Genomic DNA, 144,179 nt, shown 5'->3' with positions numbered 1-144,179 from the left:
ACTTTACAGTAAGGCAGATGTTTAAAGGTATTAGGTGTCTGACATTCATGCATTGAAATCAATAGGGGTTAAGTGTCCAAATACCATTTTAAAATCTGGCTCTGTGGTTATGAAGCAGAGAGAGAGTTATTCAGTTTAGTCTGCAGCCAGGCAGGAGACAGGGCATGGTGATACGCTAGAGACTGACTAGTTCAGAGGAGCTTGTGCTTTTGTAGGCAACTGCTTCATCAAATGACCTACCATGTCATCCAACAAAGTCTGCTGTTACCTACAAAAGCTCATGCCTCTCTGAACTTGCTCTTATGTGCAACCCTGCCTTACCTTCTGCCTGTGGTCATAAAGTCACTAAAATATATATATCTAAGGACAGCGCAGAGGAAACCCTGAACCCAAGGTTAAAGATTATTCATCCTGATGATTTATTCAGGTGTGGCTTCCACAAGCATTTTATCAGCCTAACCTGCAAACCTGATCCCCTGTTGTTTGCATTAGTTCTGCTCATTAAAATGGAATAAGTGTGAAAAATACTTCAAAGATAACAAGGAACCAGATTCTGCTTGTTATGGAGGACTGTGTAGGCTGCAGGAAAGAAAATCTAAAGAACATCTCTAAGTTCCAGTCACTTTGAGGGAAACTAGGACAAATCTATCACATGAAAAATGGACTGAACAGAAATAAATAAAAATGCAAAACTTTCTTTCTTTGTAGTGGAAATAGCTTAGAATGACAATCAATTTTATATAGCCTTAATAAATGAGGGATTTTGCTTTTTGGATGTGCTGCAGACATTATGGTATCGTGTAAGCAACAAGGCCTTCCAAAAGAGTAGATAACATGCCATAGAAAGTGTATAGGCCTAGATTAATATTACTGGGGGTGCCTTAAGTAAAATGTGAGATACTATACTGGTTATTTTTGGCATAATCTATAATACTATGTGTTAAAAGCATGGAAATTGATATTTACTATATTTTGCTATGATATTGGCTCCATAGCTTTGAGTTTTATGGCCTTCTGGTCCTTTGAAGTATTAATATAGAAAATTCATCCTCTTCTTTCTGCAATTGTTCCACATCAGATAACAGACCTGGCTTGACTGCACGTCTTTCAACTGCGGGATTCCAGGTAGAAAGAAGAAAAAAGTACATAAAATTACAGTTTAAAAAAAAGAAAAGTATGTTTATCTTTTCTAGACAGAAATTTGATAAACAGCCAAGATGGTTTCATTACTCTTGGCTCCAAAGACAGACAGTTGCTGGCTGCTTTCAGATTGTTAAACTGTCGTACCTATGCTGTATAAAAGAGTTTAGTTTTAAAAGGGCATGGTGAAAACTGTAAAACCTGTGTAAAATCTACTTTTCAAGCTGTATATTCTAGTAGGTCATGTTCTCTCTGCTCCACTTTGAGTCTGTTTTATCAGTGAACCAGCTGGTTGTATGGAACAATAAGATTTTCCCATGTAACCCCTTTTCCCACACCACCAGACTGACTAGGTTGTCTTCAGAGTAGGATTTACTTTTCTATGAGAGGCATCTCCAAGGCTTGGTCTCCTGTAACACCTCAAAACAGTCTTCAATAAGTCCTTACAGCTTCCTATGAAGAGACAAATGTTTATTACCCTTACGGTGGGAAATGGACACCCGGAGACTCAGGGATAGAGAGAAGAAAATGTTACTAGAAGGCAAATGATGGGCAGAGATTTACAGTGTTAGCTGCTCCATGATAACTCCTGGCCTGCAGTAAATGAAAAGTAACCCATGGCAGGTTGCTTCTCAGTGACAAGCAGCTAAACTTTCAGCCTGCATTCACCATAAGAACATACACTAAGGCAGTTACCAAAGAGTGATGGATGTGCTGTAAATCCTTGCTACCTCATGGTAACTTGTTTACATGTCCATGGCCTTAATGACTTGCACAGAATGGCAAAGCCAGGAACTGAACCCAGGTCTCCTGAATCACAAGGCAGAGCTTAACTGCAAGGTCCCCATCCTTCTGCTGTAGGTTCTGTTGGTTGTTCACATGCTGGCTATTTGATCAGAGGAGCAAATCACTGATAAGATTGTTAAACTGTCTTAGCTATGCTGTATAAAAGAATCTAGTTTTAAAAGGGCATAGTGAAAATTGTAAAACCCATGAAAAATAAATATATTTTTCAAGTTTGTATATTCTAATAGGTCATGTGCTCTCTGCTCCACTTTGAGTCTGTTTTATCAGTGAACCAGCTGGTTGTATGGAGCAGTAAGATTTCCCCATCTAACTCCTTTCTCCTACCAGCAGACTGACTAGATTGTCTTCAGAGTGGGATTTACTTTTCTATGGCTGTGTTGTACAGGCATTCAGGGAGGTTAGGGAGAGGTTAGATCATATTAAAAATGGCCACCCGATGTAACTGAGTTTGCCCAGGTGCAGACCTAAAATCCTAGTTAAGTGGATCTAAGTGTGGACAATATGGCTGTTTAAGAAAAATTAAGCAAATAAAAATGATCATGCTCAAGACCACATTTTCAAGAGAGCTCAGGGTCATATTTCAAAGTGCTCAGCACTAGCTTCTAGGAACACCATAACCCCTTAATGTACTATTATGAAATAGTGTAAATTAAAAATAACCAATTAAAAGAATGAAACTTCAGATCAAGGTAACTTTATCTTGGAATATATCAAGTCTTGTTTAGATATCATAAACTCAGCTGGTTGACACACATCCACTTCCAGTAGTTCTAGACTCTTGAGTTCTGACAAATGAGCACTTGTTACCCTAAAGCCCAGAAGCAGTTCATTGGAGTAAAGCTAATTTGCTCCAGTGAACCAATTCAGAGTATGTTCCAATGCAGAGCAACAGAACCAAACTCCCCTGATAAGCTGATGCTGGTCCTCTGAAAGAAATAACTTGCTTCCCTTTTTACTGGGACATCTGGAGCCTTTCATGACCCTGCATCTTGAATTTTCCAGGTCTCTAGAAGTTTTGTGAATCTTCCAGCACTAAGATTTTCAGCCTCCTGCCACCACCAGCTGAGGCAGCTACGGATCCAGTCTCTTGTGCTCTAGACACCTACTGCTTCTAACTCCTACAATTTTTTTATCACACCTTAATGGTGAATACTTTGAACCTTCTAAATCGGGAAGTGAGAAAAATGGAGGATCTTGATAGCAGCCAGACTCCATTTCCCAGCAGCCCCTGTCTGCATCTTTGCAGCTTGTTTCCATGGAAACTGGCCCCAGCAGTGCTGGCCAGGCACACAGCAGGACAGAAACCTGCTTTGGGGCTGGGATCTTGCAGTAGTGACAGTGGTCTGGAGCCAGGGCAGAGCTGCAATCCACTGATTGCATGCCCCTCCCCGGCGTGTGCGGACAGCAGATCTCAGCTGGACCCCAGCTTTAGATCACATTGTTACCTCTTCAACATTCCCGCCAGCTCCGTGCCCTGCCATGTGCCCTACCAGTGCTCCTGGATCTGCTCTCCATGGAAACCCTGGTCCTCTGCTGTCAGGGCACCAACACTCCTGGGGTCTCCATAGAAACTGGCCGCAGTGACACAGGCAGAGGCTGCTGGGAAATGGAGTCTGTCGCAGACCCAATCTGGCCCACAGCCCAGACTTTGCCCGCCCCTGTTCTAGATGCATCGTTTTAGGATTTTAACTGCTTGCTGAACAGTTGTACGTCAAACACTCACCTAGCTCCTGTTGTGTTTCTTTCATCCCTATACCTTGAAATACATAACAAATGCTCTAATCAACATGTTCACCAAGTAATACAGACATTTCTACTCATAAGGAATAAAGGCCTTTTTAAAAATCAGCTTAACATAAGTGTATAAAACCATTCAATTACAAATACAACAATTATAAACCATTACAAAAGTTGTTTCCTTAAACCAAATTTAAACTGCTCTGTTGTGCCATCTAGTGAAATTGAGAGGTGAATTTTGGCTGCAATCAAACTTTCAGAACAGTCACAGTAACCCATATGACTGTCCTCATGGATAGCATGCATACTTAGCTTGGTGTTTAGAATAAATGTTTCAGGACTGACCTTGCTCTGTGATACATATACATATACATACTTATGCAAAGACTAAGACTTTCCTGAAATTAGGTTGCTTTTTAGAATTTTAGAATTAAAACCTACAACCAGCAACAGATGATATACATTTTTATATTTTAAAGTACACATTTACACTCAAAATATATCTGGGATTTTAATACCAGGCAGTTTTGATATAAAATTAAAAGAAAAATAGCATTCAACAATACCTTTTAAATAAGTCAGTAAATGCTTAAAACTGACTACTTTTTCTATAAAAACCTGTAACAGAAAAGTACTGAAATACATACATAGAGCAGATTTCTCAATAGGCATAGCAAAATTATTAATATATCCTTTTCTCTCAGACAATGCTGTAGGATATTTGCCCTGTGGGGTCAGGCCAACTCTCAGGAGCTCAATATTGAGCTGTTAGACAGAAGGGTGTGACACAATTGCACATATACAAACACACAAATCAGTTGGGTGCATACACACACACACTACCAGCTCAGGCACATACACATCCAAACCAGCCTAGGCACATGCATATCTATCACTAATTCAAGCACATACACTATACACCCCAAAAGTTAGACACAGATCACTAATTCGTATATCATGCACACAATGACATATATACACACACACACACACACACACACACACACACTCTGTACTATCTAAGTTAGGAACTTACCTGTGTGTATGTGTGTGTTTGGGGTACCTGGGATACTTGGGGGAAGGTTAAGGTGAGAAAGAGAGAGAGTTAAAGTGTAGGAAGTGAAAGTTGCCAGAACCAGGACTACAGTGAATGGGTGAACTACAGAGAAGCTGGTTGAGGAACTGAGGCTTGGGTTTACTTAAGGTAGACTGGGGCTGGAAACTGAGGCAGACAGTTGAGATATTGGGGGGAGGGAGGGGACAGATAAGTGGTGGCAAGGAGGAGACAGCCAGGAAAGAAACGGGGGCAGAAACCTGGTTGCTCAGGGGAAAAGGAAAAGGCAGTGGGAATTCGATAGTGGCAAAGAAACAGGGGGTTTGGAGGCAGAGAGGAGCTCAGGACAGGTGTTGGAGGTGGCGGTGAGCCAGAAGCAGGAGAGGGAGAACTGAGACAGAAGTTAGAGGGGTGAGGAGCAGAGATTGGAGCAGGGCCAAACCATAGTAAAGCAAAACCCAACTTAAGGGTCCAAATAACAGTTTTATTAAACAAACAACACACTACACAGCCCCATGAAGTTGTTGGTACACACGCACGCGCGCGCGCACACACACACACACACACACACACACACACACGCACTCACAATGGCAGCAGGAGAAAGAGACTCAGTGAAAGGGTTGGAGTCCAGGTGGGGAAGAGAAGCAGAGTCCAAGTCCTTGGTTGAAGAGGGGGAGGGGGTGATAGCTACCTATCCAGGCTGGAAGGGGTCCTTGTCCAGTAGGTGTTGTCCAGAGGGGGTCGCCGGCAGGGCCTCTGGGTGGACAGGTGGTGTGGCATGGTGCTGGTCCAGTTGGAGAGGGCATCCCACTGGGTCTGTCTTCACTGCCCCTTTATATAGGGGCAGACCTTGTGTGACCCTAGTGACAGAAGGCATGGCCAGGCAAGGGAATGCCTTTTAAAATAAATAAAAAAGAAAAACTGGGGGGTTTGCTGCAGGATGTCTTCACAGCAAAGCTCCTTCTCCTTTCATAAAGATCCTTATTTCCCCACATGGAGAATATGTAAGAGGAAAATCCTCTATAGTCCCATTCCCCTACTCTGGATCTTATAGACAACCATTTTGGCAGGTCTGTGCCATAAATTGGCCCCTCGCCATCCCCAAATGATACTCCGATCCCTTTTCATTACCTGATCTGCTGCTCAGCTTTCTTCTCCCTTCCCTGTGCTCCCACACCAAGCTGCTGTTCTGCTTTCTGCTTCCAGCCCTGTGCTCCCTGCCTGATCTGCCACTCTACTTTCTGCTCCCTGCCCTATCTTCCACTGTGCTACCTGTCCTCCCTCCTCAATGTGCCATGTGCCACAGACAGAGGATGTCCATGCCACTGTGGAGCCCATGCTACAGGTCGGCCATCCCTGATATAGAACAGCATCACAGCACCAGAAAGCTGTGACTGGGGTTAAAGTGATCAGCTGAGGTGGAACCAATAAAAAGACAGTCCTAAGACTGGTCTATGCTGGGAAACTTAAAGGAAGTTAGGTGTGTCCCAATACAGTGGCCTATGAGGGAAGGACTAGTTGTGTATTTCCACTACAAATGTGTTCTTAAATTACTAAGGTGAGCCATACAGTGGCCTGTAGGCACTGCGGAGAGTCCCTGTGATGTACTACTGCTTATGTTGTAAGCAGCTGCTTGTGTTCCCCGAAATTCTGATAGAGCTTCCAAGAGTTTTATGCTGCAAAGGCAGCCTTCTCTGAGCCTCCCGCAGCAGAGCATAACCCAGTGCAGTGCAGTTCACTTTGAATTTACACCAAAGTTAATTTCAAAATGTCATTTCTTTTTCACAGATTCCTTCCAACAAAAATTGATTGACTGAAATCCATTGTTAACAGCATCACTCTGGTGTCAGGCTGTGCTGAAGTATGCCTTGCACTTACATAAATTAATCTTTTTTGATGCAGTTGAATTTAAAGATGTATCCTGCCCTCTTGTGGTATTTGGTTTTTTAACCATATAAAATCTCTCAATGATACTGCAGAAGTAAAGGGAAAAATACTCATGGAATCAATATCCATGCTTCATTTGTGTATAGGAGAGAGGGATCAACAACCACCTCCACTCCATTTCAGAAAATCACATGTAAAGGCCTCTTAGGAGTTAGGAAGTTGTTAGAAATCATTATGGTAATTCTTGGATTTTGTCATTTCTGATCCTAATCCCAGCATCACATCATTTCCATCAACAGTTTTGTGCTGTGACATTTAGAATTTCCAATGTGGTCTTTAAAAAAATTAAAATCTTATTTTTTCCATCTGACAATCCGTTATATTCCACCTTATCAGAATCTATTCATTTTATGAACTTTTCAGTGAAGTAACTTTTCAATGAGTCAGGGAAGAAGCATCACTTGAAAAATCTATCATGGACACCTATGCACATGATGGACCTCTGCACCAATGCATACTAATTGAATGAGTTTTAGTTAAAGCACCCCCATGACCATTTTGAAGTGTGGGACACTGAATACACATGACTCTTCAGGCACTTTAAATAGACCAGCTCTAATTAAAGCACCCTCCCCCCCAACCCAGAACACATGTACAGATGTCCCACAGGCCTGGAAAAATGTCACTTACTATCCAAAATTCCAGCCTAAACAGCACTCTATTCTCAATGGGCCCGTTCACACAACAACATTTTGATTGCCCTCACCATTGTACTGGAGCTAGTAATTCCATTAGCACTAGTCTTCAGGCTCCCTAAGCAAATGTTATTTTCCCAGCTCAGTCAAGGCATGCACTCAAAAGGAGGGCAAAGAAAGTGTTTCAAGGATACCCTCAAGGTGAACCTGAAAAAAATGCAACATTAACATCAACTCATGGGAGACCATCACCCAGGACCAACCCAAATCAAGGAAGAGTCTGTTGCAAGGATCTTAGTACTTTGGGAGCTTACAACAGTAGGAGACAGAAAAGCAGGAGCAGCAGAACCAGTGTCTCATGGACAAACCAAATCAAGAATCCAAAGCCACCCATCCACCCCACATGGAAACACCTGCCTGAGTTATAACAAAGTCTATTGGTCCCAGATTGGCCTTGTCAGCCATCTTTGGACCCACAAATAAAATAATCATGGAAGACAATTAATCTCAACTTTAAGGGATTGCTGAAAAAGAAGGAGAGACCAGGCATTCCTCAAAGTGAGGGACATGAAACTACCCTCTGTCCTTACAACTGCCACATTGCCAGCTATTTTGCTGCCACGCACCAGTTTTGCCACATCAAGGTGTCTTAACCTGGAAATTCATAGATTCATAGATGTTAGGGTCGGAAGGGACCTCAATAGATCATCGAGTCCGACCCCCTGCATAGGCAGGAAAGAGTGCTGGGTTTAGATGACCCCAGCCAGTTGCCTATCTAACCTCCTCTTGAAGACTCCCCAGGGTAGGGGAGAGCACCACCTCCCTTGGGAGCCCGTTCCAGACTTTGACCACTCTAACTGTGAAGAAGTTCTTCCTAATGTCCAATCTAAATCTGCTCTCTGCTAGCTTGTGGCCATTATTGCTTGTAACCCCCGGGGGCGCCTTGGTGAATAAAACCTCTCCAATTCCCTTCTGTGCCCCCGTGATGAACTTATAGGCAGCCACAAGGTTGCCTCTCAACCTTCTCTTGCGGAGGCTAAAAAGGTCCAGGTTCTCTAGTCTCTCCTCGTAGGACTTGGCCTGCAAGCCCTTAACCATACGTGTGGCCCTTCTCTGGACCCTCTCCAGGTTATCCACATCTCTCTTGAAGTGCGGTGCGGTGCCCAGAATTGCACACAGTACTCCAACTGCGGTCTGACCAGCACCCAATAGAGGGGAAGTATCACCTCCTTGGATCTATTCGTCATGCAACTGCTGATGCACGATAAAGTGCCATTAGCTTTTCTGATGGCTTCATCACACTGCCGACTCATGTTCATCTTGGAGTCCACTAGGACTCCAAGATCCCTTTCTGCTTCTGTGCCACCAAGCAGGTCATTTCCTAGGCAGTAGGTATGCTGGACATTTTTCCTCCCTAGGTGCAGCACTTTGCATTTCTCCTTGTTGAACTGCATCCTGTTGTTTTCTGCCCATATGTCCAACCTGTCCAGGTCTGCTTGTAGCTGTTCCCTGCCCTCCAGCATGTCCACTTCTCCCCACAGTTTTGTGTCATCCGCAAACTTGGACAGAGTACACTTCACTCCCTTGTCCAAGTCACTGATGAAGACATTGAAGAGTATCGATCCAAGGACCGAGCCCTGCGGGACCCCACTGCCCACGTCCTTCCAGGTCGAAACCGACCCTTCCACTACGACTCTCTGGGTGCAACCCTCTAGCCAATTTGCCACCCACCAGGCTGTGTAGTCATCCAAGTCACAGCCTCTTAACTTGTTCACCAGTATGGGGTGGGATACCGTATCGAAGGCCTTCCTGAAATCTAAGAATACAACATCCACCCCTACTCCTGCATCCAGGCATTTTGTAACCTGGTCATAAAAAGAGACTAGATTAGTCAGGCACGATCTGCCTGCTATGAACCCGTGCTGGTTTCCCCTCAGCATAATTTGTCCTGCCGGGCTCTAGCAAATGTGGGCCTTAATAATTTTTTCAAAGACTTTGCCTAGGATGGAGGTGAGACTGACTGGCCTATAGTTGCCCGGGTCCTCCTTCCTCCCCTTCTTGAAAATGGGGACCACATTGGCCCTTTTCCAGTCCTCCAGGACTTGGCCCATGCGCCACAAGCGTTTGAATATTCCCGCCAGTGGCTGTGCAATGATGTTGGCCAGTGCCTTCAGTACCCTCGGATGGAGCTCATCCGGGCCTGCTGGATGATCACTGAATAGGTGGGTCTACAAACTAGTCAAACAATAAAGCCCAAATCATTAAATACATGTGTCTACCCCAAAGCTAAGTACCGACAGTCAAAAAGCCTGAGGCTGAATTGATTTAATCTTCACAGGTTAACCCAGGGGCAGGCAATTACTTTGGGCGGAGGGCCATTTACCCAGTTTTGGCAAGCTATCCAGGGCTGCATGGGTAGCCCTGCCCCTTGACAGGTGCCCCGCCCCCTAGTCACCATCTTGGGAGTAATGTCCCAATGTCTTGGGGCCAACATCCCAGGGCCAGCAGTGGTAGAGCCCAGAGCAAGGCGCAGGCTGGCCAGGGGTCTGTGGACCCAAGCTGGGCTGCACCAGCAAAGAGAGAGGGGAGCTGGCCTGGTTCCATAGAGCCCCTGCTGGCCAGGACCCTGTACCCCTGCCACCCTGCTCTGGGCCTTGCTGGCACTGGCCCCAGGACACCGGTGCGGGCCCTGTGCTCCCATGCCCATGCATTCCCAGTGCCCCCCAGCCCCATGGTACAGGTGGCAGGGAACTAGCTGGTGCAGATTTAACCTAAATCAGTTAAGTCTGATATTACGTCCATCCCGGTTTGTCTTAAACTAGTTTTGGCCATTTTGAAAACAGTTAATATGCATTGAATTTCTGCTGTGTTACAGATTTGAACCATTTTCTGATAACTTATACTGATTTATATGTAATTTCTGTCCCTAGCCCAAATGGTAGTACAGAAGTAAACCAGCAAGGCTGTGCCCTATCCATTGAGTTAGTAGCTTTTCCAGTGGAATAGATGCGGGGCTCCTGAGGCAACTCTCGGAGACCATAAAAGCTAAAGAGGCGGTAGTCATGGGGGACCTAAACTACCCGGACATCTGCTGGGAGACGCAAACAGCAAGGTCCCATCGCTCACGCAGGTTTCTAACCTGTGTACAGGACCTCCACCTGACACAGGAGGTGCATGGTCCCACTAGGGGGAATGCCATACTGGATCTGGTATTGGTAACAGGAGATGACATGATAGGGGACCTCCAGATCGGTAGCCATTTGGGAGACAGTGATCACCTTATAATAGAATTCATCATAAGACGGCGAGTGGGTAAGGTAACTAGTAGGGTAAAAGTGCTAGACTTTAGGAAAGCTGATCTCAATGCACTCAGGCGATTAGTCAAGGAAGCACTGCAGAGTAGGAGTTTTGAAGGGATGGGAGCCCAAAAAGGGTGGCTGTGCCTAAAGGAAACGATCCTTCGGGCACAAAGCAAGACGATTCCCGAGCGAGGCAAAAAAGGGAAAGGGGCCAGGAGGCTTCCATGGCTGACCAGAGAAATCCAGGGCAGCCTAAGGGCCAAAAGGGGAGCACATAAAAAGTGGAAACAGGGTGAGATCACTAAAGATGAATATACCTCCTCTGCTCGTGCTTGTAGGGAGGCAGTTAGGCGGGCCAAAGCTACCATGGAGCTGAGGATGGCAACCCAAGTAAAAGACAACAAGAAATTGTTTTTTAGATATATTGGGAGTAAAAGGAAGGCCCAGGGAGGAATGGGACCCCTGCTAAATGGGCAGAAACAATTGGTGACGGACAGGGGGGACAAGGCTGAACTCCTCAACGAGTTCTTTGCCTCAGTGTTCCTAAGCGAGGGGCACGACAAGTCTCTCACTGGGGTTGTAGAGAGGCAGCAGCAAGGTGCCAGACTTCCATACGTAGATCCTGAGGTGGTACAGAGTCATTTGGAAGAACTGGATGCCTTTAAATCGGCAGGCCCGGATGGGCTCCATCCGAGGGTGCTGAAGGCACTGGCCGACATCATTGCAGAGCCACTGGCAGGAATATTCGAACGCTCGTGGCGCACGGGCCAAGTCCCGGAGGACTGGAAAAGGGCTAACGTGGTCCCCATTTTCAAGAAGAGGAGGAAGGAGGACCCGGGTAACTATAGGCCGGTCAGTCTCACCTCCATCCTTGGTAAAGTCTTTGAAAAAATTATCAAGGCTCACATTTGTGAGAGCCCGGCAGGGCAAATTATGCTGAGGGGAAACCAGCACGGGTTTGTGGCGGGCAGATCGTGCCTGACCAACCTAGTCTCTTTCTATGACCAGGTTACGAAACGCCTGGACACAGGAGGAGGGGTGGATGTCGTATACTTAGACTTCAGGAAGGCCTTCGATACGGTATCCCACCCCATACTGGTGAACAAGTTAAGAGGCTGTGATGTGGATGGCTGCACAGTCTGGTGGGTGGCGAATTGGCTAGAGGGTCGCACCCAAAGAGTCGTGGTAGATGGGTCGGTCTCGACCTGGAAGGGTGTGGGCAGTGGGGTCCCACAGGGCTCGGTCCTTGGACCGATACTCTTTAATGTCTTCATCAGTGACTTGGACGAGGGAGTCAAATGTACTCTGTCCAAGTTTGCAGATGACACAAAGCTATGGGGAGAAGTGGACACGCCGGAGGGCAGGGAACAGCTGCAGGTAGACCTGGATAGGTTGGACAAGTGGGCAGAAAACAACAGGATGCAGTTCAACAAGGAGAAATGCAAAGTGCTGCACCTAGGGAGGAAAAATGTCCAGCACACCTACAGCCTAGGGAATGACCTGCTGGGCACCACAGAGGTGGAAAGGGATCTTGGAGTCCTAGTGGATTCCAAGATGAACATGAGCCGGCAGTGTGACGAAGCCATCAGAAAAGCCAATGGCACTTTATCGTGCATCAGCAGATGCATGACGAATAGGTCCAAGGAGGTGATACTTCCCCTCTATCGGGCACTGGTCAGACCACAGTTGGAGTACTGCGTGCAATTCTGGGCACCACACTTCAAGAAGGATGCAGATAACCTGGAGAGGGTCCAGAGAAGGGCCACTCATATAGTCAAGGGCCTGCAGACCAAGCCCTACGAGGAGAGACTAGAGAAACTGGACCTTTTCAGCCTCCGCAAGAGAAGGTTGAGAGGCGACCTTGTGGCTGCCTATAAGTTCATCACGGGGGCACAGAAGGGAATTGGTGAGTATTTATTCACCAAGGCGCCCCCGGGGGTTACAAGGAACAATGGCCACAAGCTAGCAGAGAGCAGATTTAGATTGGACATTAGGAAGAACTTCTTCACAGTTCGAGTGGCCAAGGTCTGGAACGGGCTCCCAAGGGAGGTGGTGCTCTCCCCTACCCTGGGGGTCTTCAAGAGGAGGTTAGATGAGTATCTAGCTGGGGTCATCTAGACCCAGCACTCTTTCCTGCTTATGCAGGGGGTCGGACTCGATGATCTATTGAGGTCCCTTCCGACCCTAACATCTATGAATCTATGAATGGAGTACTTTTCCTAAATACTTGTCACATTTATTAAAATAATAATAGTGTCTTGTCTGGTCAACACTGGCCTTTTGGAATTTTAAAATATCTATACTGGTATAGATTAAACAATTTGTGGAACAGTCACACAGGAAACTATTTCCCATCACTTTCTCTTCTTAAATTCATATGTAGCATTTATCCTTCCTTATATCACTTAATCTGATTTTATCCTAGAAAATAGTGTTTAGAACTTACTAACCCTGTTTTGTATCATTTGTTCTTTCTTACACTTTGAAGGCATGTAGCACTTACTGTAGTGAAGAACTGGACACTTTTCTGGAGCAGGCTATTACGATAGAGATAGATACTGTGTGGGCACGTTCACCACAACCATCTAGCAACCATCTCTTCCCTTGTTAGTTCTTCATGAGGCTTCTCTGAAGTTGCAATTTAACACTTATGGGTCTGAACTTCAGTAATGCCAACTGTTGTGAAAGCATTGTGAGACTCAGGATTTCTAAGTCAAAATAACTCCAATGCATGATCTCCCAATCAAGCCCTCAGATCTCCAGGAATCACACTGCAGTCACATGGTTGAGCTTCCAGGGTAAAGACAGCAAGGCACAGCCCTGAGCCTGCAGCAGGCTCTGCCCTATGGGGGGCATGTGTCCCTCATGCCTCTCCCAGGGGTGTGCACTGCTGCGGAGAGCCGTCCCCCCTCACCCCCATGCCTCTGGACAACCTGCCCCAGGGCCTCATTCACCTCCGCCACTGCTCCTACCCCAATTCTTCCCTCAACTCAGGGGCTTCAATTCTCCCCCCACATTCTCTCTCCCCCCGCCCTTGCCCTTTCCCTTTCCCTTCTACTTTGCAACTGGGTTCTGTCTGTGTCTGTGTGTCTGCTCCTCGTTCCCAAGCCACAGCCCATACCCCCCACAGCCCAACTGTTGTCTCTCACTTCTGATCCACTGTACCCCGCATCCTGCCAGAGTGTGCAGAGACCCTCCCTCCCCCAGCTCCAAACCCCACACACAACCACAGCACATCCACACCTTCACAAGCACAACCCTCCCCCCCTCCCCCCCACACACACTTCAAAAATAGCCTCTCATGATTTATGTGCCAATCTCTTGATTTTTGGGGGGAGTTCATCTCATGATTTTTGGCACAGTGGGGTTGGCAATACTGGAACTTCAAAATAGTGATGCAGAGAAATCAGGAATCGAAGATGAAATTTCCTACCATCTGCACAGACAACACGCATACTCATGCATATAGACTTGAGACACGTTTAGCAAACCATGTAGGACTTAAGCAAGTGTCAGAAGTTAAATATGTGCTTTGCTGGTGAAGCCTAGGCCACTGATTTGGGTCTTAAGGATATGGTCATAGGAAAGTAGGGCTGAAAAGGACCTCAGAAGGCCATGCAGTCTACCCCCTGTTCAAGGTAGGGTCATGACCAAAGAAATACTCTATGGTTATGCCCCATGCTGCTTAAAGGCAGCTACCTATGTCAACAAGCATGCGCAAGACAGAGCTGATTGGCATGCACCTAGGGCTGCTCTTTGATAGCATTCGAGGGTAGCATGCAGGGGTGAGGGGGTCCCATGTCTCACTGTGGCACTTGTTACTGAGGTTCAGACTTTAAATCAACATGCCCTATGTCTATGCAGTTTTTTTGTTCTCTCCAGTCATTTCAGATTACAAAAAGAATCCATTTTCCATTTCTTTCCAACAAAAAATGTCTTTTGTCTTTCTGGTTATTTCTCAGCCTGCTTGCTTTGACTTTTTGGCTACATCTCCTGGCTTTATCTTCTTCACTGCAATTTTGCCCTATCGATTTCTCTTACCACCCCAGGTTTTTATTTGACTCGAGTGCATTTTTTATGAGCTTTCTTTTTCATTTTCATTCCTTTTACACTGTTTTGTAAATGTTATATATTACATCCTTTGCATCTTTCACATGCTGTCTTTTATTTAGAGTCTAACTCTTATTCCATATATTGCTGGAGAATTATTTTGAACTATGCCCCTTTATATGTAGTTGATATAAAATGAGTCAGTGTGACAATTTGGGGAATCTATCCTTGTACAACTTATGACTTCTGGTTGATATTATGAAATTGCTGTTTCATGAAATGCCTCAACATTTAGTGCGCCGACCATGAATTGACAGGGGCTATGTCATATCTCTGCTGGACCAGGGACAATAGAGAGCTGTTAAAGCATAATGGTTGCCTATTCAGGTAGAAAGACCTTGGGGCAATGGATTGGCTGAAACTAGAAGAATTAGTTTCTCTAACTGTTCTGCAGGGATGGAGAAGTAACAAATGGAAAATCCCCAAACAAGACAAAGGGCCAGAGGTGACAAAGCAGGGATTCTAAAGGGACTTGAAGGAGGAACAAAGGCTCAAAGTTCTGGAGAGATCAGGCTGTGGTGGGTAGGAAGGGGGGATCAGAGGGGCTTGATTTTAGCAGAGGTTTTTTATTGTGGAATCATCCAAGGTCAAAGAAAGTCATTTCAGTTAGAGAGAAAGAGAAACTCCATGTTTTGAAAGAGAAGCCATGAGCTGCAAGAAATGATTCAAGGTACCCTTGAGGACTCTGACTTAAACCCAGGAAAATGCTCTGGAAGAGTGAGAAAATGGAGGGAGGGACATGTACAATAGGGTTGTTTGCTTTTAGTCAGGTTTTGTATAGCTTTCCTGATATCTAACTAAAGAGCAGTTGTGTTTAGAAACCTTTGCGAAACCTAGATGTCCACATCTGTTTGCTTGCAACTCTCATGTACCTGTGAGGGGTTAAGGTATTATCTTGTGCATACCCACAAGGTAAAACCCAGGGAAAAGATGTGCTTAAGTTTCGGGGGAGACAAGGGCACTCAGTATTGGTCTTGCAGCCCAAGGACTAGAATAGCGTCCATAGCTTGGGCCTAAGAAATGGGTAACAAAGACCAAGGAAAGAGAGGGCTGCTGGCATTCCATCAACTAGAAGATTAAGACCATATAGGCCTGGGTTTGAAGCCCCACCCCAAGGAGCCTAGGGAAGCTCTAGCAGAGCTGTGATAGGTGATGTTTAGATTACAATTAGATTAGCAAAGGTTGGAATAATTGGGGTATTATTTTTAGTTTAGAGAAAAAAAGGCAGAGTAGGGATTTGATAATAGCCTTCAAGTACAGAAAGAGTTGTTACAAAGAGGATGGCAATTAGTTGTTCTCTGTGTGCACAGGACAGGACCAGGGGACAGGATAGGGCCAGTTGTTCTCTGTGCCCACCGGGGGCAGGACCAGAAGTAATGGGTTTAAACTGGGACACTGGAGATGTAGGTTAGACATGGGGAAGACCTTTCTAGCTATTGAAGTGGTGTTAAGTACTGGGACAGATTACCTAGAGAATAGGGCTGTGCAAAGCTTTGGTAGCCGATTCGATTCAGAGGAGTTTTGGTCCAATTTGGCAGCTGAATCTCTGAATCTAAAGCAAGTCAAGAGACCAATTAAAAGCTTCAAATCAAATCGAAGCCTCTGAATCAATTTGGAAAAGATTGGGAAGGCAGACATGCAGGAAACAGAAACTGAGAAGAGGGAGGGGGAGGAGGGGTGGAAAGGCTGTTCTGCTATTGACATCTGTAGCTGGCCAGAGACTGTGATCTTTCCCTGAGTTCCCTTCCAGTCACAGTGCTCTGGGGAAGGGACGTAGAAACAACATATAAGGCTGTGTGTGAAAGATGTGAGCTGTCTGTCTGTCTCTTCCAGCAGCAGCATCTGAAGGACTCTGGCTTGGCAGTAGGTAGTCTCTTGCCACCAAGTTTTATCCAATCCTTTCCTATTTACCCTTGCCTACAATCCCTATTGCTATCCATTCCTTTCAGCTTATTCTTTCCCCCCAAATCCTCTTATTGTTAGCCTTTTTGTTTCTCACACAAAAGGAAATCTGTGTTTTCCCTGACAGTGTATCATCACTGTGCAGGAAAGCACATTTATATTACACACAGGCACACACATATTTTGCAGCACACAAAACATTATGAAGTGTGCTGGAAAAGCAGGTGCCAGGTCTTCTGGCAGCACCCCCTTGCCCTTGTTCCTCCTCAGACTGGCACCAGTGGGAGCATGCCCAAAAAGAAGTCCCCCCTCACTCCAAAGCCCTTGTTCCCAAGAAGAAGAGGCAAGCCACCCTGGACCAGTGGGGGGAAAGGTGAGGACAAAGGGGAGCACATTCCCAAAGCGAGTGAGGTCACCCAGAGCACTGGGGAGATGCTTGCTGTGGATGGCCAGCCCTTCTCCTTAGTTGAGTGTCCAGGGCTCAGGCAGCTCATGGCACTTGTGGCCCCAGCCTACCAAGTGCCCACATGCACCACCTTCAGCAGGACGCTGGTGCCCTTTCTGTATGAGGCATGCTGGGAGTACTTGACGGAGAAGCTGCACAAGGCAGGGCCACAGGTAGCTTTACATTTCACCTCAGACATCTAGAACAGCCGAAGTGGAGATCATCCATACCTCTCCCTCACAGGACATGGGTATGATCAGTCAGGGCGTCAGTGGGCTCTCCTTCAAGCAGAGGTGATGGATGAGTCCCACACAGCAACAGAAATCATGGTGGCCATGAACTGCATGGTGCAGGGTTGGCTTATTGGGCAGGGTAAGCTTACTCACGGGTTCATGGTCACCAACAATGGGGCCAATATGGTCAAGGCAGTGTGTGTTGCCAACTTTGTTGGCATCTGCTGTGTGGCACACAAGTTCCACCTCATAGTCATGGATGCCCTGGAGAGGGACAGGGCTCCCGGTGATGGCACCATCACTGCCACAACCAGCCAATTCATTTCAAAATGCAGGAAGGTGGCGGACTACTTCCACTGGAGCATCAAGTGGGGCAAGATGCTGCAGGACAAACAGGCAGAGCTCAGCATCCCACAACACATAATCACGCAGGATGTGGAGACTCGGTGGAATTCCACATACCTGCTGCTTAAAAGGCTGGTCAAACAACAAAAGGCCTTGCTCAGGGAAATTGGGATCAGTGGCCCCCTTAGCAAAGCTGAGTGGGATACTCTCTCCCAGATCTTGGGAGTCCTCAAGCCGTTCCTTGAAGCCACCAAGACCCTCAGTACTGGTGATGCCCTCCTCAGCCAGATGATCCCCATAGTGAAGGACCTTGAGACTCAAATGGAGAAGTTCCAATGAATCAATGTTCCTGTCTGGGCAAGCTACTTTCACCAGAGGTGCAGGCACTGGTGAAGCAGCTGAAGGAGGGCATCAAAAAACAGCTGGATCCATTGTGGTCCAGTAAGGTCCATGTGCTGGTGGACATGTGCAACCCAAGGGTGAAGGGGAGCATCTGCAGCAGCAAAACCTTGGGTCAGTGGACAGAGGTGCAGATGAACAGAGTCAGGGAGGCAGAAGGGCAGAGGTGGGGGGATGTGGAAGAGGGGGATCCACTATCCCGTGCCAGCACTCCAAGCACCAGCCAATCTCCTCCACCACAGCCACTGCCAATGTGGGCCAAGGGCACACAATGTTGGGGTCCAGAGGCACCAGACCCCATGATCCGGCAGGTAGAACAGAGGCCTCAGTGGCTACCTATCTTGCCAAGAACATGGAGCCACTGCAATGTGACTCCTTGGCCTATTGGGCAACCTACAGCCAGATGTGGCAGGATCTGGCCACGGTTGCCCGGGAACACCTGTCCTGTTCACGAAAGAGGGTGTTCAGCATTGCTGGGGATGTTGTGACATCCCATGGCACCTCCTTGGATTCTGGTTTGGTGGAGCAGCTGGTGTTCCTCAAGGTGAATCTCCCACTGCTGGGGTTCCCCAAGCTCCACCTGCAGATGGAGTGAGCACCACCCTCCTCACTCTGCACCTATTTGAACATCTCCCTGCTGAGCTCCTGTGCCAGGACAAACTTGGAGGTATGGGCTGGGGCTATGGGAAAGAAGGAGCCCCAGGTTCCAGGCATAACCTAAACTGCACCCTGCCATGGTAGGGAGGCCTGGTGGAACTGCTGGTAGTGTGGCAGCCCCAGGAAATGCCAGAACCGCGAACCTCCCTGGTGAAAGGTGCGTAGGAGGTGCTTGATAACCTTCAACCACTGCACGCACACACAGTCCTGGCTGGGGAAAGGTCAGACCTGTAAGATCTTTGAGAGGTCTGAGGCTTACTGGTTGCAGTGGAGTTGTGAAGGTTAGAACAGACAGGAAGCTCAGATCTGACCTGAGGTACCCTCAACTGGTCTGTTGTGGGCCCAGGACCCAAAGAGGGATCAAAGGCCAGGGGCCCACCACGAGGAATGCCCAGGGCAAGAGGCTCAGGATTCTGAAGGGGGATGTAGCAGCCAGGTAAAAATTGAGAGGTACCTGGGGAGTCAGATGTCTCCCAGGTTACAGTGTGTGTAACAGGAGCGACGTCAGGGTCGCCGTGCTATCCCCTGTCACCTCCTCTACTGTGCCAAGCCTCTAACTCTTACCCTCCTATTCTTGCCCGCCATGACTTTGATTGTATATGTGTTTTTATAGGGAAGCTACCTTTCTTCTACTTGGCCACAGTTCTCCTGCTTTGGGTGTTCCGTGTATCCAAGCCTTGTGGGCTATGCATGGCTCCTTCCACCCCAATACCACGCCTCAAGTCTCGCAGATGGAAAAGACGATGTTCTGTCTGGGTCTACACCCCCTCTGGCACTCGGGCCCTTCATGGCCCTGTCTCTCTCCGCACCTCTCTCCGGGGCCTTCTCTGCAATGCTGCCCCTTCTCCATACTGTGGCCCTCTCTCTCGGGGACCTTCTCGGTACCGCGGCCCTCTCTGAGGGGGCTTCTCGGCAATACTGCCCTCTCACAGGGCTCACTGCACCGCTACCCCCTCTTCTGGGGTTTCCCAGCTGCCCCTCTCTGGAGCTGGGGTCTATACCCCGAACACTGTGCCCTCACTGGGGCTGGGGTCCTCACACTACCATGAGTCCCCTATGAGGCCTCCTCCATCCCCTTATAGCCTCTCCCAAACCACCATTGTAATCAATAAGAAACATAAACAATAACATAAACACCAGCCTCTTGGCAACAACTTAAACATAAGCCACTAGCTATAACTATGCTCAGGCCTACTGGGTTTTCTGTCCTACCACAGCGACCAACACTGCTCTGGCATTCAGGCTTCTCTCTTTCTGGCAGAGAGCTCCTACATCCTTAGCTGCTGGTAGGGAGCTGCCTCTGGCCTCCTGCCTGTGCTTTATATAGGGGCCAGACCCTGCCCCTTCCTTCAGCTGGCTGTGCAGGCGTTAGCCATTAGCTCCCTTTGGTTGCCCCAGCAACCAGCACCTGAAGGGTTAACCCAGCACTTCTAGTAGCAGGCACCCTAGTGCCCTGCTACAGTGTGTCATAAATCCAATGTCTGTATTGAGCCAATGATTTTTTATATCCAGTAGATTTATGAAGTTTGTACGCTTGTCTACAAAAGGTGTTTTGTAAATTCCCCTTGAGGATCAGGACTGAGAGATTGGAGAGAGAATGGCTTTCTTGTGAGAAACATGGCCCCACTGGTAATTTAGTGTTCTTGTCTTTGAATGCACAACAAACATCTATTATTCTGATGTGCAGTTATTGTTCGGTCTCTCCTACATATTTTGCATCAGGGCATTTGGTGCACTGGATGAGATATATAATGTTTCTGGAGGTGCAGCTGTAAGGTCCAGGAATGGTGATGGTTCTGTTGTGGGGTGTAGGAATTGTGGGGGTACTGGAGATATGTTGGAAGGTCTTACATTTCTTGTCATGGCATGGTCTGGGTCCATTCCCAGTGTGTTTTAGGCTGTAGGAAGTTTGCTTCTGGTGATGAGGTTAGCGAGGTTCAGCACTTGTTTGAATCTACAAAACACTTTTCAGAGATAAGCCAATGAACTTCACTTCATCAACCTCCTCAATACAGAAACTAATGGACTCAACATAAACATTGAATTTATGACACGCTATAACCTGCCTGATATCTGACTCCCCAGGTACCTCTCTACTTTTACCTGCTACATCCCCCTTACCCCCCACCCCGTCCCAGTCTGTCTCTCACACACTGACACCTCAATTTATATTTTCACTGACTGGCTTCCTTGCCTGCAGCCCAGCCCTTGGCTTCTTTACTATTCATTCCATCCAGGAAGTGCAAACACACCAACTCCAGATGCTTCCTCAGCCTGGTGAAGAATTTTTAAACCCTAAATCTTGCCAAGATATTTCTCCAACTATTCAGTTGGTCTAATAAAAGATATCACATCTACTCAAAGAACCTTTCCTGCCTGTTCCTTAGACCAACATGGCTACAACCAGAAACCTAGTTAACACACACGGGTGACACGAGTTTTGCTTTGAACAGTTTGAGGTGCACTTTCACAGAAGCCCCTGCACCTACCTCCTTGAAACCTAGCATATGTCATGCCCTCAGATGGGACTACCATCCTTGATGTTTTCATCCTGCTCTGCCTTAACACATACATGACATGAGTTTTTTTCTTTCAACAGTTTGAGGAGCACTTTCACAGAATCTCCTGCATGTATCTCCCTGAAACCTGGCATATGTCATGCCTTCAGATGGGGCAACCATCCTTGCTGTTTTCATCCAAATCTGCAAAAAATGACAAAGTTATAGGTATTTTAGTGATTCCCCATTATAGTCTATGGCCACATCACTGAATCAGGACAGAGATTCGAATCACCAAATTGAATCACTGAACCTCCAAATCGGCTAAATCCAAATCAGAATCAAATACTTTCTGCTTTGTACATGTCTACTAGAGAGGTTGTAACATCTCCATCACTGGATTTTTAAGTGCAAAGTGGATTAAATTATTGTCTCAGACGTTTATACAAGAATTATCCTGCTTTGAGAAAGGCGGTTGGACCAGATAACTATAAGTATTTACAGTCTCATGTGAATTATTTTAATGTATGCTTCATTTTTTTGAGTTTTTGTTAAATTTAAAATTAGTTGATCTTTTAACCCACAATGGTTAAAGTCTAATTTTTCTTTTTTCTTTTTTTTATTGACATGATGTTGATTTGTCTTATGCATGTTTTTCAGGTGGTTTGGTATTTTCTATTGGGCCTCTTTTTATCATTCATCCCCTCACCTCAGAACAGTATCTTGTACATTATCTGTGATCTTATTTGACAGGCTTACCAGATAGATAACCCAGGAATACATGGTACGTGCAGAAGGACTGACTAGATTTTGGGTAGTGAATGAGAAGGGGAGCCTGCCTTACTGAAAAGAAGAATCTGAATCCATGTGGAGGGAGGAGATTTGTGACCGAAGGTATGCACAACTATATTTCTTGGTTGTCACTGTAAGGGCAAGGTTGAAAAAATGGAAAAGTTACTAGGAGAAATGATAGTCTAAACAACATTATGCACCATCCATGACTCAGGATTTCAAAGACCATTATTTGAATTGCTAAAAACAGCACAATTATTTTAAAATTAAAATATAATCAGCCCTTTCTTTAGTAAGCCTCAGAACACCCTGGTGATATTGGTAAACCTGGTCTCTGAGGAAATCCAAAAAGACTGGACAGTCAGAGACCTGACCTACAACGTGTAAAGTCTACCCCCTCGTGGTTTCTTTTCTCCTGGAGCACAACCTTCAAACCATACTTGAGGGTCTCTTAATTATAGTATTTTAAGATAGTTTCCCCAGGACTGTAAGTTTTCATCATTAAGGTTGTGCGCTGAAATTCTCTTGCATGAAATTCAGTGAAAAATATTCTTTGCAGTCAGTTATTCATGTTAACAGGACACTGCTCTTGAAGCTGCAGGGTTTGGTGGAAACAGGACACAGCGGGCACGTCTACACATGTTTACTGCAAAGCTGCCTAACTAGCTCTGCAGTAAATGTCTCAGTCTAAGTACAGACATTTGAAAAGACCAAATCTGAATCTATTCAATTTTTGTCTAGCCTGCATAGTTTGAACTGGGAAGCAAGTGAATAGGCATTCACTTTTGATTCCAGAAATGCAGGCACATGCCTTCAGTAGCTCAGGCTAGAAGCTGGGGGGCACTAGAGCAAGCCGTCCTTACCCTCCCACAACTGCCCTAAGGCTGGAGTGAAGCTGACTGGGAGGGGAGGGAGGCCTGGCAGGCCTCTGAGTATGACTGGAGAGGGGTTTAAACCCCCACCCTGACCTGCAGGGTCCCCAGCTGCCTAGCTTTCCCCCACTGACCTTTTCCCCACCCCACTCGCCGCTTGAGCAGCTGGGGTGGGGGAGCTTTGTCTCAGTGCTGCCTGTCATCTTATGTAGAGTGTAGAGTATGGGCATGTAGAGGATGGTCTGAACAGGGATGCTCCTGCCACAGGCAGGGGCTGGGCTAGCTGTGGACCCTGCAGGTCCCTCCCAGCCCCACTCCTCTAGGATTCTGTGACCTGATCCAGAGAAACCTGCCCTGAGCTGCTCCTCCAGGAACAGTGTTTCAGGCCCCTGTTCTACTGAAGAAAGAAGAGATAGAAAGCCCCAGGGCCCGTTTCTCTGTCAGGACAGTCACCTCTGCACTGGGATGTGCGCAAGGGGATGCATGCAGCCGAAGGTCTTGCGTGCATGCACGCACGCACGCACAGAGTGAAGCTGGGCCCGGTGCTGCAAAGCCACTGTTCTCTGCCTTCCCTTCCCTATAGGCTTCCTGCAACCACAAGAAAGGGTTGGGGCCCGTCCCCTCAGACCCCCCTCCTCCCATGTATTTTAAGGGGCTGGAGAGAGCAAGAAGGGCCTGACCTGCACCCTGGACACAAAGCGAGGAAGCGGGGATTCCTTGCCGCCAGGCCACCCACCAGGCCTCTTTGCCACCCTCTCTCTTTGAGGGTGCCTGGCATGGTGGCAGTGGCTACTTGATCTCTCTGATTCAACAGTGGGGAGAAAATGGGGTGTTTGGAAGCAGAGACCGGACCTTGGAGCACCTGCCCAGTGGCTTCTACTTTCACCCGGGGCTCAGGCCCAGGCCCAGCACAGGGTGGGTGCCCCCAGGGGAGGGGAAGGTGGTGGCACAGATCAGAAGACAAGCAGAGATCTCCACCCCTCAACCCCCAATGCTGACTCCACCTAAGTCACTCTCACTCACCTCTGGGGAGCCATGGCCATTGCTGGGGAGGTTGCCAGCACTCACCGGCAGAGTTACTGGGTGCTGCAGCTGCCTGACTGCAGCCTCCTCTTTCAGAGCACTCAGCCTGGGGGGCCTGGCAGCTGGGCCAGCCACTGCAAGCAGCGGTGGGGCTCAGCATGGCTGGGAGCAGCAGCAAGTCCCCAGGGAAAAGCCAGCCAACCCCCGCAGCACCTGGGTAAGCCTGCATCTCACCTCCTGGCACCTCTGCCACTGCCAGAGAGCTGCCCCAACTGAACAGAGCAGCCACGAAGGCCCCAGGGTATTGGAAGCAGCCCCGGGGTCTCCCTGGGCCTGGTCTGGCTAGGGCCACTTCCCTGCTTGCAATGCCCTGGCTGCTGCCTCTGAGGCCCAGGCATGCTGCTTGGCTGGGGCATCCCCACAGCAGCAGCGAAGCTGCCAGGCACCCAGGTGCAGGATGGCCCAGGTGCCACAGGGGCTGGCTGGCTCCTCCGCGGGGACCTGCTGCTGCTGCTGCTCCCAGCTGCACTGAGCCCCACTACTGCTCGCAACAGCTGGCCCAGGTGCCAGTCCCGATAGTCTGAAAGATGAGGCTGTGATCAGCAGCTGGGATCTCTGAGGGCGAGCACCAGTGACTTCCCCAGCGGCAGCCACAGCTCCCCAGAGGTAGCTGAGTGACTCAGGTGGAGTCAGCAGTGGGGGTTGGGGGAGAGGGATCACTATTTGTCTCCTGATCAGTGCCACCACCTGATCCAAAACCCATTGAAGTCAATGGAGAAACCCTCCATGATGATAAACGGTCTTCGGATCAGGCCACGATAGCCTGAATACATTATGCCGTTGCAGCTATTGTCATATCGCTTATGCATTCTAGCTCCAAAATGCCCATTTAGCTTCCAATGCAATCACTCTCTTTTCCTTCCCTTCCCATTCATTAGTAACATAGAGAAAAAGGGGGTTTTGGAAAATGTACTATCCAGTCTATATGTCATTCAGGGAGAAACAAAAGGATATAGTCTAATTCCCAGCCTAACACCAGACTGCAGAATTGGCAGTATGCAGTAAAAGCTTGTATTGCATTTTTTTTCTTTATAAAGGTGTTGGGTACAGTAGCTTTGAGATGCCACAAGTATCACGTGATGAATAGTTACCATGGCAACGGCTACTTTGGTAACAAATAGCCAGCTGAAAGCTCCTGTAGTTTGCACACGCTCCTTCATCATTTTCTCTTAGATTTTCCATGTTCATGATGCAAAACCAAAAGGTCTGACCACGAACCGTAATATGTGCTGAGAAGAGAAGCAAATTTGGAAACTTCACGACCTAGTCTGTGCTCTTGTAGCTTTCTTCATCATTCTGCACCCTGCAAGGAAAATTATAAAGTGATAAATGCAGGCCTGGGAGTGATGCTGCTGTGACTCTCATTTTTCTTCTTCTTGTTCTTTTAATCTGACTTCAAGCGTTGAAACTCAAAATGAATGCCCTACTTCTGGCGTATGTACAGGGTAGAGATCATTTATAATCAGGGCATCATTTAAAGAGGGTGTGAGTGGCTATGCCACAAGCCTGAGATTTGTCCCACCAATGCACAGATTAAATGCAACTACTTGTGTCTTATTTTTCCTCTGACTCGGTTCTGTTTAGTTACCCCGCCTGAAGTGCCACAGATATCCCCAGGGTTCCAGAACTACTTTTCTCCCCAAACCCCACTTGTCTTCCTGGAAACACTTTAAGACAAAGCTGTGTTCTCTGTCCCTTGCAGCAAAGGAATGCTTCAGGCCTTCTGAGTGACATTCTAGTAAGCTGGAAAATAACCCTTTTATGTGGTCATTGGAAATGCATTACAGAGTAAAGGGGTACTTCCAATGTCACTTTAAATTAGAGCTATTCAGAATTGTTCATTTAAAGCACTAAAGGGAGCTGTGTCATTTTAAAGTGCTTACAATACAAAGAGCCTAATTCAAAGCCCATTGAAGTCAAGGGAGATTCCTATTGACTTCAATGAATTTTGGACCAGGCCTTGCAAATTCAGATTTAACAGCTTAACATGAATATGTGATGATGCCCTCCAGTGAATGGTCCACAAGAGGAAATGGGACTTATGGTAATATGACCTATGCTAATAAGATTTGGCAGAAACCTGGGGCCCCAGTGATACGTAATTCACTGCCCCAACTCCCAGCAGCCTTCTTCCTCCCCCAAACAGGGCTTGAGAGAGGGTTGTAGAAGTGGGAGCGCTACGGCATGTCTCTGCTGTGCTTGCTTAGGGGCAAAGCTTTTGGATTCCCAGCAAATTGCCCCAGCTCTTTTACAAAGAAATTTTCTCTAGCACTAAAGTGCATGTGTATTCGAGAAATCCTTGCTTATGGTGGCAGGGGTTCTTCAATTAAGACTCATCAAATGCTGCCAAACGCAAACACTGTCTCAAATGGAAGTTCTTCCTACATCAAAATGATCTCTTCTACAAAGGCAAGTGCTTCTAGTGAATTATTTGTTAGCCTCACAAGAAAGGGGCTGAGCACAATGGTAGAGATCCAAAGAAAGATTTTTAGGCACCTAACTCCTATACTCCCATTGAGTGCCTAAAAGCCTTTTTTGGTTCCAGCTTTTGGGATCAGACCCAAATTGATGTTCCTCAACTAGAATTTAGTCATGAAGAACAATCCTAACTGGGCTCACCAACCATGTAAAAAAACCTGTAGGTGCCTCAGAAACATGCACAACAGCTACTTAAGTGCCTCACCCTATCTATGCTCTGTTGCAATTCAAGTCGGTGTTAGGTGGAGCTTAGGTACCTAAGTCATCAGTTCCTTGGGTGAGGCTTGATTGTTCCTATTGACTGTTTAATAGTGAGCTCATGCCTGCAGCTCCATGGGCATGTCTACACAAGCAGTAATGCGCTTTTTCTGATGTGCATGAAATTCATTACCTCAGGCCACTTTTCAACATGCTCCAGAGGTGCACTTTAATTAAAGCATTGCCACGTCTCATGCATCAGCGATCACTGGGCTGCCACATCTCATATATCAGCTAGCCCCAGGGCTACCCCAAATAGGAGCAGGGGTGCGTGAATTGAAGCTCATTTGTTTGAACTTCAGTTCAAGAATGCCTGCCACCATTTTTAAGTGCAGGGACGCAGATACTCAAGACACAGGAGGCTGCTGGAATACAGCAGGGAGTGGGGAAGGCAGCCATCATGTGGGGCTACCCCATGGTGGTGCACAAATCCCTGGAGCTGCATGTGAGAAACAGAGGTGGGCTGGCCTGGCTCTGCTCTTTGCTACCACGTGCAGATCTGGGAACTGGCTGGAGATGCATGAACTGTGAGCACCCTGAGGGCCTGCCCCCTGCTGCTGCCACCGGTGGCAGGGGCACTGTGCACTACTGGAGGGAGTTGGGGGGTGTCCCTACACTCCCCACCCTGCCTCATCCCACAAACCCCACCCAAAGCTCTGCACTCCTGCCCTGCTGGGCATAGGCTCCATGCTCCTGCCATCCCCAGCCCCATGCTCCTGTCCACCTGCAGCTCCCCTACCTGCTTCCTGGAGTGAGCACTGCAACAGGGACACAACGAGGAGCCGCCAGAGGCTGGAGAAGCACAGCAGGTTCCCCAGCGGCTGCAGCAGTGGCAGCAGCAGCCCCACCTGGAAGCTGTGTGCTGGCCAGGACCGGGGCTCGGGGCCTCCTGTGCAGGAGGGTGGGAGTGAAGCATGTGGGCAGACTGGGTGAGGTATATTTAATGGGTGGGTGCCCATGGGCTGGATGAAATTGCCTAGAGGGCCAGATCCAGCCCAAGGGCCATATTTTGCCTGCCCTTGGACTAAGACATCAGAAAGCTGGGTTCTAGGCCCTCCTCCCCACTAAAGAAATTCAAACCCATGTGTAAAATGCATAAATAGCCCAGGGAGCAATGAAGAAGGACTGTATTTCACGTGCCCAGTGCCTGTAGCCCATAGCCTGGTGGTTGAGGTACTCTCCAGGGAGGCTGAAGATAATGGCTACTTGCAGAAATTAAAAAAAAGCAAACAAAAACACAGCTTTACTTTAAACTCTGCACGCTCCTGTACAGAGCCCAGCGTGTGCCCAGAAAAGGTAGCCTGTTGGACCCGGCTCGCCTGACATCTTTCTAGATCGGGCACTTTACTAGGGCTTTTTTGGCCTAGTATCAGCTATTAGATAAAAGCGCCAAAAGGCCCCACTGAAGCACCCAATCTATACAGATGCTGTGGAGCTGGGTTGAGTAACGCACTCCTTCTAGTAAAGCACGGTTGTTGGTTTTGGGGGTTTTTCTTGGGGGGGTATTAACAGGGTTAACATCTGCAGGCAGCCAATGAGTTTAAATTCCTCCTTAGGAAGAGGTTTCTAATTGTATGTGGGTGAAGTGTGCTTATTGCCTGCCCATTCAGTAAGAGATGAAAGTGTCTTATGCTGAGGTCAATGCTTCTATCACTTGGGGCGTCTTGGTTCAGGCAGGCATCTCCCTACTGACCTGGGCCCTGACATGAGAACCATCTGCCTTGAAACCCGAGTCAGATGCCTAAGCTCAGAGGGGGAAGCAGTTGAGACACACCTTTGTGCTAATGTTTCTCATCATCGGCAGTCCCTTGTAGTCGAGGATGATTGTCTTCAATAATTGTTGTATCTGTGGGTCCAAAGGGTTTCTGTAGTGTAGTGGTTATCACATTTGCCTCAGCTGTGAAAGGTCCCCAGGCAGAAACACTCAGGGGAAGGATAACATTTCTATTGGCTACCTGTAAATACCCCACTTCTTTCATGGGTCACCCCTAGGAAGCTCTTAGGTTTCTTCATTCACTATACTAGAAGCCTTAACTGCCTAATCCACTGGTTCTCAATGAGGATGCCATGGCACCCTGAAAAAAAGTGCAAAATGAGCAAAACAAGAGGTACCTTGAGTCTGGAGTTTGAAAATCACTGGCCTGATCAGCCAATTTGGATCGCCCTTCTGGAGCAAGGTGCCTATCCCGTGATGCCCAAGTGCAGGCACTCAAAAGATGTGGATGAAGTTCTAGCGCTAACTACCATTTCCCCATCCTTTCATGCCCCCGAGGCAGCTCAGAGCAGTACTCGTACTAGCAAAATGACTTTACTGTGAGCTTCCTTGATGGAGGCATGGAAAACTTAATGTACCTAAAACAGACAGTTGTTGAATATGTATATGGATGAGCATGGAAACAATATTTCTTTCCTGTGACACACAATATGTTGATTAACATTTGTATCTTTTTAAAGGGCTTTTTTTCTGTTAATTGCAGCATTAATGGATGCCCTGCAGGATCCTAATACTCCAGGCCAACTTTCAGCCTAACACTCCATTAAGCCCCTGTCAAGCTGACTTGACGAGCAATCATTTAAAGCTCCTTTATATTGATTGACGCAATGCAGGGAGCAAGCACAGCTTTCACAGAAGCTGATACTCGAAACAAGGGGATTCCTGAAGAAGCCTATCCATGCTGAAAGCCACTGAAGGCAGTGTCTGTCAAGGGACAGCAAACTTGCTGACCCAAACCTCACTGAATTCAGGAGTCTTTCAGTGGCCTTTGGGTGGTAAAGCAGACCTATAGAGAATGAATGATAAAACCCTGGTAGTGCTTATGACCAATGGAAGCAGTGACCAGCACTGCACACAAGTGGGCATTAGGATTTTGCTGTCATACCCATGAGGATATGCTTGACCCTTCGGATCATTTTAGATTTTCCCAGCACAACGCCATTTAGCCTTTTTGACCTAAAAGTTGATGCAGTTAGATGGATTGGTCATAGCAGAAAATTCCCCACTGCTGGGCTATATTATCAAGTATATAGGTTTGGCAATTGCTGGAAGATGACTGTGTCTGTGACTTAGATCTGCATTAATGAACCATTTGATGCAAAAGTAACTATGGAATTGTTTGAACTACAACCAACAAGTGCATTTTAAGAATGAGGGACTCATAGTCTAAAGACACAGTTTTGCTATCCCTAACTTTGGGGCAGGAGTAGTTTAAGGCAAGGCTGTCCAACTAGCTGCCTACAGGCTGCAATCAGCCCATGAGGGGTTAATGTCCAGCCCCAGGGCTCTCTATGCAGAGGCAGCTGGGGTCTCTGGGGATAGTGAACTCACTGCCCATGCGACAGCACCCGCTGGGAGGCACACACTGCTTGTGTGGCTGTGGTGGGAGAATCATCCGCATGGTGGTGGAAGCAGAGGAAAGAAAGAAGGGAGTTTGCTGGCAGGGGGGCAGGCACCTCCCCACATGGCAGTGGTAGTGGGGATTCAGGTTTTCTCTGTTTAAAAATCGCAAATTCTCTGATAAAAAAAATTGCAAATTTTCTTGATTTAAAACCCAAAAAATTGATTTAAAATAAAACATCACTATATATATGTATCAACTGAACACAATGTTTTATAGATATATTTACAATTTTAAAGCAATTTGGAAGCCTACCAGTGCCTCAATCACTATATAATAAAATAAATGCTAAATAAATTTCGGTATTTGATTTGGGGTTTTTTATCATGGAAAATTGGAGCTCTCCTTTCCCCCTTCACTCACCAGGACTCAGGTCCAGGCCCCTCACTCCCAAGCCCATCCCCCCCCACCCCTGCTGGTGCCTCTTATTCCCCACCCATAGTCCCACATCCCCTCCACAGCCCTGCAGGAGCGGCCCCCAGCTGCCAGGGCTATGGGGCCAGGGACCCAGGTCTGCAGCCCCGCTGCCTCGCAGTGGCACCTGAGCCTGGCTACCTGCTGTGGGAGGTGGTGGCTGCTGTGGCAGATCAGAGCATGGAGCCAAGCTCCCCCCCTGCCATTGGGCATGGCCAGAGCGAAGCCTGTGGGAGGGAGGGGGGATGCAGGCTGCCTGCTGTGGGCTTGGGCTCCCCACCATGTTGCCCTCCCCTGGGGCCTCTGCAGTGCAGCAGGCGAGACCCAGCACAGCAAGGCAGAGTGGGTTGGGCAGGATAGCTCCTTGCTACTGCGAGCCCCATGCTGCCCTGGCAAGGTGCCCCCTGCCTGCCTGGCAGCAGCAGGAGTGGAGGCACAGAGTTGTGCCCCTCAGTGCTGCTGGGTGGGCAGGGGGTGCGTCGCCAGGGCAGAGCGGGGCTTCCAGCTGTAGGAACAATCTTCCCCACCTGGTCCTGCTCTGCCCTACTATGCCAGGTCTCACCCACTGGGCCATGGAAGCACTGGGGGAAGGGCAGCAGGGTCGGGAGCCCAAGCTTGCTGTCACCGCGTGCACAGATCTGGAGAGCACATGCCCCCCCTACTTCCCCTGGAAGTGCACGCAGTGGTGGGAAGCCAGCCCCCCTCCAGACGAGCCGCCCACAGCTCCATCCTACTCCCCACCTGGGCCCTGCGGCTGCACATGGCCCTGGGCCCCAAGCTCCCTGCACCACCTGGCTGGGCAGCAGGAGCAGCCCCAGCCCAACTCCCTCCTTCCCTATAGGGGCCTCCACGCCCCCCTCCCTCCCCGACTTACCTACAGGAGCTGCTCTCCAGGCTGTCTGGCAGCCACGTACATGTGTGAACACACACATGCACATGGTGCCCCCTGCCTGACTGCCCTCCTTCCGCTCCCCCAGCCCCTCGCAGGCTGGAACTGCCTGCCTGCAGCAAGCTTTTTGCAAAAGTGGAAAATCTGCATGTTTCTCTGTTGAAATGAAAAAACTATATTTTTCTCAGTTAAAAGGGAAAATCTGCATCCCCCCCCCTGATTTTTCTGTGGGAAACAGAAACCCCAGACTCCTGGTGATAAGACTTGCACAGTGGGAAGGGGAAGAGAGAAGGGACTTGAGCTGCCCCTGTGGAGATGATGGGGCAGGGAGAAGGTTAGCTCTGGTTTCCACTGATTTTAACCTATGAAAGCCTGAGGGGAAAGACACTTGGCAATAGTTGCTGCATGAAATACAGGCAGTGATCTCATCACAGGGAACCCTCAGACAAACAGGACAGATGTGGTTGGGCAGGGCATAGACAGTACATGGGAACTGAAAAAATACACTGGGCTGTGCAAGCACAAGTCTTCCCCAGCAGTGGACCCACTGGAGACAGCATTCCCCTTAGCACTGGCCTCTACTGCAATTTGTATCAAAGGGCATGCAATTTGATCCCTTTTGGATCAACCAATCTGAAGCGAGCCCTTGAAGTACTAAGCATGGAAAAAAAAATTTTGGCTAACACCTAGTTGGTCTAATAAAAGTTCTCGCCCCTACCATGAATTCTGATGCCTTTTGCCTCTAGACCAATAGAGCTACAACCTGGATACCTGAAGCACGGAAAACTAAATGTGTCCATGGACTGAATGTAGCACATCTGCATTAGACCTCAGGAAACTAATTAAAAATAGCCAAGTCACTCCTTTCCTCCCATTCCCTGCAGCCACGGTTCACAAAGTAAATGCCTGAGTCCTCCAATAAGAAAAGGATTTGAAAAACACTCTTATTTCCTGGGTTATTTGACCCCAGCAGTCTTTCCTGCCCAGAGCTGGGGAGCTGAACCCTATGATCTCACGAGGTCCCTTCCAGCCCTAAACTTCTGTGAATCTTAGAAAAAATATACGTGTGGTCACTGCACAAAGTAATATTCCCCTGATGCACCACAAGGTGGTACTGCAACATAAGCCTTTTGTCTAAAGCCAGGAGCCAGAAAACAGCAGGGTGGCAAGTTTCTCTCACCATGCAGCACATTAACAATAATTCAATTTGCATGCTCTTTCTAATGCAAGTAACTTTCTGCCCTAATTTTTTCTCCCTCTCCTTTTATATAAGTCTTAGGAAGAAACCAAATTAATTCTTGGCAGGAAAACATATGCAAAACTATAGCAGCTTCATTGCTTATCTTCAGTTTATTAGGCTGAAGCATACAAACCTATGCACTGAAATCCACAGATAACAAAGTATCATTTTCTATGCCCATCTCAGGAGAAGGCATTTTGTTGTTGAATGTTTTCACTGCTTGTCTTCCAGCTTTCAAAGCTTCTTGGATTTAACACAGACAGTCTCACAGAAAACACGTTTCACATTCCCCTGCAGCAACACTGCCTTTGGACATGACCCTTCCCTCACTGACTTTGGAATCAGGATATCTATGGTTTCTCCTGATTACTGTAATTCTAGAGGGAAAAGTGGAAGCAGAAAGTCAAACATACTCATTCCAACTTCTTCAGTTTCTGAAGAGTCTCTGCCATGCTTTGTCAATCATTGTAACATGTTACAGTGAACATACATACACATTTCAAATTAAAATACCATTGTGGGGTTTCTGGAATCCCCCTTTTTTTTTACTGAGTCCACCCCAGATCTGCCATGCCCAAAAGTTACCATCATCAAATTATTGGTTTACAGAGAAACAGAGGAACTATATGAAAATGGGAATTGAACCACCTTCTCACATATGAAGTCTTTGCAATATCTGGTGCAAAGCTGTTAGGTGGGGAGTGTTAGGAAGCTTGCTTTGCTGCTGCAATATACCTATTTTCTGGCCAAAGAAGATGACTTGATGTCCAGAACGGTTAATGCGGCACTTTGTGGAATACCAACAAAACCAAGTACCATTCTATTATGGAGCAACAGTTCAATATACTCCCCTCTCCCTGACCTCCATTTTGGCTATTAACAAATGATATCTGAACTTTATATGAATTATTTCCTCACTATGTCTTCTCTTGTACTTCTTGATGACAGAATGCGTTTATCAAATTATGATGTCACATTTTGGAGCTGCCTCAAGAGAAATGCAGCCTACTTCAAAAGATGGCTATTTCCATTTTCCAAATGACTGCAGTACCCAGGCAAATCAGTAACAATAGGGACGAACATAAATAAGAAAAAGGACCTAGGAGTTAATTGGGTCTTGATAAAGTATGTAGTTTGGAGCACAGCTCTTCTACTTAAATGCAGCCTTAGGACCCAATTCATGTGCAAATGTATGACGATAACCTTAAAACTTTCTATCTCTCTTGAGAGTCCCACTGGGATATACGTCTGTGCTTTCACTCTCAAAATGTGCCCATTTAAACAGAGATCCATTGTCTATGTCAATTTAGCAGCACTTTCTTTCAGCACAAATTAAATCTGATCTCTCCAAACCTTCATGGATTATTTTTCTATCTTTCCATTTTTTGTATCAATGCCTTTTTTCTTCTTTTTGTAATCAATTATCTGTCTAGCATCTTTCCCATACGTTGCTGTCCATGATCTGCTTGCCATCCAGTCTGTACCTCTCCGGCTGTGATCCCATCATTGTCCACACTTGGATTGTAAATCTCCAACAAAAAGAGGGTGCTGCAGGATTTAGTGCTGGTAATTAGATAGGATGCAAGCTTCTCTTCTGAAAGTTACTACTGAGCAATGGCCCAGCATGGTGCTGGGGCAAATCAAACTTAAACAAAGGTTTGGATCACAAAGGACTAGATTGTGATTTAAAACTACGCACCCAGGCAAAGGAAAATCTCCCTGACAACCACTGAATTCAATGGGTCTACTTGTGAGAATTGGAGCTCCCTAGCATGAATTAGTATTACACAATTTGGCCCAATGTGGCACGGTTATGTAGCCAGTCTTGATACTGAGCGCTAATGAAAAATTCATTAACGTTTAGCATTGGTAAATCCATACCAGAAGGTCAGAGTTGGTGTTATTGACAACTGAATGGAAACCTGTGACAGGCTAGTTCAATACAATGATCTTCCACTGAGAACCCTTGGAAAAGCTTTTGATATTTTTCATTCCCTTTCCCTGTCTCTGCAGTGCTGAATCTAATATAGAATGGGGCCAGCCAAATTAATCACTGTGAACAGCATCTGTTGAAGGTTTATAGCTTTTTTTCCCCAATCGCACATTGTAGCTGAATCTATTCCAATGTCTGCAACCTTATGAATAATTTCTAAGGATAAACTAAATAGTTCCCATGAACAATTTTCAATTTATAAGTGTCTGAAAACTCTTCCATGTTTCTGGTGTGTGATCAGTTACCTAAGCTGGTTTGGTTTCTGTCCCTTAATTGGATGACTGAATCTTTTATAAACCAGAGTTCTCCAAATTGTAAATAACCAATAATGCACTACTACCACAAATTCTCATATGAAAAATCACTTGTATGAACACTTATAAAATGTTCAGGAGTTGTAAAAGTTCACAGTTTTGTCAGTTTAGAGAACATTGGTGAACAGCAACTAATATCAGCCTGTACATGATATGTAGTGAAGTGAATCCAACTATTTGTAAATATAATTGTCAATCTGCTTTTCAGAACTCAGCCGGCAGTATTAGGGACGCAGCATAAAACAGAATGACAGCATACCAAATAAGGGCACAGGAAAGCCGGCTAGAATAGATTCTCTAAACTCTGGGGCACTGGCTTTAGTTGATACAATTTGGATCTAAAGAAACCATCTAGTCCTTGAAAATAAAGTACACAGAAGGAAGTGCCTCTATCTGTTTATAATCCACTATAGTTTATATATATAAAAAAGGAAAAACAAAATTACATTCTTAATAGCTTATGTTGAGCCAAATCCTGCCTTCACTGTAACTGGAAGCTAAATTTAGCCCTTTGTATTTTAAATAAAATGCTAGAAATAATGTATATACATATATATCATCTGTTTATGTATGTAATTTAACCGTCTAAATCAAAGTTTTAAAATAATACAATATTTTCCCAAAACACTTGACATGACTTTTTCTCAGTGCATCTGAACTGACTTTGGACTTCGTGCATACAAACTGCCTGAACAGAGAGAAAAAAAGGAAGTGTGCAACTTCATTAGTATCTACCTTACTAGTATGCAGGGCATTAAACCTGATGTGTACTACTGTATGGCATGAATTTATTGACCAAGTTTTAAGATGGTTACCAAGATGCACCATATTTCTTCATAACTAAATATTAAGTAATAATTCATGGAGCACCCAATCCAAAGCCCACTGAAGTAAGCTTCCCATTGACATCAATGGAGCTTACACGAAGCCCCTTATTGTTTTGTGGGAAACATGTGTGATGATTCAAGTAAACAAACAAAATGAGGAACTAAATGAAATGCATGAACTTGTGCTAAATACTGGGCGTAACTTTATTTGATTGAACACTTTGAAGTTACTCATTCTTGCATGGAATATCAATTCTCTCTCGTAACTGTAGTGTCTGAGAATAACGCTAAATTGGAGGGATTAATTAGGCATGGAATCATAAATGTAATTATCTATTTAAAAGTCACACGACTTTGCCTTTATATATCAAAGAAGCTACTTAAGGAGCTTAATTGAATTCAATCCAGAATTGGTTTTATTTTGACAATATCCACCTATCAATTAAGTTTCAGTGGCTAAAGGATATTTTGAATGAATGACTTATCTTGAAAGTGGGAATTTACGTGTAATTTTAGGAGACTGATGCCAATCATATTGAACTGTCTTAGAGAAGATTACATTTAAAAATCCCAGCAGACAGTGTAAGGGAACTCCTTCATACCAATGCTATTTCCACTCTGCTCTTTTGTTAGGGGGAAAAGAAGATGCAGGAGATTGATAAGAGGATGTTTTACAATCTCTCACAGAAAATATGATATAGCCAGGGTGAGACACAACTCTCATCTCATTAGATTTTCTTCTCTTTGGAATGGGTAAAACGTAAATACCCATGCACAAAAATAGAATTTAAAAAAATAAAACTCCTTTAAGCACTGTATTTTCTGCACTGAATTTACTTATGTCTTTTTCCATAAAAAAGCATCATCAAAAAGAACTTGAGCCAGTTTTGTATTAAAAGGCCTATAGAAATCTCTTAGAATAGCCTTTGTTGTTGGTAACATGGGTCCCAGACTTCGATCTTCAGGCCGTCTAGTGTTTGATGCAGGACTCTTGGTAATCAGGGCTTCCTGTTTCTCACTTAAAGGCCCTGTGGTAAAGAAAACATTATTACTGTAATAGTCATTTGCCTTCAAAATGAACATTTTGGGAAATACGTAAGTAAACAGATTTGTCAAGAAAAGATTAATGGAATGGGTGCTAGCAGAAATTATGCTTCAGAATATTGGATAGGGGCTTACTTTAGTAAAATAAATTACAGTTAGAAAACATAGGAGAACTTGTGTTCCTTTCTTATCAATTAATCATTTTTACAATAAGCAATATGAATCATTTTGGGAAGAAGAGATTTGTTTTCTGGTAACTGTGACAGTAAAAATAACCGTTGCTGTGCACTCTTAGAGCTGGGGACAGAAATTACACACAAACTCATACGTGAAACTGGTTCAAATCTGTAACAGAACAGCAGAACTTCAGTGCAAGTAAACTGCTTTCAAAATGGCCAAAACTGGTTTAAGATAAGCCTGGATGGATGCAGTATCAAACTTAACAGATTTCGGTCAAATTGGTTTATTGAACGTCTGTCCCAAATCCCATCCAGATTCAAGCTAACTCACAGTCCCCCAGCATCCCAGGATGCTTTGCACCTTTCCCACAAACCACCCCCCACCACCTCACAGGGTGAGCATGCTAGCCGTGGCCCAAGCTGTCTGCTCCAACTGTGCAGGGAGGTGTGCTCTAGTACCCCCAGGGTTTTGGCCTGGGCCACTGCAGGCATGCGACTGCATTTCTGGAATCAAAAGCAAATCTCCATTTACTTGCTTATTGGTTCAATCTATGCAATTTAAACTAACCTGCAAAGATTGAATTGATTCAGCCTTGGGTTTTTTGTACTGTTGACTGTCTGTACTTAGCCTTGGGTAAACCACTATTCCATTGTGTTCTCTTTGTTCAGCTGCCTGATACTTGCAAGAGTGACATTCAGGCAGGCATCTCTTGGGTATCAGTTTCATCATCTTTTTAAGAAACTCAAGGCCCTGGCACACATTCAAATTGAAGCTGCATAGAACTCAGCTATAAAGTTGTCATGCATTTTAAAGTACTAACTTAGTAAGTAGCTGGCTCTTTTTAGAGTCGGGTGGACATTTTTATGGCATGATATCTGCTTTGCACGTGTGGCCAATCTAAATTAATTATACAATTTACCAATTAACTGTGTAATATACTCAACTTGTGACAGAGGCCTCTAAGACCAGGCCTGAAATTGGGGGTGTCCACCATTTCTGGTGCTGAATAATTCTCCTCTTGGATCAGAAACTCTTTGTTTTAGGCACTATACAGCCTCCCCCAAACCGATCTGACTGAGATCTGAGTCTCTTATTGTGCCAGCTGGCACATGATAAGCCTCTATAAAGGAAACAGCTTTCCCTTTCAAATGGTACTTGTGAACTGCATGCCCAGCATATGGTCTTCCCATATGCACACCTTTTGTTTGGAAATGTAGTGTATACCTCTGTTGTATCAAACATGCCAGCACTGAGTTTAAAGGCCAAACATTTTACAGTGCAACTTGAATAGGCAGCGCAGTTGCCAGATTCTTTATCTGTTCAGTCTTAAAAATTAAGGTCCTCTTACCATCTAAACCAGTGTCTGGATCAGCCGGAATATGTCATAGCCAAATCTCCATCCCCAAATCAACACTGGGCATCATTCTATCTGCCAATTTTCTTCTGAGGATTAGCAACAGCTGTCCTACTTAACAACAGTCAAAATGCTATTCCCCAAAAGACTAGAAATGTTGCCTTTTACAATGCTCAGATTTAGATTCTGGATTGCTTTGAGCTGGCAATGAAGCATACCATGGCAGCATTTCAACCAGGCTATTTAGGTAACTCAAGGCAAGTTCTAGGTCCTCCTGGTAAAGTCCATGAGAAAACAAGATTCAAATGAGTTCAGTAGAAGCAGGATCAGGCTCTGTATGGGAAAACATATCCCTGAAACTTCATACTTATGATTTTCTTTTTAAATCTAATTATTCATTTTTACATGATCTTCCCACACTATCTTCTCAAATAAACCTGCCATTGAAAACAGCAATTTTTTTTCTGGGTCAGTGCTATAGGACTAGCATCACTGTCAGCAAATTTTATATGCTGTCTCCTTCAAAAAAAACCATACAATGCCTACCTAAGTCCAGAAACTGGAAGACCATGTGCATGGTGTATTTAACATTGGATGCATGATCCTCTAAGCGGAGAACTAGAATCTGATCTTTGTCAAAAACAGTCAGCCAGTCCAAGAGATATACAACATAAAGGCCAACCTGTAGTCTCACCTGAAAAACAAAAAAAGTTAAATTAATTCATTTATGGTAACTTATGCTGGAATAAAATGAGCATTCACTCCTTTCTCTCTCCTTCTAGAGAAAATGCAAACTAAGTTTTACCTTCCTATCAGGAAGATTTTTAAAATAAGATGTCTACAAAAGAGAAAATCTTTATCATGCAAGACTTGGGCACTGAGTAGCAACACTGAGAATTACCAAGTAGTGCAGAGCCCTATGCCTCCAAGATGCTGTGAGCTTTGAGACTCTACTGTAGCCAGAAGTAATTAAAGGCACAGACTAATATGCACACCTTTTGTTTTGGAGATGCAGTGTATACCTCTGTTGTATCAAACTTGCATTTTATAACCTTTTATCTACAGCAGTATCAATGACAATACACCTCAATAAAAACTCCTAATGTTATGAAGTCTCTACTCTCCTTTAATTGTTAAAGCTGTATGGAATGCATGACTTGCCATCAGGGATCTGGGTTTTCCTTCTGCCATGGAAAAATGTGGATATTCTCATTTAAAGAAGAAAATTGCGGCTTTTCTCCTTTAAAGGAGAAAAATGTAGGAAACAGCAGGTTTTCCCTTGGAGGCTGGCAGAGTTTTAGCCTACAAGGGGCTGGGGGGGAGTGGGAGGAGGGCAATCAGGCAGGGGATGCTATATGCATGTGTACACCCACACATGCACATGGCTGCCAGGCAGCATGGAAAGCAGCTCCCACAGCTCCCAGCAGGTAAGTCGGGGTGGGGGGGGAGGCAGAGGTCCCCATAGTGAAGGAGGGAGGAAGTTTGGCAGAGCTGGGGGTGCTCCCCAACCAGAGTGGTACATGGGGTTTGGGGCCCAAGGCTGGGGTGGGAATGAATGGCCACAGGGCCCAGGCAGGGAGCAGGATGGAGCCACAGGCAGCTTGTCCCGGGGGGGTAGGGGCTGGCTCCCCACCACTGCATACACTCCAAGGGTGGGCACGTGCCCCCCAGATTTGTGCATGGGGTGGGGGCAGATGTGGGTTGCCCACTGCGGGCTCAGGGCTCCCTGTGCTGCTGTCCTCCCCACAGGGGTGTGGCAGCATGGAGTTGTGTCCCCCACTGCTGCTAGGGAGGGTGGGGAGTGAGGGGCATCAGTAGGGCCAGGGGCTATGGGTCAGGAGTGAGGGGCACTGACAGGGATGGGGGGCTATGGCACAGGAGTGAGGGGCAATGCCATGGGCATAGCACCGGCATATCAGAGTTGCTCAGTACTACAAAGCAGTGAGGGGAGGTGGGACAGCCACAGCCTGCCCATCTTGGTGAACAAAGGGGGCAGGGGAAGCTGCGATTTTCTATGATAAGAAAACCCAAAATCAAATGCCAAAATGTAAGGTATTTAGAATTATTTTATTTTAATGACTGAAGTTTCCAAATTGCTTTAGAATTGTAAATATATAGGTATCAGTTAAACACAATGCTTGTTGATATGTATAGTGGCATTTCATTTTAATTGGAGAAAAACACGGATTTTCGGGGGTTTAATCAGAGAATTTGTGGGGGGGGGTTATCAGATAATTTGTGATTTTTAAACAGAGGAAACCAAGATCCCTGCTTATCATGGTACATTTCAGCTTTTCAAGCCAATTGGAAGTCAGGAGACATGAAGCAGAGGCAGTGCCCCACAAAGGTACTTGCGCTAGTACTGTACAGTGTACACCTGAAACTAGTGCTGTACCTGGGTTAACAAGTGTGGCTTCTCAAGAGAGCTAATTATCTGATGCACAATGAGCATTTGCAGGGGCAAATGTAGCTGTATCACTTTTGGTGCTGGGCAAGATCAGTATCTGGGCACAGTACTTCCTGGCACTGTTGAGACTCCCTGTATGCAAGCTAGTGTATTCACAGTTAGCTCAGGGTCTCTCTCCCTAGCACTGTATTGTCATGCATGCACATCCAGTCTGTTAGCTTTTATGTGAAGAATGATCACTGGGAACTGCTTCTCCCACAAATGTCAAGAAGAAAACAAGTCACCAATGTGTCACCAAGACAAGAGAGGAGTTGAATGCTAGAGCCCTATCCCTATTAAGTGGTATTAAATATTACGTACTGAACAGTGATGGGCATTATCTAAAGCACCTACGTAGTTAGTGGCACACCACTGAATTGCTCAGAAGAAGGGGTAAAGCATACTATATTGAGAGAGGCTGGCCCGAATCTGATCTCTGTGTTTGCTCAGTTTTGCACAATAATTTGCAAGGAGTGTTTCAGCAGCCCATTTGGGGTTCTTAAGGATGAGTATGCATTGCTTTTCAATCTTTTTTTCAGATGCAAAAATGAAGAACAGGGCCTGAAAACCTGGCCACAACCACTTTTACTAAAAGCAGCTTGATGCATCTTGGGGTCACATTTTAGTTTAGAACTGACAAGAGCAGACAACAGCACCTTGTGCTCTCTTTGTTGACTTTAGTAATGGAGTTATGACAAATACAGCTAAAGGAAGTCATGCTTTGTATTGTTTCCATTGCGGTGGAGCAGTGTTTAAAACTGAGTTTCAAAATAATCTACCCAGCAATATGAAGAATGTCATCTGGAAGAAAGCATTTGTTCATTTTGTTCATTCCTCCAGGTATAGTCATGTCATTGTTGATATTAAGCTAAAATTCTAAACCAGGAACACAACTGCAGTATTTTGATATCTATTCTTATGAGACAATAAGAACAGAAACTATAATCTATGCCAACTGATTTGCATTCTATTCAAAGTTACGAAGACCAGTTTTTAGAAGTTTCTCTAAAAATGCACTTTCCATATGTGCATCCTGAGCACTTTACTTTTCATGCATAAGTTTTTAATTTGCAAGGAACCTTTGATTTGCACATACAAACAGAGCATCTGTCTGCACTGCACTGTCTTTGGGCGCACAGATTTGGAAGATAAACTGCATTTGCTTTGGAACTTTAAATCAAAGCTTTTGCCATCGAAATTCAGTTCTTACTCTTGGCTCAGAAGTTATATGAAGTACTTCTTGGTGTAACTAGTTCCCCACAGTGCATTAACACCTTGCATTATTTATATTGATTATCTGTACTGCAGTAATGCCAAGATGTAAAAATATAATTCTGGCCTCAATGTCTTAGACATCTCAGTCAGTAAAATACTGTTCCTGTCTGAAATATCCTTTCAATATAATGGTCATAGCTACCTCAGAAGTTGTGAACAGATACAAGTTTCAGAGTGTCCCATGCAACAAAATCATAAGATGATAGGAAAGTAGGGCTGAAAGAGACCTCAGGAGATCTAGTCTACAGCCCTGCTGTAGACAGGGTCATTCGTGATTGAACCATCCAAGCCCAGTGTCTCTCTAACCTGTTCTTGAAATTTTCCAAGAACAGAGATTTCACAACTTCTTCAGGTATCCTGTTCCAATGCTTAACCTGATGTACAGACACCATGCAACAATTTAGGGGAAGTAAGTAGATTGCCTCTCTCTATCTCTCTCAAAACCACCAGTTTTGTGTTGTTGTTTTTTTTTTAATTATTGGCCTCATATGTAGCATTACTAGTACTACTAGAACTGGGTTAGATAAGGGCTTCTTTTTGATAAGCCCTATAGAGTCAAGTCGCTAATTACTCTTATGTATCCCTCTTTCTCTCAAAAGGATGGCATCAGGGGAATGAAAGACATGATAGCTACATCTGCTATGCTGTAGCTTGGGATACTGAATTTCAAAGCACCCCACAATAGAAAACCTGAGGATTAGAATCTTTCAACATTCACTAAAACTTTGGTTCTCATACGACCACTATCATATGGATAACCATTTCCCTCTTAAAAAGACATGATATCCAGGTGTATGTGTTGCCACACTAGTTCCAAATCTCCCTTTTGGGAAAGCCATTTGAAAGCAAATTCTCCCTTTTGGGAAAGCCATTTGCGTTTCTTCTGTAACTAGTTTGACAAGGGCCCCACCAGGACATCCCACTCTCCAGTTTTAGTTTGACTGTCCTGGTTCTGGCTCCCTTGCTTTGGTTAATACACTTTCCATTGTTTCCAAGTGAAGATAAATTGATCAACATCCTTTTCTGTATATGATATTTTCTATGAGCAGCAGCAAGTTATATCATACTCATTTTTCTTAGCTCTTAGGAATACTCTTTTCTGTTATAGTCACATAGCCACTGAGCTAACAACCAAGGTCATAAGAGAAAACACCTGCTCTGCCATTATATAATAAACTACATGTGTACAGACTTTGTCCACCTGCCTTGCAAGCAAGCTGAAAAGTCCATTCAGGAGCGTGGCTATAAGTCCATGCTTTTCACTACTAACACCTGTTGGTAGCTTCCTACCAACTGGAGAATTTTCAGAATCATCATCTTCAGAGCACTAGGGAGGGTTAAAACCTGGGGAAAAAGATGACTCTCCAGTCATTTGTAGGGTGTTTGCACTGGTTACTGGGATATAGAAGGCTTAGTTTTCCATTAGGACATCCATGTCAGGAAGTGTAAACATAATGCATTTTATGCAAGGGAGATGCCTGGTAAATGCTGTTTTACAGCAGTCCACTTTCCACCTTGTTCAGGGGAGAGGAATTCTTCTAATCCTGGATAATCACAATAGCAATGTAAAAGAACAAAGCTTGAGTCAATGCCCACTGTGGTCATGGGAAGACCCTACTGATTGCTTTGGGCTTCATTTCAGGCCTTTTTGTAAAATACTAAGCTATTTTATTACCTGAAGAAGTGATGACAAAATTAAATTTACTGCATTCTGAAAACAGACAAGGGAAACATATCCTCCCCCACCTAAATCGGTAAAAAAAAAAGGGTGTGCTGAACTGCATAACACACATGTGATAATGAAAAGTGGATGCCACAAAGGACCTGACATATTGCTATACAAAACCCCATTTTTGCCCCTGAAGCAAAATATGAAATAAAATATAAACTAAAAATGTGGACTCTGAAACACTACCATTGGGATGCTTTTCTATGTTGGCATTTTATGTAATAGAAGTGTCCATTTTCCACTGTGCACAGATAAAATAATAGGAGTTGAATCTAAATTTCAGCAGCCTTTTCTTGTAGGAAAAAAATCAGATTATGTGTTCTTAAGCCAGTTTCTGAAATTCATTGATCTTTACCAGTGCTTTACCAGTACTTTTTGGATAAATCTGCAAAAAGCTTACACATTAAACTGTAATCTTTGCTAAATGTGGTCTTCATACTCTTGCACAATAGGAAGAATGTATTATTACTGTTGGCATTCATCAGGGAACAACAGACTGAAGAGACAGCTGAACAAGTACATCATTTTTTACATGCATGCATATATTTTTATGTCATCCACTTTAAAAAGAAAAAGAAAATTATTGATAGTCACAAACCAAAACTATCTCTTGATGTTTATTTGCTCAGTATCCTGACATTTTAATAATCCTGATAAGTATGCTAATGTTTAAACAAAGAATCAAATAGTACTGGAAATACATACAGGCATGGCATTGTTAAGGGTGTTGTTGTAGACACAGGCTCTCAGTGAGTAATCCAGCATGCAATTTTCAAACAGCTGCAGTGATTCTGCCACTTTTTCATGAAAATCTTCTGCAGATTTATTAGCACTTGCAAAGTAGAGATAATCAGAGTACAATCTGTGAATGAAATACATGAGTAAATGACAACATTAAAGATGCATTTGCATGATAATGAAAATTAGTCACATTAATAGAAAAAGAGAGGGTATGACTATAACATTTACTATTTTCAGCCTGTTCGAAACGGCGCTGAAGTCAATAGCAGCCTTTCTATGGACTTTAATGAGTTTTGGCTCAGACACTGAGGATCCAATCCTGAGAGCTGCTAAACATCTTCCATGCTTATTAAAGTCTGCATCTCCCAGGATCAGGCTTTATTCTCACCCCTTCTCTGCCCTGACCCCCCAAGACAAACTTTTGAATGATGTCTATATATTTTGTATAAATTGCATTTCTGTTATGATAATGCTTATAAGCCCTAAACAGATTTTAGGATAACTTTGTGCTGGGCTCCTAACATAGACAATCCCTATCTTTAAATAGACAAGGATGGACAAAGAGTGAGACGGAAGACAGAGGAACAGAAAATGGTTTTTCTAAGTTCACCTAATTGGGCAGTAGCAAAGCTGGGAAGAGAACCCAGGTTGTCTGAGTCCTATTCAAGACGTCCATCCCCTCATCCATGCTTTTTTATGTAAAGTTTCTGATTTGTAGGCCTTGTTTTAAAACATTACTATAACAACCTTGCTGAAGCAAAAATAACACTGTGAACTGTATTATGCCATAATTTCAACTTTAGCTGTCCTTATCCAAGCACCTCTCATTCATTTCAGTAGGAGTGTTACCTGGGCATGGATGACAGGATTTAGGCCCCATACATGTATCTACACTGTTGACACCAGACGATCACATTACACTCTATTGCTTTGCTGCTGCTAACTAGACACTGCAGCAATTAGAATTTACACATAGTAATTTTGAATAATGGTAGATGTGGGAATGTAAACTCATTTCAAATATGAAATATTTGTGCAAATCATTTAAAACGTTTATAGTTGCCTAAGGTTACAAGACAGAGACGATGAACTTTGGTTTCCTTGGGGAGGGAGGGTGAAGTGTAAAATGGAAGATTTACTTTTGCATAACTCCCTGCTTAACTTATCCTGACATCATACAGATTCTCAAGAAACATAAGAGAAATGTCATGAAGGGGCACAGCATAGCATAGTTTGCCATCCCTTGAATGAGGGTCTGTAAGTGATTTTTGCTTGTTTTGGGCTCATGAGTTATATTCAGGGTCCTCATAATTCTGCAGCATTCTTGTCAAGAGTCCTGTTCATTTTGGTGGGTGTCGTCACCTAAATCGTGATCGGCCAAACTGTGAGGCATACGTCATAAGTGGCACAGGTAGCCTGTGCGTGTGACATGGCAGACCACAGAGGGGACAGGCATTACAGTGGCAGATGGAGCTGGGAGCAAGAAGCAAAGCAGCACATCAGGCAGAGAGCATAGGGCAGGACCGGAAAACAAAGCAGCAGATTGGGCAGGGGAAGGAGAACAGAGTGGAACTCAGGGATTGTACGGGGTTAATTTGTAGCATGCCTGCCAAAAAATTTGGCCCCACTGGCCTTAATAACTGTTCACCAATACTAATGGGAATGTCAGTTGAGCCCTTCACTGGCAATGTCAGGAAGGATTTATATATATATATATATATATATGTGGTAATATAGATAGCAAAAGATAACCTTTAGCTCTGTCAGCTTCCAGAGACTCAACTACAGAATCCTTTCTTTTCTCTAATTTTTGCTCACCTCCCAGCCTGCCACCTTTTTTAGGAGACTGCGGAGAACGTCAAGAGAGATACAGAATTTGTTTCTGAGTACGTAAGGCAGCTAGAGATGGCTACTATTATACTTCTGCTCCTTAGCAAAATTTCATATGCACAATGACTTCCTTATGGGATTTATCTGAATAAAGCATATATGATCAAGCCTCAGTTGTTTCCATCCTCTGTTAACGCAGTAAAATAAAATTGGTTTAAATACATTACTGAAGTTACTACTGTAGTTTATAGCAGTATACTGGTATAACATACAGAACACAGTCATAGACCCATATCATAATATGAATGTCTTTTTAAGAGCTGCTTGTGATATTTCTTCATAGCCACCATCAATTATAAATCACACCCAATAAATATCTGTTTTGTCTATAAGAACTACTGAAGCTTAAGAATATCAGTCTCTGCTACAAAACTATTCTTTTTTAAGGGAATCATATAATTAAAATTGTTTCCAACTTGTAACTATGTTTCACATGCCCATTATTCCAAATCAGGAGAGGAATAGTCAGTTCTCCTTTAAAGATGTGTACTGGAAAATTCCTTCTCAATAGAAAAGAAACTAATAAGCTTTTAGCAGAAAGGTCCAATTGCCCATGCTGAAATGATTCTTGCCAGCTTAATTCCTCTTACTAGTATAGGGTCTGGGGCAGAGGGAATGGCTCTGTCTACTCTTGCCCATCACAGAGGTGAGGAGAGTTACTCCCCGCACCTACAGAAGAAACCTGATACGGGAAAAACATGCAAAGATATTAGAGATGCATTGATATATCATTTGCCTATTGGATCAGCACCGATAAAAGGGGTAAATGGCACTATCGGCCATTGGCTTCTTTTGGCTGTTACAGCCGATAACATTTGCTGATAATTATGCCTTCTGACCAGAGCCCTGAACAGCTGAGTTCCCTCTCCCCCGCAGTCCCAGATACCTGGCTTTCCTCAGAAAACGGTGGGTTTCCCCTTACAGGCAGCCAGCATTCTAGCCTGCAAGGGGTCCCGCTTGGGGCTGCTGGGAGCGAGATGCAGGGGGTACTGCATATATGTGTGCGGCTGCATGCATGCACATGGTAAGGAATACAGCTGGGCAGTGTGGCAAGCAGCTGCCTATGGAGGGGAAGGGACGTGAGGAAGGGATGGGGTGGGGGGCATATCGAAGCCCCCATGGTAAGGGAGGGAGTGGGGCAGGGGGCACTGCCCAACCAGGGTGGTGCATGGGACCGAAGGCCAGGGCAGAGAGTAGGACAGAGCCTTGGGCAGCTCAATCAGGAGGTGTGGGGAGGTTGCTCCCTGCCACTGCACACACCCCTGGGAGAGGCATGTGCCTCCCTCCCCACCAGGTTTGTGCATGGGGTGGGTGCAAGCTGCTCACTGTCAGCTTGGAGCTCTCCACTCTGCTGCCTTTCCCTCAGGAGCCCCACACTGGCCACATACCCCCTGGCTGCCTGGCAGCAATGGGAGTAGCGAGTTGTGCCTCCCACTGCTGGCGGTCAGGGGGCATGTGGTCGGTACAGGGTTTCCGGGGCAAAGGCAGCAGAGTGGAGAGCCCTGAACCCACAGCGTGCAGCCTGCATCTACCCTTGCCCTGCTCAGCTCCACTTAAAAGTGTCCCCATGCTTAAAAATGGCAGTGGCAGCACTTGGAACTAAAGTTCATTCAACAAGCTTCAGTTCAAGCACCCCCACTGCCATATTTAAGTGCCAGGACACTGATACATGTGATGCAGGAGGCTGCTGGAATGTGACAAAAAAGGGTTTATTTATGCCTTGCATTTCAAAGTAAATCAGTTATTGGATCGGCATCAGCTGATATGATTGGTTAATATTTGACTATCAGTATTGGCCAAGAAAATCTTTATCGGTGCGCCCCTAAAATATATAGGTTATATTTTTCCTTGGGCCTTACAGCCCTGTAGGATTAGGCCAGAGCCTGCCCCTATATAAACCATTTAGTTTAATTTGATTTTTAAAAGGAAACAAGATTGTGGTAATTGTTTTAAATAACCTGAAGTGGTGTGGAAGGTGCCAACTATGGACATTTGGCTGATGAAATCAGGAAAGGAAATGTATGCGCCTCTCAGCCCATATTCACTGATGATAAACAGCCACTAAGTATTTGGCTCCCCCTAATATTTTGCTCCCTGAGGGAACCATCTGTCCTGGTGTATATAGCAGGACTGACTGTGACAGTGGAGGATATAAGAAAAAGATGGGGAGAAGCTGAGGAGCTGACTGAGTTGAGTTAAACATGGCAGCCATTAAGTACCCCCCTTGCTGAAGAGCATGAACAACTGAAGGCTGTAAGAAGAAGCAAAAAATGAAGATCAAGCTTGCAGTGTATGCCTTAGGGGACACAGAATCAGGCTAACAGCTCTCGCCATTTAAAGCATAGGAGGACAACAGATAGCAGAAGTGGGAACCATGCCAGCAGGAAGCATTTTTGGAATGGGTGGGGGCTGCAATTTGATTTAAAGCTTTTTCTGTTTATTTTTTTAGCCTGAAAAAAAACCTGCTGACACCTTACAGAAAACATCGTACTTAAGACAGATTTCTCTGCTGGGGCTTGCTTAGCTTTTCTGTATATGTTTCCACCTGTTTTTAGATTCTCCCAACATCTGCATGAAAATACAATCTTTGCTAATTATGATTTCAGCTGCGCCAGCTACTTGAAGTTATTATCCTCAATCACAATTCAGTAAGGTGACCACAATGGTGATATTACCAACACTGAGTGTGGAACAAGTCAACCCTGATTTAAGCAGGTGCAACTGCTATCAAAGGCTGTGGGGCTGTTTCAGATCCCAGTGGATCTGGACACAGGATATCAACCTGCTCATGTCAGTGCCAGTTTTCCCAATTATTTCAGTGACTGCAGATTCAAGCCCTAAATGCAAAATGACACTGCTGGAGTTGCTATTCATTGCTGGCCACAGGGTAAGGGGCAATTGTGCTGACAGTTGCCCTATCTTGTTCCCTGGTGGGAATAGGGAGTAGTAGGGGAAAAGCCTGAATGCAGGAGCACATTGGTCATACCTTTTATCACAAACCTTCTTTAAACCAACACTCTCCAGAATGCCCCCTGCAACAGGGACCCTTCTGATAAGGACCATTTATCCCTTAAATATTCCCTAAGGGAATATACAGCTGATTTGCGGCGCCATGCACTGGCTATGCTGGTGCAAAAGGACTGCAGCACTTTGTACTATTCCAAAGAGTTTGCTCCACCTGCAGCTCATGAAGCCCAAATGAATGGCCTGTCATCTAACACCATGTGGGGCTCATCCAGATGAGCCTTCGTGTGCCTCTTGCCCCGCCTCAAACCCCTTTGAGACGGGGCAAGAGGCACATGTGGGAATGAAGACACGTTCCCTGTACTGCAAGTTTGTAACGCAGGGAGAAAATTAGACTCCTGCATCCAGGGATCTAAAAAAAAGCAAAGTTTAAAAAAACGGGGCAGGGGCTGGGTCCTCCACGGTGATGGTCTGGCTGCCAGAGTGTCTCTATGGTTGGCCCCTCGCCCTGGTGCTGAAACATGCGGCCCGCCCATGCAGGGCAGGCAGCTGCTTCAGCACCAGGGCTCCTGCCCCCCGCCTGCTCCCCCAATCACTTTCCTGCTCAGCCCCATCCCTCGCACCCCAGCATCCCAACTGTTTAAAACAAAACAGAACAAAAAAACCCTGGCACTTACAGGCAGTTCCACCTGCCGTCTGGCTCACTGGGGCCCCGTCCAAACAGCAAGGGGCAGAGAGACGGCCCCAGCCCGGGCCCTCCTGCCCCCCACTGCCTGGGAGGGCTCTGCCAGGAGGCCCTGGAGCCCCCCCCAATCCCTGCTCCTGGGGTAAGTAGAGGCTTTTTATTTGGTTTTTTCATAGTTTCATAGTAGCTAGGGTCAGGAGGGACCTGATCAGATCATCTAGCCTGACCCCCTGCCACAGGCAGGAATGAACGCTGGGTCACTAATTAAAGTTTCCCCCCTGCCTCCCAGAGCATGTCTAATAAACACCCATCAAGACTAAATCTGGGGTGAGAAGATAATGGGTGAAAAACAGCCAGTCAGGGGAGGCAGTTGTTTTGTTTTGTTTTGTTTTTTGTTTTGTTTCTAATGAAGTCCTACTCTTGCTCCCCTAGTGTTTGGATGCCAGTATAATATTGACTGAGAATATATTGTGCCCTGAACAAGTGTTTTAAAGGTTTCCTAAACAAGCAGGTCATGTGTATCCTTCCTCTTCCTCTGGCAGAGAAGGGTGGAACCACAAAACTGAGATTCAGGTCACAGATCATCATTTCCGTTCTGCTCTCATACTTTCTGGTGACAGAAAGATTTAGCCAGAGAGGTCCTCATCAGACTCACTCCTGAGATTGGCCCACTCAATCAGATTTCCCTGGGTTTGGTTGCCTGGCATCTGCTGTGTGGGTGTTTCACAAGACCCCAGACAGGTGATCATCCAACCTCCTCTTGAATTTGCCCAAGGTAGGGGTGAGGACCACTTCCCTGAGAAGTTGGTTCCAGATTTTGGCCACCCTAACTGTAAAATATTGCCTTCTGATCTCTAACCTAAACCTATTCTCCATCAGCTTATTACCATTGTTCCTTGTCACCGCAGGTGGTGCTGGAGAGAAAAGGACTCTACCTATTTGCTGTTGATCTTCCCTGATGAGTTTGTAGGCAGCCACCAGGTCCCCCCTCAGCCTCCTCTTGCTGAGGCTGAACAGGTTCAGGTCCCTCAGTCTTTCCTCGTACGGCCTGTCCTGCTGCCCTCTCACCAAGCGGGTGGCCCTCCTCTGAACCCTCTCCAGGCTGGCCACATCCCTTTTGAAGTGCAGCGCCCAGTACTGGATGCAGTACTCCAACTGCGGTCTGACCAAAGTCGCATAGAGGGGGAATATCACTTCTCTGGACCAGCTTTAGATGCACCTTTGGATGCATGACAAGGTATGGCTGGCCTTGCTGGCTGCGGTCTGGCATGGGCGGCTCATGTTCATCTTGAAGTCAATAATGACTCCAAGTTCCCTTTCCATCTCTGTGCTTTCAAGAAGGGAACTCCTCAGCCTCTATGTATGCTGTGGATTCCTTCTCCCAAGGTGCAGCACCCTGCATTTGTCTACGCTGAACCCCATCCTATTCTCATCTGCCCACTTTTTGTAGCCTGTCTAAATCTAGTTGCAGCCTCTCTCTCCTTTCAAGTGTGTCCACCTCGCCCCACATCTTAGTGTCATCAGCAAACTTGGACAGTATGATTTCCACCCTCTTGTCCAAGTCACTGATAAAGATGTTAAACAGTGCAGGCCCAAAGACCGAGCCCTCGGGTACCCCACTGCTCACATCTCGCCAGGTTGAGTACAACCCATCCACCACTACTCTCTGGGTGTGTCCCATCAGACAATTTTTAACCCATCCAACTGTGTAGGCTCAATGCTGCAGTTGCTTAATTTATTGATGAGGATGGGGTGAGAGACAGTATCAAAGGCCTTCTTAAAGTCTAGAAAGACTACGTCCACAGCAACACCATCATCCAAGGATTTAGTTACTTGGTCATAAAAGACAATCAGGTTGGTCTGGCAGGACCTGCTTTTGATGAACCCATGCTGATTGCCCCTGAGCATGATCTCCCCTGCAGGCCCCCACAGATGTGCTCCTTGATGATTCTCTCCAAGATCTTCCCGAGCACCGAGGTTAGACTTACAGGCCTATGGTTACTTGGGTCCTCCTTCCTCCCCTTTCTGAAAATTGGGACCACATTAGCCAGTTTCCAATCCCCTGGCACCTGGCCAGATGACAACAAATGCTCATACAGCCAGGCCAAGGGCTCTGCGATGACCCCTGCCAGCTCCCTCAACACCCTTGGGTGGAGGGCATCTGGACCTGCAGATTTAAAAATGTCTAGCCCTTCCAGAAGATCCCTAACTACATCTGTGCTGACTGAAGGTTTGATAGAGCTATCCCCAAGACTGTCCCTACCTCTGGTAGGTGGGATATCCCGGTCCCTGTTCAAGAAAACAGAGGCAAAGAAACTGTTAAAAATATCAGCTTTCTTGTCTGGCATGGCCACAAGATTACTGTTTGTGTCTTGCAGGGGCTCTACATTGCCTGATGCCCTCTTCTTGCTCCCAATGTACTTGAAAAAGGACTTTTTGTTGTCCTTAATCCTGGACGCTAGCCTGAGTTCCATCTCTACCTTGGCCTTCCATTGCTTTAACACTGTAGATATATCAATAAAACATTGCCTAACTGATTGCTGTCTCTGTCTCTCTCACTCTCTGTCTTTATAATGGTCTTTTGTTTTCCTTCTGGAAGAACCTGGATTTTGGGGTATTTTACAGAGTGACTTTGGGATTTTTTTTTAATTGGAGATTTTTCAGTTTTCCAATAGGGAATACCAGAATTCCTGCTAACGAGGCCAGTGGCAGGACCCTGCCTGCTCAGAGCTGGCACCTTGGACCCATCTGGCTGTGGCTGACCTCCTGGCCAAATGGGGCCAGGAGGACATGCTTTGACAGTTCAAAGCAGGCCACCACACCCGGAATATCTTCCGGGCAACAGCTGCCCACATGGCCAAGCAGGGGGCACACATGGCAGTAGTGCTGCACAGAAGCCAGCCCTGCAACCACAGCCCACTGGCAGCTGGCCCAAAGGGGCAGATGCCTCTACTGGCTGTGCAGTCCCCATCTGGGTCTAGCAGGTGCACAGCAGGTCACAGCCAGGCAGCAGCCCCCTCTGCCAGACTGCTGCAGTGGGTAGAGGGTGCAGGGAACTCTCAGGGCTGCTTCAGCAATCCAGCTGGCACAAGGTGTAGTGTCCCCAGGTACCAATTGTACAGGCCCCAGAAGCTCCTGAGAGTGAGTAGCCCTGAGCTACTTGCCAGGGCAGCTTTTTATACTGCTGGGGCCAGGACAGGGCAGCTTTTTATACTGCTGGGGACAGCACAGATGCTGGCCCTTGGCTCTAGCTCTCCCTGGCTGCAGATCTGGGAGGAGCCAGGCAGGGTTATTTTGCCCCAAGTGGCACAATTTGTTCCACAACAAAGTGCATGTCCAAGCATGTGCCCTGTGGCAAAAAGCCCTGGCTCAAATTTGCGCCACTTCTATTTGAGCTGCTGCAAGCGCACATGCTTGCATGTGTGGACGTGCCCATCCTGTCTGAGCTCACCGACACATCAGCACAAGTTCTGGCTGGATCCACCGCTTTCACACAGCTCTAGAGCCTGTGTGGGTGTGAACACCAGTGCTGCCTGTCCCCTGAGTCTGGCAGCAGAGAAACAAAGAGGGGATAAGAAGCAGTGTTGTTCATTCCCTGGGCTCTGGAGCTGCGTGAAAGTGCTGACAACTGGTGAGCTCAGAGAGTGGACCGCACAGGCCAAACTGTGCCAATGCCTTTCTATGTGGCCCTTGACCCACTTCTGATTTTAAAGTTTGGCCCACTTCTAAAGAAAAATGTTGAGCACCACTGACTTGCACCAGTGCACAGAACAGTATTATCTAGACCAATGGAACTATATCCTTACACTGGGGCTACATTTGCTCCCATGGTTTCCTGTATGGCCTAAGCAACAAAGGCAAACAAAATTATGAACACAAAGAAACTGATTTCCTACCAATATTGCTAGGGAGCTGGACCTCACTTATCTCACTTATATTACAGCTGGCAAAGCACAACACCCATATTATAGAAGGCTATATTATACAGGCTAAAGTAATCAGAGAATTCCTGGATGATTTACATGAGGGAGCCACTTCAACCAGCTCTTGCATAAAATTACCATATGTTAACTTCTGAGGTCAGGAGACATATTTTAAAAGTTGAAAAATGCATTTTCTGACACTGGGGATGGGAAGAGCTGGCGGGGCTCCTCGCTGCACACAGACAGGGATGGGCATCTCTGGCAGCCCTTGTCCTGCCAAGTCCAGATGCCAGGAAATCTAATCAGGGAACGCCCACGCAGCAGATGCCAGGCAACCAAACCCAGGGAAATCTGATTGAGTGGGCCAATCTCAGGAGTGAGTCTGATGAGGACCTCTCTGGCTAAATCTTTCTGTCACCAGAAAGTATGAGAGCAGAACGGAAATGATGATCTGTGACCTGAATCTCAGTTTTGTGGTGCCACCCTTCTCTGCCAGAGGAAGAGGAAGGATACACATGACCTGCTTGTTTAGGAAACCTTTAAAACACTTGTTCAGGGCACAATATATTCTCAGTCAATATTATACTGGCATCCAAACACTAGGGGAGCAAGAGTAGGACTTCATTAGAAACAAAACAAAAAACAAAACAAAACAACTCTGCCTCCCCTGACTGGCTGTTTTTCACCCATTATCTTCTCACCCCAGATTTAGTCTTGATGGGTGTTTATAGACGTGCTCTGGGAGGCAGGAGGGAAACTTTAATTAGCGAGCTGCACTAATTAAAAGCACCCAAGCATCACAGATATCAGCATCCCTGTGCTGAAGAATAGTGTCAGGGCACTTTGTTTAAAGCACCCTGCCGCTGTTTTTCAGCACGGGGATGTTGATATGCATGATGCTGGAGTGCGGTAATTTCTGTGCTCCAGGAGACTCGATTAATCGAGTCTGCTCTGAGGCACTGGTTTTACAGCACATCAGAGCAGCGTTGCGGAAGGCCATATGAAGACAGAAAAAGTGGAGTGGAGAGGGAGGGAGGAGAAAGGGAAGGAAAGACTCTTGTGTTCAAAGGAGTTTTGGGCTCCCACAAGCCTAGTAAGTGCATTTTATGCAAACCAGGGCAGAAGGAGGTAGTGATACAAGATTCTATAAAGGAGTGTGTCTATGATCCTAACCTGTCATAGCCTGGCCCCATTTTAGATACTTTCTTAAGGAGAATGTGCTTTTCTACATCGCTGCTCTTGAAGGCCTTTATCTTTGATTCTCTGTATTAGGCCAGAAATGTCAAAATACGGAGAAAGGGAAAACTAATATACATACCTTCTGTTGCCACAAACCACACAAAAAAGAAAGAAAGAGAAAGAAAAAAACAAACAACAAGCCAAACACCACTGTAGATTTTTGCTTGTGTGCATATATATGGAATTAAAGGCATCCCACAGAGGTGTGGCTTACTTGTCACAAGCTTAAAGCACCCATAAGAAACTGGCCTCAGCAGTATGGCCTTCAGAACCCCAGTGAATACTGTCTGTCCCTCTGTGCACATCTTAAGTCTTCCTGAAGGATGGCAATTCTCCAGTCTGCTGCTGATTGTACCACCCTGAACATGTATATTTGGCAAACTCGCCTGTTGCTATGCAGCTACACAGAGAAGAGGGCCATGCTGCCCAGCCTCATCCTGATTCACAGGGACCCTGACCTTTGGTTTTGGAAAGGACCACACCCTGGGAGAATGCAATTCACAGAAATCCCACTCCAGTTCCATTAGGGCACAGCTGTCCAAAAGGACAGAGCAAAGGTAAAATATAAGTGGAAAAAAGGATGCTTGTGGCTAACACACTGGAAAATAGTTCAAGAACAGTTTATCTTTGGAAAAATAGAGCCCCTACAACGCTGCCAAAGTCAGCAAGACGAAGGATGAGCTATAAGGCGGTGTGATTTAAAATGGTCTGGGGCAGCAATAGCTTAGTCCTGTAGTAAGTATTCCCAATGTTAAAGGGAAATTTGCTGATGTGGGGCCATACCCAAATTTCCACCCTTTTGGAAAGAAACCCTACTGCTCACCACTTTTAGTTTGCATCAGAGCACTCCACAGTACCAGTCATTACCCAGAGAGGTTGTAGAATCTCCATCCTTGGAGGTTAAGTCCCACCTAGACAAAACCTTGTCTGGGATGACATAGGTGGGGATAGTCCTGCTTTGAGGAGGGGGTTGGACTAGATGACCTTCTGAGGTCCCTTCCAACCCTAATTTTCTATGGATTATATTACAATTTATCATGCCAAAATACTTGAAATGAAGCCATAGATGTGAACAGAATCTACAATTAATTATAATTGAATAAACCCTTGGATTTTTCCAAGAATTAATGTTTATACCAGAAAAGAACTAAACCCCAAGCATACAAACATTCTAATGACACTTATACAAGAAATAAATTAAACCTCAAAAATCATGTTTGTAGCAAGGAAAGGATTCCAGCTCTTAGTGGTAGGTTTCTTCTGCAGCTTGAAATGAATTATGGTTGCTAACCTTTCAACTGGATCCCTCAACATGACGATGAGTTTGGCATTTGGCTGGAAGGCATGGATAAAATCCTGGATTAAAAATGGAGGCGCTCCATCAGTGCTATTGTCATAGAAGAAAATCCAAGCATTGTTATCCCACATTGTTGAAGCACTGGCCTCTCCTAGAAATACAAAACAACTACATTAATAACAGAGACTCTACTGAATTATGTATACTGGCATATAAAGCAGGTCTTTTGCTGGTGTATCAGTAGATGTCTATTGACTTTATTATTAGACTTAGGCTAGTTTACACCAGCTTAAAGGTCTGGCCAATGTTTGTACAGAACTTGAAAGATGTACTGTAATTTTATTGCAGTTATAGTGAGAGGAGTTTTTAGATTATTATAATTATATTATCCACGCATTGTATTTATGAAAGTATCTGATAAAAGTTCAAGTGTATTTTATTTAGAAAGGGTGAGGCCAGCATTTGAACTCTTGTGGTTGTACAGTTGTTCTGCAGAATTAACCTGTAATTCAGGTAGGAAAATGTGTACCTTAAAGATTTTCAGTACTTTATTAAGAACTCCTTGCATTTCACACTCACCTAAGTTCAGGTAAGTCAGGCTCAAGTGAACCATGTCATTTGCCATCCCAAGAAAAAAAACAAACAAACAAGCAGCCAGTCGAGTAGAGCAATATTACATAGAACATGTAGCAGTGTTGCTGACTACATAGGCAATGTGAAAAATAAACAAGTCAACCAAGTCAATCAGTTTCCAGTTAATTTAATACGTATGGATGGCTCCAGATATAAGAGAACAGAGTGCTCCTGCACCAGGATGTAAAAAGAGACTAGAACTAGGGAGCCTTAAAACAAAATGGGCTCCATATATACTACTGCAGAAATGTATTTTGGGAGCAGAATCTGTCCAAAATATAGGTATAAGGGAAACATTAATCAGTCTATGGATTACATGGCCTATGAAGGAGGCAGTAAACAGCAACTAAACAGGTCACAAGTTACTGCTAGAGTGTCTCTGCAAATACTCTGCAACTTCCCACCCATTCAGCCATTGCCAGGGTGTCTGAAGAATTAACATGCTCCTTCATCTTGGCCCTCTTGGAATTCTTCTCCACACAATCCAGATAGGACCATATTCTTCATGTAAATAAGGGTGTGGAAAGTAAGCAACACTTCTTCTGGCTGGGGATTTGGCCCAGAAAGTGCTTGCTTTTGCATATCTGCTTTCAGTTTACTCATGCAGAAAGATCAACAATAACTCAAGATGCTGGTCTTTTGTGGTTAGTTCAGTGTAGCTTGTATGCAGAAGCCAAAATCTTTTAAAAACAGGACGAGTGTCTGAATTAAATGGGAAAAGAAATTAAATTCCACTCTCCACTTGCTCCCAGAATCTTAATTTCTCAGAGCAGCAAAATAAATAAATAAATAAAGCAGCCTACTAATTTGACAGTGTCCCTTTACACATCATAATACAATTTTAATATCTGTACAGAGAGAGCTATATTCAACACACAATAAATTCATCACTGTTCTAGTCGAGCATTTATATATCAAATTACTTCAGCACAAATCAAAAACACACCAATTTTTCATATGGACTTAAAGCACATACCGTATGATTAAAATGTCTACTTTCATTAAAGAATAAATGTACAATGTCCTTATCCTGAGATTAATGGAATAAAATCGTGTAATGTTTTCATAAAACATTCTTGTCAATTTATCAAATTAATGATCAAAAATAAATGCATCCTGCTTAGAACGCCTGAAGGTGGAACAACAGTGTCCTCTGGTTCTTCTAAATATGCACTGTTTAATCCAAGGAAATACAATTATTACCTAATAAGAATAGAATTCAAAAAAGCTTAAGGTGTGAAAACAAAGCAACATTCTGAACTTAAATATTTATAGTTTTAATTACATTTTCATTTGTAAGTCCAATAATGCATCATCCTCCCCAAACCCAATGGTCATGTATCATGTAGGCTTGACTAGGTTGTTTTCTAACCAAGGTCATAAAAAATAATTCAATGAGCATAATTATTCCAAACCTTTCCTGTAAAGTTAATAAAGAGAACACAACCCTAGTAATAAGAACACTTAGAGAATAAAAAAGCTGAACTCAGGCAAATGCTGTAGCACAAGGTACATAATCAAATATGTATTATATAATTTAAATTAGGGAACTGAATTAATACATGCATTTTGCCTATGTCACTGGAGATCACAATCTGATATCTGCAGAAATTCTTCCTATGTAATGATAGCAAAACTCTGAAAAAACTGGCCCTACAAGTCTTGGTAGCCAAACCAAGACTTTTATTTAAGAAAATTTCAAAATGTCTTCAAAAAACTGAGCACCTAAAAACCAAAACATTTTTACTGAAATGCCCTTGCACTGCTTTGTAGGACCATGATATGAGTGGCTCATGACCCAATTGGTCTTTTAGACTTCCTCTGCAAACTATATCTGTAATAAGGCACCATGGTCAGAAGCTCCCATGATTTACATGGTGACTCAAGTCACAGAGGTAAGTATACTTTATCTAGAAGACGTAATCCAGCCAGAGAGACCAGAGAGCAGAGGAAAACAGGTAGCCAAACTGTAATACCCATCAGGCCATGGCAACAGTCTTCTTAAATTAAAATTTTCAATTTCAAACCAAAATATTCAGTCAACACATTTGACTTGTTCCACGGATGTAATTCTGTGCTATGCCTCTTGATGCAGCTCAAAACTAGCTATTTTGGAGGAATCAGGCCTAATAAACAGGTTTCAGCCACTTTTGAGCCATCCTGATTCTGGACTGTTTGGGGGCTAAAACAGCCCTGGGTAAAAGTAACGCATGTCAAGGCATCCAATTTGTGGGGAGACCAACTTGAAATGCTTACAGATGGTGGTCTGCCTCTTTTCTTGGAGTCTGAGAGCAGGGTTGCTAATGGCAGCCTTGCACTCTACTTGTCAGGGGTAGTCAACCTGCAGCACGGGTGCCAGAAGTGCAGCTGCTGCCATGCAGCTATTGTGTATGGCATACAGGCATTATACTGAGAAATAGAGTGAGGAGTGAAAAGCCGAGCATCAGATGGGGCAGGGAGCATAAGGCAGGGACTAGAAAGAATAGCAGCAAAACAGGTAAGGGACAGGGATTGGAGTGGCACTCAGAGAGGGTGCAGGGCAAATTTGTGGCACACCTGCCAAAAAGGTTGTCCCCACTGGCTTATGTCATGGCAATTCTCCCCAGCCAGCTGCAGGATGTTTATCATACCCACATTCCAGTAAAGGGAAATATGTGGCCCAGAAAGTAGGTGACAATGTCTATTATATGTGCTTTGAGTATAGGCATGTTTTGCACTAGGCATAGCGTATACGCTGTGACAGACAGCAACTTTGTTGAACAGCAAAAGATACCAGAATCTATGCTCTTCAGACTGCAATTCCTGAGCCCCAAGTAAGTCAAAGGCAGGGTAAATTTGCCCCTTACAGACCAACCAAAGTAAACTGATTGATCATTTAATTGAATCTACTTATCTATCTACTACCTACCTACCCAATGTAGTACAAGCTTTCATGAGTTGAACACTTCACCAGCTTGCCATCTTTGAGCTCATCTCAGAAACTGTACCATAGTCATGTTCAATAGGCTTCTGAACAGTATACTTCCCACCATTCACCTACAGGTGTAGCCTTCTGGTTTACCCTGACTGCTCAGGTAATTCCTAATCCAGTCAAGGCTGTGTCTCACTGCATTATGTAACGCCATCTGAGTATCTCTCTCTCCCTCTTTCTTACCCCTCCCCTCACTCCAAAACTAAAGATTTTGCTAAATCTTGTCCCCACATTTACTGCTTTCCTAGGCTCTAGCCATAGACAATCATAGCATTTTGACAAATCCAGTGACTTGTCTTCAGTGGAAAGGTAAAATAGCACATCAATTGTTACAGTAGGTCAACCTCTCCTATAGGCTTTCCATCCCTACAAAAGTTGCAACAAATTAGGTATAAGCATCTTTCTTAAGCAGTTTTTACCTTACCAATTATGATGTTGTTCATCCTGGCATGCTCTTTTGTTGAGTCACTCTGCAACACACCCTGAATCTGGTGTGCTGCCAAGTCAAATAAATCAAGGTAATCCTCCACTGGGTAGCGATCATGAAAGCCATCCCTCAGACGAATTATTCCTGAAAAGAAAAGTTCAATGACTGCAAAGAAGCTAGAAAATCAAAAGACCAGATTCACAGTTGGTGCAAATTAGCACAGCTCCATAAATATGAATTGGGTTCTATTAGCCTACATCAGCAGAAGAGTAGGGCCAACGAGTATAACTAGGGACCTACCAAAATCGCAATTTTCACAGAAACTGTAAAATCATTAGATCCCCCACAAAAAAGCGCAGGTACTGCAAAAAAAGCATGCAAATGGCCAGCAAGCAGGGAATATCTCCAGCGAGGGGTGGGAGGGCCCCTCATGCCTCTAATTGGCTGAGGGGGCCCAACTGTCCCACCCTTCCCCAGAGATTGACAGGTGGCCATCTGTCAATCTCCAGAGGGGTGGGACTTCTGAGGCCCTCCTGGCCAATCAGAGGCATAGGGAGGGGGGGCACCCTGCCATGCTCCACCATGAAAATGGCAACTGGTGCCACGGTTGGACCACAAAATTGGCCCCAGTTTCGGGGCCCAAGATAAAATATAACCCAAGTATAACCCAAGACAAAAATGCCAGTAATAAAGTAGCTGGGATCCACAATACCGTAAGATTAAGCTATATATTCACACTGACAGGAAATAATTTAAAATGCTCCATTTTATAGTCCCAGAATGAGTAACCTGCATCTATTTTCTTCTAAATTTAGCTTTTGGAAGGAATGTAGCAGACCAGATTCCATTTAATTTATGCCAATATAAACTGAAGTAATGTCAGTAAGCTTTCTCTGTCTCTATGATACTACAACTGAAAGCAGAATCTGCACATAAATCTGTAAATCACACACACAGTCACTCTTAATAAATAAGAAAATTGGCATACTGTAAGGCATCGATTATCTTGCAACAGCATCTTTCTGCAGCTTCTTACTTTGAAGTCAATTTTGTCTGATGGCATCAAGCAAAGTTTCAAATAGGCTAAAAGAGTGGGGGGGGGAGGGAATTCAAACATTTGGGGGAAGATATATTATGTATAAGTTTCTTTTACCTACCAGTAATAGTAAATTGCACTCATAGCATAATAAAACCCACATTTAACCCCTCTCCTATTCTAGAGCCTGTCCCTATAATTATAGCAAAGATTTTCTTTTTCCTCTCCCTCTCATCCTGGGATTTAGTCTACATCAATAAGTCTCATTCTGCCTTTTTCAGCATCTCATGTATCCTCTCCTTTCCTCCCACCCCTTTTGTTAGTCCAACTCCTCCAGTTATTCCTATTCCTGTCCCCCTTCCTCATTTTCTCATGTGTAGCCTTCCCTACCCTCCACCCCTTCCTGCCTCTGACTAAGCCACTAGAGAGTCTCTAAAACCTTTAGAAAAGGAAACTGAGCTGGGAGTGATCCTGAAGCTGTGCAAGGATTCCTCTCCTGTTCATGCAGACTGGTGGATAAGCAGGGATCCTGTCACCAAAACAAAATTTGAAGAAAAAAGACGTGGCTGTGTCCTCTTCAGCCATCTAATAAATAGTCTAAGTAGGAGAAAATTCAGCTAGGGACTTCCCTACCCTGTTTTCTCCAACTAGGTTTTCTCCCACTTAAGAATGTGCTTGTAGTGGACAATAAAACACTGAAGGTTTGTGAAGTTCAAGGAAACCTCTCATGCATCTGGTGCCAGAGAATGGTTTTGGAGGATGTGATGGTAGCAGCACCTGTGAAAAGATGCAGTGGACAAGAGCATGACAGGCTGCAACAGAGCCCTGCTGCGCAAAAGACCCCAACCAGCATGGGGAATGGCCAGGGGATGGCTAAAGAGAGGTCTTGTCTAGAATTAGCTATCTTTGGTGGAAGTTAGTCAGTCAAAATCCTTATAAAAAGCTCTCAGTCTCAAGCAACTGGTGATACGATAAGTGGATTTTCTGCTCCAGGTGAGTGGTTTACTCTAGCTGAGCTAAGAGCCAGCAGTGACTTACTAAGAGTCATACATTTGATTGTGTGGAAGGAATCGTGGTCTTATGGATCCTAGTTAATAGTGACTCTCTCATTGTTAAATACATGAAGTTTAAAAAATAATAATTAGCAACCATTACTGTTCATGCAGAGCAAGGACTGAATTGGCAAGGAGTGTGAATTAGCCCCTCATCTTAATGGTGGCCATTCTGGCACAGAGATGATCAGTACACTAATATTTCTAAAGCTTAGAAATTAAATATCTCTAAAGATTAGAGATCCCTAATCCTTGGGGCTGGATTTGATCCCTGTGGGGAATGGCCCCAGGAACTTGTATTAGTCCTGGAATTGAGTCCCGTTACCAATTCTCACCTTAGCCAAAAACCAAGACTAAAAACCTTCTATCTTTCTCTATCACATTTCTTATCTTATCATTGTAATTAAGTATTTCTGAATGCCCCTAAATACTGGAGTAACTCATGCCTACTTTAAAATCACAATTCTGTTTTACATCCAACATCTTAGACTGATTTGCCTGGGAAGTAGGCCAAGCTCCAAGACACTGTCTTTGTCTTATGATAGAGATCTATGGAAATCTGACTGAGAATAAAGGGGCTTCAACTTCACATAACACCTGTGAATTTGGTTTTTTCCCATATGTACTTTCATGGCGAGCACTATCAAGTCTGGATGTTTTAACTGCCCAGCCCTACATTTAAACTTCTAGAGACTACAAGCAGGGAACTCTCGGTGGAAAGCTCGATTCTGAAATTCATTTCCTCCATTGACCTGAAAGAGTTTGAGCCTCTTCACCTTCAGGTCATGATGTAAGGCTTTTCAATTACTTTCTGTCAGAGGCTAGTTGTAACAAATGAATTTGTTTTCAGTGGTCCTTAAGTCCAGCTGGGACCATGATGTTCCTCTCTTGTCTTCTTCCTATGTAGCACAACTCACAGAATATCAAACTGTTTACTGATGCTTAAACAAGATAAAATTAATGTCTTCACTCTATTTTGTTGCATAACATTATTTTAAAGTGATAGTATCCAGATAAAAGTGTCTAGAAAGCATAATTTGTAAATTTAAACACTTTATTTATGATATTCTATTTCATTTGTTAATGGATGAAAAAAGTAATATATAAACTCTCTCTTTCTATGGATGTATATATCCTTGTTGTCATTAGCTTTGCCCATTTCTATAAATACTTATATTAAAACAGGTATCTCCTTTTCCTCATTGGCTTTGTTTGTTAATATATTAAAGGGTGTCTGGTGTAGATATATGAACAGAAAACAATATAACCCAGATGTTCTTAGCTCTGCCCACTGTTACCAAGCCAGGTACATCAGCTGCACCAGTTTAACACTCTATGGTCTGTTTTTGCTCACTGCTGTTTGAACTCCAGTGCTAACATGAAGTGAATGAGGAAAGCTGTTTTTTTCTAAGTCTGAGCCAACTTTCTAGTGAGCTGCTGCTCTACAAATGAGGCACTGTTGTGTGTTTACTACAGGTCATTTTTTAGAGTATTTAAAGAAGAAAACATAAATAAAATCCAAAAAGACTGTAAAAACATTTCCTTGCAAGTGATATAAAACCCCAGCCCTCTGACTGAACTGTAGTTTTAGCAGAGCAGCCAAAAAAAGTAAAGCTCCAATCTATAGGGGCTCAAGTGTTCCCTTGAGCTCCAGGATGCATATGAGAGAGAGGCAGAGATTACCATTACACAACATGTAAGGGATAGAATATAAATATAACGTCTAGCAATGAACAGAAAAAGCATCACAAGCACTCTGATCACTCAAACTGACTTCCCTCAATTTTAACCCCAGTAGCTCACAAGGAATACCTGCTCTGCTATACTGAGGAATCTTAAAACACACTAAAAATGCTCCCAAAAGGAGCAGTGATTTAAGCAAAGCCAGTAAACTACTCTGTCCTACAAGGGTCATTTTCTCATGCTCAAAAGGCAATATCAATCTTAGAACAATGGTAAATCAAAAATGAAAGAGAAGATACTGTCAACACAGCACCACAGTTCTATTCTTCTTAGAAGCAATAGTATCTTTTATCAAAGTAATGCCCAGAGGCTCTGACATCAGGGCCTTATTATGCTGTGTGGCATACTTATAATTAGTAAGTCTCTATCCCAAAGAGACAAGACAGATAAAGAAGGATAAGATAAAGGAAGTAATGCTGTCCTCATCCTACAAAAGGGTGAACTGGTACAAAAGCTTGTCCAAGACCATAGTGCTAGTCTATGGCAGAGTCAGAAACAGAATCCTTATTCCTTGAGTCACAGTCCAGTGCCTTAGTCACACGATCATCCAGTACTAAACTTTAATTTAAAAAGGCATGGAATTTAAGCCTCCCCAGTGGGAAAAATAATGCACTTGCTCCACAGAATTCCAGACTCCTAGAATTAGTGACAGTCAGGCCTTGATGGACCTAATTCAGGTAAATCATGAGCACTCCGGTCTACTTTCTGAGTACTGGACACCAGTGTCCCCTTCCTGACTTGACATTGTTCCAGAGGATAGGCAGTGACCTCTGAAGTTCATGCAGGTACATTCAGTGCACATAAAATTCCTGAAGGAGAAAATCAAGTTTGTTCAACTTTTGATCAGGATGATAAGATTATGAATGACACTAATGCTGTAAGCTGTACTTATTCATTCTCGGGAATTAAAGCTGACTACTATTAAAAAATAATATATCTCCCCTTCAAAGGATTTAAGGAGGCTTTGAACAAACAGCTCAATAGTACAAAACAGTACTTTATTGTTTAAATTTTCTATTTTACTGTCTATTCCTTCTTCAAATCTGCCCTTGCCAGCTGTTCAGGTTCAATTCCACCTCTCTTAGAAGCAACTACAGTTCTTTAAATTACCATAGGTAATCAGTCTTGTTAGGAAGTTGCATTACCCCAAAATGTGGTAATATAATATACAAGAGAGTTTTATTTAAGATGACTACAATATAGGGATCCTACCGCATCTAATTACCACCAAAGCCCAGCTATATTGCTTCTCAAACCACAACTCTTTTCTATCAGATATTTACAGGAGAACTTCTGTTTACTGGTGATTTAATTCCTGAGTAAAGAATACTATAATCAATTATCCTGTTCTGACAATGGGGGAAAGTTACAGGATAATGTATATGCAGTGATATTGTATGGTTAAGGCCTTGCACATTAGTTTGAAAATTTACCCCATAAAATCATCAGGGGGGGCAAAGACTGGAGGACACTGGTGGGGTTTTTCTAAGGCACTCAACATTGACTTCAGTAAAAGCAGAGTTAGGACAATATGGATGAGACAATTCCATCTCAAATATTCTGATAATATTGATGTGTATTATTGTACATATACAGAAGATCCTGCAGCTTGGTTGCTACAAGCGCACAACACAATTAGCAAATAAGAGCTACACTAGGGATGCAGTCCTCCATCAGGTCATCTGGCTTAATGAAGGAGCTACTCTTAAACTGAAGAGTGTGAAAGAAGATTTAAGCTTCCATTTTAGCAGTGCTAGCTCTTCTGCCATGTTAGAATATATGTTTACTCACCAAATCGTTTTCTTGTCCACCAATGTGGTTCTTTAATTGCTGAGAATCTAACATCAGGATGTAACCTCAGTCTGTCATAGAGATCCGTTGTTCCGCATTTTGGCTGGCCTATAATGTAGAAATGGGGAAGACAGCGCAGTCGATAGTGTTTGTCCTTATACTGATACAAGTGGTTCCAAAACACCTTTCTGAGGTAATCGAATATGGTTCGAAAACGCTTGGAATACAGTGCATACGAGTTTGTTGTGTAAGGATTTGCGGTAATGTTTCCTCTGTATTCTTCATACCAACATGGATTCTTGCTTTTTGGAAGGAATTCATTAGGAATTACTGAAAACATCTGCAATATAAAGAACAACAAATTCCAGTTAAAACATCATCTTGTACAGCTACGCTTTCCTCCTTAGCACAGCAAGTGAACACAAAATAAGCCAGATGTGTATATTCCGATCACCTTAATTTTTGGAGAAGGAAAAACATTTCTATATTTTAAGGCTAGTTGGGCCCATTATGACTCATCCCTAGTCTGATTCCTGCATGTCATGAACCACAGAATTTCACTCTAATTCCTACACAGTTGGGTTACATTCTCACATTTAAGCGAGCCCATTTGAGTCAAGTAATTCATGTACCCATTTATACAAGAATCATATAGTGTTCCCACTGGGAACATCCCCTTCCCCCCCCCCCCCCAGTACATACAAGAAGCTTAATGATTCAATTTATTATTGAAGACACTAAAAAGGCACCCATTGACAATTCTGAGAGTTGGAGCACAGTCCAGAAAGAACAGAGAAACTGAACCCCAAAAGACTTAACAGAATGTACTACTTTTTTATTTTATTACCTAATAACTAAACTAATAATTTTATATAAAAAGTAAGAGTGAAAGACTGAGGACAAGGCCACAGCTGCACCAGCTGCTTCTGGATAAAGTTGTCCGAGTCTACACAAAGAAATCTAGAACATCTCTAACTTCAATTCAGACCAATTCTAAACTCATTATTTACATTTTACTTAGTCTTTATTCTGGGATAAGTCCCATTCAGACTTTACTTGAAAGTAAAAGACTTTGTGATTTTTGCTCATCTTTAATGGGAGTTGTAGGCACTCTACCCTTCCCAGAAATAGGTCCTAACCTCAGTGCCATGAGAACAGCAAAACTTTTCAGCAGAAGCCAAAATCTGTCATTGTACTTAATTTTAGGGATCCTGAAAATGAACTTGTAGAGAATAATAATTAGGGACACTGATTTAGCCAAAAATGAAATGATCAGATCAAGGTATTTCCCATAATTAATTCTTCAATACAAAATTTGCACAACTGTCCAGCACTCCAATTACCAGACGTCCAAGAAGGCATAATAACAATTAGTTATTTAACAAGCCTACTTTTTATGCATCAGTTAAGTCACATCTGCCTAACTCCTCTGACTTGCTTTGAATACAATCAGGTATAAACACAGTATAGTTGTATAATTATAGAAGATTTCTCAGCTCTTGAAACTGAGCTAATTTATACAATCCAGCTCTTTGCCCAAAACAAATATATATATATAAGGACAGAACTTCGACAAATGTAAATCAGGAAGCTTCAGTTCCTCAGCTGGTACAAAGTGACATATCACCTGCAGTGATGCTATACTGGTTTACTTCAATTGAGCTGGACTAGAATACTTGAAATAGACACAGTTCAGTATTTACTCACATGTGGCTCTTGTTTCTTCAGGTCCTCTAAATCTGGTCGCTGTCTTATTATAAACTCAATCTTTGAAGTTATAGTTTCAATAATTAATTTAATGCTTGGATAATCTTTTATATATGAAATATTAATTTTCCAAGGCTGGTAATGGTCTTTTACATCACTAACACTTTCGTTGTCCATTAAGTTTGGATTGTTAGTAAAAGCTCCATAATGGAATGGCGATGGTATTAGCAACATGCCATGTTTGGCTCCAGTCAATATGTATGACGCCATCACTAGAGTCATTATAATCAACCCAAATATTAAGCTGCATAGCTTCCCTTTCTTCAAGCAAAATAATCCATTCCAGCTTTCACGGTGATCAGTCCTTACTTCCAAAACCGCAAGCAAGTTCATCTGCTTGCTATCAACATAGAAAGGAATTTTACTTTCTCCTTTGCACACAGGACACTTCTGGTTGTTATGATTATGCCCACGACATCTGAAACACTGTCCATGTAAGTCATTTGGTAATAATTGTATGCAGCAATTAATGCAATGCCTCATATTAATAATATTGAACTGCTGTATTAATGAGCCATGTATCAACATAAAAAAAATTTCTGATGCATACAAAATCCTTTCCCAAAAACTTGAAACAAGTTAATTCATTGCATGACTATAGGGATATTTCATAATGCAAAAATCCAGGTTCAACCCTAAGTGGCCAAATATATGCTGAAAGTGATTTATTTCTCAGTCAGAAATGAAAAAAATAAATAAATAACTGTACATGGCACATGATTTTTAAGGATTTGGCTCAGTATGGACAACTTGGTTAAACAAAACAGCAACTATGAGACTGGCTCAAGTTTTTCCCATTGAACACAGTGAGGTGGAAGAAACTTCACTGAAGAGTGTGAAAATATGCAAAAAACAAAAAGCCCTCATTGTCCTCCAATTTGTTTAGGAATACGCGAATATGTAGAAAAGTCCAAGACACTCTCAAACTACGTAGGGTCCAAAATGAAGTGCTGTCTCTGAAAGCTTCATCTTCACAAAGGCGATTTCAAAGATCGATATTGCATAACCTAAAGAAGCAGGAAATAAATATGGATAAATGTCCAACAGGTTAATTTGTTACATTAATCAGATGACTGAACAAATACATAGTAATCCACTCTACAAAAAGCTTTCTAATTAATTTAATGACACTATATCAAAAGATGGTGTGGGGGGGGAGCTACTCTATAATTACAACAGAGTTAAAATTTGGAGACAACTCAAAATTGCCACTTCATTCTCTTTCATTCATAGTTAGGGACAGATTGAGACCTCCTTGCTCACTCCAGCAACCAATTATGCCCACAAGTAAAACCGTTTACCTCAATAGCTGCTCACCAAGATGAGTAAAGGTTTTGTTACCTGCCCTTTAGTACTTCCATTCAGTGCCTAAAAGCATATGTATATTAACTCTCAATCTGAGCAAGAAACAGGGCCAGCCCACAATTTTTTGGGGCCCCCTGCCCCAGAGAAGTTAGTGGCAGAGGCGGGGGGGGAGGGTGGCAAGCAGCCAGACGTGAAGCCAGAGTCGGTGGAGGGGGGTGGCGAGTAGCTGGATCCTGGGAAGGCTTAGTTGTGGGGCCCCCTGCAGCCACGGGTTTTGCAGGATAGGACGGGCCAGCCCTGGCAAGGAAACTCTGAGAGTAGGATAGAAAGAGTAACTTGGAAAATTTGAATGGGGGTGACACTAAAAATTTATCATAAGGGTACAGGAGCTTCTATGGAGGGTAAATATGACCCAAGATATACCGAAAAGTCACAGTGACAAACTTTCAGCACTAAAGTCAGTTTCCATTTTAGAAGGCTACTTTAGCAATGAAAATGGCTAGGAATGCTGTTATGAAATGAAAACTTGGATTATCAGGATCATTTGAGAGCCAAGCCCCTGATCCAGCAAAAGCCCTTAAACAGGTTTAACTGTTAAGCATGGAAGTAGGCCCACCTGACATCATGGTAGATGGAGTTCATTTAATCCAGGGTGAAGGCTGGGTACAGCACCTCACAGAAGCACTCCTGAGCCCTGAAAAGACTTCAGTGCTCACATGCTGAGATTTACACTGGTGTTTAAGTGTGTTGCTGGATTTTGGCCCAAATCATTCACTTAAATATGTCACCACAGTTGCTAATGGAAAGCCAGTGATCAAGTCTTTTATTTAAAAACAATTTTGTTTTTTCTCTAAAATTATATTGTACATTAGTTTGTAGTGGACTCATCTACTTTTGGGAGCAGATTTGCTCCTAATGGCTCCTCCCGGGTGCTAGCCAGGTTGGCAGGGAGCATGGGGCCAGTCTCCATGAGCACAGGGCCAGGGGAGCTCTGCCAGCTTATAGAGGCAGCTGTCACCTGGCCCCATACCCATCGGGAGGGGTCCTGAAGTGCATGGGACCAGGAGACAGCTGCTGCTGCAGTTCTCCCCACACCCATGCACATGGGGACAAGCCCTGCACCCAGTAGAGCTTCCTTGCACAACCCAGAGCTGGCTGGGACCCAGAATGGACAGTTCCTGGCCAGCTCCCAGCTGCGTGGAACAGCAGGGAGATCCTGAGTCCTGGTGCTGCTCAGTCCGGGAGCCAGGAGCTGAGCAGCAACAGTATGGGGTGGGGGCCAGAGAGCTACCCCATCCCAGTTCTGCTGCTGGGACCGGAATAGTGCCAGGACTAGGGGAGTTCCCTGTCTCCTGTAGCCCTCTAGCGTAAGGGCTGACCGGCAGCAAATTTGGATAATGTAACCTACCTCACTTACTGTATGACTGGTGTGCAAAGAAAGCAAGGCATGATCCTGCCTCCTTTATGGACCCTTTTGGTGTGCTATAGAGTCCCTGGAACACACTAAGAGAGAATTCATTTTTCTCTGTACTTCCCCTGTTCCAACAATACAATGGCATGGCTACTAGGGGTGTGCGAAGCAAGCCATATTCAATTTGGATTCAGTCCAACTCAGGGGATAGTGATTCAATTTGTTGATTCGGATCACTGTCCTGATTCATTTCAGCTGAATCCAAATCTGAAGATTTGATGCTGTTTTGGAGAATCAGTGATTCGGCCACAGACACAGCTTGAAATGCTTTTTTCTACATACCTTGAGGTACCAAGTGTGGCTCAGGAACCCTAAGATGGTGGGGTGAACGGAGCCACAGGAGGACCCCAGGTGCCCCCCCAGACCTAGAAGGCACCAGTCACTGAGCCGAGGGTCGGAGGGAGGCGGCAGACCTGGAAGTGGACCAGAAGTGCTTCTGGTCTACTTCCAGGTCCACCGCTGAGTACACAAAGGGACCCCCCCCCCCCCTTCCCACGGGACGCTCCATATGCCCCATCATCACAGCGTTCACAAGCCGCCTGGTACCTTGAGGTATGTATAAAAACATTTAAAGCTGTGTATATGTCCAAATCATCAAATCTCTCCGAATCAATTTGGAGGGTTCTGATTCAATTTGGAGAAATTAAAGGGTCTCCTGATTTGATTCGGAGATTTGCCCTCCAAAATCGGGCCATATCTCTGCTTTATTGAATCAATGACCGAAGCTTCGCACAGCCCTAATGGCTACCACTTTTATGACTGGACATTTAACTGGGTTTTTTTACAAAATAATATTCTAAGGGTCAGACACTTAATCTAGAAGGTGATCTGGTTTCTGTAATTCTCTGCTATACTTCACCGAAATCCCCAACCACACAATATCTAGTCTTACCCTGTGTGCCTCTGTCATACAAAGCTTTAAAAAGCTGCGTTAGCAGGCTATGCTCAAAAATATAAATGTTGGTATATGCATATACATACACACTGTAATAATGACTTCTATAGGCTCAGAGTGAAAAGGTGTAATGATCAGTTCAGAGAGCAACTCCATCAGTAGGGAGAGCTGTTTCTTTAGCTTGGCATTATCATCTTGTCTTGACACATTATTGTTGTTTATGATCAGTGTCAAGGGGTCAAGAGCTTAGCCAAATTTTGCTCAGATTACCTATAGTGTCACAATAAATCTTTTCATTTCTATAAAATGAAGCATTGTATTATTACACAAATGAACTTCTCTGGTAAGCCAGATAAAGAATGGGTCAGGGGCACAGGGTTGTGTCAGAACAATCCAGCATAACTTTATCTTGCTCCCAAAGTTTTATTTCTTTCTTCTTACACATGTTCCCCGTGTCACATCCTGCTGGTAAGTCTCATGCCCCATTCACATATATTATCTCTTCTACATCAGACATGGTTACATTAGAAAATAAGAGCCACAGTGAGGAAAATGGACTAGAAAAAATCTTTTTAACATGTAGTCTCACAGGAGTCTAAATCACAATGTTGAGAGTTTCTGTAGCAAGTGTAGGAGACAAAATAACTTCCCCAAAAATATAACTGAATTCTCTTTTCCAGCCCCGGCTAAGGCAGCCTCAATGTTAACCTGAGCAACAAAAGGATCATAAGTACACCATTTATAAAAATATTGTATTCCAGAGGCTCTGAAATATCTCTGCACATTGGCTAACTGAATACAACTCCTGTACAAGACAGACACAGGGCATCCAATTTCCCCATAAAAAAAACATATTAAATGATTGCAGATAAACGCAGAGATAGCAGAGAAGAGAGTTTAAAGAGTTCAAAAGGGCTGTGGTCCTATCTGAGCAGAACATTAACTTTTGTCCCGTGGGGAGAAGAGGATGAAACTCTACTTAATTAAATTATTTTAAATTGAATTAATTTGTATCATAATTAGCCTTCACTAAGACAGAGAACTTCCTAGTAGATTTTATAACATCCCTAAATGCTCAAAGCTATGTTTTCACTATTTAAATGGAAGTTATTTTTCAAGTCACCTTAAGAATATGAAATAGGAAAGTGTCTGGCCATTTGGATTGCAAATCAAAGAATGATTCAGCAGTACCAGAGTGCACAAAATGAAATAAAGCACAACTGCAATTCAGAATGAGACCATCCTGTCCTGTCCATATAAGTTCTGATAATAAAAACATCAACCCTGGTGCAGACATGCAGTCTTTGTGATCTCCTGCTTCAACTACTACAATAATCTCCTAATTTCTTGTCCTAACAGCGCCGCCAGCTACAACTAACATCACTTTATTCTTGCATATTCTTAACTGTGTTGTGTTTTTAAACCACTGCTGTCCCTTTCAAGACATGGCACAAATTCTTTTCCACCTGCCTTCCAGATAGTTTCACTCTACTTCTTCCTTTGCACCGAAGCTTCTAGTCCACATCATTTTTTTTTACTTCTTTCATAAACACCTTCATCGATGACAACCTCTATGACTGGCATTTTCTCCCTGGGCTGCCATATTGGGGAGTCATGCAGACACTCACATTTACAAAGTGTGTATACTGCACTGCTTTGACACTTACCCATCACTCAATTATCCTGTTGCATTCTTAATATGTGTGAGTACATAACACTTAAAATCAACAAAGCCCTGAACTGTGGGGTTTGAAACCAAGATAAAGTATAACAGCGAGGAATGGCAATCCAGAAAAAGCATTGCATAGGTTACTGAGCACAAGGGTGGAAAAGGTGAAAGACGGCACGGTAACCTTGCTTATAAGCATGCATCTTGCAAACCTATTTTTTTATTTAACAGCTGTGTGTATGTATTTTCATATGGTACATACTAACAGTAGAAACAATATAAATCAGTATAAAGAATGAAGGTGGATGTGAAGGATAACTGATGAAAGCAAGTCCTATGTTGGGTTATGAAGTCAACACAAAGCTGAAAATTAAAAAGGCTCAAGCCTGCAATATCATAATGATATTGCAGATGAACAATTGCACCATAGTATTAATAAATTACCCAAGCAATACTAAGTTGCAAATAAAGGGACAACAATTGTGTTCTTGGAAACAGATGGTCTTATTGGCTTGAATATACTGATGACAATGAATTTACGATAAGCTTCTCTAGCTATAGTTTGCATCTGGTTGGTTGATTACATCAGGGGTTATCAACTGGGGGTATACATACCCCTGGGGATACTTTGAAAGGTCCCAGGGGGTATGCAGGGGCAGGCAGGGATGGAGCGCCGCCAACCCACGCCACTGCCTCACGAGAACAGGGCTAGGGTGGGGCGAGAGCAGGGCTGCACAGACACTATGCTGCCGCTGCTCGCCATGCCCCTGCTCTGCTTCTGGCGCTTGCCACCTCCCCCCAACACTTAGCGTCCAGCTGCTCACCACCCCCTCCCCACCGCCACCACTCAGCATCCAGCTGCTCACCACCCTGCCCCCCCACTCCATGTCCAGCTGCTCATCACTCCCCCTCCCTTATTAAAAAAGGTGCACTTATTAAAAAAAGTTGAAAACCCCTGGATTAAATCATAAATTTTCTGATGGGGTTCAGGTACTCAGTAATACCAGTAACAATTTTTGCTATTTTGTCTTTATTTCCTTTTTCAAGGAATTTTTTTTTTAAATCCCTTCATGAAGGAACAGAGTAACTGCTATATAATGCAAAAGTAGCCATGTTAATTGCTAATTACAGTAACATAAATTTATAACCAGTGACTAATGCAAGACCTGGTGGGACATTTTAAGACTATAAGGTCCCAAATCTAATTTTATTTCTTCCAAATCCTTCTCAAAACTAACATACTGAGTAGCTCAGGCAATGAGAGTAAGCTCATAAAGTCCAAGTCACCCAATTCATACAGCTAGAGGGTGCACATTTTTTTCCCCAAATTCCATATTAATGGTCAAGGAACAGGATGTGAGGCGAACTGACATGTTGTTTTTGACACTTCTAGAATTTGTTATTTGATAGCCAAACTTTCAAGAGATCTTCATAGATTCAATTAAAGATCTGGTTATTAAATTACATAAAAATAAAAGCATTTATACAGTATCATATGGGTGCTTAATTATTATGTATATGACCATGAGTAGCTTCATTAATGTCAATGGAATTACTCGGGTAAATAATGAATTAAATAATTAACCAAAGTATTCACAAGATCAGGGCCTCAAAAGAACTTAGCATATAACCACACAAGCAAACAGAAGACATGGCATAACCATTTATGGACTAGACCATAACACAAAAAAAGTTAAATGAAGCATGCCTAAAAGAAATTAGTTTTGAGGAGAGCACTGCCTGATTTTGATAAAAGACTGACTGGTAAGAAAGATCAAATCAGTCTCAATAGTGTAACATACAAAAACAAGAAACTTATTCTTGTAAACCCTTGCATATTGTAAAGAATCTGGAAGAATATAGGAATGCTATTGGGGGAAAAAAATCAAGTGAGAGTGAACACGGGTACAGTGTTTTACTGGCTAAATCAGTGAAAGGACAGAGAAGAGTTCAAGACTTAAACTTGGATTGCCTCCTTTATGGGGAAGGATACTAGGCTCATCCATTGTTAAAGAGAAAGCTAGAAGAGAAGTAGCTTTGTTTTGTATTTCAGATGGATTTTGTTCAATATCTTCATCAATGACCTGGAAGATGGGATGGAGTGCACTCTCAGCAAGTCTGCAGTTGACGCCAAGCTGGGGGGAGTAGCAGCTACACTGGAGGGTAGGGCTAGGATTCAGAGTGACTTAGAGCACTGGACCAAAAGAAATCTTATAAGGTTCAATAAGGACAAGTGCAAAGTGCTGTACTTAGAATGGAACAATCCCATGCACCAGTACAGGCTTGGGGCTGACTGGCTAGGCAGCAGCTCTGCAGAAAAGGACCTAGCGGGGTTACAGTGGATAATAAGCTGAATATGAGTCAACAGTTGTGAAGAAAGCTAATGGCATACTGGGCTACATTGGTAGGTGTGTTGATCAAGAGAAGAGATTCTTCCCCTCTATTTATCACTGTTGTGTCCAGTTTTGGGCCCCCCCCTACAGAAAGGATGAGAACAAATTGGAGACAGTCCAGCAGAGGGCAATGAAAACAGTTGGGGGACTGGGCAAAAGGCTTGATATCAGGAGGCATTACTTAGAGCTGCCAGGCTCTGGAATGAGCTCCCAAGGGAGGTGGTGCTCTCCCCTACCTTGGGGGTCTTCAAGAGCAGGTTGGATAGATATCTGGCTGGAGTATTATGATCCCAGCACTCATACCTGCCCAGGGCAGGGAGTCAGACTTGATGATCTGTTCAGGTCCCTTCTGACCCTAGATACTATGAAACTATAAAACCATGAAACTAAACTATGAAACTTATAAGGGGAGGCTGAGGGAAATGGGCTTATTTAGTCTAGAGAAGAGAAGACTGAGGAGGGATTTAACAGCAACCTTCAACTGCCTGAAGGGTTGTTCTAAAGAGGATGGAGCAAGACTGTTCTCAGTGGCGGCAACTGACAGAACAAGATGCAGCTGGTGATGCAAGATGGTCTCAAGTTGCAGCAAGGGAAGTTTAAATTAGATATTAGGAAAAACATTCTTACTGAGAGGTTGTGGAATCACCATCCTTGGAGGTTTCTAAGATCTGGCTAGACAAAGCCTTGGCTGAGTTGACCTGCCTTGAACAAGGGGTTGAACAAGATGACCTCCTGAGGTCCCTTCCAACCCTAATTTTCTATGATTTCTATGAAATGAGGCATCTGAGTAATGATGTTCAACACAGAGATAGAGAGGAGACTAGACAAAGAGATATTATATTCAGAAAAGTGGATCTGGGAATTATCCACTGACAGTCAATGAAATAATAGGAGGAAATGCAGTTCCCAAGTAAAAATGTGTAGAAGGATCCTGAGGACCACCCAGAGATAAACAGACAGGAAAGGAAGAAGCTACCGACCAGTTACATCAATGGTTATTAAGAGTCATGCTGCCAAGTTTCTCCACAGCCACAGAAATAATCATATGCTATAGGGCACCTCTATACAACATCCATACTTGAGTCAAGTCCTCCGGTACAGAGCTAACTTCTTAATCTGTTCCCATGCCGCTTTTTTGTACCTTGTTTTCTTATATTCTCAGAGGACCAGGTGGTACACATCGCCTATATAAAAGATTGATCTTATTTTCCAAACCATTGCTAAGTGAGAACTAGGACCTTTTTAAAATAATACTAATTGCAGGTTTATCTTAGATGTTGCTACAGGACCCACTCAAGACTTGAGCAAGAGGATATTTGACATTAATTCTCAAATTGAAAAAGGAGCTGTCAAAAACACATTACTGAATGAAGAGCTTAGGATCTTCAGGAAACTACACAAGGCTTTGAAGTCCCATGAAATTTATGTCCATTTGTATGTTAATAAAATGAATTGAAATTTATTGAACTCTTATCAAATGGACATACTTTTTATGTAATTCCAATATAAACATTATGAACTGGAGAAGAAATCATGTTAACTCCTTCTTTGACAGATGCAAAAAATGCTTCAATAGGAAACTGTTATGCAAAAAACTCCCCAAAGCCATGTTTACTCCATACCAAGGCTATATCAATCATACCAGGCATGCAACTGGAAATGTAAGGTTCTAACTCCAAGCATAATACAGAATCTTATTATTGATCAGTATGAAGACCTGTTATTGGGCAGTATAACATACTACTGGACTAATTGAACAAAAACAAAATGTATTTTTTATAACTCTTCGATGCACATATAGCATATACTACATTCCACTATCTTCTTGTAATGACATAACTAACTACAAAGCACATACAGAAGTTTGGAGCTAATTCCCTATTTCAATAATTCTTTCCTTGCTAAGCAATTTTAATTAAGTTCATACTTGAAGCTTTCACTATGAAATCCAGAAAAGTTGGAACAAACTTTACAGTGAAGACAGTAGCTCTACACATGAATACTGGAACCTTTTGGGCACATAACTAGCCTGTATTTTCCTTCTATTGTAAGGTTGTCTCAGTTAGTGGCATTTATCATACATTCTGTATCTTCCTTTTAACACTACCAAAGCACAATCATGACCATGAATGTATTTTCAACTTTTATTTTCACTATATTTAAGGAGGACATGAATTTTAGCCACTGAAAGATCATGAAACACTAGAGTTGACAATAAAATATTTGCGTCTTACTTTTATGCTCCTCATAGTAAAATTGCTATCAATTCCTTGGCAGAATATTACTTGACATAGTTGAAAAGTAGTTTCTTTGGATATTCTTGAATAATATAGCATGTAATTTCTTCCTATTACAATTAATGGTACACTATTAATACTACACTTACAGTCATGGCCATATAATATTTGACTTTTGTGTATAAAAGTATACCAGGCTTAGCCACAGAATGGGAATCTGTATAAACCTCCAAAGTACCTGTATCCAGCAAGCAGTCCTTGCAAAATGGATACAGCTGAGAATCAAGGCAGCAATAAGCATAGGGTGTGAAAAAGTAATACATACTGGAGGCAAAAAGATAAAAAAGCACTGTTTTAAGAGACTTGAACAATGTTATCACATTGGTTTTTAAGCAAGAATTGCCCTATTAATAAGAAATAGATGCACACTCATGAACAAACCTGTTAAGTGATCAGGTATTTAACAAAACAATTGACAAGAGGAGACCCTCCTCATCAGTTCCCTGCTACTACTAACTCCTGGATAAACCTATTTTGTATTGGTTTCACTGGCCTGTCATATAGGACTAAGCTGGGTTGAACTGGGAGGTGCCATATATAAAGTATACATGTAAAGCGTATGTGTGCGTGTGCACATATATGTATGCATATGAAATACTTACATGCACAAACACACACACACACACACACACTTCAGTTAGTCTAAGGTGCACATCTACCCTGACTCCTGCTTGAACTGGGAGCGGTCAGAGAGAGGCATTTTGCAAGTAGTACTACCTGGTAAGAACCTGGCATGCTAGCTAGGCCCAGTGTGAATAAGAACCTTATAATAGAAATGTAGTTAACATGGAATATCTCCTAGCTTCTGCCCCTTATGATGAACAAAAGCATGAAATGCAATAAAAAATAAGCTTAAATCAGCAATATCAAATAAGTAAGATCATTTGCAAGTCTATTTTTCTATTCCGGTATCTAGAATGAAGAGAAATAGATCTTTAAAATCTTTCTAAGCAAAATGTTTTGAAGAATTTTCCCCTTTTTCTGACATAATTGTAAGGAAACCCAAATATAATAAAAATGTTCACAAAAATAAATTGTTTTAATATGCTAAGTAAATCTTTTACTCATCTATTTAAATGAGAAAGTAGATTCCATTTACATTTATTGATCAGCTTTCTGTTCTTAATATTTGTTTTACATTGTCTGTTTTGGATAACTGCTTAAAATACAAGTCTGACCAAAGCCGCAATGCCAAATGTTAGCATTGTTACTCCTAAGTATATAAAACCATAGAAAAGTAGGGCTTGAAAGGACCTCAGGGGATCAGCTAGTCCAAAACCTGTTCAAACTAGGATCATCCCTAACTAAACTATCCCAATCAAGTGTTTAAGTGTTTGCTCAACATCTGATGAACATATATGTAGGAATACTAGATGAGTCTGAACAGGAAATCCTGGCTCAGGATCTCCCTTGTATTCCATTTACAACACCTTGTGGCAGGTTTGTTGTGGGGTAAGAAATTATGCAGACACCAGGGGAAAAAAGTGCTGGAAAATAATCCAACAGCATGTTATGCTGCAATGCCCGCATATGGCATATGGATTCACATAAATTATGAGGGTATGCAAGGGAGAGGGGAAAAAAATCAGTCTCATTTGCAATGCTGTACGTACAGCCAAAGACGGTGTCAGCAAAGGTCGTTCCCTGCACAGAAAGTGCAGAAAGCACGGGTGAAGGAAGCAAACTTAATAAGCAAAAGATGTCAGCCAGGCATAGATAATGATACTTGATAAAGTTACTATTTACTAAGCATCAGCAGATGCTCAGTGCTGTACAACCATAATAAGATACCCCCAAGGTGATTACAATCGTAGTTTAGATAGCATTATCTGGTGGAACATTAAGCTGAGCATCTTTCATTTATGTAGCTTCTGGCTGAAATAATAGTCTTTAAATTCTTCGGTTCTGATACTCCATTTCCCACCCCAGCCACCACCTTGCTCCCAGTATTACTTTAGAAGTTTCACTTGCATTAATGAACCAGTTTGTCAGAACAAAAAGTTAAAAAGTAACAAAAGGAAGTTCCTGTTCACACAGCATGTAATGAAAGTGTGGAACTCATTGCCACAAGATGTTTTCTACATTGACAATTTAGCCAGACTGAAAAAAGGGATTGGACAGATTCTTAGAGGAATAGTGCATGTGTAACTACTGAGTACGGGAGTTAGGGACACAGCCTCTGAATCAGAACTTCCTAGATCTTACATGCTAGAGGCTGGAAGTCAGAGAAGAACAGTGGAAAAAAACCTGGTCATATACTCCCTTTTACTCCTTGGGAAAGCTGTATTCTAATTAATTTACAAAAAGATAATAAGTCCCTCAAAGTGAAAAAGGTGTTCACAGATATATCATGATAAAATTTCTATAGGTTACCTGCAAAAATAAAAGGGTTCTTTGTTTGTTTGCTTGTTGAAACCCTCAATAGCATTTTTCATTATTTTTAAACAACTGAAAATCAGCGTCAGCTGAAAGCAAGAGAAGCATAAAAGAAACCCCTTCCCGTTTCTTGTTTGCAGAACATGCTCTGACCTAGGTCAGTAGCCAGTCCAGTTGTTACTATACGGTCGCACACCAGCTCCCTTAGTGACATGAATTGTGATGATCGTAATTTTTCTGACAAGAAAAAGCCTGAAAACACCATAATCACTAACAATATCAGGGGAAAGGGCAGGGATTGAACAGAAATGAAGACTGAATTTGTTTTTTCCTCTCAGACAGGCTATCTCCAAAACAAGCGGAGTTACCCCCAGCAGAGGGCAATAAAGGAAAATTTGGTCTCTCCAGACCAAGCTGAAGTGGTCTGGCACCTCAGGGGTGCACACCCTACTTAACAAGTATAAAAGAATAAAGAAGAGAATGCAGCTGATTTTCTTTCTGCTGGATGTTATTTGCATTTGGCTTCTAAAATTAACATTTTAATAATAAATTTTGCCTGAACTCACAGCTATTTACTTCAGGGCAAGCCACTCATACCCACCCCCCTACCCCCGGCTAAAAAAAAAAAAAAAAGAAAAAAAAATCAACGATATAAGGAATAGCTGACCTCTGCAATCACACCGCATTAATGGTTTTGAAAATGCATATGATTGCATGGTCCTACTAATGGTTTTGAAAATGCACATGATTCATTAAGAGGGTCAGGAACCCTTGGCGCACATCTTGCTTCCTCATTTGCTAAAAAAAAAAAAAAGTACAGAACTCATCCCCCATACAAAAACAAAATGTAACCAGTATTAATGCCTGTCAAACGATTTCCTTAAGATAGGAGCTAACAACGTCTAGCTTTCAAAAGCTAGAGCGTAATGGTCAAATCTCTCTCTCTCTCTCTCACACACGTTAACACACGCACACACACTGCTTAACAGTTGTTGCAATTTAAAAACTTGCCATTATCATTTAATGGTAAATCCTAAAGTCCTTCATAAAGGCAACAAACATTTATAAATTCAATAGTTTTACCCAAGTAAAACTTCACGATTAATACATTAAATCTGCCCTTACAGATTTAATCCAAGGATGTTCTAATTCTTAGTCATAAATATAGTAGGAAGTGAAATAGTGGACCAAGCTCTCGATTTGTATCAATTTACAAATTCCACTGAATCTGAAGTATTTACAGAAGCATAAACCAGGGGGGGAGACCTGGCTCACACGTTCTGTACCTATTTCTTAAACAAAGCATAATAGTTTCAGAGCTTTATTCTCTTTGGAATTGCACTATTTTTTAGAACTATTCAATCCCCTCTTCTCCCCACCATAATTTTATATTGTGTTGAGATTTCCCATTGATCATTAAAAAGAATGTTATTTCTGAAATTAAACATTTTAATAATTTAATTTTAATAAATGACAACTGATTTTAAAGCAGAAAAAAATTTCAGTAAAAAAAAAAAAAAAACTTGCATCCATCTGTATTTTTATCCCCACCCTTTTTCTGATTTACATCCATGTAGAATTGGACCCACAAATAAAAATTTGTGGCTTCTCTGATAAACTCCATTACTATACTGCAACACCACAAGCAGATCCTTCTAACAAGTCTTCTGCATTCAGGAGTACAGAGAGGGACGTACCTAAAAAAATACTTACAAAATGCTTAAAGCAATATTCACTCAGTGGCCAAGTCTTGCACAAGGTCCTCTCTCAAAACTTATTGCTGTTTAAGACTGACATCAAAGATTTTAAGTGGCAAAAGCTTTTGGCAGGTTCTTGTCACTGAAATAAATTTTACCCAGAGACATTCTACAGGTAGGCACAGAGAAAAAAAAATATCACTGAAAATCACCTTACTCATGATAAGAATCCCTTGCGCATGTGAATCCGATCCCAGCTAGAATATTCATGTCTTTTATTTAAAAAATACACGGCCAGATTTTGTTCTCTCTCTCCAACGTGCAAGGTAACTAAGACCACAATATCTACTACAATATCTTAGTTTTTCTACTTTTTAACTGTAATGTGTAAAATTCTAGTAATTTATCTTCTGTCATAACTTAGTTTTTATGCCTTTCACACTGTTTTTCACTCCTGAAACACAGAATAAAAAAAAAAAATGTGCATACAATACTAGAAATTAATCTTTACATAATTACCCCAACTGTCCACCTCCCTGGAAGGACATGCATATAAACCACCATGATTAGTAAAGAGCTTCAAAAACTGTCATGTGTGGTCAAAGTTTAATAGTTTTCCATTCTCACATGCCCTCAGAGAGAGCTTCTTAGTACATCTGATGCTATCCTCGAGGTCATACCACAAAGCTAGAGGCAGTCTAAAGAATGCATTTCATTTGGATCAGTCATTCTTTTCTCATAAAAAGCAATTTGGACACAGATGTCAAACCTCAGACTTTCAAACTAAAATTAGAAATCAATCGGCATACACTGCACCTATTTGACTACCATTGCCCCATACTTCAACTGCCCCATTAGTAATGAGGATTAAGTAAGCAAAGACCAATCAAGACATTTCATAAATGATATAAAATACTTATTTATGAGAATTAACTTGCATTTCTCCACAGGCAGCATATGAGGATCTAGAATAACAGTCAGCATTCCAGGCAAAGGTAAAGGAACCACTGAAAATAAGCTAAAATGCACATTCATTTTAATTCAATACTTAATTTGCACATTCACTGATTTAGTATCAACAAGAATTCTTGGAAGTAAATTTGTTGCTTATTTTCCTTGGCTAAGGGACAAAATGAGAAGAGCCAGAATCCCCCACAGTGAGAGCAAAGCACTTGTATACACAACTTCAGCTGGAGAAGGCAAAAGCTGTATGATGGATCCAGCTCTGCACTAACTTATTTCTATTAAATTTTTAATAGGCTCTACCAATCATTTAAGTTTCCTTATCCACACAGGATATCATCTCTAAGTGCATTACTCTCCTGTAATAGAAATTCTTGCCAACGTGCTCTTCTAAAAAATAAATCACACTATCACCCTGTGTATCAGCAAAATTCCTGTTAAGAGGAATAAAATAAAGAAAAGAGATAAAGTCTCATGAAACTTGAAGATTGGGTCTGTTATGAAGCTCTTCCACTCAGGATATTTTTATCATCACAGTTTATAGTGTTTCAGGTTTGCAGGCAGGGACTGCTACTGCACAGAAGAAGACTATACACCCTGTGTGTCTTGCAGTTTTGATGTAATCAAACTAAACAAGGAATATTTATCTTGAGAAAACTTCAGAGACAAAGAATTGGCCCAGTATTGACAGAGTTCACTTATTTAATACAAGTTATTTTCATGGTGCCTTTCTTTCTGTCCCACTTCATTTCCAAACTTCCAAGATTCCTCTAAGGAACAGATAGATCTTCTGCAGCACATGGTTGCAAACAGATGAAACTTCCTTTCCACACCAAATATAAAACACAGCTTGGTGGAAAATGTATTTGTTCCTATCCCATCCACACAGGGAAATGTTCCTTTCAGTCATTTGGTCTGGCTAGGCTGATGAGGTCCACAAGACAACAAAAACACAGATATAACTATAAAGTCCTTAATATTAGCAGATGACTACAGCATTTGTTACCCATTACAGGAATCACGAGCCCCCTGAACCACCCCCTGCTCTCCCAGCCCCCTTAAGTTTGCATAAAATTCACTTTTTTATATTGCAAACAGGAAATAATTAATTACATTTATTTTTATGTGGCACATTACTTCTGTAAGCTAATTATCACTTGATGTGCTTGTATCTCCTTGCATCAATCAGGAGTTAGTCAAAACAGAAGTGTTCAGGTTTCTTGGATAAGTTTGACTAGAACTAGATCCAATGGTACATATTTGTAATGTTTTTACTGGGGGCAAATTTATTAAAACAAGGACTTTTTTTGAAAGCAAGGTCACATGAATTCAACACCAGAAAACTCAAAACTGAAACATAAGGATCAAAATATTGAAAAGAATTTCCATGCTGTTGCTTTGTAGCCAATAGGATTTATGTTTGAAAAAGGACTGATGCACTTGGAATTTAAAGAAATAAAGACTTGAACCACAGCACATTAAAATCAGTGACTAAACTTCCCATAACTTCAGTTAGTCCCAAGTGTTGCAAGTTAATTTACTGGCTACTGTAACCATACATTTACACTGAAAACTGACCTCTGAACAATACTGCAGACTAAGTTTGGCCCATAGTTACCCACAGAAGTGGCGGTGTCCATATGTAAGTCAAAGAGGTTGCATAGTTCTAAGACTGCAGAGTTTGGTCCAGTAGGTTAAAAAAGCCATTTAAGGGGCAGCTATTATTAAAAAGCAAAGTTTCTTTAGCCCCATTGTTTAGAATTATCATGATGGTTTCATGAACTACACTGTTGCGAAAATACTGTGCTGCCCTTATGCTACAACAGCTTCTTTAGAAACAAGATAAAAGTTAAATCTCGGGAAATGCGAATTCTCTAATGCAATCATTTAAAGGGAAGAGGGAGAGCACGTGTCAGGCGATTCATTTAACTCTATAGGGTCAGGGCTCTCCAACTTCCAGGCAGCCAGGGCCACACACTACTGCACAGGCTGCCCAGTGCCCCCCTCCCCTGCCACGCACACAGTGCAAGCAGCCCAGCTCCCCCAGTTATGTACACCACACAGTCAATTCTCTCCCAACCCCATCTCTCCCATAGCACAAGCAGCCTCCAGCCACCATGGAAGGAGCAACTGGGGGGTGGCAACCAGGCAGGAGCCCATGGGTCACATGCTAACCCTCTGGGGGCTGCATGCAGCCTGTGGGCCACCCATTCAACAGCCCTGCTCCAGGTAATGAAAAAGAGTGAATTAAACTTGACTCACAACCACATGACTACTAGACTACTTCTGTCATGTCTGGCATAAAGATGAGCAAGAAATTAAGCCATTTACAACAGCAAGACGTAATCAGTATAGTGGCAGCAAAAATAAAGGTCTCATAGACATCCTCTACTGGATTAAAGAGAAACTGAATGACCTACCTGAGTTGCACAAGACAGCTGGCACTGGACAGCTGTATCAAATATGCAGTGAGCCATCCTGCAGTACTTCAAAAAGAACGTGTGCATCTCTGCTTTTATTTCATGCTGGCAACTGCAGCTGCACTCAAGAGCCTGATCTCAAAGCCACACTGACCCCCTTCTGCTTTAATATGTCAAGGTCAACAGCCCTAGCTGGGCCTCCAAACGATCACCATCTTGAATGCTATTATATCTTGGTGCAAGCACAGAGAGCGAAGGATTTTTACAGAATGTTCATAGTTTGTACTGAACTGGTCCTTCGTTTTATGAGACACCACTTGAACAAAATTCACTTTTGTTCTACATAGAAGCACATGATATGAGAGATGACAGAAATTATTTTAAGCAGGGATTTTTTTTCTCTTATTGATTACTGGCCCAAAACCAGATTTGCGATGGAGGGGAAACTGTCCAAGAAGGAGTTGCATTCATCTTGCCAAATTCTTCTAGCCCAGGGGGGGAAATCACAAAATAGGCGATGGACACAGACACGCACAAAAGCCACATTATTGTGATAACCATCTTGCTCTTTTTTCCACTTCAAGTCATACTTGATTTTACCAGCTGCTATCTCAAGATCACTTACAGCTGGAAACTAATTCTTCATGCCATCTGAAAATTAAAGCTTTATGCCAGCTTTCAAATGGTACAGAACATTAATCACTAACTATAGCAGTTTGTGAGATATCAGCTGCTAACTTAGCGATTCTTTTGATAGATGAATACCGTTATGAGTAGAAGGAAAAAATGGAATGTGCATAACATGGTGCCTTCATTACTGATTTTGTGCTTTGGTAAAACTTTTTTTTTTGCATACAGCCACATGTTCCACTGAAACAATGCAACTACCTGCTATCTTTTAGAATTGACTTGATAAAACTTTCTTCTCTTTGCTAAATGAGTGTTGCTTTAGGAGATTGTTTCAGTCAGATTTTTAATACTGCTTTAATGTAATATTGGGTGGTTTCTAGATTCACATGTATTCCAACAGCTGTTCCTCTGATCATTATTAAAAGAAAAATGGTAATATGGTAAGAGGTCCCCCCCCCCCCCCCCCCCATATCCTGAATTGTATTCTCTCAAGAAATATGTAGTGGCTTAAAGTTCACATCCAAAATAAGATTCTCCTTATGACTCGTATATTACATCTTTTCTTCAAGACATGTCAAAAATAATGAAAAAAAAAAAAACGTATCTAGGCTGTACATAAGCACACTTTTCATGAAAAGGGTACTTCTTTCATGTAGTGCTGAGTGGGTGAAAGGAAACATACACAGCTGCATCCTGAAAAGAAAGCTGGTTGCGTATTAAAGCATTTATGCATGTGCTCTGGAAGTGGGGGAGGGGGACACTTCAATTAGGGTGGTCTGAGAGCCACTCTAATTAAACCACCTGGAACATCATGTGTATAGGCGTCCCCATGCTGAAAAATGGTGGCGGCAATGCTGATACACATGACGCTGGAGTTTGCTCTGACATGCTGTAGAAGAAGACTCGATTAATCGAGTCTGCTTGAGCATGCAAATTAGCATGCTCCGGCAGCCTCCACCTGATGAACTTTAGCTAAAGCGCCCCCACCACCATTTTGAAGCATAGAGACGCTGATACAAGAGATGCTGCGGGCACTTCTCAGCGCCACTCTAATTAAAGCACTCCTGCCCGCCCCCGCCCACCCACCCCCAGAGCACATGGAGGTACACCCCAGGGGATTAACACATCCATTCTAGAGAGAAGTAGTGGTTTAGTAGACTATGATTACAGGGAAGACTAAAGAAAGATGTACATTCCAGGCTACAATAGTAAAATGGTATCACTGGATGAAACCCAAACTGTCCATAGAGAACTTCTGATTACAACTACTTAGGCATTTTTTTTCCTATGGAATATATTGTTTTCAGAGACCTATATAATATATTTATTATATTCTAGGAGTCAGATGGTATCTATTTCCAGCAACTTTTTCCACATTCAGCAGGTATAATTTATGGCTTGAACTCTACCATATTTTCTTATTTTTTTTACCTCTCTTCCTTAACTAGGAAATGTGATCTTTCTTTTTTTACAACCACATAAAATTGTTGCTAAAAAAGGGTATACTTGTTCCATGTTACATTTAATATTTTTATGCTTCCTGTACATAGAGCAAGTTTCAAATGTATTATCTTTTTCTCTGCTGGAGTATCCATGTTGTATAAAGGCATATTTTTGGCTGATGGGCATTGTGGGTGTTCTCCTCTGAGCAGATGTGGTAGTATCTGAAGACCTGGCTGTAGATATCAGCTTCCTGGTGTGCCTGGGATGACTTCTGGTCCAGTAGACATAGGTATTGGTCTGTGGGTTTTCTGTATGTAGTGGTTTATAGGGTGCCATCCTGGATGTGGACTGTGGTGTCTAGAAAGTTGATGTTAGTATAGAAGCATTCCACAGAAATTTTAATTGAGAAATAATTGTTGTAAAACCTGTGGTGGAAGTCAACAAGTGAGTCCAGGTGTTCAATCCAGGTAACAAAAATATCATTTATACAATACAACTATAGTGCAGGTTTGATAGTGCAGTTTTCCAGAAATTTTTTCTTCAATTGGTTCATGAAGAGGATGGCATGCTGAGGGGCACCTGTGTGCCCACACCTGTACGCATGGTTTGAAGGAAGTGACAATTGTTAAAAGTGAAGTTGTTGAGGACAAAGATGAAGTGGATGATTTGTGCAGTATGTTGCAAACCTAGTCTATTCTATGTTCCCTAAAGTATTTCAGGCAGACAGCTATGCCTTCATGGTGTGGAAAATTAGTGTACAGGGTCATGACATCCATGATTGCAAGCATAATCTTCTCAACAATATGGTTGATATTCTGGAAGTCTGTGGTGTCTGTCTTACAGGAAACTTGTTCTTTGAGTGACAAGTGCTTTCAGGATATGTTCTATAAAACCTGATAGCTCTTCAGTGAGGGTACCACCACTGGATATAACTGCCAGAGTTCACTTATCTGTGGATATTTGGGAGCATACAGAAAGTTCTTGGGGTGGAAGAGTTGAAGATAAGTAGAAGTGGGTTTTTTTTCTCCTGAAGCTAGTATGGAAAAGATTTGATGATGTCTTCCAGTTCCAAAGCGAATGCTGGTGTCAGGTCCTCCCCAAGTTTTTTATAGTTATTTGTGTCTAATATTTGTCTATCCACTTCATTGATATAGTCTCGATGGTCGAGATGAGGGGTCTTTGCTTCCAATTCCTCTCCCCCGCTCCTCCACAGGCTCTTCTCTACCAGTTGACCTTTCTGCTTCCCAGTGCCTCATCAAACAGGTAAGCACTATACTGAATTAATTAGTTTTTGAAATAGGGTGCTGCTGACTCATAAAACTTGTGGAGGAGTGTCTCAAGTCTAGAAAGGTTGAGAACCACTGCACTAAACAGTGTTCATTCGTAGTTATGAGCCAAGTCAATGCAAGAGGCTTCCTAGATAATTTTAAGATTATTTTTCTGAGGCATTTATGTTCTCCATCACAAATTGAATTTCTGTCACAAATTCAATAACCATCACCCCTCCATCAGACTACCTTTTGAAAACTCCAGCACCAACATTTCATTTTTAGAGATTTTGATCAATACTCAGAATGGTAAAATACAAACCACTATATACAAGAAACCTACAGACCAACATTCATATCTAAACACACCAGCAAACACCCTAAACACACCAAGAAAGCTGTAATATACAGCCAAGCCCTCCAATACACCAAATTTGCACTGGCAATACCCATCACCTCGGAAATCACCTCGGAAATCTCAAAAGGGCTTTCACCCAACAAAGAAACTCCTCCAGAGATAGATCATGCTTTTGAAAGAGCCCCCCAGATACCACGTGAATCGCTGTAGTACAAAAAGAACATACCCACGAATTGCATGCCACTAGTTATGACATACTGTCCTTCCCTGGAACCCGTACGGAAAATCCTCAGACAATTGCAACCCATACTAGAAGACAATTCTGAAAGAGATCTTTCCAAAACCACCCATCCTAGCCTTTAAACAAGCACTGAACCTCATCACCCTCCTCACCAAAAGCAAACTTCCTATGGCCCAAAGCACACCAAATAGATCCAGGCTATGTGGAAACAAAAAATGTAAAACCTGCCAACACACCTGCACCACTCTGCCGATAACCATACCCCACAACAGAACCATCGTCATTTCTGGATCTTTCACCTGCACCTCCAGAAATGTCATCTCTCTCATCCAGTGCACTAAATGCCCCAATGGAAAATATGTAGGAGAAACCAAACAACTGCACACCAGAATGAAAGCACACCAAAAATATAAAAAAGACAAAAATACCCAATTACCCATGGGGGCACATTTCTCACAAGACAATCATTCCCTCTCCGATCTCTCGGTTCTAATTCTCAAAGGGAACTTACAGAACACCTTTTGTAGGCAAGCCTATGAACTTCACTTCTTAAATCTACTGGATACAAAAAATCATGGACTAAATATAGACATTGGATTTATGGCACATCATTACCAGTCTGCCATCTGATAATCCCAGGTAACCTGTCTGAATTTTACCAGTTTACATTCTTCTATCATCAGGTCTACATCCCTCCTCCCCTCTCCCCACCTACCTGTTTCTTACCTACTGTCTCCTGTGTCCTCAGATTCCTCACTGCCATGCATTTGCATTTTCACAGACCTACATTTTGTATATTTGCTTCTATTCTACCCAGGAGAGCACACAAACACCAACAGACTCTCCCTATGCCTAAAGAAGGGTGTTTGTGCCCCAAAGCTTGCAAAGAAAATTTTTTTCCAATTATTTAGTTGGTCTAATAAAAGATCACACATTTCCCCAAAAAACCTTGTCTGCCTATGTCCTTAGACCAACATGGCTACAACCAAGATCCCTTTCAAGCCCAGACTTTTGTGAAAGGTTGGAGAATGGTGAAGCTCTGAGGTACTCTGCTTCAAGGAAGTAGAAAACTTTCTGGAGCTCTACAGCAGGGAAGGGAGCGTGTCTGATGCTTAACTGCTTCATGGGGTTCAACCAACCTCCTTTCATAGGTGGTAACCAACTTTATCTGGTGACAGTGTGAAATGGGACCTGATCCTTCCTACTCCCTGCATCCTTTGGGTGTATCTTGTATATCAGGCGACACGCACTGAAAGGCAGATTACCCAGAGAGGCACAAGACAATCTTTCTGCCCTCTGTCCAAACCACAGTGAACAGAACAAATACAATGATCTCAGGTTTTCCAAACACAGTTGCTTATTTTTTTATAAGTGAATTGAACACCAAGTGTTGATACTTGATTCTGCACAAATAAGGCTCCTCCAGAAAGTTACAGTTTAAATCAGACACACAGTATGTTACAGAACAGACATAATACAGAGTTATGGCTCAACTAACAGAAGGAAATAATTTGCTGAAACATTTTTCAGAAGTGTGTTTTAAGGAGAATGTAAAGAAAATGACATGACCATATTGTAAGCAAACACATTTGCTCAAATGACCTAAATTTTATCAATTACAGTTGGCAGCTAGCCTTTCAAAAACAGAGACGTAAGCCTTTCTGATTGCAAGCATTCAGAAATAAGCTATGGCTGTACTGCATAAAGGATACCAACTTCTAACAATGCTGACTCTATTCTACAACTTTTTACCCATTCAGGGGCAGCTTATTCTCAAAAATTGCTAAGTTTCATTAGAGATCTTATTTCAATAGCTCAACCAGCTCAAAACAGAAATGTATGAGTTTAGTTCATTAGGGCTATCAAGCTGGACCAAGCATGGTTTCTGCTCCCACTCTACATGAACAGTAAACATAACCAAAATTCATCACAATTTTATGAAACTAGCCAAGGACTTTCAAAAGCAAGGAACTGCGTTCTCAGAAACGACTTTCATTTCTAACCAACTTCCCAGGTATTCATTGACGGAGACATAGGATCCTTTCTAGAAAGAGGAAAAAACAATTACACAAACCAAAACATTAAGTTTCTGATGCCACAGTATATAAGCTAGAATATCTGGCCTAAGATATTTTATAAAGAACTAAATGGAAATCTTCAGAACTCTTCCAAGCAAATATCATGCAAGGAACTATAAACTCAAAACTTCAGCAATGCCAAAATGTCTAATCAAAGAATCAATTCTGTTAAAATGATTTTAAGCACTGAAGTGCATTTATCACCTCTAGTTTGCTTTTTTCTATGTGCCAATAATATTTATGTCTTGACATGAATGTTTGATTTCAATAGATTAATTCAATAAATAGGTTTTAGCCACAAATGCACTGAAGGTCCTCAGAAGCCCATGAGAGTAGGACAGCATCATCAGCATAGAAAAGTATTTGAACAGAATCAATCTTCAAGTGAAGTGGAAAAATATAAACTGAGGTTTGAATACCGATGTGAACTCATTATTATACATATGTAATGGGAAATGCACCAGACTAAAGCTCAATTGTACTTTTATAGTGACTGGGAGAGGTGGCTTCCCCAAATATAGTGTGACCTGTCAAAAATTTATCTGATTGGTGGTAATATGGTAAGAGGAAACAGACTGGCTAGAGAATAAGCGCAGGTAGGCACAGCTTGTCTGCTCAGAAACCTCTTCCTGAGGCTCTGGCTGCACCTGCCCCCCTCACCTTTTATTTGATGCAGTTCCTAACCAGGGTCCCAACAAGCCCTGGGACCTGTTGGTCAACCTGTTCCTGGCTCTAGCCAAGCTCACTATCTGCTAGACCAGGGAGAAGACCTTAGTTGAGGGAAAACCTACATGAATGTGGGGCTGTTTTCCTGTCATTCCTCTGCTCATATCTCCAGGCAGAATTTCACTGGGTCATGCCCACTGGTTCCCTGGGCATGTCCAAGAGGCAGGGACACTGATGTCCCCTCTCAGAACCCTCATTATCAACTTTTGACCCACACTCCTGTCTGTTTCTTCATTCGCTTCTCCCAATAATCTGTAGTCACACATTTAGTGGCCTCCCTCTAGGAACAGGGTTCTGAGTGGTCCTAGGCCCACAGTTCCTTTGTGTAACAAATAAGCCCATCTCCAACAGTGCCAGGCGTGGGTGCTTTAGACAAAAAGTATATAAACAAGTAAATCTAGAATGATCTACTCCCTCTCATATCCTCCCAAGCATATACCATCATTAGTTTAGTGATGCATTCCTCACTATTCTGTTTAACAGCTATTAATGAATTTGTCTAGTCCCTTTTTGTACCTGCTTATTCCATTTGCCTCTTCAACCTCCTGTGGTAATGAATTCCACAAGTTAACTACATGCTGCATAAAAAGTACTTTCTCTTGTTAGTTTTAAACCTGTTTCCTGCTAATTTCAGTGGGTACCCCCTAGTTTGAGTATTCTGGGACTTGGAATCATAGAAAATTAGGGTGGGAAGGCATCTCAGGAGGTCATCTAGTCCAACCCCAGATCAAAGCAGGACCACCCCCAATTAGATCATTCCAGCCAAGGCTTTCTCTAGCAAGGTCATACAAAACTCCAAGGATGGAGATAGCACAACTTCTCTGGATAACCCATTCTAGTGCTTTACTGCCGTCCTGGTGAGACAGATTTTCCTATATCTAGCCTAAACTTCCCCTGCTGTAACTTGAGACCACTACTCCTTGCCCTGTCATCTGCCACCACTGAGAACAAGCTAGCTCCATCCTCTTTGGAACCCCACATAATGTAGTTAAAAGCAGTTATTAAACCTCCCCTCAGTCTTCTCTTCTCCAGACTAAATAAATCCAGTTCCCTCAGCCTCTCCCCAGAAATCATGTGCCCCAGCCCTCAAACCACTTTTGCTGACCTCTGCTGGACTCCCTCCAATTTGTCCGCATCCTTTCTGTAGTTGGAGGCCCAAAACTGGACACAGTACTCCAGGTGTGTCCTCACCAGTACCAAACAGAGTGGAAGAATTACTTCCCTCAATCTGCTGGCAATGCTCCTACTAATCCAGCCCAGTATGCTGTATGAAGAAATCTCTCTCTCTCTCTCTCTCTCTCTGCCCTGCCTTGGGACATCCCGCTCATCCCTCCTCTTTCAAAATGTGTGCTTTTAGGTTTCAACCTGGTCACATAGGTGACCAGGCTGTAAAAATTCCTGAGGGGAGGGAAGCTGCTTCTTCCTTTCTTCCTGTGGCAGTCATTTTGGGAACACACAAGCTTGGACCTCCAGAGAGAGACTCTCTGGATGCTTTTACTGTGAGTAGATTTGGAAACTAATTAGTAAATTAGATCTAAGTAGTCATGTATTAAAAGGGCCACTGAGCCCTTTTTTTTTTGTATGACTTAATTTATTAGAAATTGCTCCAGGTGTTTCTCTTAACTTCCTTTGTTCTACTCCCCTCCCCCACGCTGTCTCCCATATCAATAAAAGCTATCTGGCTCAATACGCCTGGCTGTGAGGGCATGTGTTCTATGAGGGGAGAGGGAGTTTGGCTATTTATTAACGTACTCAATCCTACCTGAGTTTATCCTGGGAGGCTCCAGGCTGTAAGGAGCACCCAGAAATACTACCAGTGGGCAAAGTACCCCCCCAGGTTGGCTGAGTCTGTGTACCCCAGGCTGCACACAGCTCTAACAGACATCAATGCCCAGGTGGTGGCAACGTTACCCCAGACTTGCAGGTGTGCTCCAGGAAGGGGATAAGCCAGACATACGTGCCCCAGGGGAGACTCCCAAAGCATGGTTTTGGGCCTGGCACAGTGAGGTGGGTGGCTCAGTGTAGTAGAGCTCCTACTGTCCCACAACATGCTATTAGCCTTCTTCACAACAAGGGTGCACTGTTGGCTCATACTCATTGTCCACTGTAACTCCCAGGTCCTTTTCTGCAGAGCTGCTGCTTAACCAGTCAGTCCCCCGCCTGTACTGGTACATAGGATTGTTCTGTCCTAAGTGCAGGATTTTGCACTTCTCCTTATTGAACCTCATGAAATTTCTTTTGAGAATTGGTCCAACTCTCTAATTTGTCAAGGTCTCTCTGAATCCTAGCCCCACCCTTAGGAGTATCTACTACTTTCCTCAGCTTGGTGTCATGTGCAAACTTGCTAAGGGTGCACTCTGTGCCATCTTCCAAGTCATTGATGAAGACACTGAACAAAACTGGCCCCAGAATCAACCCCTGGAACACTTGATACCAGCAGGCGACTAGACTTCAAGTCATTGATTACCACCCTTTGAGCCTGGCGATCCAGTCAGTTTTCTATCCACCTTACAGTCCATTCATTCAACCCACAGTTCCTTAGGTTGCTGGCAAGAATGTTGTGAGAGACTGTATCAAAAGCCTTACTAAAGGCAAGCAGGTTGGTCAGGCATGACTTGCCCTTTGTGAATCCATGCTGATTGTTTCTAATCACCTTCTTCTCTAAGTGCGTAGAAAAAGATTCCTTAAGGATCTGGTCCATGATTTTTCCAGGGAGTAAGGCGAGGCTGACTGGTCTCTAGTTCCCTGGATCCTCTTTCTTCCCTTTCTTAAAGGCACTATATTTGCCCTTTTCCAATCATCCAGGACCTCTCCTGAACTAGTTTTCAAAGAAAATGGCCAATGGCTCTGCAGTCACATTGTTCAACTCCCCCAGTACGCTCAGGTACATGTCCAGCTTTTCTAACTAGTCCCTAACCTGTTCTTTCACCACTGTTGGCTACTCACCTCCTCCCCAAACTGTGTTGCCAGGTGCAGTAGTCTGGTACCTGACCTAGCCTAGCTGTGAAGATCAAGGTAAAAAAGGCATTGAATACTTCAGCTATTTGCACATCATCTGTCACTAGTTTGCCTCCCCCATTCAGTAAGGGACCCACACTTTCCCTGATCTTCCTCTTGTTGCTGATACACTTGTGGAAATCCTTCTGGTTACCCTTCACATCCCTTGTACACTGCAACTCCAATTGCATGTTGGCCTTTGTTTTCATCCCTGCATGCCTGAGCAATACTCTTATACTCCTCCCTAGTCATCTGTCCAAGTTTCCACTTCTTATAAGCTTCCTTTTTGTGTTTTAGCTCACTGAGTTCCCTGCTAAGCCAAGCTAGTCTTCTACCATAGTTGCTAGTGAATAATAATTCCTTGTTTTCTGTTCCCTTTGTCTATACCTCATCACAATTGTAGAGACCTCTCATATCCCCGCCTCAGACTTCTTTCCAGACTTAAGAGTCATAGCTTTTGTTAATCTTTCCTCATAGCTGCTTTATGACCTTGATCTTTTTGGTGGCCCTTCGCTGTACTTTTTCTAATTCCATTGTACCCTTTTTTGAGATGCGGAGATCAGACATGGGTGCACTATGGCTTTATATAGTGACATGGTATTTTCTGTTTTGTTTTTAGTTTCCTTGCTAATATTGCAACATTTTATTCATGTTTTTGATCACCACTGCACACTGAGCTGATGTTTTCAGAGCGCTAGCTACAATGACTCCCAGGTCTCTCTTCTAAGTCATAACAGCTGGTTCAGAACCCCATAGTAAGAAACACTTCTGTCTGAAAGAGCTTACAATCTAAATTAAGCCAAACAATCAAAGGGCAAGGGAAGAAGATAGTGTCATCTGAATTTTAAGGTATACAGAAATTAAGTAACTTTTCTAAGATCATCTAGGCAGGCTGTTGCAGAACAGAAACCAAGTGTGTATTCAATTAATAGCAATCCTATTCTTCTTCTCTTTTAACACTACTACATGGCACCCAGGTATTGCAAGGGTGACAAAACAGCAATACATAACATTTCTATGTTTTTAATGCAGGCAATGCTATAGAGAAAAGAAATGTATTAAAAATGGGAGATGCAATTGGAGTTCTTCAAATAAGAGTTTACTAGAACAGCAATATGACCAGTTATGATCAGAAACGTATTTTGAAAAGGTCCTTGCAAGGGAAAAGTATTTTGTAAAATGGATTCAATATTAATTTCATAATCAATACTAGGATGATGCACATGCATTTATCTTTGTGATAAGAGCATCACTATAGTCACAGAAACATTTTTTCAAAGTTTTGAGAACTGCTTCTCTGTACACTTCTCTCTCCCTTTTCTAGGAACATTGTTCTTACTGTAAGAATACATAGGTTGCTGCATAAAGCAACATTAAGCATTGTTTTCTAGGAAAAAAAATTAAACTGTACCCTTCTCTAATGTAAGACTTGTAACAAAATAGTATTGCATGCAATTATTTTTATAGTTGCCTTTCAAAGCAGTGATCTTTAATACAGGATTAATGCAGATGAACTTTCACACTATTTCTTGTTGAAAGACTTATGGTCCTAAGTGCCCCTGACATGCTTCTTCATAAAACTCATCCTTATAACTCATTGCAAAACTTTAAAAAGAAAATATACAAACTTTGCAAGCAACTTCACATAAACAACTCTCACAGCCATAAGGAACATTTCTTAAAAAAAAAAAGAGAGAGAAGAACATTTGGGAATGGGAACTTAAGATAACAAACAACTTGTAAAATGGCTCCATTCTGAGGCCAAATGAAGTTGACAGCATTTCTTTAACCAGTCTTGTAATCCTCCCATAAACATTCTTCCTTTACCTGCAGGGGTCAGGAGGTGGTTCTGCCTATTTTCTCCAAACAGATGTAATTATTTTAAATTATTTAAAAAAGTTTGCCTAAACACCACATTAAATCACTTCCCTTTCTGATAAAAGGAATATCTAGAATGAACGACAAGCCAAAGAATAACAAACTCTATTAACTACATTAATTTTCATCAGCCTTTGTCTCTGGAGATTTAAATAAACCTGCCTGGACTTAAATCCTGTAGTGCCTAATCCAGAGTCCAAAGCTAGAGCCAGTATTTTTGGCACTGTCCTTGGAACAACCCTGGACTTTGGCAATATACACTTTTTTACCAATTCATCTCTTCTCACATGCCTTTAAAGACAGCACTGAACCCAATATTTCTGTCACATCAATATGCTACCACTGTAGCTCCATGGACTTCAACTCAATGATTTCTAATTTATACTCCAGTAATCATGATTCAAATCAAATCTCTGGCTGAATTCACAAGACATACAGAATTGGATGTCCTGAGAAATACAAAGGAATGAGTGCAGAGAAAAAGATTGCCTAATGCCCATAAAAAAATCTTTGTGGTATATTTAAAAAAAAACAAAAAAAAAAAGAACTTAATTCTATTGCCTATTTGGAGGGGCACTGCCAATCACTGACATTTTTAGACTCTGAGCCTTGCATGCTGTCACAACGCAAAGTTGTGATTTTTTGTTTTGTGTGTGCTTCGGCACTGCTATATTATTTTCCCGCTAAATTGCAGCTTCTTTGCACTGTGGAGTTTTCTGCTGCAGAAGAGAACCCCGGTGCAATGGAGAATTTCCCGCCAATTTATAGCTTTCTTTGTATGGTGCATTTCTTTTTGCATCTAAGAAATGCTCGGTGCAAAGAGTTCCCGCCATTTGTATTCAAATTTGAGCCACATTATTGGTTTACATTAATTTATGCATATGTGGTGGCTAGCGATTGGCTTGCTAGCCGTATAAAGAGCTTGGGTGGTTTCCCCCCCAAGTCGGAGTTCGAGAGAGAAAAACCTTCACCTTGCGTGAAGATCTCTAAGCGCTGCGGATCCTTACGGACCCAACGCATTTCTTAAAAGGCAACAGGGGCCTGACCAGCCTCTGGCCTCTCCCCGTCGCCGATAGATTCCTAGACGTATCCCTTCCTGCACGTAAGAGAGACGGACCCACGGAGCTTCAACAACTCCGTGGGAGAGAGCGAACTTGTCATAGTCCTCAAATGAGGATTTAAGCGGAGCTGTGCCTGAAAAACTGTCCAGCCTACACCATGACCACCTTTGGTGTAAGTAAACAATCTTTAAATCAATCATTACGCGTCCATGACTATTTCTAGCTCGCCCCCGGTCTTCTCCAACCCCGCGTGCCCGGGCTGCTGGCCACAGCCCATGTGCGCAAAACGGGCCCGGATCGCTCCCGGCTCGCACACGTGCTACAAGCCCTTGCATCTCCCTTTAGTGGAGATGGGCACAGAACAGAAGTTGAGCTGCTGGACTGGCACAGCATGAAGGTAACTAATCTACTACTGATCAGAACCTAGAACCCCTTTTTTCTCTTGCACTTCCAAGTTTCAACAGCAAAAATGGCCTACAATGTCAGGGTGAGCTGACAGTCCAACATGATAAGATCAATGCTGTTTTTTCATGCACATTGGCTGCCTATTGTTTCAACTGCACAGTTACGTTGCACATTATTTTATCGAAAGATACCAATTACAAAATAAAAAGATAAAAACTATTAATGTAATTTTCCTCCAGAAGCCTAGAACATTAAAAGCCTCCTGAGTTTAACAACATAGTTAATCTACCACATTCTCCTATATTTAATTCCTGTCAATCAAGTTTGCCCCACCTACACTATTTATAATTAAAAAGTTTACCATTTAAGAATAATCAATAAACCCAGCTAATTTCACAGTTATTTTCAAAGAATGCAAAATAAACTACATGCTGATAAGGTATAATACACTCACATTTTTATTATATGTAGCAGTGTTAAAAACTACAGATACTTAGTAAATGAAAAAGGAAATAACTGCAAAGCCAAACATTGTGAAATAAAGGGATAAAAGCTCATATAATTTGGTGAATTTATTTTCCATCCTCTTAAGAGAAATCTTTGCATATAACACATACACAGAGACAACTGGGCCAGTGACAGAGACCCAGAACAGGTCTAAAGTGCAATCTCCAAAAAACATGAACTTTTACATTTAAAATATTTCTTTATTTAATCACCACATCATAACTACTTTTACTGTAGCTTCTTTTCATGTTGAAAACAATTAAATGAATGGATGAATTCATCTGACTAACATCTACTCTTTAAAGGACTCTACAGAATTTAAAGCAGCCACTCATGAGGTTCACTGGACATGTTCATGCAGTTCTTCCACATGGTACCGTTGGAAGAATACCATTGTCCAGATTCAAATATGCATTCCAGGTTTGTTTAAACTTCCCAGGTACTAGATCTGTAAGACATGAGCAGTACTGATATTCATGCAGTACTTTACATCCATAGATCTCAAAGTACTTCACAAGGAGGTTTTACAAATCTTCACTTTTCAGGCAAATACAAGGAAACAAAGAGCAGCTTAGCAACTTCCCTATATCAAAAAGTAATGAAATGGTAAAGACATGAGAAGAACACAAGTTTCCTAAATCACAGTCTAGCATTCTATTCATTGCACCTCAAAAGATTTCCATCAAAATTCAGAGGTGCATTCTCTCACATAGGAAGAAAATGTAAACCCAATTTCAAAACAAAATTATCAGAGGAAGCCAATGTGGACTTGTGATGCTCGTCCTCTTGAGCATCTGTGTTTGGTTAACCTAGCCTCTTTAGCAAACTCAAAGTACAGAGCACCGAATGTTTATGATACAGTAGATAGCCCAAACCAGTTTTTAGAGAGCAGTGAAAATTGTCTGGCAACAAGAACATGAAAGAAAAAGTGTCACATAAAATCTAGAAAAAACTGAAAATGAGTCATCACAGTTTGAATTCAATGATCACAATGTGTAAATTCAATAACGCTTTTAATATATGTTATATCTTTTATTCTATAGAAGCAAACTCAGATGCACCTACATCAAGCACCAGCCAGCACTGAGAATTCTGAACAAAGATGAAACAGTTATTCTAACCCAGATGTCATTTCAAAATTAATTTTGTGAAAATTTCAGATGAAAGTGAAACCATTAGTCTTTTATAAATCACTACCAGCCAAGAAACAAGAATAGGATTGGCTTCACATTAGCTGCTGAAATGCTAATTCTCGCCACTTAGAAATCTACACCATCCCTAATATTGAAGAGCGTTCTTTGTTCCACAGGAGTTTGGCAAACAGGAAAAAAGTATTCTGCATCTAAGCAATGAAATGTTCTGTCACCTAGTTTGCACACCCCCCCCCCCCCCCCAAGCATGGAGTTCAAAGCAAGATAACGTTTTACACATAACTAACAGTAAGCTGTCTCCTCAGTAAAACCAGATCAGGGAAAGAAAACGTGCCCCTTCAGAGTTCACTGATGTTTGGTCCCATGAATTCTGTAGTTTCGCCAAGGTCTGCATAGAAGAACTATGCTTCCGTCCTCACTCTGGAAACACAGAGGTTCTTACCGGTTCTGCTCCAATGTAGCCATCACCTGGAAATTGCCTCCTGGACCCTAGAGCTTTGTTACCTCTTCTGACAGAGCACCAGTGAGGTGCCCACCACTTTAGAGCTATCACAGGCTCTGGGGAAGCCTGTTTTTCTGAGCAGCAGGGGAAAGTCCTAGGCCAGCAGGGCAGGAGGCAGCAGTTTGCTGCCAGACACAGAGGAATTCACATCTCCTGGAGGAGCTGCTGCTCCAAGAACAACTAGGGGGTAAGGGCAGGAGCTATGGGGATGGCTTGGAGGCTCCTGGTCCTGGGCATGACCTAAAACTGCACCCTGCTGGGATAGGGAGGCCTGGTGGTCCTGCCTGTGATGGGGCAGAGCCACTTAAATGTCAGGTTTGAGGACCATCCCAGTGAAAGGCAGGTTGAGACACCTAAACCCCTGCCCCCACCACCCAGTGGGTTACATGATAACATCAGAGAGAGAGTCAGGGCCAGGGATGCCCATAGGGGACACCTGAGCCCATTGAGGTGCAAGGTAAGCTTTGAGAAGTGCCTGAGCCTGAAAGGGTGGAAGACCTTGGAGATGAGGCCTAGAGAAGCACCTGAGTCTTAAGGGGTAGAAGACCCCATGAGAGGAGTAGTTAGGGCCCTGAGAAAAGGCACCAGCTGTTGAGGCTCTGATGAGAGGCCAGGCACGATGACGAGCGACACCTGAGTCTGCAGGGATGTTCAACCCCAGACCCCAGAGTACGGGCTGAGTAGAGAGTGGAAGTGGTGAAGCCCAGTGAGTGAGGGGCATAAATTGGGGCCTGAAGGCAAGGGCTTGAGTGGAGGCCCTGCTAGCATGCCTTCAGGCACCTGAGGCCGCAGGTGAAAGAGACTCAATGCTGTGGTGAGTTGGGCCCAGTCCCAGACCAGAGCTTAGCACAGCTGCGAGCAACATCTGTAAGGCATGGGACACATTAAGGGTTGGTAGGCACATGTACTTTTGGCCCTTAAATATCAGGGGCCTTGAAGGGCAGCCTCCTGCCTAATTACTAACCAATTATTTAACAGCAAGATGTGGCAGGTAAGAGAGGTGGGCGGCATAACCAGAGGCAGTGAGAAACCAGCACTGTGGCTGGCTGGCACCTCGCACATTGCCACACCTCTCTTCCTAATTTCTGTGGGACAACAAACCCCCAATCACACCAACCATAGACGCAATCCCAAATCATCTTCCCACATGCAGGCAGCTAACCCTTCCCCTCACCAACACTCCCTTTCCTACTGGACAGTTGAAATTCATATGTGGGAGGGTCCCTTCAATGGGCAAACGTGAAGATTTATCAGGACCTCAGTGACTGTTCTACTAAGTTTGGAGTTGTGATGCTGCATGAGTCTAACTTAAATCAGAAGTGAACAGTACTTGATCTCCTAAGGGACAGGCTCCCAATTTCTGTTTCATGGAGTGCGTTTTACATTAATGGCAAGATAAAGCTTGAAACTAGCCAATATGAATATTTTTAATTTAAAAAGAAGTATTGCTACTTATTAGTGCCTTTTGGAAAAGTAAGCTCCCAAGGAGAGACTTTTGCAGGAAATCATAGCACAGAAACCAAGGAACTAATAGGTTCAGGTAATTCCATTTCTGATTTCTAGAAGGTGCTGTATTGAGCTCACGGCACATTTACTGTATGATAATGTGATCATAGATCCTGATGAGGCTCTACATCTGCCAATTGCCTACTTCTGATAACTGGCCAAAAAAAAAGCCCACTATTCCAAAACAAAAAGGGCCAGATTGTGAAACTACTCACTCCCACCAGTCTTCACTCCCATTACTCCCACCTTACCACTTAAACAGTTCAAATGAATTTACTGACACTACTTATGCTCACCAGAGTCAGCAAGTGTTTCAGTTGGACCCCATGTGATACTCTTATGTTATCAGAGCTGGTGTTGTGGGGTTGGGGGTTGTTTGTTTGAGGGTTTTTTTACTCTTTGAAGAGCTAAAATCTAAGGATGAAATGACTTGATTCTAGAACTGAATGATGTTCCAGAAACACAGAGGTGACCCTTCTCTTGTCTACAGAGAGCAGACTGTTTAGTCTTGCCTTCTTTTGGTGTCTCAGTATGCTTGCTTTGGTTTATTCATTCAGTCCTGAGTTATTTCTCCTTATCTTATTTCTTTTAAGTGAGCTAGGGGTGAATGCATGTTTTAACTCTTACACAGTGGCCCAGTTATCTCTAATCCTTGTACAACTTGTATGATAAAATTACACTGGGCATAAAATGTACTTTTACCCTGTGAAAATTCAATAAAGCAATTAATATTTTGAAAGAATACATTTCAAAATGTTGTTGTTGGCATTTAAGATTCTTGAAAAATTTAGCTCTCATCTGTGAAAAACAAAAGGGGTAGACAGTTCAACTTAAAGAGGAAGCTGTCATGAAAAAAAGTAACTGCAAACTCTAGACAGAAACAAATAAGGTATCCAGCAGATTAAGTTTCAACTTTGTATCTCTTATTTAGCAATTGCAACAAATGAAACCTGTACATTCATACACATACAAGAATACTATTACATATTTTAAATAAAGTCAGTTCAATCCCAGACTTTAAGCTACCTCTTTTTTCAGTTTAATTTATTGTTTTTAATACCATAGGCTGTGGAACGGGGTGGGCCACCCAGGCCGTGGCCCAACCAACTTTTAGCACATTAATTTAGCTAGCTATGCAGTTAAAAAAATACAGTTTTAACTGGAATGACAATTGAGCGTTTGTGGGTTATATAAATTAACGTGCTAAAAGTTGGTCAGGCCGTGGCCCAGGTGGCCCACCCCATTCCGCGGCCTATGTTTAATATAGCTTTGTAGTTTTACACTGATCTTTTGACAGGCACCACCACTGATGGGAATGGTGACATCCAAACTATGCAATATTATGCTAGAGTGACATATGCACAACAAGGAAAAGTAAGCTTCCAAAGTACTAATTTTAAAAGCACTGCACAGAAGTTTAGTCAGGTGACTCCAGTGAAAGTCCAACATGAATTTATAAAATTTACTGCTAAATAAAGGAATTAATTAATGTCAATTCAGAGTTCTCAGAAAACTATTTCTTTTCAAGAACTCTGGTGCATAAATAAGAGATACAATTTTCATTCTGAGGTGACCAGCATTTTGGTCGTCGGTGGGCACATCTACATGAGCGGCTACTGTGCAGTCATTATTGCACATTTATTGCACTAGTAATTTATTGCATTTATTGCGCAGAACCTCTTTTAGGTGACAGGACTGCACAGCAGCATATTAGTGCCGTCTGTGGTGTACCACGCTACTGCACAGTATTTTCTGGCTGCTGCACAGTCAGCATGTTGTGCCCATTGTGAACTGTAAACGAGCTTAAACAAGTTCTCTGCCAAACTGTTAAACTTATCCTTCAACAGTGCCCCATCTGGTCACCTCAGGCACCTATACACAGGCATTGAGGTGGCTCCGATACGCTGCAATTACAGCACATCAGAGCAGGTTTGATTAACCAGGTCTGCTGTAGCATGGTAACTATCGTGCTCCAGCAGACTCCAGCATCACATGCATCAGCATTCCTGTGCTGAAAAATGGTGGCAGTGGTGCTTTAACTAAAGCCCATTTGACGAGCTTTAGTTAAAGCACCCCTACCTCCATTTTGCAGCATAGGGATGCTGATACAAATGACACTCCTGGAGCTTTAATTAGAGCAGCTCCAAGAGCCTCTCGGAGCATATGCATACACACCCTTCAAGTCTCCCTTTCCTAAACATATACTCCAAACATAAGGCAATTAGCACTCAACACCTAATAGTCTATAAAACTAAAATAAAATGTTTCTTTAGAAAGCAATAGATAACTGCAGGGTAATTAAACCTACACATATGGCTGAGGCAAAGCTAGAATTACAAAACTGCTAACACTGCAATTTCAGGGGTTCATAATCATGAATTCATCAGCAATAAATATTTAGAAACACAGACTTTAATTCTATAAATATAATCTCTCTGAACAGAGATGAAATATAAACAGACTTTCTATGTTTATCCACACAAGAGTTCAAATGTACCCCTACTAAATAAAAAGGGTCAGCTACAGCTACCTCTGGAAACATGGCATTCTGAAGAAGTGCAAGGAAAGACTTAGTTTTCAGCTTAACGTGGTAGAACAAAAGCTATTCCCCCTCCAGTTCAAATATTATATAAAGGTTATGATGATGGTAGTAGAGGAGGGCTACAAATATTATCATGACCAGTCCTGAAGGCTACTAGTTCACACAGAAAACTCTTAGACCTCTTGCTCAGGCCTGAGAATTTCTTGCTTATTTCTTAGGATCTAACCCTCCTTGCTCAGAACTCAGCATTTAATGAGAATGGAGAGGTGCTGAGCAGCAAAAAAGGACTGGACACCTGCCCTAAAGGAATTATTGATTTATTATTTCCAAAAAGAAAATAAAGATGCTTCATTTTCACATACTGCCTTCCATTCCAGATGGCACTGTCTTCCACATGAGATTTTTGGAAGATCTAGACAAGTACGTGCACAGAAAACTTGATGCCTCTAACCCCAAACTCAGTAACTTACAAAAGGTAAAATATTTCATCTCATTAGCTGAATCAAATGCTGGACCCACTAAAGTCAGTAGCAAAACTTTCACTAGCTTCAGTGGGGCTAGGAGTTCCCTCTGACTGCTATTATCTGGAATAAATGCACTATACATCGTACCTAACTTGAAATTCTATATAATATCATTATGTTCAAAACTTACAAATACATTTTAACGTAAGACACGAATGCAATTTTTTAAAGGAATAAAAGGTCCTCAAAATAGCTTTTATTTTCTTCTTATAAAAAAAAAGAATCATTAAATACTCAACTAACCTAAGTATTTAAAAATGTCTGAACAAAAATCATCAAAAAGTTTCCATTTAGTCTCTATTTCTGGAAGAGCTTTAAAAAGGGAGAATCAAATTTCATTGGCAAAATCTGTAAGAGGCTGGAAAAATCCAAAATAAATAGTTCTTGATATGTACATGGATACTTGTATTTTTACAGCACATTCTTAAATGCTTTTGTCATTTATTATACAACATAGCACTGGAGGATGATAAAAGCCTAAAGACTGGATAAATGATTATCCCCACTTAATAAGTATTGTTAAAAAAACTATTAAAACCTAGCAGAAGCATTATTTACATTTCATTGTCTCATACTAGAACAAGTTATTCCAAAATTGTAACATCATATTATATTATTTAACAAAAACACTTTGAAGTGTTAAAGCTGTATCTAGTAATCATCAGTGATTGTGCCGCAGTGGAAAGCAGTGTTAGGGACCAGTCGTAGCAACTAAGGAAGCAAGCTGTAATAGGAAAGCTTGTGCCTCTCTGAACCAGCCAGACTGCTAGCCTGGTCTGCCTTCTACTGTGGTGGGTGGGATAAGCTGCAGAGCTATGGTGAAAGTACAAATAAACCTCAGAACAATTAATTTGCTGACTAACTCAATGGGATGTGTTCTCAGTTAGACATATCCCCCATCCAGAAAGTAGCCTATGGCTCTGAAAGCACCTTTTGGGCAGACAGGGCACATCTACTTGATATGTGCTCTGCACTCCAAAAAAAAAAAAAAACCCTAGGAAACTATATTTTTTCAGGTATGCTCATTTTCAGTGCCTAACAATTCTTAGCAAACTAATGATATACCACCAAAAAAGAGACATAGGCCACATTCTAACCTGAGTTAAAAATCCATGGTAATTCTAGTGCGACTTCAGCTGAGTCTCTCAGGATTACAAATGAATTCCAAACTTGACCTGTAGGTGTTAGTATTTATCCACTGCACTGGACTCAGTGTTTTCACTTTTGGCTGCTATTCTTAAAAATGTGCAAAATTTCTCTGAAGAGGACATAAGTATTTTAAACAGCCTGATAATGTGCAAATTAATTTTATCCCCTTTCCCATCATGAGATTGAACCAGCTTAGGTTCCCATTATTCTATTCTGTGCACCTTCTCACAACTAATTTCTTCTTGAAACTATTTTAAAGCTAGTATAAATAGCTTTGCAAAGTAATTCTGATACTAAATGTCAAAAGTAATAGTGGTTTCATCCTGATTTATTCTTATCTATTCCACCGGCAAGTTAATCCTAAACTTGAGGTAGTGAACTGTTTTCACAGCTTTATAATTTATTAAGTTTCTCATCTAAATTATTTACTTGATGAATTGCTTCCATGAACAGCTAAGTACTTGGACCAGTAATACCTTGAAAAGCTCAAGAGCTTTTTTTTTAAAATAAACTGAAAACAGCTGCTGTATATCACACAATAACTGTGAGCTTTTACATTGAAAAGGAGTGCTTTTGCTCAGTGAAGTTGAGTCATTTTGACCAGTCATACCAAAGCCATGACACACACCATAGACCATCAGGATTATCATTCTCTGATTACTTTCTGGCTCCTTAGAGCAGTGATTTCCTCCCAAACATTTGGATCAACAGACTACTGTCAGCCACCAAATCTTCCTGAACCTTTATTGACTACCTTTTTAACTGAAAACACTCAAAACATTGTGCAACCTACTGTAATCCAATTCCACCACCTCTCTGGAACACGTTACCCAGAGTTGGTGGGATCTCCATCCTTAAATGTTTTTAAGACCTGGCTAGACAAAGCCTTAGCTGGAATGATCTAGTTGCGGATTGTGCTGCTTTGAGCAGGGGGGTTGGACTAAATGACCACCTGAGGGGCCTTCCCATCCTAATTTTCTATGATTCTGTGATATATCCTGGGATGTTGAATAATTTAATTGTATATGTCCTTCCAGCTTCTGATCTGTGGGATATGCATTCTAGTAAATTTAATGTTAATGCAGATTTCTTTGTGGGGTATAATGACAACTAGTAAGGCCTGGTTCTTTCCTGTCAGTGATTTATCTCTGCAAAATGAATACAACATTTGGATGTTCTAACTTCCTAAATCAATATGTCATTTAGGCAAGATCAGACCACTGGTGCTACTTTATCTATAAAGAAAGCACATCAATGTTAAAACAAAGGATGTAACTGTAATGGAAACCTATGATTGTAAGAAAAGATCAGCTACAGCCCACTTCCCTTGGGATCATAAACCATAGCTCTACAGTCCAATATGCTAACATGAACACATATACCAATATGAAACCCAACTGATATCAATGCTGTAGAAGTCTAGATTCTTTTCCCATAATTCAGGAACAAGGTAAATGCAAAGGAAGCCTGCTTCTCCTCCAGGTTAACAAGCTATCATCCACGGAGATCTTGTTAGATATATAGTTCCAAAGAAGCATCCAACAAGTTCTCGCATATCTGAGACATCAAGCCAGACTTGATGACTTGTGGGATAAGTAGTAATAGTCTTACAGATGCAGACTATTGACCATAGCAAGACAGCCACTGACATAATGGGGTAGTATAATTTCATATAAATTTAAACTGAAGGGACTCCACCTGAAAATTGCATGGAAATGCTACTGGTATAAATAAGTTGGGTATAATTTGTGTAAGTAATAATGGACAATATACTAGAATGAAAGTTGTAAGAGATAGATATTAGCTCATCCACGTTATATCCCTGGAAAGGAATGCTCCTTGCAGGACACTTTTAGGATTTTTCAAGGGATGACAGTTCCATCAGTTTGTACAGGAAGTTATCACACAGTCAAGCCACCTGACACACATTTTCAATTTAAACCTCTCCTTCAAATTGCACCCTATTTGCAGCTACACCCATAATGCACCACAGGAAACAGAGATGCCTCTTCTCCTTGATGTTAACAGCACCACTCACCCAGCCCATGTGGCAGGATGAGTTTGACACCCCTGCTGTAAACCCTTATTACTTTTCCGGTTTACTCATTGGCTAAACTAAATATTTAACTCTTAATCTTTCTTCATACCATGACGCAAGTTTTCCATAGTCACAATCATTTCTCTTGCTTTTGCTGAACTGCCTTCAGTTTGTTGGGATCTCATATTAATGTGGTACCAGAATTAAACAAAGAGAATCTAATCCCTTATTAGTTCCATGACACAAAACCTTTGCTGGAAAAAACATGCCGCTTTTTCCCCCTGAAACCATGTTACATTGAAAATTCAAGTTTAATGCTGAAAGAGGGCAAGTGGAGGGAATGGACAATATACTAGTTTCCCAAGTGTTCTCCCAAGTACATGGACTTCAAATAATTCTGTGTTTCTGATCATTTATATATATGTCTTATAGAAGCATGCAGGAGTTTTTTTGGTTTTTTCAAATCAAAATCCTGTTTGGTATTTCCTGAACATCTTCTCAGCTCTATGTCCTCCTATATTATTTCTTTGTTCTCAAGGGTGTTTACATCTTCTCTGTTTGCAACAACCTATATCACAGTTGACCAAATTTCAATGAAAGGCTCTTAATTAGAGCTTCCGTGAAAGAACCATGTATAATACAGTATATAGTATGAATGGGGCTCTTCATCAAAAATATCATAAATAAAAATACTAATGAGGTCTTCTGCAATATTAATAGCCTTGTTAACCTGATGCTAAATTTGCTACTTAAAATGAGTTACATTGAAGATCATTGTTTTCTACAGAACAAGCATATATGTCACACACAAATTCTCCATAATAAAATGCACAAGTTGAGTAAAAAAGTTTTAACTAGTGCTGTTAAAAATATATATGGGAGACATATGAGCACAGAATAGCATACTTCAAATGCAAATATTACATAAGAAAATATCAAATGAAATATGTAAATACTAAATCTAAAGGCTTGCAAATTAGAAGCACATTGTATATACTAAATACGATCAAGTATAAGAAAACATCATCTAGTAATTGCAAATGTGTGATTTTTGAATCACTGGGCCTCTATTCTGCAATATTTATTCAGGGGAGGAGAGGGGGAACCTCCAACAGGAGATCTCACTATGGATTTTTTTTTAAGCCAATGGGACTTCTGTTTGAATAAGGATATCAAATTGAGTCCTTAATTCGAGAGCTGAGATTTGAATGACATCAACTATTAAAGTCCAGCTTGCTTTTGGCTCACTTATATCTGTTGGCTTGGGGCATATTGGGCCCTGAGCAGCTGAATGCAGCTAAGTCCTAATCATGCTCAGGAAGATCACTGTGGAACATCTTTTTGATGAGATGCAATCTTCTCAGGATTCACATTCATTTCATTAAACCACTTTGGGGGTTTCAGGAAGGAAGGGATATGTCAAATCCATACATGACAAACACTTTCCAGCAAGTATACTGGAGACAGAGAGTCTCATTTGGGAAACTTCACAGTACAATTTATGAAGCCTGTATGACGGCACGAGTTCCTTACCAAGCTGTCAATGTTGTTTTGAATGTGCAACTTCCCGTTTATCTTTTCACCTCCATCTTGAACTTAAAGCTTGATCCCAAAAGGAAACATTAGATGGTCACTGACTTAAGTGACATACCACAGAAATGTAATCATACCACAGATATGTTATCACTCTAAACAATAAACCCCCATTAAGGAGAACTGGATGGGAGTGGGGGAGGAGAGGTTGCCTTGGCAACAAAGTCACCTGGCAGGGGTCTGTAATCCCCTGAGAAGGCTGATGAGAGTCATTGGACAGAGACCAGAAGGTTATAAAATGGTAAGAGCTCAGTCATTCTCTTTGGCTATTTTCCAACAAGTTAAGCTTACGAGCGGTTTGCTGAATCAAGACCCTGAGGATGTGGACAAATTGGAGAGAGTCCAGTGGAGGGCGATGAAAATGGTGAGGGGGCTGGGGGACGTGACTCCTCAGGAGAGGCTGAGGCAGCTGGGCTTATTTAGTGTAGAGAAGAGAAGACTGAGAGGAGATTCAATAGCAGCCTTCGACTACTTGAAGGGCAGTTACCAAAGCGGATGGAGCTGGACTGTTCTCTGTGGTGGCAGATGACAGAACAAGGAGCAACGGTCTCAAGTTGCAGCAAGGGAAGTTTAGGTTGGATATTAGGAAAATCTCTCTCACCAGGAGGGTAGTAAAGCACTGGAACACGTTACCCAGAGAGCTGGTGGGATCTCCATCCTTGGAGGTTTTTAAGACCTGTCTAGACAAAGCCTTAGCTGAAATTATATAGTTGGGGGATTGTGCCGCTTTGAGCAGGGGGTTTGGACTAAATGACCTCCTGAGGTGCCTTCCCACCCTAATTTTCTACGATTCTGTGATATATCCTGGGATGTTGACTAACTTAGTTGTATATTTCCTTGAAGCTTCTGATTTGTGGGATACAGAGTCTAGTAAGCTTAATGTTAATACAGATTTCTTTGTGGGGTATAATGACAACTAGTAAGGCCTGGTTCTTTCCTGTCAGTGATTTATCTCTGCAAAATGAATACAACATTTTGGATGTTCTAACTTCCTAAATCAATATGTCATTTAGGCAAGATCAGTCCACTGGTGCTAATTTATCTATAGAGAAAGCACATCAATGTTAAAACAAAGGATGTAATTGTAATGGAAACCTATGATTGTAAGAACAAGATTTGCAATCTTTTTTCTGGCCCTACACAAATGGAGAAGCACTGAAAAACACATTGATAGTCTGATAAGAAAACACAGGCCATAATTACACCTACTATTTAGCAGACAAACTTTGTGAAAAATAACAAATCTCCCATGGTGGGAGGTGATTGTATATTATTTTTTCAGTAATAATCTACTCTATTCACTTAGTAAAGTGTCCTTAAACATGAATGAACATTTTCCAAGGATTAGAAATAATGGCAGACAAAGTTATTTGGGTAAATCTGATCAGATTTTATTAAAAGAGATCAGATTTACCCAGAAAACCGTGTCTGCCTATGTCCTGAGACCAGCACGGCTACAACCTACACCCCTGTATTAGAAATAATCTGCATCTTGTCAAACACATACTACATAATGCTGAAATCACACCACAAAAGTTATTTTCATAGAATTCCTGCCAAAGGCTGCACACTGGTATCAGCATTAAAAAAAAATCCTCAACACTTTAAAATTCCCAAGTCTCTCTACAGTGTTTGCAGAGATGCTTATTATTTTAAAGTGGAAATCAAACAACTTGTCAATCAATGCTCAAACTGTCTACCTATGACAAACTGATTGCTTTCATAGATAAATATACCTAGAGTTGTCCCTTGAAAAATGCAAAGAGGACTTATGATTATCTAACCACATTCATGATTACATCAACAAAAATGTATTTCTAGTTTTGATTACACTTCAAACATCATTTTTATTTTTTTTACAATTACCAGACTGTTTCTAGCAAACAAATCAAGATCTGTGTACATTCCCATTTATAACTACCTTGGCAGCAATTTTTGGAAAACTTCATGTCAAAAAATGAACAGTAAATAAAAGCATTAGTAAAGTTTTGCTAGATAGAACTCTTCAGTAATAGCAAATTGCCTGTGTTGATTAAACCGACTGAAAAATAACAGCAATATCATGTCTACTGGATTATGCATATATAACCTAAACCTTGTTAGAACTGTTTGAAGATTATCACTTTATCCACATGAAATTACTGACACCACAGTCCACTTTCATCTGCTCATTTGCACCTTTTCCATCCACCCTACATTTAGTTAAGCAAAGAAAATAAAACCCATTACAGCATCTTCTGTTGTAATACCATGTTTTAATGCAAATTTCCACTATTTAGTCACAGTTGTGTCACAAACTCTTGTAGGAAGCATTCTGCATTTGGGATTATGTTTTCTATTACAATTTCTGAACCATAAAATTACTTTGTTGTTGATTTCAGAATTTAGTCTCAAGCTCCCTGTTGACAAGATTTGTAGACATGGGTATGTTTTTGGTGTCCCTCAAGGTTAGAGTGTCATCAACAAACTGGCTGTGTTCACTGATCCTTTGTACAAGTGATTCCTTCCTTTCAGCAGTTTAATTTTCCTTCTTTTGGCATGTGAGGAGCCAAAGGACTACTTTGACTCAATGCCCAGGAGTGTGAAATGGCACTAGTAGCAGAGGATGAAAGAGAGCATCTTAGGGTATGAGCTGCAGGACATTTGCATCACTAACATAAACACAGTGTTTCAAGACAGCTATTCTGTAACATGTTGCAAAAAAGTACTAATTTTCTGTCCAGTTATGGAAACATCCCCTTTGTGCCAAAAATCATGTGATCTATAGCCAGCATTAAGCGTTGTACTATTCAATTAGACATTTGTTTGCATAAACAAAGTAAATGAGAGCATTTGATTTTTCAGTCAAACCTTCAAAATATTTACTCTTCATGAATAATTCCAATGAGTACAAGACTGGGTTCCAATCTATAACTTTTTCTTCTGAATTAACTGTTTTCATAAGTAGATGATTGTTTTCTGGTCACAAAATAAAAGAAGTAGGTATCTGATCTGCATCAGAGAATAAAGATTCTCCTTGGCTCTTCGTTCCAGAAGTGAAATGCTTCCATTTTAAACTACATTTACAAGCAAACTAAAGCAGTTTGAAGACTAAGTCAGAGGTTACAGACTGAAAAATGCAATCCATTCATGCATCTCTGAAAGTTTCATAAGTAGGTAAGACACCACCCACCTAAAAATATTATCATGTGTTCTATTAACCTACAAATCAAATTGTGAACAGAAAGGTCAATTCACTACAGAGTAAGGCTGTATTATTATAATAAAGCTACAAAAAAGGAAGATCATGCATGACTCCGCAGTACCAATTGTGAATACTTACTTAGGATAGTCAAATCGTAAAAACCTGTCGCCAGAGCTTGACTGCATTCTCAGCAAATGCACAATGTGTAGCTATTTTTAACTGCCAACAGCTTGCCTTTAAGAAATATCCTTCATCATCTAAAAATATGCACCACTGAATGGCAATATCCATCCACAATTCAATTCAAGGGATGCATGTACTGCTTAAGTTCAATGAATGGTTCAGATAAAAGCTGTTTTACAAATGTCTTCTCTTACAAATCACTGTAAAACTACTGTAATTAGCCAATCAGCAGTTCTCAGTGAGACAGGGATCAGCCCAACAGGCAGTGCAGCCAGATGACAGAAAATTACATTATCTTAGTTATTATGCCGTTCCGCCAAGGGCCTTGCTACCAAGGGCTGAAATTTTAAAAGACAGGTTTTTTTAGAAAGTCACGTATCCCCATCTGTTTACACTGTGGAAATGCTGAAGAGTTCAACATCCACATTGACTTTGCGGGCATGCACATTAAGGAATGGACTAAAGAAAATTACCACACCTTAGCACAAGTTTACCGAGTACTTTCCCACCGGGGTTTAATGCTCAAGAGACCTGAGACCTGCTGGCTCCCGGATGCAGCTCCTGCTGTGCTTGTGTAGCAGTTTCAGGAGTTACTGTCAGGCTTCACTTTACCATGGGGGGTACAGGGAGGTAAAGCATCTTGCCAAGACCAGCGATTGCTACTGACCTGCCATCACATGACAAAAGCTCACACACACACACACACACACACACACGCACTCTTCTGGGAATTAAATTCTGTGCAGAAACTGCACCCAGCGCAGAGTGGGACTCTGGTATTTAAAGAAATACCTCAAGGCAATATAAAACATAAGCCGTTTTTGGCAAAAGAGCTGATCCCACAATCACAAAAATGTACAGATCAGAGCATGTAAACCTACCCTTCCTATAAGCCCTCACAGCCCCTCCCTACTGCTCTGCATGTGCGTGCACACACACACACACACACACACACACCCACCCACCCAGGCATACACATGCTTAAGGTTCCCATCCCAACATATCTTATCAAACACTTTAAAGACAATCCCTGAAGTAACTGTGAGGCTTAGATCAGGCAGATCTGAACATACAGGTAGGTCCAAGATCCCAACTGCCAGAAAGTCACCGCTGGCTGCAACAAAGCAGAAAAGGTCTCGTCTCCACCTGGGGGGGGGCGGGGTGTGTGGGGGGGTGTAGTGTGGGCAGTGTAGGATGTAGTATGTGTGTGTGTGGTGTGGGCAGTGTAGGATGTAGTGTGTGTGCGCGTGGTGGGGGGATGTAGTGTGTGTGGTGTGGGCAGTGTAGGATGTAGTGTGTGTGCGCGTGGTGGGGGGGTATGCAGTGTGGGGGGTGTAGAGTGTGTGTGTGTGTGGTGTGGGGGGATGCAGTGTGTGTGCATCCCCCCACACCACACACACACACACTGCACAGTGTGTGTGTGTGGTGTGGGGGGATGCAGTGTGTGTGGTGTGTGTCCCCGCGTGTCGGTGCGTGCGCGCGGGCGGGCGCTGCCGGCGGCGGACACAGGAGCGTCCCAGTGCCGGTCCCGGTCCTGGTGCCGGTGCCGGCGCCGTCGGGCCCCCCGCGGGTCGCGCTGCTCCCGGCTGGCGCGGCGCGCACGTGGGGCCGGTGCCGACGGCGGCGGCGGCGGCAGAAGTTGCCGCGAAGTGGAGCCGGGCGCCGCCGCCCCGCTCCCCTCGGCCCGCTCCTGCCCCGCCTGCAGCTCGGCGCGGCAGCCCAGACTCACCGTCCCTCGCTCCGCGCTGGGGCTGATGCCGGAGCCGGAGCCGGGGCCGGGGCGCGCCGCAGAGGGCGCGGGCCGGCTCCGACCTGCTCCGCTCCGCGAGTCGCGAGTGCTGCTCCGGGCTGGCGCGGCTCGGCTCGGCTCGGCTCGGCACGGCGCTGCCCGGGGTGGCTGCAGCAGCGCGGCGGGAGGAGGCGGGCGAGCCCCGCCAGACAACACAGCCCACGTGAAGCCGCGGGCGGGAGGCGGCAGCCGGCGAGGGGCTTTCCCAGCCCGCCGCAGCGCGGGGAGGGGAGGCAGAGTGCGGGCAAGGCGCTCCGTGCCCCCCAGGCAGGGCAGAGTCCCGGCCGCACCGCCCGGCCTGGCGCGGCGCGGGGAAGCGGCGCTGGGGAGCGGGCTGGGCACTGCGGGGACGCCGGGAGGACGTGGGGGCAAAGCTGCCGCCCCGGCGGGGGAAGACCTGCCGCCCCGGCGCTTTCAGGCAGCGGCTGTAGTTCGTGCCGTTCTCCTGCAGGGGGAGAGGCCGGTAGCAAATCCCCAGCCCCTGCTGCATCCAGGCAGGGATTAGGGTAGTCACTGCCTCCCCCCCAGAGCTTTCACTGGTAGCCTCATCCCATACGCAGAGCCTGGGAAGCTCCTGGAGTACGCAGCTCTGTCTCCCTACAGACCCTTGAAAGCAGCCGGGCCTTTCCTGAAGGGTAAAAGGTGCTGGAGATGGGAACAGTCAAGCTAAAACCAATATTCTCCATCCTGCCTGAAGCCAGAAAGCAGCTTGGAGTCCCAAGCAATGAGCCCCCCTTTGTCCTCAGCTTCCAGTCAGAGTTGGAAGTAGATTCATGCCGGGAAACTGCAGTTCTCTAATCTTAGAGTCACAAAAGCACAGGGGTTGGTGGTTAGATCTGCGTCCAAGCCAAAAGACTCTTATTACTCTGGGCAAGTGTACAGAAAAAGGCACCTGATCATCTTGATCATCCAGGTCTGTTGGTTCATCCGGACCCATAAGAACCCTGATGAGCAATGACAAGCATGCACCCTCAATTATAGAAGCAAATATCATTTCTGTCACAGCTTCTTCTTGTTACTCCCAGCTCACGACCTCTGACTTACTAGCTTGCTCTCACTATATGCAGGCTTAGGTACTCCATTGCTTTTGCCCGTCAGTCAAGCTGAAGACATAAAGCTTTGTGTCATCAGCATATGGAAAATGCTAAAACCTCTATAAGACAACATCAGAAAGTCACAAGCTGCAGCCAAGGGAAATCGGTTTTCACAAGTGACAGCACACGCTGTGATCTAGCCAGGGGGTAGGAAGATCTCAGTCTCCCTGAAGACATCAAACCACCATAGGTTTAGTATAGTATCAAAGGATGTGTGCACACAATAGACAACAATCAGAAGATTTGTAATATATGCTAGAGAAAGCAAATTTGTAGTGGTGTCCTTTAAGGGAGACAACATCATTATTCCTCTTATTCTTGAATAGGTGAAATGTCCTCCCTACCATATTTTGGAGAAGTATACTTTGGTGTAGAGGTATGGACAACCTTATTCTATTAACAAGTCTTGCAACTGGAGGATATTACCTACCAAAACAACTGCCTCATGCGCCACGCTGAAAAAAATCTGTCAACATTCAGGGACCTTCAGATTTATACTTACGTCATAGAAGGAGAATGAGCTCTTCAGTTTTGGGTTCACACTAGCCTGAAAAATCCAAAAGGCCTGAGTACAGCTGGTGGTGGATTTGCCTGTCGTCCTAAACTGAGGACCCAAAAAAGGCTTGGGAGTCAACATATTTTTGCCTGAGATGAGGAAGCAAGTAAACAGAGGGAAACATCTTGCTGCCTTTGTGAAGCTCCCGGATTTTCCATACAGACTTACCACCCAGAAAGACTTGGGCTGCTTAATTGTTACATGATATCAGTCATTACTAATGGCCCAGTCATTTTCAGACATAATGGTAAAATGTTCACACTCATAGGCTGAGGTACACCTCCTTTTTCAGGCAGAAAGCAAGGCAGTGTGGCACTTTGTAGATTAGCTCATTCAAAGGCATGAACATCTACAACAGTGGTCCTCAACCTTGCTTGATTCAAGGCAACTCTGGATAGACTTAAGGCATACATGAATAGACTCGAGACACTCCTCAGAAAATACCTGCTGTTAGTTTTCACTCTATTTTTTGCTACAGAAAAATGATAGAGCCATTTTTCTGTTGCAAAGAACTAATAAATACTACAACAATGGATTTCTATTTGAAATCTGATTTTTCTTGGGAATCCTGTTTGTAAATCTAGCTGTACTAACATTGTGTGGCACCACAGGGCACCTTTAAAGGATCTCAAGACACCCCAGGGTACCTCCTGGCTGAGAATCACTGTTCTACAGTCTACAGTTACAGCCTACTTTGTCAAATGATGTAAATGGCACCTGATAAAGTAGACTATAGCCTATGAAAGCTCGTGCCTCTGAACAAATTAATTTATAACATGGGCAAATGAAATACAGCTATGGGACAGATCCAGCCCACCAAGGGATTTTGTCTGGGCCAAAGCAGGTCCTCTCCCCAGTGGCAGGGGACAGCCCAAGCCATGGCAGTACAGCTGCTCACACCATGCCTAGGCACTCAGCAGGGCTGGGACAGCATGGCAGCCGGACCCACTTCCCAGCAGCCCTGGTGGCAGTGGCTCCTTCCAGATGCCACTGCTGGACCTGGCCCTGCTGCCTGGGCACCCCAACCCATCTGCCCCACACCTACCACTGGGGGCAGGACCCAAGCGGGCAATGGTGTTTGGAAGCAGGACTCGAATGGGGAGCAGGGTTTGTAAGTGGGACGAGTGGGCAAGGCCAGGGTCACAGGGCAGTCACAGCATGGAGCTGGGGCCTGGGGCAGAGCCATCATCCACTACCTACACACCCCTGCCAGCAGAACCAGTGCCCATCACAAGGATGTGCCAGCAGCAGACCACAGCTCTGCCCCAAGCCGTGGCCCCATGCTGTAATAGCATCATAAAACATTAGGGTTGGAAGGAACCTCAGGAGCTCATCTAGTCCAACCCCCTGATCAAAGCATCAAACCATCCCCAACTAGATCATCCCAGCCAGGACTTTGTCTGGCCAGACTTAACCAAGGATGGAGATTCCACCATCTCTTCAGATAACTTGTTCCAGTGCTTCACCACCCTCCTAGTGAGAAAGTTTTTACTAATATCCAATCTAAACCTACCTTGCTGTAACCTGAGACCATTGCTCCTTGTTCTCTCATCTGTCACCATTGAGAACAGTCCAGCTCCATCCTCTTTGGAACCCCCCTTCAGGTCGTTAAAGGCTGCTATCAAATCCCCTCTCCATCTTCTCTTCTCCAAAACAAATAAACCCAGTTCCTTCAACCTCTCCTCATAAGTCATGTGTCCCAGCTCCCGAACCATTTTTGTTGCTCTCTGCTGGACTCTCTCCAACTTGTCCACATCCTTTCTATAATCAGGGGCCCAAAACTGGACACAGTACTCCAGATGGGGCCTCACCAGTGCTGAACAGAAAAGAAAAATTTCTTCCCTTGATCTGCAGGAAACACTCCTACTAATGCAGCCCAGGATGCCATTAGTCTTGTTGGCATCAAGGGCACACTTCTGGCTCATATCCAGCTTATTGTCCACTGTAACCCCCAGGTCCTTTTCTGCAGAGCTGCTGCTTAGCCAGTCAGTCCCCAGCCTGTACCGGTGAATGGGATTGTTCATCCTAAGTGCAGGACTTCGCACTTGTCCTTGTTGAACCTTATGCAATTTCTTTCGTCCCAATCTTCCAATTTGTTTAGATCACTCTGAATCCTAGCTCTACCCTCCAGAGTATCTACTTTACCCCTCAACTTGGTGTCAACTGCAACCTTGCTGAGGGTGCAACCATCCCATCTTCCAGATCGTTAATGAAGATATTAAACAAAACCGACCCCAGGATCAACCCCTGGAGCACTCCACTTCATACTGGCTGTCAGCTAGACACTGAGCCAGTGATTACTACCCGTTGAGCTGACAACTCAGCCAGCTTTCTATCTGCCTTACAGTCCATTCATCCAACCTCCCCATGATCCCAGCCCTGACCCTGCCTGTCCGTCTCACTACAAGATGCCACTCCCCTCCTACCTGCAGCCCCATCCATGCCACCCAGCCGAGCACTCTGGGAGTTCTGGGGGAGGGGGTCAGTAGACCCAGCCCATGACAGCTCACCAAAACTCCCCATGTGGCCCATGACCCCAAATAATTGCCCACCCCTGAATAACAAGGTGTCCTTCTGCTTAACTTCAGACTAACATGGCTAACTACCTCTCTCCTTTTCTAGATTAGTATGGGGGCTTTCTGTTCTATGTATGGTAGGTGCTGGGCCATTCATGCTGAGGCATCAAAACAAAGAAAGGTACTGCAGCTCTTTACATAAAAAAGATTTCTAAGAGAGTTGCCTACAAGTTAACAAGATTAAGAGGCGGTGGATATGCTGTACATATGGTCCTGGTACATTCATTGTTTTCTCAACATATTTTTCCTATTTTGTTATTTTGCTAAGCACTAAAGGAAAAGATGGCTCTTAATCTAAAGCATCTTGCCTTGCTTTACACTCTGAAATGTATAGATTTGTTATGGAGTCATTTATATGCAACACACTTACTGTTTTGCAATAAGTACAGTTCCCTTTCATTGTTAGTACACCATTTATTTAAAAAAATAAAGCAATGGCATGGCTGTTAGCTACTGTGCCTTGTACGGACTTACACGTTCCCCAGACAGGAAACTGAAGCACTTTATATTTCTTTCCTAGCAGTGAGTGTGCCCAGTGAACTGCTTTACTCTGCATGTCCAATATGCAGCAATGTTATGGCTAAAAGTAACGTCATGAAATATGAGCTAAATGCAAAGATGATGAATAATACATATTAGGGGAAGAGTTCCCTTTATAGCTGACTGTAACTTTTGTTATAACCTTTATTTAAGTTATTTTACACAACTTCCAGACAGATGCAAGTTTGTGGCAGGTCCTTTTTGAAGTAAAGTTATGTATAGTATAATAACGAAATGGAAAACAGAACCGTACACTATTATTATGATGGAATGATCATTGGAAGCCAAGAAGTTTAAAAATTTTCAAACGAGTAACTGCTTGTTCATAAGACTAAATTTAAATAAGTCTAAAGGGTTAATTTTAAACCCACAGATGCCCACAAATTCAGCAGTAAGTCCATTCCAATACCACAGTGCATATGGGACCTAGAAAGCCTCAGTTAAGGTCAGATGTGAATGTTGTTTAATCCTGGGGCTAAAAAGGGTTTAAATACCAGATTCTAATTCACAGTTTACCACAACTGATTTTAAGACAGCTCCCTGGGTAAAACACCTGGCTAGATCAGTGATGAAACCTGTAATTTAAAATGTTACATATTCTGTGTTCCTGCTCTGGGTTAAATATGCTGACCTTCAAGACCTGTTTGTGCCTCATGGGACACTCTAAACAGCAACTCGGCTTTACAAAAATTCTGCATACTCACATCATCTGACTTCTTTTTATTTCTGTTTTTTTTTTAATATCTAGAACTTTGTCATAAAAACAGGATCTTTGTTCCCCTGGGACAATATGCTCTCATTGCTTATTCCATACAAAAAATCAGGGAGCAGATCCTCAGCTGGTATGAATTATCATACCATCTGACACCAACTTTACTGAATGGAGCTATGGTAATTTACACCAGCTAAGAATCTGTCCTTTAAGTATCTAACAGCCTGCCTCTATTCCCACTGAAGTCAATCTAAGTCAAGTCAGTCCCTAGGTACTAAAGCTATGAATAACTTGATACCATATAATGGTACCAACCTAAGATGGGTGCCCAGGCGGAGGACAAAGCAAAGAACCATGAAGTCCTAGAGGACTGTGGCATCAGAAGGAAAATTAACAGCTGGAACACACACAATCAATATCATGCTTTCACACAAATGATCCAAGATATTAAAAGGAGAGAGAAGAGCTTAACACAGAAGGTATCATTAAGCTTGTCTCTAACTAGATTGTCCTTCACTGGATTTCAGTTCCTGTCCTCCTTCTCAGTAAATATGATGCATTGTTGGTGGTCATGCTCACAGTCTCTAGCTTACAGAGGTCTGCAGGTATTTCTGCTAACATAAGACTAGCAAGAACTCTTCAGTGATGATGGGAAAAAGCAGATATGCAACTAGGGGGTGAATTCTAACGAGCATTTTTATACACCTTGATATTAACTGGAGTTAAGTGTGGACATTTAGAGCAGCAAATAGGCTCCCTGATATGGATGTCTGTACCAGAGAATGTTGATAACCAGAATTTTTTCATTTTAAAATGCAGATCGGTGTCCTCTGTGCACAACTGTAACGGGATTCTGATTTGGGAGAGTAAAACTGTTTTGAGGGAGCAGGACTGTCTCAGTCTTTATGCTACTCTCAACCTAGGTGCTAAATGCTCAGTTCTGTCTTATTTTTTCAGGAAATGGAATTTCATAAAGCTAGAAGGAGTTCAAAGTCTTTGACCTGTGCCACTCAGGATCCACTGAAGGTATAGCCCATCCATGCCACAGCCTTAGTATTCTTGTAGGGCTGTTTTCCCATGAACTCCCCCATCAACCACTGTCTTCCAAAATCTTCCTCATGGACTACTGGTGCTTGGTAGCAGGAGTAGTGCTGGTTAATTCAGAGTAAGTCAGTACTGATTTACAGTAGAAATCCAGGGGGGGTACAAGAGGAGGAGGAAATAACATCCTTGCAGCATCTGTGCTCTCTTGTCTTCACCCTTACATCACAAAAACCAGTTTTGTTTGTAATTCCAGGATAGAAGTTGTGTGGATGAGGCTACATTTTCCTCCCTCTGGATTCCTGAGGGAGATCTGCCTGAACAAGCATGTCATGGCTTATGGAAGCAAAGGGGTAATTGAAGCCAGAAGAAAATGATTACTACCCGGTGGTTCCTCCCTCCCAATGGGCAGGGATCTCTAAATGGGGTATAGGAGTTTTCATGTAGTGGGTATGAAAGCAGCAGTGTGATGTAAACCCTGTAACTACCCGCCCAAAACTCCCACTCCATCAATAAGCTCAGGGTGTATATGCCCTCAGGTGGAGCAAAGTCCAGCTTCATCGGGGCGCTCAGTGGTATTGCACACAGTGTCTCTCTTTAGCAGACAGATGCTAGGATTGGAACATCTTCATGTAAGTCTCTCCCTTCTCCTCGCCGGGCAACTCAGCACTCACAGGGGCTATACCAGCCACTAATCCAAGCTCTATTGGTGCTGTGGGAAGGGATATTCTTTTCAGTCATCTGTTCTGCCCTTAATACTATTGCGTAACCTGATTCAAACTAAGGGGAGATGCATATTACAGAGGACCTGCTATTAATTTTGTTGCAATCATGATACCATGGCATAGTCCCAACAAACTGACCACCACTTCAGTTCTGGGTAGCAGGGAAATAGTCTTTTAAAGAATAAACAGTTCCTTAACAGTTTCCTTTGGAAACTGTGTTTATAGGCTCATAAACTCCTGGATCACATCCTGGAGTCCTTGCTCCATCCAAAGTCTCATTAAAGACGATGGGAGCATTACTTGAGTAAGTACTGACTCGAAACCCAGTAAATATGTCAGGATTTGGTCCATCTGAAATTACACCATCAGACTTTAATGACACTCAGATCCAATATCCATTTGCTTAACTTCATCTTTTTATCTCTAGTTATATGTCCTTGTAGCATCCTGAATAATTTCTTTTCCTTTTTGGTGTTTACATCCTTCACGTACTTGTTGAAGGGTATCATTTCACTCTTAGTCATCATTTAGACAAGCTATACATATTTAGTCCCTTTAATCTTTACTCATAAGTCAATCTCTTCAGTACTTTAATCATTTTTATTGCTCTTCCATGAATTCCCTCCAATTTATCTACATCTCTCTGGTGATGAGGTGTCCAGAATTTAATGTAATATTTTAGGTATGATCTCCTCCTGGCAGTACAGGGGGGATGTAACTGGTACCTTTCTACTACCTTTATATACTTCCAGATTAACAACATATTGGAATCAAAAAATCAAATCAGCAATTGATTCAAATAGATTTGAAATGGGACAAAGTTCAGGAATACTGACTGTAATGCTTTTGTGGTATTGTTTACATCAAGAAAAATGTCAAGTCAGTTTTAGTAAGCTAATCTACTTTGAATATGTAACAGTTTGATTCCTAGGGCATATTAAGGCATTTAAAACTGATTCACACACAACCCAGTGATTCTCTAAAGGAATATGAATAAAGAGTTGCAATTTGGAAGACAAATGGGCAGGGTTCAAATTGGCAACAGAAATAGCTCACACATGTCTGTGTCCTCAGGGTTCATACTGCATATTCTATAATTCTTAGCCATATGACAGAACAATCAAAAGCTAATCAAAGTAACAGAGCAGCTGGGGGAAAAGGACAAGATTGTTTCTATTAGGCTGAGCCCTGCATTAGGGCCAGTACAGAGCTGCATTACCTGGGACAGGATTGTATCTCAGCAAAGCACAGCCTCCAACAAGCTATGAGTTTTCCAAATCTCCTCCCTCTTCTAAGTACATCTGGTTAACTGTGTTTGGTACAAGTTGGTGAGGCTATCACCCAACCCCATCCTGTTGGAGTAACCACTGTCCCCAGCACTAGTAATGGGCACTAGTGAGCAGTCCCTGCATTAAGTATGCTCAGCCTCCACAGTCAGGGTCTGCCTCCATTGCAGTCACTGCACTGCTGCAGTTCCTGTAGCTTTAAACTAGCAAGCTCAGGTGATGATAGCAGTTTAGATGTGGCAGCACAGAGCTCAGTGCAAGCTAACTGCACGAGTATATACCCACTGGGATGGGACTTTCAAATTCCACACAGGAAAAGGGAAAATAGGACTGCATACAGTAATCAAGGTAGAGTGCCCTTTCAAAGAGAGTGGACCAGTCACTTCTGGCTCTGACCTTTCTGGAGCTATAAAAACTGTAAATTAGAAAGGGAAATCTAAGCTAGGAAGCCAGGAAATAGCATCTGTATGGACTGGACTGGACTGGACAGCTCCTGATGGTCAAAAGAAGGTTTCTGAATAGGCAGTGAGATAACAACAAGGCAGCCACGGTAAATGGCACAGAAGGATCGAGAGTTGAACGGAGCATTAGCACTCCTGGGCAGAGGTAGAAAGTGACTCGAGTGGACAGCAACCTAGCGAGCGGATTCTCACCGCAGAACAAGGACTGGCTCGGGACCCAGTGGAGAAGCGTGTGCCTGAGTCCTCCTAGCCCAGCTCCTGTATTTGTCCTCATGGTACAAACTGTCCAGCTTCACCAATCTGAGGGGCTGATAGCTACAACATGCATTTGGTTACTCTGTGCTGTGGCAAAGAACCGTACAGGATGTCTTTAAGGTCTTTCAGGTGCTCAGAGAAAGATCAGTGGATCCTTTATTGAAGCTACATCCATATTTTGATGACAGGATATTTGGTTATTGCCTTCTTTTGAAATTATATTTTGTCTGATTTTTCTTTAGGAACCAAAAAGCCATCCTAATGATGCCATTTGTAATCAGTTACCAACTTCATCTTACTCATAAGAGTAGCGCTATTGTCTTCTACTTATATGAATAAGAAGAAAAGCTTTTTGTCTTTGGAGGCATATCATTTCTCATTAACCATTACAGAATATTCTATTCCATTTTCTGTCTTATATTTTAAAACATCACCACAGACCTATTTTGTATGTTAATATATTTCATCACTGTGCAACAGATAAGGAATTGTAGGTCACCAGGCCATTTTGTGTGTGCTACAGTATTCCCATAGCTTGTCCTTCCATGTCATTTATTCTTCTTCTCCTAGCTCTTGAATTCAAAATTCAGTGTTTAAAATTTGATCAGCAGTGTATTCTAACTTGCTCTTGAGTTATGTGTGTTTCTTGTTTCTTTCTTTTCCTTCGCCCAGTTTATCCATCATAAGTACCTCAAGAAAAATCAAATTGAAATGCATTTAACCAGCTTCTGTGCCCTCATACTTCACTTTTCAATCCTTTACCTCAGGTGCTCCTTATTCATAGCCTGAACCTGTATTCCTTGCACATCTAACATTGCCATTAACTGCAATGAGAACTTTATGCAAGAAACATAGATCACACCCATAGATAGACAGATGGGTAGGGCCTAATACACTCTCCCTTTTCGTGACCTCATGAAAATTATGTAAATGCTTTTGGACAAAAAATTAACCATTTCCTTAAAGTATAAATTGAAACCATTTTCATCTCTCAAGACAGTTTAAAGTTGACTTTGCTGATATAAGACTGTGTCATAAGAAGCTTCCAGGGACTTCGAAAATGATTCTGTGTATGAAGGGTGAAAATGATCCCCCTGCAAAAAGCCAGGATAAGACCTGCTCAAAATAAGCAGAGTAAACAACCTCACACAAAGCCCTTTGCTGCTGCAGCTAGACTACTACCAGTTGTTGAGCTAGCCTGCTTAAAGTAAGTTCTGGTTTCTCTCTGGGGTCTGCAATGTCAAAATCAACTACCTCCTGTGCTGTACGCCTGCACAGACATGAATTTCCTGTGGAGCATGAGCTGGATCAAACTCTAATAGTCCTGGTTTTTATTCACTTCTAAGAAATGAAAATCCAGTCCCTTATTTTTGCAAACAGCATACGAAAATGTGGAGATAGATTTCTTCTCTTCCCATTCAAAAATCTGAAAATCAACATTAAACACTCATACTACTCATCTCCTTGCTGCACCAATAATAAATGTTTTCTTCAGCCACTTTTCTTTTTGCTAACTCTAGCAAAACTGAATATTCCTCCTTTTTTCCCTTTTTTTTGCCAGCTCAGCCTTTATCATATAGTTATTTCAGTTTGTAACAGTTCTTTCAATGCATTTTTAATGGATGATTTGATACATATTTTTATCATATTATTTTGAAAGGCCACTAGTTTCAATGGAATGTTGGCTTTAAGAATAGTAATAAAGATGCTGGAAAGTATACACAGTAAAACTTTTAGGTGAAATTCATGCCTGAGCAAACTAGGGCAGCAAAACAGAGAGTAAGTGGTGCACAAAGTTTGTGCTGGCCCTCTGTATGAAGAGGAATTTCACACTAAATACATAAACTTTTGTTATTTTCCCAACCTCAGTGTATATTTTTTCTAGTGTTTCTATTCAAATGATTAAATATTGGCATACTTGTGTTTGAAATAATTCTCTGATGCTTAGATCTCATACCTGCAACTTTTGCTGCATTGTGATGCCTCAAAACCAAGACATAATATAAAAGCTTCTGCACACTTGCTAATTTCTTGCTGAATCAGACAGTTTGGTATGGAGCCAATTTATGTGACTTCTGTGGCTTCGCATGAGAAATTACTATTGTTGAATAGAGCTTTGACTGTTTAATATACAGTGCTTATAACTTACAGCATATTCTAAGAGTGCGATGAGGTATTTTTATACTATCCCACTATTTTTTACAAGTATAATACATTCCTTTGAGATTTATACATCATGTTTTGTTTCTCTTATTCACATTTCCAGTGGTCTAATAGAGGCAGGGAGGAATTATTAAATAGTATATGCTAGTAACCTCACACAAGCTCATACTGTTTTGCTGTGTCTTATCTTCCCAGCTCAACCCATCTACAAAATGGGAAAAATAATAAGCTCTTATGTCCTGATGCTACAATCAGTTATAGACATGCTTAGCTTTATAACCATGAATAGTCCAAGTTATATTAATGGAATTGTTCATGTGTGTAAAGTTAAGTAGGTCTGTAGATTATTTTGTGAGAATGAATTAATTAGTGTTTGAATAGTGCATTAAGTGTGTAAAGCCCTGTACAAGTACATTAACTATCAATACTATTTGTCATTATGATTTATGAGCAGTTATATCAAGGCTCTAAGAGCCAGGATCTCTAAGTTTGATTCTCAGGTCTTCCACTATCTATGTGATATTGAACAAGTCATTTCACTTCTCAGTGCCTCATTTTTTCTGTCACTAAAATGTCTTAAAGGTGATGTGAACCTTAATTATTCTTGAAAAGTGCTTTGAGAACTTCAGGTGAAAAGTGAATTATAAAGGTAAAGCATTAGTATGCTATGGAGACACAAGAAAAAGTGATTATTTCACCTCAGTAGAAAGGGGCAGCACTAATCCTATGAACAAGTTCAGAGATGTATAGGACTTTGTAGCAGTCCTCTGCAGAGCCATGAAAATTTCAGCCAGTAAGCCCTGAGGAAACAGAGGTACAGAGTGACTGGATATTCATCAGGTGTTGTAACCCTAGGTGCCATTTAAGAATTTGGATTTGGAAACTTACCTCTGTAATTGCACAAACTGCTCACTGTTATGCACAAATGGGTATTTCAGCATCTAAATATCCATTTTTGGGCACTACTTATAGAAAAGTTGGCACAAAAATGGTCTCTTTTTCAGAAAATCTCAATAATAGTCTTGAAGGTTACAGGAAGTTTTTGTGTCATGTGACTGCCATAATAAAGCTATTTGCTAACATTTCAGCTTTTTTGACAAATATGAGAAATGATTTTTACTTGCATATTTCTGGACAGCTGATGTTATGATTTTAGTTCTGGACACTAAATGCTACATTCATTCAGACATGGTTGTTTTCTGGTGCCACATTTGATCCCCTTGTTTGGGAGTCTGACCACTTGGTTTCACACCTATGGTTGCTGTGATAACCTGTGGTGATTTTTAGTTTATTCATCTCTCGTTCTGTGCTTGAGAAACTGGCTACTTGTTTCTGACTGTTGAAGAGAGTTGCAGCAGCACTAAATAAAAAAAGAAGGAGACATAAGCTCCTGTGAAAGGCTTTATTCTACATACTAAGAACTGTTGTAAGTCAGCTTGAGGGGCAAAGCCATGGCAACGCCTTTAGAAAGCTGACAGTGTAAATATCTTTAATCACATTGATTTTTTTCATAAATTGTATATGTAGGGATGTATATGTGTTTCTATATCTTAAGCAAGTGTATGTTATACACACAAACATATAAATATATTTTCCTGTAAGGAAATATTATTATTGTTCTTACTTATTACTAAGAATGTTGTAATGGCGACCCTAAAAGTAAGCTAGACCAAGCCCATGAATCAGACAAGAAGCAGTCACTGGGCATTGATCAGGTAACCATGCTGATGGGATAAATCCTTTTGATCTTACAATGTATAATGTAGAGAAATTTGCATAACTGTTCCTAGCTGTTGCAGCTTTACAACCCTCTAACGAGTTACATCACCTTCCAGCCTCAGGATTTCTCACAATTTTTTGTTATCAAGACAAGGCTTTCGATAGTTCCATTCCCATTGTAAAACCCAGCTGACTACTTCTAGTGACATGCCACTACAACGTTTCAACGTGTTATCATAGGACAGTGCATTCACAGGGTCACATACTTCAACATGTTTGCTCAGCCCCTTATTGTACCAAGCAAATATGTATGGATACGCTACTGATAATAAGCTAGTACAGATTCTCTGGGATGTAAGCCCAAAGTGTCTGCCTGGAAGGTACTAGGAAATGCGCAGGAAGAATTGCAAGCATGGCTGGAGACCAGCATGGCTTAGCAATGAACTCTCTGTGGAGCTTAAACACAAAAAGGAAGCTTACAAGAAGTGGAAGCTTGGACAAACAACTTGGGAGGAGTATAAGAATATTGCTTGGGCATGCAGGGATGGCCAAAGTGCAATTGGAGTTGCAGCAAGGGACGTGAAGGGTAACCAGAAGGGTTTCTACAAGTATGTCAGTAGCAAGAGGAGGATCAGTGAAAGTGTGGGTCCCTTAATGAATGGGAGGAGGCAACCTAGTGACAGAGGATGAGGAAAAGGCTGAAGTATTCAATGCCTTTTTTTACCTCAGTCTTCACAGGCAAGGTCAGCTCCCACTCTACTGCACTGGGCAGCACGGTTTGGGGAGGAGGTGAGCAGCCCTCAGTGGTGATAGAATAGGTTAGGGACTATTTAGAAAAGCTGGACATGTGCAGATGCATGGGGCTGGATGCAATGCATCTAAGGATGCTGAGGGAGTTGGCTGATGGGTTTACAGAGTCACTGGCCATTATCTTTGGAAACTTGCAGCAACTTTGGGACATCCCAGATAAATGGAAAAGGGCACATATATTGCCCATCTTTAAGAAAGGGAAGAAGGAGAACCCAGAGAGTTACAGATCAGTGAGCCTCACCTCAGTCCCTGGAAAATCATGAAGCAGGTCCTCAAATAATCCATTTCTAGGCACTTGAAGGAGAAAAAGGTGATTAGGAACAGTCAGCATGGATGCACGAAGGGCAAGTCGTGTGTGACCAACCTGACTGCCTTCTATGATGAGATAATTGTCTCTGTGGCTTGGTTGGATGAATGGACTGTAAGGTGGCTAGAAAGCTGGCTGCATGGTCAGGCTCAGCGGGTAGTAATCAATGGCTCAATGTCTAGCTGGCATTCGGTATCAGGTGAAGTTCCCCAGGGGATGGTCCTAGGGCCAGTTTTGTTCAATATCTTCATTAACGATCTGGAAGATGGGATGGTTGCACCCTCAGCAAGTTTGCAGATGACACCAAGCTGGAGGCTTTAGTAGATACACTTGAGGGGTAGGGTTAGGATTCAGAGTGACCTAAACAAATTGAAGGATTGAGCTAAAAGAAATCTCATGAGGTTCAACAAGGACAAGTGCAAAGTCCTGCACTTAGGACAGAAAAATCCCATGCACTGGTACAGGCTGGGGGCTGACTGGCTAAGCAGCAGCTCTGCAGAAAAGGACCTGGGGGTTACAGTAGGCAATAAGCTGGATATGAGTCAGCAGTGTGCCCCTGTTGCCAAGAAGGCTAATGACATAGTGGGCTGCGTTAGTAGGAGCATTGCCAGCATATCAAGGGAAGTAATTGTTCTGCTTTGTTCTGCACCGGTGAAGCAACATCAGGTTTACTATGGCAAGTTTTGGGCCCTCAACTATAGAAAGGATGGGGACAAGTTGGAGAGAGTCCAGCAGAGAGCAACAAAAATGGTTCGGGAGCTGGGGCACATGACTTATGAGGAGAGGTTGAAGGAACAGGGTTTATTTATTTTAGAGAAGAGAAGATGGAGAGGAGATTTGATAGCAGCCTTTAACAACCTGAAGGGGGGTTCCAAAGAGGATGAAGCTAGACTGTTCTCAGTGGTGACAGATAAGAGAACAAGGAGCAATGGTATCAAGTTGCAGCAAGGGAAGTTTAAGTTTGATATAGGAAAATATCTCACTAGGAGGGTGGTGAATCACTAGAACAGGTTACCTAGAGAGGTGGTGGAATCCCCATCCTTGGAGGTTTTTAAGGCCCAACTTGACAAAGTCCTGGGTGGAGTGATTTAGTTGGGGATGTTCCTGCTTTGAGCAGGAGGTTGGATTAGATGACCTCCTGAGGTCCCTTCCAACTCTAGTTTTCTATGATTCTATGACATTAAAATGTGCAATATTTCTGATATTTTTCCCCTTTCCTCCTTTCTTAAAAAAAAAAGACAAGAAAATTGAACGCAGTAATGCCATGGCTAAGATTTACAATCTGCTGAACTACAACATTCTAAATTTAAGTTCACCCCCCTAGCTATGAGGGTTTGTTGGTTGTTTTGCACATATCTAATGTATCATTTTCCATTGCTGTCTATGCTATTAAGCATATGACTTAGTACATAAAAATGTCTATAAAGTATATAAATATATTAGCAATGCAACAGGCCCTTTGCAGTCAGAACTATAACTTTAAAATGACCTGATTTTTGTGTGTGTAAAAATATCAATGTTTCATTCTACATAACTGCAGGTTTTTCAATTTAAAACATCCATGCTTGATATCTGAAAACAGGGGTGTAGGTTTTGAACCCGGAAGCTTGCCTAAGAATTATTTTCCAACTATTTGGGTTGGTCTAATAAAAGATATCAGATTCACCCAAGGAATCTTGTCTGCCTGATGTCTGAAAATATTCTAATTTCCTTTGATTGCACTTTCAGTAGTTTAGCTTAGCTTTCATTTTAGGCTAACAACAAACCATATGTTTGATATCTCTTTTTCATAATGGCTGCCACTGTCTATTGTGGAACATATTACCCTTGAGTATAATTTCTCTGATAAGAATTTTTAAGCTAACAGAAATATATAGTACACCTAAGCTAAAAGGATTTGTGTAGTTTCATAAGCTGCTAAATCTGAATTTGGTCTTCATTTGAATGAGTTATCAATATTTTGAAGATATGCTCCAAATTCCCCTCTGCTTTAATGTTCTAAGTATTTGCTTGGAGGTGATATTTACTTTTGTTTAAAATAGAAACATGTGAAAAGACTGCAAAAGAAAAGGGGGGAAATCAGCTCTACGATGCAGTGCTACTTTCAACTGTATGAAAATATGTGTTGTTCGTTACTTTTGACTCAGGTTACTTAAGAATTTGGGACCAAATTTATTGTTTAGCATACGCAGGGACAGTTAAATCAATTAATTTGCTGCTTCTTCTGCCGGTGGTAAATGTGGGCTGTCGCATTTGGAATACAGCAAATGAAGGTAGAAACTTATCTGACACACAAATTGCAGGGCATATTTTTGCATAAAGAAAAGCTGTTAAAATACAGAAATGCAGGAGCATACAGAAAGGTCAATGCGGCATGGCTAGCATTTGTAATTTATGTATTTTTCTTCTGGATCAAAAAGAAATGTCAGCATGACCTACGTGTCAAGATTTTTTGTAGATATATAGCAAGAAACATATTTACCTTTAAAAAGACACATGGACACACTGGAACAAATGCACCTCTAGTGTATAACTCTATTCAATTCAACACTGAAAAGCAATGGAATTATCTTTCACTTCAAAAGATTGTTTTTAGTACATAATGAAGAATATTCATTTAATCTTTTCTACAAACATAGAAATTCCTATTCCTTGTTTTTTCACCTGGGCAGCCAACAGACCAGGATTTCCTGTATTATTAGGATATTAATGGTTTTTTTCCAGTCGGTTGTTTCTATTGTATCAAGTTTACCATTAACTTTATTGGATTTCAGTTTCATTTACACTTTGCATAGTCATGAATGTGATAAGAGTCTTAAAATCTTTATAACAATGAGTATTTATTGAAAGTATATATACAGTGAAAATTATTACTATAGTGAAGCATTGCAGAGTACAATGCACTGGGTCCCATAGGAAAAATAATATAAATTCCTAGTTGTTTTTCCTCAACAGTTTCACAGGAGAAGAAGCAAGATAATGAAGGGTTGAACTTAATCAGAATTTGCAAGCCCGATGAATGTCTATGTTCAGAGAAAGCTAGTGGAACATACTTCTAAGAAATGATTATAGACTACCCTTTTAGCTAAAAACTATCTTGCTGTTTTGTTTAATTAAAAGGCCACTATCAATTTCTACCTGCAAATAATGGAAAAAATATTGAATAGTTAATCTTATGGGGCAGCCTATTAAGTAAGTCGTCATAAACCAGATATGACTCATCTTCCCACAGTTCATATTTACTAAAAATGGCAAGCCTTCCACAAAATGAATTTCATTTCATACATATATTTTGCAATTTTTATGCAAACTAAAATGAACCAGAGATGAGGTATCTGATCAAATCATGGCATTTGCATCCCATGGAAAGCTCCAAGATTTTAACATTTGTTTTCATTTCAAACATTTTGTTTGAAGAAGGTAGAAATGTTTCTTACATTATATTATTGTATTATTGGAGCTTCCAGACAAACACGCACATGCATTTCCCTGGGGACAAATAACAGCAGCACATAGTTGTCCCACTGCTGCTTGTCCCCAGGGAATGCCCCTGCATGCATGCTCTGGTGTGTGGCAAATTGCCCTGGGTGGGGTAGGGGAGACTGGGCCAGTACCTGGGCTGGCCCCAGCAACCTTCTCTAGGGTGTTGGGGGCCTCCTGGGGCTCCAGCAGTGGTGATCTCGGCACTCAGAGCTTGGCTTTGGCTGGCCAGGTTCTAATTTCAGGCAGCATATGCTGCTGCCATGTGCGCTGCCCTGCTTTTTCTGGTGCAGGTTTTTTTTTTACACTGGGATCTCACGTGTGCACTTATGAGGGTGCGCCCTTGAGTCCCACCATTTTTTGAGTCCCAAAATAAGGGGGGAAACCCCAAAGATTTCAAAATAGCATAATCCATACTTTGTACATGGAATGTGGCTTTAAGTGCTTGGCGCATGTTCCGACACACTCATCTGTGCATTTCTTTATCACAGCCAGGCTTCTCACCAAAAAAGAGATCTGGTTTTTTTTTTCCTTCCAGGTCTAGAAGCAACTGAACTTTGCCTTCTTCTACCTCCCTTGCTCACAGTTAATTCCTGCAGTTGTAGTAGCCAGTGTAATGAGGTCCAGTGCCTACTTACATGCCTTCCTTCTAAGTATAGTACCTGGGTTACTGGCTTCCCCTGAAGGTCCGTCCCCCCTACATCTTGGTAGGACAAGTCTAAATTGTGGTTTGCCCTTCCTGCCTTGGAATATGGTGTCTACTCAGTTACACAAATTTTATTCCTATGTAACTTTAAGCTAAGGCTACCTATACATGTTTATTCCTTTAAACCAGGAGTGTCAAACACATGGCCCTCTTGGAGTGGCTGGACTTCATGGGTGGGGCAAGCAGGGGCAAAGTCTACTGCTAAATTCTTGGGTATGGAGGCTATAGCAAGGTCTAGGCTCCCCGAGGGGCTTTGATGCCTCCTGGTGACCATGCAACTCCTGCCCCACTCCAGCTTCTTGGAGTACCCATTCCACCCTGTAGCCAAAACCCAGCCTCCAAATTAATCATAGGGTAAATGCAAGTGCCCTGCTTCACAACTGCAATCCCCCCTGCTCTGGGTCATTGCCTCACCACAAGCCATAAGTCCCCCTTAGTTCACTCCCTCCAGTTATATGGGACAGCTTGGTTACCTGGCAGTGTCTCCTGCAGTGTGCAGTGCCACATTGCCTCCTTTGCCTCAAGCCCATGGTTTATATGGCTCTAAACCCTACCCCTTCTGGTCATGTGGCTCCCTAGCCAAACACAGGGGTTTCCCCTTTGCCTAGTGGCCAGCCTGTGCCCCCCTGCTGCAGCCCCACACAGCAGGCTTGGCCTGCTGGTCTCTCTACTGAAAGAAACAGGAGTCTCTGGTTCCCTGTTGCAGACCCCCACTGGGGATGCATTGTAGATCACAGATCCCCACTGGGGACGTGTTGTGGCAGTGGCAGGGCAATGGCTTTGTTAATTCCCATGGCTCCCTGAGCCAACACAGCTTTGCTTGCACCTCTAGTTCTCACCCTGCCAGGGAAGGGTCCAGATCCAGTTGATGAGGAGCTCCCCTGTTCAGATCCAACCTGGGGGGACAAGCAGGTCTGATATTGCTGCTCTAAATAGTTACAGAAACATTTTTGGTGTGTTTTCATGAAGTGCAAAGAAACACACCATTACATTTCACTTGCAACTGGGTCAGTTATGCTGAATCATATTCTATTTGTTCCTTGAGTAAGTTTATGAATTCTCTAAACAGTTTCTCCAATGCATTCACTGGATCCTGTGGAAAATTAGAGATGTATTGTGCCAAAGTATATAGTATGGCAACTATGGATTTCCATAATATATGACACTGAATTATCCTCCTGTGTTTGAAAAGACCCACTGAGTATTTTCAGATCAGGTGTGTTGTTCAACAAAAGCTTGGGGTTCAACAAAAGGGTTAGTAATGGCATGGATGCAGAGACATTACAAGTAGGGCAGGTGTGCTGGGCAAACCCTGAGGGCAAGCAGGGGCCAGGAAGAGCATTGGAAGGCCATGGATTATGAGAGCAGGGTTGTGGGGGTGACAGGGGGAGACACTAGAGTCTTACCTATGTTGCTGCTGTGTGGTCTGTCCACCTAGCTATTGATCTTACAGCAGTCACATGGCACACCAAGGTGCTGCTGCAAGAGTAACACTGTAGAGCTGCTTTTGCTGCTAGGGCATGGACTCCATCAGGGTGGGAGCAATTCTGGTGTCCCTCTGAAGTTAGCACCAGAGGCCGGACCCCTGCTTGCCCACGCGTAGTTAAACATGGATGTTATGTAACATTTAGTGTATAAGTGTAATGACATTCTTTAGGGCAGAACCTCACCTGGTGAAAGCCAGCATAGCTTCCCTCATCCAGTTCATTATTTCTTCAGTGGCAAAGAAACTGTAGGCAGAACTTTTTCTCTTTCAAAACATAACTAGGAAAATGTATGCCACGAGGACTAAATGCAAGGGGTGTGTGTAGATAAAACAGGGGCCCTAAATTGAAGCTGTGGGTTTTTAAAAACGGCACTTCAGTTTAGGGCGAAGTAACCCCTCCGTTTCATATACACCCATGTTGTACCTGCCTCTCCAGCGGCGAGGAGGGGAGGGTGAGCTGCTGCGGGCAGAGCAGTCCCTGAGCTGTGGGTGGGGGGGACTGGTGCTTCCTTATGTGACAACAGCAGTCCCATCCCCACCCCAGGTGGCACCTGCCTATAGACACCCAGCTCAGGCAGTCCTGGGGGGCACCACAGCTGCAGAGGGGAGGACCAGGTCCCCACACAGCTCATGCAGGCAGGCAAGCTCCAGGGGAGGGAAAAAAATGATCAGGATCACCACTTTTTTTTTTTTCTTCGGTGGAGCCTGCCTTCCTGGACTGCTGCCACGCTGCCTGCACGGGCTGCCTGCACAGTGCCTGAGCTGCACGGAGCCCGATGCTTTGTTCTGTGGCTGTAGGGCAGCAAACTAAAATTCCTTGGAGATGTTTTAGTTTGCTGCACTCCAAAGTCACTTAAGGTGCATTATGCCGCTGAATGTGCTACAGCAACTGGAATTAATGCTCAATTTGCCGCTGATGCGTGCAAGCACCAATACCATTAAAGTGGTGCAAAAGAATTTAACCCACTTTAAAGTGTCCTGCACACATGCCCCTCATCTCATCTACGCACATCCTAGAATACCAAAATCTAAAAGAGTGATACATGCATTCTCATGAGTTATGTGACTGACTGACATTCATGTCAAATAAATTGGTTATATTTGTTATATTCAACCCCTGTTTATGAATTCACAAGTGAGAACTATCATTTTAAACTTCAACTTCAGCACTACAGTTGCAATGGACTCTTGAAGACATTGATCTACTAAAGTTGCTGGGTTTTTGCTTGTAGCCATGTTGGTCTAAGGACGTTGTCAGGCAAGGTTCTTTGAGCATATGTGATATCTTTTATTAGACCAACTGAGTAGTTGGGGGAAAAAAGTTCTTAGCAAGGTGCCTGATTGCTTAGCAAGCTGATTGCACCCAAAAGCTTGCTAAGAACTTTTTTCCAACTGCTCATTTGGTCTAATAAAAGATATCACATCTACTCAAAGAACCTTGCCTTGCTCTACTAAATACTTTCTAAAGGATACTGTGACAGGCCTCCTGTCACTTTTAGGGGAGAAAATGCTGCAGTTAGGACCAAGGGCAACTGGACATATCCTAGCTGTGAGAGGGTAGGCAGCCAGAGATCACCACTGACAGGGCAGGGAAATGCACATTAAGAAAAACAAGAAACACCTGCCACCAGTCAGGAGACCACTGCCTAAGGGAACCAGAAGCCAGAGCAGGTTCCCAGGGGCTTATGGATGGCAGGTGACTATTGCAGTGCTAGAGGCTTAGCCATAGTACAACAGGGAGTGCCATGCAAGGGAGACAAGACACAGCTACTGGAACTAGCAACAGAGTTCCCCTGCAGGCAACCCAGCAAGCACAATTCAGAAACATCTGTGGGCAGCTGGGGAAGTCACATGATGAAAGGGACAGGGTTTGGGAAGCACTTAAGCCCATTACCTGAGCCAGATCAGATAGTCTAGTCTTGCCAGAGGCAGGAGAAAGATCTCCAGGCTTGGAAGGCAACCCAGGGGTGTCCTGACAGACTCCAGGGCTGTCAAGGTGATTGGAGCAAGGTGCTGAAGTGTTGCCAGGGAATATGGGCCAGGATAGAGGGAAAATCTGCTATATAACCTATGGGTATGAGGTATGTCCAGGATGCTGGCTATACCTCATTTCCCAGGTATGACTTGGATGCTGGTTTTCAGTTTGTGTTTGATATTTGGACCCAGTGCAAGGAGAGTTCAGGTAGTGGCCGGAAAGCTTATTCTTTTATTATAGTAAATCACTTCTTTTGTGATAGTGTAACCCGGGCGATACTCCAAGAGGTACCTGCTGTCCAACTGAAGGGATCAGAGCAGGTGCACAAGCGCTGTGGGAGGTGTAGGGACCTTCCTCCCCCTATAGAGCAGAGCCAGATCATTAATGGGGACTTAACCATATACCTTTTAATGAGAGAACAGTACTGGGAACATAACCAGTATAAACCAGGGGGCATAAGGGACACTACAATGCCCTGAGGGGGCAGGATTCAATAAAGGTTAGACACTTACAATCATAGACATATCCATCCAGTTGACAAAAGACAGGGTTAACAAAATATAAAACACAAACAGCAGAACAAACAATACTGGTTGGCAAAATATAAAAGGCACAAAATACAAAACATCAAATAACAAGGACTATAGGGCCTAGGTCCCGGGGGGGGGTTGGTTGGGAAAGAGGGAAAACATGATGACCCCTTTCCACTGCAACAAGAACTTCTCTCTGTCACTTCAGTTATCCCAGCTGGACTTGAACTCAAATCTCCTACATGGTAGGCAGAAACTCTACCACACAGCCACCAGTGCTTGTGCTATTTCAGACTGTTAGGGGTCTTGACCTTCCCAGAGCCCCTGCCTCACGTCAAGCTGCCTGGCCTTTTACTGGAGGAGCTGGAAGCAGAGCTGAGAACCTCTCAGGTCGCAGTTCAGATCCTTACTGGAGCGGAGGAGCCTCTCCTGCTGGCCACAGCTTCTCATAGGGGATCCAGGAGCCCAGTGGGGAGCCTCTCCTGCTGGCCACACGCCGTGCTGCTGAGGGTCCAGCTGCTGCCTGCAGGTCCCACTCCTTCAGGTGCTTCTGGGGCAACTGCTCCTGCTCCACTGGCCCAGCTCTTTGAAACTCCTTCCTTGTGGCCCCTCACTGGTCTCCTCTGAGTCAGCTGCACTGCCCCTTTTATCCCCCTCCAGGTGACCCAAGGGGCCAATCAGGGGACATGGAGGGTGAGTCTCTGGGGCCTGATTGGTGAGGAAAGGGAATCCCAAGCCCTCCAATCATCTTTTACCCCTTCAAAACCCCTGGGCCAAATCATTACCAGATTGGTGAAGAAAGGGAATCCCAAGTCCTTCAACCATCTTTTACACTTTCAAAACCCCTGGGCTAAATCACTACCAGCTAGCCCATCACAATAGCATACCAATGATTCAGATGGGACTCTGAGGGGTGGTGTAGAAATCCCATCAGTGTCTGAGGGGTATATGACTGCCTTGAGCCCTGCCAGGGGTCATGCTTAAGACACATACTGGGCTAGAGGGACCAGAGCCCTAGCAGGGTGGAGACAGGGGCCAAGGAACCCAGCATTTCCCTAGAGGGGCAGGAATCAGGAATCAGAGTAAGGGGCCCAAATCCCAGGGGGCAAGACTAGGGCTAGGAGCTCAAAGCCTTGATGGACAAGAACAGGGCTGAGGGCCCAGGCCCAAAAGGGCTGATAAGGATGAGACAGTTGTGGGAAGGCAAAGGCCAGGTCCAGCACAGTGGGCTAGGCAGGAGGGTTCAGCAAAAGAAAAGGGGCAGAGGCCAAAGAAGGGACATAAAGGCCTAGAATGGCCTGAGACAGGACTGGGGCTGAGTGCCCCTGAGATAACTGAGCAGTAACACCTGAGAGGCATGGGCATAGATGGAAGGGGGGGTCAGAGGCTGTGATTAACCATAAGGCAACTGGTTCTCTAAAGTAGTAGTTCCCAATCTGCAGTGAGGCATAGGAGTGGGATGGGGCACACTGAGCCAGCTGCCTCCCTCCTGGGGCTGCCCCACAACCCAGCTTTAACCCCGCATGTCACTGCCAGCAGCAAAAGCCACTCACCTAGGCAGACGGATGGGGGTCCAAGTGGGGGGCTAGTACCACAACCCAGCCAACCCTTTGCCCGGTACTAGGCCACGGTCCAGTGGTTGAGAACCTCTGCCCTAGGGCACATACAGGCCAGAAGGGCCCATCTAGTAAAGGATTGGATTTGTGCTAGCAGAGTCCAGGGCGGGGAGCCACTGGCAAAAGTAGGACTAAGGCCTACTCTAATACTTTTAGGCAGCTTCCCTTTGAAAAATCAACCATGACATCAAGGCATGGCAAGCAAGCATAAAGGGAGGGTACCTAGAGCTAGTAGAGGGCAATAGACTTTGGGCCACCAAGGAATGTCACAGCCACACTTGAGACCCAGTCCTGCTACAGATACTAATTTCTCTTCAGAGCTGTGGGTTGTTTTCCCTGTTTTTCTCATATTTCAGTGAAAACAGCTAATTTATATTTGAAATGCTACTTCACTTCTGTATGAGAACAAGGACAGCTAAAATAATACTTGTATTTTGTATCTTATATGCTTTTGCTTTTTTTTCCTCCATTTCTGAATTCTGTCTTCTTTTCATGTTACAGATTTGACTTTTATCCACCCAGGTAGAGTCAACAATGTTTTGCAAAACTCTTTTCAGCATGAGCCTTTTTAGCGTAAAAACTAAAATGGCAAGAAAAGAAGATCTGAATAGGGGTTTTGTTGTGAGTAGACTCTTGATCTCTCCAGCTAGTAAATGAAGGAGAACATAAAAAATTTAATTCTTAAGTACTTGGGGCTGCCCAGGACCCTGTAAACCCTGTTTAGGCCAGGGGGATCTGGCTGAAGATGGTCCTAAATACTTAAATTACAGTAAAAATATGTCTTGTCTTGCTGTAGTAAATATGGCACTGGGCCTTGCAGCAGAACTCAAACAGCCTTAGAAAGTCTGGCTCAATTCTATGGATATTCTGCACTCAAGTCTTCATCTGAATTGTCTGAGGTCCCCTAACACCCACTTGAGCTTCTTCCCTGTGCTGTCCCTTACACTTAGGCAAATCTTCTGATCAAAATTTGTAAACCTATTGCCTTTCCCCTCTTCCCCTCCAGCAAAGTAGTTAAGCATGTGTCTAGAGTTTTAAGGCCATGAATGCTCTCATGGATTTCAGTGAAATTCTTCATGCACTCAAAGTTAAGCCCAGTGTCTCATAGTGTTTTAAATCCCTTCTTGAAAGCCTGTTTTGCTGTGGGACCTGGAAATTGCTACTGCCCCACAGAAACTGCTCTGTATTGAGCTAGATGATTCTCTGTAATGATTATTCGTGACTACTACCTGTGATTACTACAACTCTGAGAGTACATATTAATGGAAATGCACCTCTTTCTATGTCACTTGTCATCCTACCTGCTTCCCTCCCTTGTTTGTCTGTTTCTTCACCGGTTGTATATTGTCTCACTGTCAGATGGCACACTCTCTCTGTCAGACCAAATTTCTGGTTTGTTTAGGTTTTCCCTACAGGGGCTATTATTATGGACACTAATACCAATTTGGGTGTGTTAAGTGTCACCACAATATAAATAATAAATAAAAGGGACCAGAATATTGTGTCATATCTATATATGGCCTCCATTACTACAGTGCAAGAAGAGTGTTTCTCCTAAACAGCCGCTAACCCAAGAAATGGCAATTCTAATTCATCCTCTAAAAGACAGCTTTTCAAACACAAGAATTCATCATGGGGATATATAATAAAAATTTGCACTAATACAAGAGTTTTCATCTTCAATACTCTTTACTTTCATTGCCAGGTATAAACATGCCATTTCCCAGGTAACTATCATACCTAGTGGTAACGTCTGCACATGGTACAAAAGGCATTATGAGTCAGAATTCTAATAACCAGGTACATGCTTTTATGACAGTGAGTTTTATTGTTCACTATTCCACTGGGACGTTGCTTTGACTTCTGTTTTTTGCAAGCATAGATGCTACTACTGCTGTAGTGTACAGTGAAAAATAAAAATAAACTTACTCTACCAAAGTCACTTGCTCATATAGTATGGATGATAGTGTCTTCTGGCCTGTGATTAATAATTTCCCTCATATTCAGTCCCTTAGCCCCACTTGTTAAAAGCTTTTTACTGGAATATTTTTGTGGTAGAGAAAATGTGCTCATTTTTGCCAAATGAATGGAGAATTTAAAACATCGTGCTCCTAACGCAAAAAGAAGACCTCTTATGTGTTGACCAGCTACCAGTCTTCCAAGGACAATTTCTGGTAGGTCTGTTGCTTGCCTCTTAATCCAAAAGAGGAGGTGGAGGCTAGAGGCTAGGTGCAGACAGAAGTGCAGCCTCCAGCTGTAACTCAGAATGATTTCAAGCCTGAGACCAGGTTCCCATAGGAACAGCCAGGGCTCTGCCAGCGCTCGCTGTTTTCAGAACGGGAGCAGGGGAAAGGAAGCAGAGGGAGCTCCTTCTTGGGGCTCCCCAGCTGGTGCTGAAGGGTGGGCTGTACCTCGGGGAGGCGCCAGCACACATGCCCCACCCTCCAGGGGGAGCTGAAAAGCCCCCAGACTGAATTCCCTCTGCTCCCTTTCCCCCCTCCCATTCTGAAAACATGCTGGGAGCTCTGCAGACACAAGTTACAAAAGATGCTACATTTTGAAACATCTTAATCTGATACCTCTTGCAATGAGAGCTCAGATTTTCACCCAATTGTCCATTTTTTTGAAGCTGTCTGCAGCCGTGTACACGTCATAGCTATAAACTGCTTTCTGTGACCAGATGGGGCAAAAATTGTCACTTCTGTCTGCACTTAGCATGGCCATCAAGGTACCTTTGCAACTGTCCCCACCACCGTGAATGTTGCGTGCCACCCAAGGCTGGGAGGGCAGTGAGCTGCCGCAGACAGTGGCAGCAGTGGTAGTGCCAGGGGCATGGCGGCAGCTAGCAGGGAGCTCCTGCAGGCAGCCGCAGCAGTGTTGGGGGCAGGGGTGGGCCAAGCAGGGAGCTCCCGCAGGCAGGCGTGCCAGAGGAGGAATGCTAAGCACTGAAAAATAGAGGACATGAAGGTGCCCGATTTCATATCAATAAAGGACAGAGGACCAGAAAACTGGGCTGTCCTCTTTAAAACCAAACGAACGGCCCCCCTATCTGCACCAGTGTTTTTTACTTCATGTTCACTATTGGAGGAAGCAGCATTATACTTCCTGAAACAAAACTGCACCAAGGGAAACACTTGGCTGGCCAATGCTATGATATCATTCCAGAAAAACTGCTTTCCTTGCAGGTTTACACAAAGTATGGCATCCAACATTTTGAAGGAAGACTTTAATGCCTTTCTGACAATGGACTTTTAAAAAATCTTTTCCCACCTTAAAAACATTCATCCTTTCCCAGTCCCTCTTAAGAATCCAATAAATATCCTAATTATTATCCATATATTATGCCCTAGCTAACCTTTTTTTGACTAGGGCTCTCTCCTCTCTCCCCTTGCCAATATATTTTTGTGTCACAGGTCTGTGAGGTCTTTGTTACTGCCTCTGTATGCTGAAACTCCTCTGCAGTCCAGACAACAGTTTTTAAACTGTACTGCAATGAAATTGAACTGAGCTAGTCAGGAACCAAAATTTCTATGATCTGGAAACTTCTCGCATTACTACTTTTTTCATTCAAAATAAAAATGAAAAGTTGCTATCTCAAATATATTACTGAATAGAAATTCCAACCTCAAGAGACTCTTAATTAGGAAAACTTCAGCAACAAATATGACTTCCTCATATTTTATAAGATCTTCCTGTTAGCTTGTTTTCATATTACTCCCTTCCTATTCCCTCACTGAGGTATATAAATTCTACTTAGCTTGCTAAGCAGTTTCAGAATGAATCAATGCAAATTACATTGCTTTACTATTTATGCATGTTTTCTCATCATCTTAATATAGAAGCTGTCCCACTATTTGTTTCACTACTGAATTTGGTATAAAGATTTCCACCACCTTACTAGAGCTCTAAATTTTGCCTTCCCTATACAAAGTTATTTTTATTTTTAAAGGGTGCACCTCCCCCTTACTTTAGAACTCTGTACTATGAATTAAACTAAGTCCATCCCTTAGGACCAGATTTGAATACCTACAGTTTACGTAACTCCATCCCTAAATCCATCCCTGAGGACCAGATCTGAATACCTACAGTCTTTATACATAAATGGTGTCCCTGGAGTAAATGGTACTATTTGATGGAAAAGGTACAATTCAATTAATAAGGGTACCAGAATCTGATCCTTTCTTACATCACATTCAAATCCTACAGTTAGCGGTGTTTTTCTCTACCCCAGATTAAGCTAGCCTCTTAATCAATCTCAAAGATGAAAGGACAGATGCTGCTCTGAAATGCACTTCTGTAAACCCAGAGTAATTTTGTTGCTTCAATAAAGATAATGTGGATTCATATGACTTCTTGTAAGTTCACTTCCAGCCCCCTAACATCTATGAATCTATGAACCATATACTGAGACCAAATTCTGGCTTTGAAAAGTTTTTGAAGGGAAGAGAAAGCTGCATTTAAATCTTGGCTTGTATAAATATTCTTGGATACACAGGTATTCTTTTTACTATATTGTCCACAGAAAACAAAGAAGCATCTGTTCACACGCAGTTTCAGGTCAGGGTCCAAATTTATCATTACTATGACTCAGCTAGCTGAAACAGAGCAACCTGAAGATGAATTTGGCTTTAACTGTTTCCTACTCTAAAGAACTGCATAGACTAGGAGGCTTACTCCTAAGTGGGCATTCTTCTAGCAGCTCTTAGTTACCTTTCAGAAGCAAATATTTTCACCCCCTCCCCCATTTGTGTTCTTTTGATTTTTAGGATGCATCGTGTATAGAAGCCATGCACCATCACCAGGAAGCATGCTGTAAAAACAAATCTCCCTTTACCAGTGAAGTGTATTATTAAAACTGCTACCCCATAAATCTGAAGTAGATAACTCTCTCCATGTCACCTTGTAAAATAAGCAATTTTCTGCTACCAAGGAAACAGATTCTTTTCTCA

General features: G+C 42.9%; 1 protein-coding gene across 2 annotated transcripts; it reads right to left on the bottom strand.

The window, feature by feature from the left end:
* Positions 1–32,723: 32,723 nt before the first annotated feature.
* CHST15 (carbohydrate sulfotransferase 15) lies at positions 32,724–115,577 on the bottom strand. 2 transcript variants are annotated; one of them, XM_059730052.1, is made up of 8 exons: positions 115,133–115,577; positions 67,894–68,960; positions 66,187–66,526; positions 60,562–60,708; positions 56,528–56,684; positions 44,500–44,656; positions 38,891–39,038; positions 32,724–36,794 (listed from the first exon to the last, which is right to left on the bottom strand). In XM_059730052.1, exons 2-8 carry the CDS (start codon positions 68,479–68,481, stop codon positions 36,604–36,606), a joined length of 1,728 nt encoding a protein of 575 aa, XP_059586035.1. In that variant the 5' UTR covers positions 68,482–68,960; positions 115,133–115,577; the 3' UTR covers positions 32,724–36,603. The 2 variants fall into 2 exon arrangements, with proteins under 2 accessions (XP_059586035.1, XP_006278460.1); XM_006278398.4 differs by lacking the exon at positions 115,133–115,577 and adding an exon at positions 113,359–113,542.
* Positions 115,578–144,179: the final 28,602 nt, after the last annotated feature.

This window comes from Alligator mississippiensis, chromosome 6 (assembly GCF_030867095.1).
Source record: "Alligator mississippiensis isolate rAllMis1 chromosome 6, rAllMis1, whole genome shotgun sequence".
NCBI classification, from domain to species: Eukaryota; Metazoa; Chordata; order Crocodylia; family Alligatoridae; genus Alligator; species Alligator mississippiensis.
This window is presented reverse-complemented; position numbering and strand designations above follow the sequence as displayed.

What these genes read in the sequence shown, in the direction of transcription:
- CHST15 (XM_059730052.1), bottom strand. Translation starts at nt 68,481, where the DNA reads ATGTTGATACATGGCTCATTAATACAGCAGTTCAATATTATTAATATG. An exon ending in GTGGACAAGAAAACGATTTG is followed by an intron (nt 60,709 to 66,186) that starts GTGAGTAAACAT and finishes TTTTCTTTTCAG; the next exon opens with GAATAATTCGTCTGAGGGAT. An exon ending in TTGAGGGATCCAGTTGAAAG is followed by an intron (nt 44,657 to 56,527) that starts GTTAGCAACCAT and finishes TTTCATTCACAG; the next exon opens with ATTGTACTCTGATTATCTCT.